The sequence below is a fragment of the Zootoca vivipara genome, chromosome 7 (assembly GCF_963506605.1).
Source record: "Zootoca vivipara chromosome 7, rZooViv1.1, whole genome shotgun sequence".
In the NCBI taxonomy this organism is placed as follows: Eukaryota; Metazoa; Chordata; class Lepidosauria; order Squamata; family Lacertidae; genus Zootoca; species Zootoca vivipara.
The window spans coordinates 80690876-80835054 of NC_083282.1; the positions used below are offsets into that span (position 1 = coordinate 80690876).

Sequence of the window (144179 nt, forward strand, 5' to 3'; positions counted from 1 at the left end):
GTAATTTCATAGATACACTGTGTTACCTGCTACCAACAGTGAAGGACCTGGCCAATTATTGTGAACTGATATGCAAAATTCACCCCCTTGGCCACTTCCTGCTTTCTGGTTTCAACTTGCTTTGCCTTCCTCAAACTCTTTACTTCTCTTCTCTTCTACCAACTGACAATGCCCATGCAATACCTCTTCCTTGTAGGGAGGTACTAAGCCCCTTCAAGAAAATTGCATAAGTCTTATCAAAACTCTTGCAGCTTCCCTCTTGCATTTCTCAATGGACACATCGCTCAGTTTCACTTCTCTGAGTTCTTCCTTATTATTCCAATCACACATCACATTGCTTTTTTTTTGGTTTTTTTTTTTAAGGAAGTCTGCTTTTCTCCTGACATATTCATTATTATTTTTTGGCTGGAGAACTGCATTGTAACATTGGGAGAAGTGTGAATTTCAAAGGATAGCTGTGTTTCCTTTCACATACTGTTTCAGGAACTGCAGATTAAGTAGGTTTGTGATTAATGGAATATGTACTGTATTCTAGTTTGGCTGCTGTTAGAATCCCCCCTTCTCCCCAAATTGATGAACTCTAGGCTTTCAAACAACACAGGGCCCACACCACCCAGTTGATTATTTTCTTCTATTAATGCTTTCCCCACTTCATTTTCCTTGTTTTTTGAACCAGCAGTTTTAAGTTTTATAAGATCACAAAGCAAAGTCATTGACCATACAGTGCAGCAGACAGAAATGTTAACTCTGCATCAGCAAAGATACTTTGGCTAATCTGAATACACCCCTCCTTGCTCCTCTTGTCAAAATCAGCTACTCTGGGTAATAAACCAGTTTAACAGAACTGAAGAAGCAATTGATCATCAGTCAATTCCAGAGCAGGGCACACAAATCCCCTGCCTAAACTTTAATTACGCTCTGCCATTTACTCAAGAGGCAGGTTTAGCCTGCCCCGTGTGCAAGCTCTTTATTTTATTACTTAACCGAATAGCTGTGGGATGTTTAAAGAGATAATAAAACCTAGATTATGTAGTTGTCAAACAGATCTATTATGGGAGTTGAGCTCATTAAAAAGCACAAATCAATATCACTCTGGCTTTCAGGACAATTATTGATTGCAACTCCCCAGGTTCTCCTGAACACTTAGTATGACAAGGCCATGAGTTGTGGAGACATAGCAGCAACACGCCCTGGCTTTGAATAATCATTATCATCATAAGAAGTGGGGGGGGGATGTAGATAGGAACCGTTACAAAACAGCAATTTTTCTTACTACAGGCTCATTTCCATTAAGCTGCTGGTTTCAGCTTGTCTGAAACTCTGGAGAGCTTCTTCTGGTCTTTGTAGACCAGTCACCTTCATCAAGGTTTTCAGATTTGGGTGCCTGCTTTTTAGCCCAGAGATCCATTTGGAAACCTATTTCTTACCCCTCCCCGCAACATATTTATAGGGTGGTTGTGCTCCTGATGTAACTAGGGTTGCCATACTGCCAGAGCTCACCTGACATCTCCAGGCTTGCTTGCTCCCCGCTGTCAGGTGGCAAGGTAAGCACATGAATGGCCAGGTGGGTGAGAGCACCTTATTTCATTTTTTTGAAAAATTAAGAAGACTGTGCTGCTTGCAAGCTTCAGCCCAGTGGGAGCTGGTTGCAAGTTATTGCATAGAGTCTCTGCAGGGTATGCCCTCCTCTCCTCCCTCTACCAGATAACCTGTCTTTGCAAATTATTGCATAGACCCATGACATCACCAGGGACCTCCCTAGGTCTCAGGTTTAGGCTCTGAAATCTCAGGGCGTGTAATGCTCCAGACCAAACAACCCTAGTTGTGACCAATGTTTGGTGGGTCCCAAGCGACCAGTTGAAGACCAATTAATGTATGGGTTTGGGTCCTAACTTCTTGTTGTTGTTTAGACATTTAGTCGTGTCCGACTCTTCGTGACCCCATGGACCAGAGCACGCCAGGCACTCCTGTCTTCCACTGCCTCCCACAGTTTGGTCAGACTCATGTTGTTAGCTTCAGGAACACTGTCCAACCATCTCGTCCTCTATTGTCCCCTTCTCCTTGTGCCCTCAATCTTTCCCAACATCAGGGTCTTTTCCAGGGAGTCTTCTCTTCTCATGAGGTGGCCAAAGTATTGGAGCCTCAGCTTCAGGATCTGTCCTTCCAGTGAGCACTCAGGGCTGATTTCCTTCAGAATGGATAGGTTGGATCTTCTTGCAGTCCATGGGACTCTCAAGAGTCTCCTCCAGCACCATAATTCAAAAGCATCAATTCTTCGGCGGTCAGCCTTCTTTATGGTCCAGCTCTCACTTCCATACATCACTACTGGGAAAACCATAGCTTTAACTATACAGAACTTTGTCGGCAAGGTGATGTCTCTGCTTTTTAAGATGCTGTCTAGATTTGTCATTGCTTTTCTCCCAAGAAGCAGGCATCACCATGTGCAGTGATCATGGAACCCAAGAAAGTAAAATCTCTCACTGCCTCCAATTCTTCCCCTTCTATTTGCCAGAAGGTGACAGGACCAGTGGCCATGATCTTGGTTTTTTTTATGTTGAGCTTCAGACCATATTTTGCACTATCCTCTTTCACCCTCATTAAAAGGTTCTTTAATTCCTCCTCACTTTCTGCCATCAAGGTTGTGTCATCTGCATATCTGAGGTTGTTGATATTTCTTCCGGCAATCTTAATTGCGCCTTGGGATTCATCCAGTCCAGTCTTTCACATGATGAATTCTGCAAATAACTTAGGCAAGGATAATGATGGTCACACAAGGGGCATGTCTTTCTTGTCCTTTTTGATTAATACAATCACTGTGTCCCCTAAAAAGCTGATTTTTAAAGTTGGTGGGGAATTATCTGGATCAGAATCATAGACATAGCTGCCAAGTTATCCCTTTTTTAAAGGGATTTTCCCTTATGCTGAATAGGCTTCCTCACGAGAAAAGGGAAAACTTGGCAGCTATGCATAGAGTTGAAGGGGGGCAAGTTCAACTCACTGCTTGATGCAGGCATCCAGGGCTAGAGCATCTCTAACAAATGGCTGTCTAGGACCTTCAGCCCGATAAAGACCCGCCACCCCTCTAGATTCCACTGTGCACTGCCCTTCAATTCTTACAGATGAAATGCAGAATAAATGCCACGATGACGTCGCTTCCCAATGTCACATGTTGAAATGGATGCAAAGAAAGGGGGGTTATCGCTTGGAACACGGCCAAGCGGATGTGTTTGCCGAGTTACACATTTATTCCTTCTCTGCAGCGTGTAGGTCAAACGACATCAATTTAGAAGTCAGGCAATGTTTTCCCTTTAATTGCCAGAGCTGACAACTAGCTGAGATGCAAACGTCAAGCTGGGAAGAACAATCTGGATGGTGCTTGCCTCCTGAGCCATCACCTGTGTTGTCAAGTGAATCTTCCTTCCCAAACCTTTTCCTGTGGGTATGGATGATATATATGCTCAAAATCTTGCATCTCATCTAATTTTGCTTTTGCAGTCCAATCACACAATCTGTCGTGTCAGCAAACAGACACTTAAGATAGGTACGCACAAGGGTTTTTACAAGGCTTGCACCTGAAAACTGGTGCTGGGGTTTAGCGTCTCAGAAGCTTCTGTAATAATGAAATGCATCCTCTCTCCCCCCTCCCCCTCTCCAGCCCTATTTTCCACAACTGCTTTGTTGGTGTAGGCAGAAGTGGTATTATTGGAAAGCAAGGAGGAGAGCAATTCTATGCAATACCTACCTTTTGGAACTCCATCCCATCTCATATCAGGCAGGCTCCACCTCTTTTTGGCATCTTCCACCTTCTTGTGAGCATTTAGAGGTGTGAGGAGGACCCCCCTTCCATTCCCTCAGACAGGTACCATTCCTAGGTTGATTTAACCATCAGTCCCTCTTCCTAAGGCGCTCTAGGAACTGTAGGGAAATAGGCATCTCCTAACAACACCCAGCACCCTTAACAAACTATAGTTCCCATTATTATTTTGGGGGAAGTGATGGCTCTTTAAATTGGTATGATACTGCTTTAAATGTATAGTGCGGATGAAGGCTAAATTGTACTAAAAATAGACCCACTGAAATTAACGAACTTTGGTTAGTTGTAGATTCAGGTAGGTAGCCGTGTTGGTCTGACGTAGTCAATTTTTAATTTTTTTTAAAATTGTCCAGTAGCACCTTAGAGACCAACTAAGTTTGTTCTGGGTATAAGTTTTCGTATCTGAAGAAGTGTGCATGCACACGAAAGCTTATACCCAGAACAAACTTAGTTGGTCTCTAAGGTGCTACTGGACAATTTTTTAATTTATTTTGTTAGTTGTGTCCATTAATTTCAGTGGGTCTACTTTGAGTAGAACTAACATGGATGCAACCATTAATCATCAGCCTCAACTAGGGATGGAAGACTATGTCAATTTCGATTTTTCTGCTTTTCATTTTTCCAGTCTAAAATTCAGTCCACACCTTTCTTTGTCAGGTAGCATTTTTTTAAAAAAAGAGAAAATTCATATGCATTTGTTTGCACATTTCTTCTAATACAGTATACACATACCTCTAGGCAGTTTCCTCCAGTATACAGGCAGTGTTTGCTTGCTTTTGCAAGCAATTTCCCCAGACATGTTACTTTCACTAAAACACACATTTGTGTGCGTGTGCATGAACTTTACACACACACACACACACACACACACACACACAGACACAGAGTGCACCACAAAATTTGGAGCAGTGAATTGAAAGGATAACTGTGCTTCAGCTAACTTATTGGTTGGGTTGGAAAATGTTGATCACTTCTCCTACCTAGGCAGTTACCTTTCCGCAAGGGCCAACATTGATGCCAAAATCCAGCATAGCCTGAGCTCTGTGAGTGTGGCTTTCTTCCAATTGAAGTGCAGAGTCTTGAGGACTGGGACATTCTCAGGGAAACCAAAATGCTTGTTTACAAAGCTATCGTACTACCAACCTTACTATATGCTTGTGGAACATGGACCACTTATAAACAGCATCTCCAATTCCTTGAAAGATTCCATCAACGGTGTCTCCGAAAATTTTTACACATCACTTGGGAAGACAGGTGAACTAATATCAGTGTACCGGAAGAAGCAAAGATCACCAGTGTTGAAGCAATGATTCTTCAACATCAACTTCATTGGACTGCTCATGTTGTGCGGATGCCTGATAATCGTCTTCCAAAGCAACTACTCTATTCCGAACATAAAAATGGAAAGCGTAATGCTGGTGGTCAACAAAAGAGGTTTAAAGACTGTCTCAAGGCAAATCTTAAAAAATGTAGTATAAACACTGACAACTGGGAAACATTGGCCTGCGAGCGCTCCAGTTGGAGAACAGCCTTTACCAAAGGTGTCATGGGCTTTGAAGAAACTTGATTCAGAACGCAAGGGAGAAACATGCTAAGAGGAAGGCATGCTTGGCAAATCCACACCGTGATCAACTCCTGCCCGGAAACCAATGTCCCCACTGTGGAAGGTCGTGTGTATCCAGAATTGGCCTCCACAGTCACTTACGGACCCATTGTTAAAACCGTGTTTATGGAAGACAATCTTACTCAGCTACGAGTGATCGCCAAAGAAGAAGAAGAAGAAGCTGATGTTATTCTTGAAAGCATTGTGTACATTGATGGCAGTCTCTAAAGGATGGGAAGCAGGATGACTTAAGATAATCTCCAATTTCTGCTAAAAGAAAGTGCAGTTCAGAAATGAGCTATGCACTTATTTCAAACACTCTAAACAGAGCAGCAATATGCGGACTGCAGAAACACTGATGTCCGACTGTTCACACTTATGTTCATCCTCTGAACAGTCAGACGTTTGACCTTGCCTGACATTCAGCATGTGTTGAATTGCTGCGTTTTTATAATCATGCTTATCCTCTTTTTCCTTAGGCAATTTTACCCCCATCTGTGAAAGCATGGCATTTTTATTTTTTATTTTTTGCAGCTTTCTCGAAAAATACACACTTTTTGCAAACCAAGTCCCATTGAGTTTAGTAGAATCTTTTACAAAACACCTGAGAATATGATTGCTGTGTTACCCTACGGTCCAGAAAGTATAAGTATTAGATCCATAGATTTCAATGGGATTAAGCATGTTGTGGGTATGGCCATGGCCATGGCTGTGTTGATCTCTTCTGTGCATTGTTATTTGGCAGGAAGGTGGTCCAGAGAGCCCAGTGTGATTTATTTACAAGTAAAGGAAGTCTGCATAAAGATTGCCTTTTCCAGCTAGTTGCCATATATGAGCAGAGCTTCCAGGGAGCTCAGCCAACAGAACTAATGACAAGATAGCTGAATTGCTCAAAGACCCCTTAAACAAAGAAACCAAACTCAAAACACAGTCCACAAAATAACTAAAAAAAAAAAACCCCACCACATTGCAAAATGCTGCCAAGTGCGATTTCTATGAAATCAGGGATGCTGGATTACTAGGACTGCTCAGCAATGTTGTTTAACATGACTAGTGTTATCCCCTTTTTCGGATGGTGCTTACTGTACATTTCATGAAAGGCAGTTATCAAAATTCATGAAAAGCAGGATTTGGAGTGAAATTGGCAACTCCATCAAAACAGAACAGTGTCCCAAACCTTTGGACTGCTCTGATGTCCATAATCCACATGGCTTTAATCAAAATTGCTAGAAAATCACCCAGAAAACATGCTGCTTTCAGCACCAGCCACTTTCACAGGTGAGATTAAAAAAAGATCACATTTGAACATCTCTTGCTATTTATGATGAATGTCAGATTGCTATTCATGTGAAAACAAAGGGGAGTGGGGCGAAGTGTTTCTTTTTGATTATATCCTTTTTGAAACAATAAACAAACCTTTAAAAAGAGAGAGAGAAAGCAAAGGAGAGCAGAGCTTGGAAAGTTCATTTTTAAAAGGAACTAGTTCCTGTTCAGTTTTGCGTATGCTGGGGAACCGCTGGGGAAGGGACTGAACACAAAGCCTGAGACGGGCCTCTATAATCACCCTTTTGGAAGGGAGAGCAGGACTAGGATTCCTTTTAACGGGCACCCTGATTTTTAGCAATCAATTAAAATTGGCAGAACTACAGAGCAAAATAAATTGCACCACGCAATTAAGATGGCGCTCCCAGCAAAACAAGATGGCGCTCCCGCCAAAATGCCGGTGGCAACGTTCTGCAAGAAGAAGGTACAAAATGGCGGCCGCACTGTTAAGGGGCGGGGGGAGGTTCCCGGCCTGATGAAATTCCCCACAGACCCAGGAATAATGATAAAAGGCAGCCACTTGGGTTCAACAGTTTCAAAGCCCCAACGCTGCAGCTCCAGCCGGGGAAAGGAGCGAACCGCTGCGTGAAGCCATTCAGCCAGTTAAAGGCAGCAGCAAGCTCCGAAAACTCAAGGGGCCGAAGCCCCGTGGGGCAAATCGGGAGGGAGTAAATGACTAAAGGGGAAAACAAGGAAAAGAAGGGGAATAATAGAAACATCTCACCAAGTGGAATCGTCGAAGGTAGATCAGATCTCTCTTTCGGCCTGCAGCAGACACGTTGCTGGTGTTCTGATGCAGGCACCAAAAGAGGAAGCTCCGGGTCACGTGCATGGGTATTGTCAGGGGGTCTCCTTACAGAGAGCCCCCACCCATCATTTTCACCAGCTCATCACCCAGCGTCAGCACCAGTAGCGAGTCAGAGGAGAGGAATGAGGAAGTGAGCGGAGTGGAGAGAGGGATGTCGTATGCTATAGAGCCTTTGCACCACTCTGAGGGAGAGCTAGGGGAGGAGGAGCTGAGACAGCCATCGGACACAGGGCATCCGTTTCCCCCGATGCCTGAATTGGGGCATGAGAGTCCCGTGGACTGCAAGAAGATCAAACCTATCCATTCTTAAGGAAATCAGCCCTGAGTGCTCCCTGGAAGGACAGATCGTGAAGCTGAGGCTCCAATACTTTGGCCACCTCATGAGAAGAGAAGAATCCTTGGAAAAGACCCTGATGTTGGGAAAGATTGAGGGCACTAGGAGAAGGGGACGACAGAGGACGAGATGGTTGGACAGTGTTCTCGAAGCTACGAACATGAGTTTGACCAAACTGCGGGAGGCAGTGCAAGACAGGAGTGCCTGGCGTGCTATGGTCCATGGGGTCACGAAGAGTCGGACACGACTAAACGACTAAACAACAACAACAACCACCTGTAGGGCAAGGGGATGGCGTTTTGGGGTCCCCAGGCTCTTATGCTGGGAAAAGACCAGGAAGAAGCCATTGCGAGGTTCTGATACGGACTGAGCAGTCATGTTTCCCGATACCCTTGCACTGTAAATAGCATGCACAATAAAACTGTGAAAGAAATGACGGAGTGGAGCGTCTTTACTCATGAGTAGCCGCAGCCCATAGGTCCCTTGATACATTTAGCCTGCGTCCCATTGGCCTGATTAAACCCTGCATCAAGGGACCTACCAATTGGGTGTTGTGGCTATTCAATCTTACCCACCCACAACACAGGGTTGGGTTGCCAGGTCTCACCGCAACCCATGCCCTCTTTAAGGGAGGACCCGATTTCCAGCAACTGGTATTCAGAGGTACCAATGGAGGTAGAACAGAGGCCCCATCTGCACTGTGCATCTAAAGCTGTATCGTACCACTTTAAACATTCACAGCTTACTCCAAAGAACCATGGGAACTGCAGTTTGCTGTTAAGAGACCCCTATTCCCCTCACAGAGCTAAAATTATCAGAATGGTTTAATAGTTTATCCTTTCCCCCAGGGAACTCTGGGAACTGTACTCCTATGGGGGGAATATGAAGGTTTCCTAACAGCTTTCAGAGCAAGCTACAATTCCCAGGATTTTTTTGTGGTATGATACTGCTTTAAATATATAGCCATCAGGGTGAAAGCCTTTATCCTCCAAATATTTGTCTAATTCTCTCTTAAAGCCATTGGAGTTGGTGGCCCTCACTGCTTCTCGTGCAAGAGAATTCCATAGTTTAACAATGCACTCCAATTAATTAAACAGCTCGACAATTGCCTCCCCCCCAATTAATGATCCTGGCCTGTTTTGCTTCTTGGAGGAGCTGGCCCTGGGAAGCGTCTGCCTGCCTTCACAATCATATGCTGGGGAATCACACTGGGAAAGCGAGGGATGTCTAATAAGTTAATTTCAATTCCATGTGAGCTCATCCCTCTCCTGCCTGCTCAGAATGCATGAGACGGCACTGGTTGTGCTGGCAGATGCTTGCTCGGTGAATGTGTCCTTCTGCCTGTCTGCCCCCAGAAACTGAATCCAAGCTGAAACATTTCAAACAAATGGCTTTTTAAATAAAATTAACAGCTGCTACTGTATTGGCCTGTGGCAGCATTTCTCGCCTGTTCTCCCATTTTTCAAGATCATCTCAGATCCGCTTCTTTCTTTTTTTAAAAAAGGGGGGGAAAGTCTAAGAAATAAAAACACAGCACGCTGGGCATACTGATGCTTGTTGATGAATTTCTCGAAGGTGCTGGGAATCTGGCAATGCTGGGAGGGTGGGGCGTGCATAGAAAAATGCTCTGCCTGGGGACATAGTACAGCGGTGGGACTATGAAAAGTATTTGAGGGGAGTGAGTTGTGGGGAGGCAACGCAAATTGGCAGCAAAACAGAACTGGAGGGGAAGGAATACAGAAAGTCCATCAACTTGTTCGAAAGCAGCAATTCCAACCATGCACTGCAGAGAGCACACCATGCTCTTGTGTGCATGCTGAGCATGGCAGAAGGGAAAGGGATAAGTCATTTTTCAGGAGGGGCAGCTGCCCCCACCCCTTCACTCCACCCATATCACTGCTTGTGTCACCCAAGATAGTGGTTACTACAGCATGTTCCAGTTGCTTGCTACAGGTCCTGATTGTATGTCACATACTCTTTCCCTAGTGTCTATGTATTATTATTTTTATATTATTCATTAAAAAAAATATTTACATGCCTTGCAAAGTTCACTGAACAGCTTATGCTAAAAACAGTACATTAAAAAATACAAAACATTGAGCAGCAAAGAATATAACCAGCCAGCACAATAAGAGTCACAAGCAGTAGAAGCAGAACTTAAAACTCTCCATGTTCTAAAAACTCCAAAAGCCACTGAAATGAAAGAGCCATTAAGAACCCCTAATAGCCCCCCCTTTTTTTTAAAAAAAAGCAAGATTACACAGGTGCGGGGGGGGGGGGGGGTAAGCAAGCCTCTTTGTGGCACAGACTGGAGCTTTTTGCATTCCTTATGAGAAAGTGGGGTGGAAAGTGTCTCAGGGTAAGAGGGCCAAAGAGAGGAAACACGGCATAAAAAATAAGGCAAAAGAGGGCAGGACTTTGCATGAGGTTTGCATATGCTAATTTAGATGTCTCGATGACAAGAGATACATAATTACTGCAGACCCTCCAAGTGTCCCAATTTTCCAGGGACGTCCCTGATTTAGAAAAGCTGCCCCGGTTTCTGATTTGATCCCGGAATATCCCACTTTTCCTTAGAATGTCCCTATTTTCATTGGAGACATGCCTGGAGGGCATTGAGTTATCTGACCCCCGAGCCATCTGAAGACAATCCAGTATAGGGAAGTTTTTAAAATGTTTAATGCTTTATTATGTTTTCACATATGTTGGAAGTTGCCCAGAGTGGCTGGGGCAACGGAGTAAGATGTGTGGGGTATAAAGAGTAACATTATCCTTATGGAATGGGACGTCCCTGTTTTCATTGGAGAAATGTTGGAGGGTTTGTTGCTGTAATTCAAATAGGAATGTGATGCATCTCCCTTGAGCAGGAAAGACTCTGGCTGGATGGCCTGATTGCCTTCTCAATCTGCTGTCCAGGTGCTAAACAGTGATAGGCAACTTCCAGGCTTTCCTTTGTGTTCCTTTTGTGTGATTCTTCACCTTTAAACCAGACTTGGACCAAACAGCTCTTCAAGTGGATGACTCTCCTCTGACAGCATTTCTAACAGAGGACTGTCCTCTGTAAAATAGAATACATGGCCAACGTAAGGAGAGACCTATTGACCTCACGCCCTGCTTGTAGGCTTCTCAGGAACATCTGGATGGCTACTGTGTTGAACGCAACTGTGGACCCAAGAGAACTAAGCCAGCCGATATCCACAGTGTAAGAAGTCACAGTGTAAGACCTCCATGCAACCTTGTGGAGCATCAGCTCTTAGTGTGTAGCGCAATTGCAAGACCATCAGTAGGCTGGATTGGGTGGAGGAGCTCAAACCCCTTTATTTTAAATATGTCCTTTATTTTTGTTCCTTGTTGCCACTGCTGCCAAACTTGGTCTTGGTGGGCTAGAGAAAAATTGCTGGTGTGTTTGTGTGCTAGATCAGGCCTCTGGGCCAGGGATTAGCCATCCCATTGTGTAGTTGATGATGTGAACTACGTAACTTTTCTGAATAACCAAACAGAAGGAGCTGTAATGGGGTAGGATACACACATTGTGCTACTTACTAGCTATTTAAACATTGACTTCCACTACAGCACATTCTGATTGGTTACTGCAGGAGCTGGCTGCACACCCTTCCCAAATTTTGCAGCCAGTTATGCTAACTAGGAAGTCTTTGGTCATTTTGCCCAAAGGATATGGGATAAACTCTACTGGGAGGGCGGGGGAGGGAAACCCTGTATGAATGGTACTGATTTCTTCTTGTAAGTCAAACACATGCCTCAGAATAATCATAAGTAGCCCATTTATTGCAAGCCTGTGAAACATTTCCCCTCATTTATAAATATATAATTATTTATTGCATGTCTGTGAAATATTATTCGGGGAAGAGCCATCACACAATCTCAGAGCTTCTGCTTTGCATGAAGTTTACTCGCTGGCAACTCCATGCAGAACTTGTAGACACCCCTGCTTGAAAACCCCAGACCTCTGCTTGAAAATTACAATGAGAGTATAGAGCTAGATGGACCATTGGTTTGACTCAGTATAAGGCAGCTTCCCATGTTCCTACATTTGCCCCTAAACCATGAGGATAAATTCCTTGCTGAATCTCCCTCAATTACATTTATGGTAATTGCAGGTGAAGGGAGGGGTTTGCCAATTGTGTTATTGAGCTAGATCTGATCCTATAGTTTGCATTGCCCCCCCCCCAATATTCCTCCTAAAATGCTTCTTAAAAATGCTTTCCTCTTTGCCTCTATGCCTCTGTGTGTCAAAGTGCAATGTAACAGTGAGACTTGCTATCAAAGCTAAGAGCTGACCTTGTCTGGATCACAGAGAAAGGCTTGACGCTGGAAGCTGCTATCCTTGACGCATAGTCTTACTCAAGGCTGAGTGAGGATGCTACCGGGGCAGCATGAGTCAGCATGTGTTTATGCACACGACCAGACACAGGAAGATCCATATATGTACTTGTGACCTCCTTGCGTGCGCCCATTTACAGAGGAGGGGGAAAGGAGCCCAAGAAGTGTATAAGAAGCCTAGCAAATTTGTGTTTCTTTACTCTTGTCGTGGAGCTGACCACCAAGAGTCTCTTATTAATAAGAAATTAAATTCTTTCTCTGAATTCAACCCCCGGTGTCATTATTGACTGTCCCCCGGTGTCATTATTGACTGCCTGGGCGCAACTTAAGGGACCCTTAGTAGTAGATAAGGCTACACAGGTAATGATGGTGATGGTGTGAAACTGCTAGTATGGCAGTTTAATTAATTTTTTTCCACCTCCCAGTTTAACAGGACTTGACATGTAAACACAAGTACCTTTCAGCCCAGAGATGAAAAAGTAATGTGTCAAAGTTTCAATTAACATTCGGGGATCTCCAGAGGTTTGCCACCTAACTAGAGGAGGAGGTGTGTGGAATCACTGGAATTACGAGAAAAGTTCCATTTGATCTTTGACAACTTTTTTTTTTAAAAAAGAAAGCAGCACCTAATTTCACTCTTCATATTTATTCTCTAGCAAAGTCTGAAATGATTTGCTGTCACGGGTGGAATGTATTAAAGATGCTGTGCTGCGATCTGCTGTTTGTTTGTATGTCTCCAAAGGAGGCCCCAGCCTGTCAGAGTCTTTTTAATGGAAAACTTTCTCTCTTGTCATCTGGCAAACATAATAATGGGGTGAGAATTTATTTCCCCTTCTCCCAAAAAATATCTGCCATCAGCTTTCAGCTGCTTGTGATTTCCCTCCCTGTGGGAAATTATTTTTCCTTGGCCATATTCTTTAAATGGTAGGTGTAGAGAGAGAGAGAGAGAGAGAGAGAGAGAGAGAGAGAGAGAGAGAGAGAGAGAGAAGAACCCTTGGTTTTCCTTGCTTTTTTCTTAAACTGTCCAAATAAATTTTCTAGCATATGGGATGGCTCATGTTGGATGCACGAGAGAGAAAAGGTAGTTGCCTCAGACGGCAGGTTGGACTAGCTGGAAGCATGCTGCTTACTGCCTCCTGTGCATGTTGCCCTCCTCCTCCCACCTGCCTCTCTCCAGGCTCCTACCCCCCCCCAAAAAAACCCAACCTTCAGCATTCTGGGGCTTCCCTTGGCTGCCTCCAGTCACCTCAAGTAGTGGGGGCAGGGAAGAGGCAGTGGAAGAAGGAGGAGAGGGTGCAATTTTCTGTTTTGCCTCCAGTAGCAAAACATCCTTGACCAGCCTTGATCCTGTGCACAGTTACCTAGGAGTAAGCAACAGGGCCACTGAAATCAGTGGATCCAGTAGTAGACAATGTGGGGGGGGGGGAGGCTGCTGCCATTCACCTGACCTCTGTTTGGTTGCATTGCTGCTGGGTAGAGCGGAAGATGTGGAAGAAGCAAAGTCAGTGTGCTGCAGACACACTGGCGGAGGAGAGGTATTGCAATCCTGAGCCGTTTATAGGTCAACACTTTGAATTGGGCCTGGAAACTAAATGGCATCCAGTGCAGCAGTTGGACCAGGATTGGTGTTATATGCTAAAACCGTCTCGCACCAGTGAGCAACCTGGCTGCTGAATTCTATACCTGCTATCAGCCAAAGCTGATGGAAGGCACGCCACACCACTGAGTCCAAGAGATAGCAATGGAACCAGAAGCAACCCAAGCTGTGTAGCTGCTCTTTCAGATCAAGTGATCTTTCAGATCACTTGACCAAGTGCAGCTAACTGCTCATCCATCCGATTTAGCAAACTGCTCACGAACAGTGCCTCAGACTGGATCTCAACACACCAAAGCACCGTTTAAGGAAAATGCGTTGCAAACTTTGTAAGAGAAACCGCGTAGCAAAAACGGCACTCAACAGTGCCATCTGGTGTCATGCTGTTATAATGCATACACAACGCACATGAAACACTTTTTCTTCGCCAATGTAGCTGAGTCCTCAGTCTTATCTGAATTGAGCTTCAGTTTCAATGTATGTACTTGATGGTCTGGACTGTGTAATGGTCGTGTGTGTGTGTGTGTGTGTGTGTGTGTGAGAGAGAGAGAGAGAGAGAGAGAGAGAGAGAGAGAGAGAGAGGCTGGCTGGTGCTCTGCTATTCCCGTGGCTGATCACAAAGCTGAATTAGTTGCTTCCAAGTAAAGTAATATTTTGGGTGCTTACAAATAAACCAATTTTATTATTTGAGTTGGGCCTTGAAGCACTGATCAGTAAAAATAATGGATGAGAGTCAAATTTTAAAATGCAATGTGATGTTAAACTGTTAATCAAAATTGCCTCCCAACAAAAAATAAAGTATTCAGCATAGGCCGAATTGTTGCATAAATATAGTGAAGATGCCGCACAGTAATACTAGCAGTAGCAGCAACAGCAGCAGCAGTAATGATACCAACAACTCCCTCTAACAGCTGTGTTCAGAAGTGACTGCTAATCATTGTGTAGAAAAAACAACAACACTCAGACATCAAAGGAAGGAGTCTGTATGCTTGGGGAAACCCAAGGTTTTCAGAAGGACAAAAATATTTAGAAAAAATAATCACTAAGAGGGCCAAAAGAGAGAGAGAGAGGAAATGAAACAAAATCTGAACAGCCCCTGATGTCTGTCGATGCTAACTGCCACAGCTGTTTGTCTCTTGTGTAAATGTGGGTTGGGAGTAAGAAATAATGGAGTATTTTGGAAGAGGGTGCAGCTGAATGGTTGGTTAACTGGAACCCTGAACAGAAGCATTTGGTGCTGCAACACTTTGTGTTACATCCTCAGAATCAGTTCATTCTGAGTGTTAGAAGCATTTCATGTATATTTTAATTTGTTATTTAGTTATGTCCGACTCTTTGTGACCCCATGGACCAGAGCACGCCAGGCACTCCTGCCTCCCGCAGTTTGGTCAGACTCGTTTTGGGTAGCTTTGGGTAGTTTCGGGTAGTCTTCTCTTCTCATGAGGTGGCCAAAGTATTGGAGCCTCAGCTTCAGGATCTGTCCTTCCAGTGAGCACTCAGGGCTGATTTCCTTCAGAATGGATAGGTTTGATCTTCTTGCAGTCCATGGGACTCTCAAGAGTCTCCTCCAGCACCATAATTCAAAAGCATCAATTCTTCAGCAATCAGCCTTCTTTATGGTCCAGCTCTCACTTCTATACATCACTACTGGGAAGACCATAGCTTTAACTATACCAGGCATCCCCAAACTGCGGCCCTCCAGATGTTTTGGCCTACAACTCCCATGATCCCTAGCTAACAGGACCAGTGGTCAGGGATGATGGGAATTGTAGTCCAAAACATCTGGAGGGCCGAAGTTTGGAGATGCCTGAACTATACGGACCTTTGTCGGCAATGTGATGTCTCTGCTTTTTAAGATGCTGCCTAGGTTTGTCATTGCTTTTCTCCCAAGAAGCAGGCGTCTTTTAATTTCGTGACTCCTGTCACCATCTGCAGTGATCATGGAACCCAAGAAAGTAAAATCTCTCACTGCCTCCATTCCTTCCCCTTCTATTTGCCAGGAGGTGATGGGACCAGTGGTCATGATCTTGTTTTTTTTTATGTTGAGCTTCAGACCATATTTTGCGCTCTCCTCTTTCACCCTCATTAAAAGGTTCTTTAATTCCTCCTCACTTTCTGCCATCAAGGTTGTGTCACCAGCATATCTGAAGTTGTTGATATTTCTTCCTGCAATCTTAATTCTGGCTTGGGATTCATCCAGTCCAGCCTTTCACATGATATTTTAATATATTCTTTTAATTCATGCTTGAGCAATGCTGTAATAAGTGAATAATTCCGCATGTACATCCCTAACTGAATAAGGAACTAGTTGTGGAAATAGTTCCTACACATAAAGTTTTATTTACCTATAAGTGGTTTACCAGAAATATTAAAACCATCCATAAAAAAATCAATTAAAAAGGGAGATAACATATTGAACTTTCTAGCAAAGAGCTCAAGGTGGCATGCATCATTCTTCCCTTTCTCCTTTTATCCTCACAACAGCCCTGTGAGGTAGGTTAGACTAAGTCAGGGGTCAGCAAACTTTTTCAGCAGAGGGCCGGTCCACTGTCCCTCTGACCTTGTGGGGGGGCGGACTATATTTTTTGGGGGGAAATGAACGAATTTCCAAAAGCACACATTCTACTCATGTAAAAGCACTCTGGTAAGTCAAAGAGTGAGTTATATTATGATTTCATACCTTTTTACATTGAACACTGTGTCAACACAAATTGCATGTCGAGGTCACCGGATTCCCCCCAATAAATTCACACACACACGTTAATTAAGTTTAAGGTTTTTGGCATTATTTTGGCCACAACTTTATTAAAATACAATCAAATGTGAGTGGTTGCTTAGGCATTGGTTAACCCATCTGTCCCCCCCGCCCTGGGACAGATTCTGCACTGACGTCCTCTAGGACCAAACGTCCTCTAGGACCAAACTTAGTTGGTCTTTAAGGTGCTACTGAAGGAATTTTTTTATTTTGCTTCGACTCAGACCAACACGGCTACCTACCTGTAACTAGTCCTCTAGGCATTTTGTGGAAGTCAGTAGGTAAACATTCCCTGAGGGAGGACGGAACCGGGTACCTCAGGCTCTTCTTTTGTCCTCCCTCGAATGTTCCCCAAGGCTCAATTTGCTCTGTGTTAAGCCCAATCCCCTAACAGGGTACTGACGAGAGCCCTTCGAGCCCCAGGATTCCTTTAACGGAATACCTCTATAAGCAGCAGCAATTTAGCATAACTTTCCAGCCTTTCCATACTCCTCTTTCCAGCCAATTTAACCAATGCCTAACCGCCAACCTTACAAGTTGTGACAGTTTGCTATGTAGTAGGCAAAAACCACCTGGCACCAGCCAATCAGCCAGATGGCAAAATTCCTACCGGGCCCCTGCCCATAGCTGCCAAGTTATCCCTTATTTTAAGGGAAATTCCATTATGCTGAATAGGCTTCCTCGCCAGAAAAGGGAAAACTTGGCAGCTATGCCCCTGCCCCAAGGCAGGCGACCCCATGACAGGCACAGCAATGTCAATTTGCAAAGCATCCTTAAAAAAGGAGGTGGGCAGGTAGGAAACCCGAAGCGCTTGGCAAAAGTGAAACCAATATAGTCACGCAGAGGGTTTTTATAGGCATTGGGCCGACCCTTACTCCAACCTGCAACAAGCTTTTCTACCCAGCAACAGCACCAAAATGCCCAGTCATCCCGTGGCCATTTTGCCTAATCTGCCTAGCAACCCCAGGGTCATCCTGATTCCCCTCCCGCAATGTGTGCTCTCCATAATTGGAGAACCCGTTTTACCATGTTTTATTTAGGACTAATTTAAGCATAATTTGGTGTTGAAACATCAGTTTCTTAGTATTTTAAATGTAGGGCATAATCCAGCCATAATGAAACCCATCAGATGGATTAAAAATGCTTTACTTTGGATTGTTGATGCACAAATGAGAGAGAGGGAGGGAGGGAGGGAGGGAGGGAGGGAGGGAGGGAGAAACTTTTGTTCTGCCTTTTGTCCTATTGTCTTAGCTATTACTCATTATAGACCTCTGTAACTAGAGACAGAACATCATACTGACATATAGATCTCCCCCATGCTTGGACTTCTGCCATCCGCACAGACAATACTTGATGTGAATTTCCTCTAGCAGCTAGAAGGAAATTGAATTTTTAAAAGTGCATTTGTTCAGAAGCCGGTTCTCCTGTGGAAAAACAAACCCAGACTCAAAACAACCTCTCAAAATAACTTCAAGTCTTATGCCCTAGCAGAATTATTTTTTATCCTACTACCTTGGCCGGTGTGAGATTTGCAGATGTGCATTACAGTTGTCCTTCCTGCCCTTGCTACATTCAGAACTCACTAAGATTCTGCAATACCCGGCAACAAATGTAAGCATCCGTAATGCCCAAGCTCTGCCTTTAAATTAGGACAGGACTGAAAATGTGAAAAGTTTATTCTGAAAGTTGAAATGTGGGATTTCTGGGGGAAAGAGAGAGAAAGAGAGAGAGAGAATGCCACAACCATACCCATAGCTGTCAATTTCTCCCCCTTCTTAAGGGAAATTCCCTTTTGCTGAATAGGCTTCCTCGCGAGAAAAGGGAAAACTTGACAGCTATGACCATACCATACATTTAAAGCAGTATTACACCATTTTAAACAGCCATGTGTTAATATATGAACTGACTTAGCCCATTTTAAATTATTGCACAGTTGCAACATTCTCAGTCTTGTTGGGTAGTGGGGAGCTTCAGCCCCACAAGTCTATCATAGGATTTTTCTCAAAAGTAATGTGTAGCTGAATGCATGAATTAAATAAATGGAAAAGCGTAGGGTGGAGGATAGCTCAGTCAGTAGAGCACGAGACTCTTAATCTCAGGGTCATGGGTTCTGACCCCATGTTGGGTGAAAGATTCCTGTATTCCAGGGGGTTAGACTAGATGACCCTTGGGTCCCAACTCTACAGTTCTATGATTCTACGATTTAGATTAATCTACTCACACTTTAGTCCTCTTGAAATCAACAGGACAAATTAGTCATGTGCAACTTTGGTAAATCCCATTGCATTGTATATGCCACCGAGACCATATATTACCAGTCCTAAAAGACCTATATTGGCTCCCAGTACACCAAGCACAATTTAAAGTGTTGGTGTTGACCTTTAAAGCCCTAAACGATTTAAAGCTTCTGGCGATTTCCTCACAGCGAGAAGTGAAGCTACAGGGAACCAGGCCAAGGGCATTCTTGGTAGTGGCTCCTGCCCTGTGGAACGCCCTCCCACCAGATGTCAAGGAGATAAAGAACTATTTGACTTTTAGAAGACATCTGAAGGCAACCCTGTTTAGGGATGTTTTTAATGTTTGATGTTTTATCGTGTTTTTAATATTCTGTTGGGAGCCACCCAGAGTGGCTGGGGAAACCCAGCCAGATGGGCAGGCTATAAATAATAATAAATAATAATAATAATATATTATTATTATCATTATTTATTGTATTCAGCTAAATTATTCTCAGATTCGGCCTACTAAAACGAATGAACCAAGTTAGTTGCATCCATTAACTTCAGTGAATCTTCTTTGAGTGTGGTTAACCTTGAATGTCACCCATTGATTTCAAGGGGACTAAAGTGTGAATATGTTGCACTGGACCAACCCACTGTGTTTGGCATGATATTATATATAGCAGGGACGTACAACTCCCAATAGACTGTGATCTACCCACAGTGTAAAAAAAAAAACTGGCAGTGATCTACCCATTGTTGTTGGATGGGTCAAAGTTGTTGAGCTTTTATTGGGAAGCCAAGGTGGTTGAGCTTTTTTTTAGGAAGCAAATGAATGATTGGAACTGAATATATGAATGAATGGAACTGAATGAGCATTGTGATATACACAGAACATAATCAAAAGTTGATTATATAAAACACAGTTGAGGGTCCTGAATCCCCAGTCTGATAGTGGAACTTAATCTGATGGCCCACTTTTTTGCTAGGAAGCAAAAGTTGCTGAGCTTTTTTAGGAAAGCCATAGTTGTAGAGCTTTTTTTAGGAAAGGTAACGTTCTTGAGTTTTCTTGGGGAAGCCAAAGTTGTAGAGCTTTTTTTGAAGGGGGGGGGGAGTAGATCACTGAGTGGCCAGAGATCTACCAGGAACACCCCGTGATCTACCAGTAGATCACGATCTACCTGTTGGACGTGCCTGATATATAGCATTTGCTCTGTGATGATTCATTTGCATGTGCAAGCCAACATTTAGTCCTCTAGTCATCAAGTCATCAACTTGCCTCTGTGAACCAGATCTTCAGTGTCTTAAGTTGCAGTGTTGCCCTTTGATGGTATACATCCAGCACACACACCCCTCCAAAGTAGATAAAAACCTTCAGCTGAAAGTTGCATGATGTAGTGAAGAATGAATCAGGTATGTATGTAGGATTTTTTTTTAAAAAAACACCCAACCCAGGCATATAAATATAAATTTATGGCATTTATAATTGCTAACATAGAATATGAGGCATGCTTCCACCCCCAAAGGACAACCTCATTTAAAAGTTATAATTTTACATGAACGAAATGACTTATTCATCTCAAATGCATTGCCTGTAAATTATTCATTGGCATAAAGCACAGAATAAAATTATACCAGCCAGTAGAAATCCTTGTCAATGGATCATCCTTGTTTCTGCTTTCACAACAACAGATTTTTCTTTAGTGCCTGCAGATTTTTGTAAACGGTGTATGTTTCTGATGAAGACTTTGTGTAGCCAGCATATCTTAAAATACCCTTATTGTCTCTGAAAACCAGACACTGGAAACCCTGATAAACCAATAAATTTATCTAGTGTTTTGCAATAAATAAATAAAAGTCAAAGGAAGCCTATTTATTGGCCTTATCTAGTGTTTTGCAAGTGGGATGCGGGTGGCGCTGTGGGTTAAACCACTGAGCCTAGGGGCTTGCTGATCAGAAGGTTGGCGGTTCAAATCCCCACGACGGGGTGAGCTCCCGTTGCTCGGTCCCTGCTCCTGCCAACCTAGCAGTTCGAAAGCACGTCAAAGTGCAAGTAGATAAATAGGCTACAAGTGGGCAGGTAAATGGTGTTCCCGTGTGCTGCTCTGGTTTGCCAGAAGCGGCTTTGCCATGCTGGCCACATGACCTGGAAGCTGTACGCCGGCTCCCTCAGCCAATAACGCAGGATGAGCGCGCAACCCCAGAGTCGGTCATGACTGGACCTAATGGTCAGGGGTCCGTTTACTTTTACCTTTAGTGTTTTGCACTTCCATGCTTTCCTGAATGCTAATTTCCTTTTGAATGGAAAAACACAGACACTGACCAGTAGTCCATCTATAAATTGAGCCCTTCTGGATTGGGCTTAAGGTCCATCTCTCCCAAACTCAGTCAGCTGCCTCCAGGAATTCAATAAACAGGGCATGGATAACAACCCTGCCCTGCTTTTGACCTCACCTGGCAGCTATTAGTTTTCAAGGGCATACTGCCTCAAAGTGTAGTTTTCATCAGTGGTGTAGTTTCTCAGGGTTACAGGGTGCATATATGCAAGGACCTGTTACTATAGCAAAGTCTCTGTCTCCAGTGCTCAATTGGTAGAGCATGAGACCTTAATCTAAGGGTTGTGGGTTCAAGCCCCACATTGGGCAAAGAGATTCCTGCCTTACAGTGGATTAGGCTATACGACCCATATCATCCCTTCCAACTCTGCAATTCTGTGATTCTTTGGTTTAGGAGCACTGGAAACCCAAAGTGTTTCAGTTTCAAGAGAATGGTGCGCAAGTTCAAGAGAATGGAGCAACTTATTTCATTTCATTTTGATTTGGTTTGTTATATTCCTGTGCTGCTTTTCATTCATATGAATCTCAAAGCAGTTTACAAACAATAAATAAAAACGATATAACAGAACGTTACAAATACAGCACAAATCATGCAGAATAATTAACAAATCTGCAGTGAAACAATAACAATCTACTCCTAACAAGGCAAGAACTAAAAATAAGCTAAAGCAAAAGTCATATTATATGATGAACAAACCAATGCAGCATTTATAAGCTATAAAACAATAGCAAAATAGCAGCCAAAAATAAACTAAGCACTGTTAAGTTCATGCACACACTTTCCACACCCCAATGACTGACAATATTTTACTCTGTTCTGCTCATTAAAATACACAAATTCCTGGCACAGCGACTCCCCTCTGAAGGTTTCTTGGTGAAACCAACCACCCCATGATGGCAAACAGAGTCTGTCTCCCCTCACATATCTTCCTCTGGAAACAGCTCCCTTAGGCAGGTGGGAAAAGCCATTGTCTGCTGGCCAACACAGGAAAAAAGCTACGGGAGTACTCCAGATGGTTTGCCCATGCACATGCAGAGAAAATAGTAGGTCTAAGCTGAAAGACAACACATGGAGACCTGCATTGATCATTGCAATGCATCCTGAATTATTATTATTTTATCATTATAATATTATTGTACAATCTTAGAAGAGGTGTTGCTGTGACTATAATGAACGGACCCTGAATGGAGGCCAGAGTGTGGATGCAGGCTTGTAATCTATGGCTGAAACTTAACATGAATCCTCAGGGCCTACTTCTGTTCCTAGTGAAAGATAACTATCAATCCCTCTGGAGCAAGACCATAGTGAATAAGATGCTGAGTATAGGCCTCAATCCATCCAGCCTTACGTCACATGATCTTAATACAGCAAAGACCCTTATTAAACAGAGGATTATAGATATAGAAAGACAGAAGGATTTGAGTAAAGTAGCTCACTTTCTAATTGAGGAGGAAAGGAGATACTTGGCCCGCCCAGCCAGATATTTATTCCACCTGGAAATACCCTCTCATAGAAGAGCATTCACTTTGGCCCGTAAACGCATAATGCCTTCAGCAGTTCTCCAAGGGAAGTACAAACGGATCCCTTTATGTGAGAGATGCTGCTTGTGCGGATCAGGAGAAGTGGAATCTATCGGCCATATACTTCTGCGATGCTGCTTCTACGAGGAGGTGCGAGGCGAGCTTATCCACACTATACTGGCAGAGCTACCTGGACGCTCGGATAATTTCTATATAGAGTGGCTTCTTCCCGACGCTTACTCTAATGTGTCAGCGAAGGTAGCCAAATTCTGTGCTAGAGCCATAAAAATTCGGTCTAATTAGCAGTGTCCAAATATCTTCAGAACATCTTCAGGACTAGCTAAAGAGGACCCAGTGTTATTAATCGCTGTAGTCTACCTCCCTAAGTAGTAACACTCCTTTTAATCAGTTTTCTTTTAAGCAATTGTTAAAACCTTTATTTATTGCCTATTTTTAGATTATTACTGTTTTTCTTGTATTGTTTTATGTATTGCATATTTATGTGTGCTGGTCAAGAACCGCAATCAATCAATCAATCAATCAATCAATCAACAGACCCTGAACTTTACCACTGCACTACTGGTTTCCATCAGGTCTAACGTCCATTGATAAACTGATCGTCCATGAATCTGTCTAATCCTCATTTAAATACATCTACGTTGGTAGACATTACTATTTCTTGTGGGAGCCATGGAAAGTGTAACACATTCTTTCCTGTTCTGATTCTCTCATTCTTTACCTTCCCTGGATGACCATGGTGGACAGGAACTATCTAAGCTGCTTACCGTCAGCACATCGTGTGGCAATGAATTCCAATAGTTAATTATGCATTGGAAGGGTGCTCATTCAATGCCTGTTTCATGGCAGAATTTCTAAACTGTATTACTGGTTGTGAGTATATAGCTGTGGGTGGCATAAAATATGCATCTTAAAAATATGTGCAGTTGTATATTTTCCCAAAATAACTGGGTGGCAGATAATTATATACCAAGTGGGGACATTATGTAGGAAATTAGATATTGCAAGGCATTGTTTCAATTATGGAGACAAATGCGAGCTGGCTCTCGCAATGATGATATAATAATATATTAGACCAGGATTAACCATTTTCTAATTGGGGCAGGTGTTTTGCTTTGAGGAATCCTGTGCTTTCTGAAAAATCTACTGAATCTGCTTTACCTGTATATTTGTGTTTTCCTCTTGTCTTTTAATGCTGTAAACTACCCTGAGATCTTTGGATGAAGGGTGGTATACAAATTAAATAAACAACAACAGGTTGTTGAAACTATCTGAAAGGTTATACCAGTCTAGGATAGTTTTTTTTAAAGTACTGTTGCTTTCTTTTAAAATGCAATCTGCTATCTCTTACCCCCCCTTTTTACCTTTAACCATCTAAGAAACTTTTTGAATTCAAATCGAGGAGTTGATTAATGAGCTTTACTGGGACAATCTCACCTGCAGCTGACTCTTCTACTTTACACTAATCAATCACAGGAGCAGGACTGACTTGGCGTTGCTTCTTCTTCTTTAAGCACCGTAAACCTGAATTTTTCACATGTTCAGATTCAGCACAGTAAACTGTAGGTGTTGGTGTTGGTCAAGTGTAGATAAAAATGCAAGGTGATTCTAGCCCTTATGGCTAAGAAAGAAACCATTAGGGTATGCACCAACCACAAGTCCGCCCCCCCCCCAAACTCCAAGTGCATCAAAAGCACTTCAGAGGATGCCTAATTTTTCTCCATTAAAAAGTCTGCAATTCCCCCGAATGTGGTTTATGCACATTCTACTAGGTGCCCCGCCCCCTCTTGCTACACCCCTGCCACCCATGTCCTTTGCATTGTGGAACTGCTGCTAGAAAAGTAGCTAGTAAAATTTCAGGAGGATAGATGAAGAGGTTGAAATAAATGGGGGAATGATAAAAGCTTCAGTCCCAAGTTCTGCTCAGTTGGCACCCAAAGTCTCAGAAACTAAGTGCAAAGCTGATTTGACAGAAGTGGCTGTGTGGGCATGTGACTGAGGCAGAAGGCTTTGAATGTCCAACATTTTCCAAGCAAGCACCCTAGCAGAATGAGCGGACAACACAAAGCAGACAAGAACAAGCACCCCTCCCTCAAAGCACTGTGATTGGAGGGCCCTGGTGAAGCCAATCCATCTGACCTGCCAGTCACAAAAGAGGTCTCCCATTCTACTCTACCCAACTAGGGTTGCCAGACTCAATAGAGGACAGGACTTCTGTGCCTTTTATTGCCCTGCTCTCTTTTGAGTCTGGAAACCTTAAAGAGAAACCAGCAGACCCTTTGCTTGGAAATTAAACAAAGGGTCTGCTGGTTTCTCTTTAAGGTTTCCAGACTCAAAAGAGAGCAGGGCAATTAAAGGCACAGAAGTCCTGTCCTCTATTGAGTCTGGCAACCCTATACCCAACCCTGGCTTCTTTATATGCCGGGTTTGTGGACAAATGTTTCCATTTTGGCAGATGTGGTCTGCAATGCTTTATCAATATCTAAATTTCCAAACCACCCCAAAATACTTTGGAGGTCCCTGTTTCAATCTGGGGCACTTTAGAGAGATGTTGCTTTAGCTTAGAGATGCCCTGGACCTATCCAAAGCATCACTTTCCATTTTGGATTCATCCAGAACAACGGCGCACCCCAACTGTGTGCCTTTCCGTCACAGTCCACCTCACCCAGTATTTTCTGCTCAGACACAGGTGGCTCTCCAGGATCTCAGTCAGACATTTCCCCGCCCCCATCTCCCACTGCCTAATGCTTTTAACTGGAGATGAAAAAGACTGAATATATTGTTGGAGCTTCATTCCCCGTGTGCAGTCATGGGTTTGTTGTCTATCACATGACTGCATCTGTGTTTACTTTCCACAGGAATGGGAAGTGACATAGACAGGATGTTTGTCTTACTGTGTGTTCCTGAAGTGGGACTATTATCCTTTGTTCTTTCTCTTTGCTGTCTGATGCTAGAGAGAGAGGGAGCCATGTTGCAGTGCTCTGTGTGTGTTTATACGTAAAGTAGATTGGCCAAGATGCTGTGCTACTGAGTTCTGTTACGCAACTGCGCAAACCTCTACAGATCTGTGAAGTGTGCTGATGTCTCCAAGGCATCAGTCGCTGTGATGTTTGGGCTGGAGAAAGCTTGTGAAGCTCCCAAACGATCTACCAGGAGGGAGAGAACATGCCAGCTGGGCATGTGTCTCTGCCAAGGTTCTACTCGAGAGTAGGACATCCTGACATCTAAGGCCTGGGTGCCAGAAAAAGCATGTGCTCTACTGCTGAGCTATGGTCCCTCCTTAATGGATATGTACACCTTGTATTTAAAGAAAAGCTTATTCCTCCCTGTCTCTTTCTTTGCAAAGTTAAAAAAGTAAGTCTAAATCAATCCTTCTAAGAAAGAGAGAAGCAGCATATGTGGGAAGGCAGAAAAGAAAAGAGCTAAGTAGAAGGAGTGCTGAAAATGGAGAGAAAAGGCAGCATTGTTACTTCAGCAATTAAAAGGCTCAGGGGTTATTGAGCTCTCTTTTTCATCATGGTAATGACTGGCAGAGAAAGGGAAAAGTGGAGTGGGAAAGATTTTGTTTTATTTCAGAGTACTCATCAAAACTGAAGTTTTCATTCATTGTTCTTGAGAAAATGTCAGAGAGTTCACAATGTTTCAGTTGTCTGAAAAGATGGTCTGGATCAGGGACACCAACAGGGAAGTGCAGGGGCCAGTAGGGGCCCCAGACGTTTACATTTTTTTAAAAAAAACAAGTCAATCAAACATTACTAAAGGAAGTTATAAAACAAAATGCAGAGACAATGCCAAGGCTTTGGAACGTGGCAGGCAGCACCATTGTTAAGGATGCTTAATCTCCATTGCTAAGCAATCACAAGAAGAAATGTTGACTATCCCCAGCTGGGACTCAGAGCAGCAGCAAAGCAAGAGAAGCTGGATGGAGGATACTGGAGTATGCTTGTTTAAGCATTTTTCTTGTGTCCACATGATTTCATTCACTCCCCAACTGTGCTGCTTTTACAGAACAAAACACAATCACTTGGAAATAGCTCTCTTGATATAAATGAGACTTCATTCTGATTGAGAAAAAATGTGATATTGCATTGCCCTCTTCAGATTTTCTAAGCCCAACCTTCCCCCCTGGACTACTACTGGTCTGCTTGTCATCACTGGGCTGTTATTTATCAATAGGCAGTAACCATAAAGCAAAAATATAAAATGCAAAATGAATAAGCAAAGACAACCATAAAATAATGAAGCATCTTACAAGTGCAGCAAGTTAAAATTCCCAGAGACTGTACTTTAACACAAAGATTTTTGTTGTTTATCAAGGTTGGCAAAAAGTTTTGTGTGAGAGCTCTGAAACTGCACATATGCTTTGCTTGTTGTATGTTTGTAACTTGGTTTTTCTCCTAAAAGCTCTAGTCTATGTTCCATTGTCTTCCCCCCTTTATCTTCACAATAGTCCTGAGGCAGGCTAAGCTGAGAGTTGGTCTTCAGCATGTTATGGAAACTACATATGGACTTCTGTGGTGAGGGAATCTCATCACTTTGGGGCTGCCACAGAGGCTACCCTGCTCAGGAGAGGTCCTTAGCACCTTCTGTTTGGGCCTTTGAGAGTCACATGTAAAAATAAATAAATTCAGAAAGTTTTCAACTGAAGTTGATTTTAAATGGGAGAATCAGAGTTTTCATTTTTGTCCTATGTATTTTTGGATTGCTGTTGTGGATTTTATTTTGGTTGACTGTGATGTTATTGTGACAGTTCTCTTTGTTTTTAAAGCAAAGTGTGCAGAGAATTTTGGCTATATGCTGGTAGAAGTTTAATAAATGCACTCTTTAAAAAACCTGTACCAGCTGTTGATTTTATCTATTGTTTTATATTCTGTACCTTACAGTGGCATGCAGACTTCCCAGATGGTCTTCCATCTCAACCAGACCAAAGAACTGCTTAGTTTTCGTAAGGTCCCTCCCTATACATTGTGCATTTATACCACGTCCTTTCTAAAACAGGGGTGGGGAATTTGCGGTCTTCCAGATGTTGTTGACTTACAACTCCCATCATTCTTGACCATTGGGGCTGATGGGAGTGGTAGTTCAGGAACATCTGTAGGGGCATAGACTGATCTACATGGAATAATCGGTTCAAGCCGTAGCTGCCAGAACAGCCCAAGACATTTTTGGGACCTAAGAAGGGGTGAGTGGAGATCTACATCAGCAACAAGGAGAGAATCCAATCAACATTACCTGATCAGTGCTTGTTAAGGGAGAAGATGTCCATTGAATAATGGCAGCTGGGTGCAGAGATCAGAGGGCAGCCGTCTCCATTTCCTCCCTAAGGGAGTCCATTCACTGAGAGGTTGCTGTAGAGGCAACATGGCCATGGGATGCCAAGGAGGTTTCAGATCCAGCCTCCAAGGGCCATGCCACAGCCACTGTTGTAACTGTGGCAGTGGTGGCAGCAACCTTTTGATGATTGCCAAAGCAATCCCAGAAAGTGTACTGGCACTGCTGACGATAGCTGCCAAGTCTCCCGTTTTCCCCGGGAAACCCCCGTTTTTCCAGCTGTCCCCAGCCGAAAAAATGGATTTTTTTTGTTTCCCCCCGGTTTATTCTGTTGTGGCGGCCATTTTGGAACTGGGCGGAGCATGCTCAGAAGCGACTTTTGATGCTGCTCTGCCCAGTTCCAAAATGGCTGCAGCGCGACTTCTGGTGCAACAGCCATTTTGGAACTGGGCACAGCAGCATCAAAAGTCACTTCTGAGCATGCTCTGCTCAGTTCCAAAATGGCCACCGCGCTACTTCCGGTATGCTACTTCCGGTCTGGTCCCTTATTTTTCAGAGAGGAACTTGGCAGGTATGCTGCTGACTTGTGCCAGGGTGCCAGTCTTAAATGGGATATTCTGGGATCAAAACAGAAGCTGGGATTGGCTTCTGTGATCCGGGATGTCCTGCACAAGTTGTGAGGTATGGAAAACAGCATTCTATTGTCACTATCAGACAAGGTTGCAGTGTGTGTTGTATGATGCTTGTGGTTCCCACAACAGTTTCTCTGGTTTGCAACTGTGCTTACAGACCTAAGAAGATAAGACGATCCCTGATGTAAATTAATAGGATAGAATAAAATACTCTGTGCTTGTGGCACATTATAAAGACTGGCAGTTCTTACTACCATTATCCGTTATCTTTGTTCATTCATCTATTTATACCTACAGATCATGTGATCAGTGTGATGTCATCTTGTAGGAAGAAAATAATGTGGGCAGACACCATCACATGTACCTAAAGCTTAGTTACAGCTGAGAACGAAGATTAAAAGGATAAACTAAAAATCACACGAAAAGGGTAGGCTTTGAGGATGAATTTGAAGGAAGGTAGAAGTCTTACATTTCCATCGTGGCATAGCTGCTGCTCTTACACAGCTGATTCACAGCCCAGTATAGAGAGGCTCTTGTATAAATTTAAAAAGCATTTTAAAGGACAGTTCTTGTGGCATTTCAGTATTTATTCAATGATGCTTATAACTCCACTTCTACAAATTCGTCAGCTCCACAAACACATGGAAATGCATTTGCACACAGCCTTTTTATTTTCCCTTTTTATTAGTGTGAAACAAAGGCCAGGTCACATTCAATATTGATTTCCTTATGAAGAAGACATCGTGGCTTCTCTGGATAAGCACTGGAACAAGCGACATTTGGCATGACTGTACAGATTTCAGATTAATGGGCTTCCGTAGTTTGAAGGCTGAAAGGAATGATCATAACCTTCTAGTATTAATCATTTCATGACAGTCTTTCCTAATAGCACCATTTTTATACCTCTATGGTAAATTTAGCTTTCAGTGTTAAATCTCCCACTGCAGATCATCCATCCTCACAACGTCACCACATATTTTCAGCACCAAAAAATGTTGAATAAAAATGGCAGGGAGAAAGGAGGAGGAGGAGGAGGAGGTGGTGGGAGGGAGGGAAGGAGGGAAGGACGGTAGCAAGGCATTAAGCTTTCAGTCAACCAGAGGCTTTAGATCAGTTTTGAGCAATGTGCAAACATGCAATCATGCTATAGCTGAGCAGGGCCCACTGAGGTGCGTGAGACTGATAGGGAACTGATCTGGAAGGAAAAGAGCATGTGATGGTAGGTAAAAAAGAGAAAAGCTAGTTGGGGTCTGTAAGGTGCTCTTTGTGTATGTTTCTCAAACTAGGACTCTCAACAGCTGAGCTCTCGCACTAGGGATGCAAGAAATTACGTACCATACCTATGCTACGTCCTATATTGCATAAATTATGCAACTTAAATTGTCATTACGTTATTCCATTACATTCAATTTCAATGCAAATGAAACACAATGCAAAGGGGAGGAAAAGAAATCCATTTCCTATCATTTAAAGCCTGAAAGTAACTATAGCAGTGAATTCTGATTATATTCACTGCATTTATTTGTGTGCTGGACATGGGAGGAATAGGCAATCACTGGCAATTCCCACTCCTGTTTCTGTTTTTGTCAGAAGTCTTTAACATCCAATTGCATTTTTTTCTCTTGCGCCACTAGTGCTGTGTTTCTACCTTACATCTCAAGAGTGTCCACTAGGTGGCAGATCTAGCCCTGTCACCTGACTGAGCATTAATCTCTCCTGTCGATAATGAGCCTTTCACCCGTAAACTGCAATACTTTCCGTTACAGTTCTGGAAAGACACTCTACACTGGAATTATTCCCTATTCCCCATTTGTGGATTCGATTGTTGATTTGTGCTTTAACTGCTGGTGTCTTTGTTTCCTTAACGTTGGTTTTCCTGTAGTGGTTTTTCCTAGAGTTGGCTGTGCAGTACTGATCCTGTATTGCACTGATATTTTATGAGATGATAGCACCCACCCATAAACCTCCACACCCTTCCTCCCGCCATTTTGGATTATATTGGCTGAAAGTAAAAAGTGACACATCCCTCCCTATCTGCTTAAAGTAGTTCTTGGGTACATCTGCAATCAGGTAGGCCAGGGACTGAGATGGGTCCAGGAGTGCCTGAAGCCAGCAATCACAAACCCTTGATGGAGAGTGAACTCCATCAATTAGGCATGAACCCATTTTCCCTTCACCACCTGATGTTCAATGTTCACCAGATCTGCTGACCATCATTGTTTTCATTTAGTCCGGGCTCTGCTTCAGTCAGTTCTCCGTTGCCAAAGTCTGACACACTCATTAGTGAACTGGTTCATTAAGACTTTGCCGTAATTGCTGTGGCTAGGCTAAGCTTCAGTAAGCACCAGAAAATGTTTATTTGCATTCAGGAATGGGCGACAACCAGGAAATACTTTTTAAAAAATGAATCCTAATGTGCAATGAAAGAGAGTTCTCATTTGTTTGTTGTGCTTTTCATGGAAACCGAAAGTTCTTCTGTGAATCCAGATAAAACCAATTATCTGATGCAGACAATAAAGCATGAAATGTCATAGGAGTTTGGGAGAAATATCCTCAGGGTATCCACTTTCTTCCTGGTTCTCTGACTACCCATTCAAATTGATTAGGTAGCCATTAAATGACGAAAGAAGACCTTGAAGGTCTGTACAGATGGAATTGTTCTGCCAGAAATAAGACAACTTGAAATAGTTTGGGAGGGAGAAGGGGAGTAGGGATAAAAAGAGAGAGAAAAGAAGTATTTGGTTATGACTCAGTAACTGTTCAGACAGGCTTGGAGGAACTGTTCAGATTTCTTTCCTGTGGCGAGGGCTGGTTTGGGATGTGTGTGTGTGGATCAGGTTGCTGCAGTTTAAAAACATGTAGCATTTAAGAACCTGAGAAGAGTCTGCTAGATCAGTGGCCTATCTAGTCCAGCATCCTGTTCTCACAGTTGCCAAACCGATCGCTGTGTTAAGCCCTCAAGCAAGACCCAAGCATAATAACATTTCCTGTTCCTGTGCTTTTCAGTAACTGGAATTCAGAAGCATTACTGCCTCCAGTGGTGGCGGCCAAGTAAAGTCATCATCGCCAGCGGCCATTGGTAGCTTATCCTCCATGAATCTGACCAATCCTCTTTTAAAGCCATCCAAGTTGTTGGCCATCACTGCCCACTAGGGGAGCGAGTCCCATAGTTCAACTATGCACTGCACAAAGAAGGACTTTCTTTTATCTGTCCCGAAGCTTCCAACATTCAACTTCCTTGGGTGCCCATGAACTCTGGTGTTATGAGAGAGGGATAATGTATTTGCTTGAATCTAAGGATCCCTGCCTGTGCGCTAATGTAGAGCCTACATTTCTGGGGTTTTCTAATCATTTCTAAGGAGCCAGGAGGCCATAAGCACTCAGCAAAGCTGACCTGACTTTTGAAACAAATGTGGAAGCTCTTGTAGAGTGGACATTTCATGTAATCGTTGGTTCCTTGTGCTCACAAAAGATTTAATACATGGAACCTGTGGCCCTCCAGATGTGGTTGGACTCCAGTTCCCATCAGCCTCAGCCAGGGCCGTCTTAAGCATATCGGGCGCCCGGGCACCATGGTGCGAAGATCGCTCTGGCGCCCCCCCCCGCTCCGTTTCCCACTGCAGCTGATGGGCGGGCACAGCGCTGCTGCAGTGGGTGCAGCCGTGCGGCGCCCCCCGGCAGCATGGCCACCCTGGCACCCTGCACTACCCAGCCTTGCCTTAGAGCTGGCCCTGGCCTCAGCAACCAGTGGTTAATGGTCAGCAACGATAGTTGTAGTCTGGAAACATCTGGAGGGCCCCAGGTTCTACACCCCTGATTTAATCTTTTCAACATTCTAAAGAAATTATGAGTTGTTTTTCTTACAGTTGAAATATAGTTTGATCAGATGCATTCACCAATCCACCTTGAGGGAGAGCCCGAGAAGCACAGCTGGGCGTGGAGACCCCTCAGTGGATGGTTTCTGAAACGAGCAGGCGGTTTCAGTCTAAATACTGGACATTCCTTTCTCACAGCCTCTCAGAAAGAAATCTCAGCCACATATCGAAACGCTTTTTTCCCATGCTTACCATAATGTAATTTTATAATTATCATCCATTTAAATTATTAACAACAAGGCTAGCCCATAAATGTGACCTTTTGTTCTCTAGCAATTAAAAATGCTAGCACTGGTTTGAGACAACATAATAATGCTATTGTGAAAAATGCTGAAACAAACACACACATTCATTTCCATTCAAGATTGCAGCTTGCACAGAATGAATTGAATAGGAAGCCTGACGCCGATACAGTGGTACCTCGGGTAACGAACTTAATTCATTCCAGAGGTCTGTTCTTAACCCGAAACCGTTCTTAACCTGAGGTGCGCTTTCGCTAATGGGGCCTCCTGCTGCCGCCATGCTGCCGGCGCGCGATTTCCGTTCCCATCCCGGGGCAAAGTTTGTAACCCGAGGTACTACTTCCGGGTTAGCGGAGTTTGTAACCCGAACAGTTTGTAACCCGAGGTGTTTGTAACCCGAGGTACCCCTGCACTTTGCTGGCAAAAGTTCTCCCTCTATGTGGGGAGGAGACATCTTATGAAACACTTGTGTGTATGCGGAGACTTCAGATCAGGGTATTTACACTGTTCCTAGAAACTACTGGCAGGAAAGCTCACCACCACCCTCACCGCTTATGGCTGCTTCCACCAGCTGAGCAGAACTGGCCCTCTCACCAAGGCCACCTGAAAGAACTGCCCTGTGATGAAGAGCATCATCTCCATCTGCTCTGGGGTGCTGAACCTTTCCTGCCATGGTGGAGGGAGAAAGGAGATGCTGATCAGTCACCTTGGAGTCAGCCTGGCTCAGAGGGACAAGTGGGATGTCGGGTGTGATGAGTGTGTGTGTATGTGTGAAGGGGAGTGTCCTAGGGTGCAGCAGCACCCCTGGGTGCTTCTTCTTGTCTTCTCCTTGAGCCTCCTTGAACCATCCCTTTCACCACCCTTCCTTCCCATTCTCCCCCCCCCACCCCCTTCTTCACACTCAGGAAGACACTGGCTACATTCCCATGGACGTCTATTCACTTTCCTCCATCTATCCCTAACAATTATTTTATGCATTACATTTTAGCTTTCAAAAAGATGTACGTAAAAGCCACTTCCAGAAACCTAATGGAATACTGCACATGTTTGGCGCTCATTTCCATGTTATTTGATTCCAGGAGTATGAAAGTGATGAAATTTGAGGCAATATACTGTCAGCCCGTTCTTTCCTGATGCTTTTATGGGTGAATCATGGGAGAACAGAAAAAAAATGGGTGAGGAGTAAAGACATTTTCCAGTGATGTTCGTCACTCTGTCACACTGCATCCACCAATGTGAATGAAGTTTGGCACACCATAGAATCATAGAATTGTAGAGTTGGAAGGGACCCCCAAGGGTCATCTAGTCCAAACCCCTGCAATGCAGGAATCTCAACTAAAGTATCCATGACAGATGGCCATCCAATCTCTGCTTAAAAACCTCCAATGAAGGAGAGCCGACAAGCTCCCAAGGGAGTCTGTTCCACTATCAAACAGCTCTTACTGTCGAACAGCTACATGCTGGTATATTGGTCAAAAAGCAACAATTCCACAATGCAACAAGTACTGCAGTGTGAACGGAATATTAGAAAATGGGACAGAAGTTTTGGTATTATAATTGGGAAAACTAATGCAATATTCCCCATGCCTGAACACACACAGGCTGGATCTATGCTGATTGTAAAAACGCTTTAAAAAACTGAAGCAAACTTTCCCATTGAAAGTAATGGAAAGTGGATTAATCTGTTCCAGACGGTCCGCGGAGTACTTAAACTGAAGCGTTCATAAACTGAAGCGAACTTTCCCATTGGAAGTAATGGAAAGTGAATTAATCCGTTCCAGATGAGTCCGCGGCATTCGTAAACTGAAAATTTGTAAACCAAGGTGTTCATAAACCGAGGTTCCACTGTATAACATTTTAAATTTACCAGTATAGATTAGTTCCCAGTCTGTTCCCCTGTCATCCATTTCTCCTCTATCCTTCTTTTTCTTTCTTTCTTTTTCCCGCCCCCTGTCAAATTCCCATGCTTTAGCCTTGCTTACAAACCATCTCTTCCTGTTTTGGAGCTGCTGCTGTCAGAAATGACGCAGGCAAGCAAGGAGGCCCTGGGCAGGCTGCAGGGCTGAGGCCTCCCTGAAAGTAGACCAGGCATAGACAAACTCGGCCCTCCAGATGTTTTGGGACTACAACTCCCATCACCCCTGACCACTGGTCCTGTTAACTAGGGATGATGGGAGTTGCAGTCCCAAAACATCTGGAGGGCTGGGTTTGTCTACGTCTGAACTAGACTAAGACCTGCTGGCCCTCTCTGGCTTACAGTTTGTGAAACTCTGGTGGGCATACTGTATTGAGTTGGGGGGGTCAGTCTAGATGATGCCCTGGATTAATCAAGTTACAGTATTGGGCTCCTTTATCTGTTGGGGTAACAAAACAAGCTTGCCAAACCTTTTCCTTCCATTGAGGTAGTGACATTGGCTAGCCAGTTAAGCATCACATTTAGCATAACCAAATACAGTGGTACCTCGGTTTATGAACACAATTGGTTCCGGAAGTCTGTTCATAAACTGAAGCGTTCATAAACTGAAGCGAACTTTCCCATTGAAAGTAATGGAAAATGAATTAATCCGTTCCAGACGGTCCGCGGTGTTCATAAACTGAAGCGTTCATAAACTGAAGCGAACTTTCCCATTGAAAGTAATGGAAAGTGGATTAATCCGTTCCAGATGGGTCCGCGGAGTACTTTAACTGAAGCGTTCATAAACTGAAGCATGGGTGTAATTGGTTCTGGAAGTCTGTTCATAAACTGAAGCGTTCATAAACTGAAGCGAACTTTCCCATTGAAAGTAATGAAAAATGAATTAATCCGTTCCAGATGGGTCCGCGGTGTTCATAAACCGAAAATTCATAAACCGAGGTGTTCATAAACCGAGGTTCCACTGTACTTGCTCTGTGCCATAGAACAAATGGGCCAATATTAGGCGGGTTAACCCCCTCTTCCCCTTACTTATGGGGTTCATCTTGGAAGCTCCCAACCCCCCAGTGACCCAGTCCAACACTGTGAGTACTATGAGACCTGTTCATTTTATTCTTGTTCTTACTCGGCGCCTAGTACATTTTAGGTACTTGTTCTGTATTTTATGCCCTGCATTTACATAGCCACTCGTTAACAGAAATTCTTCTCGCTATCCACCAGGTGAAAGAGCAACAAAATACACTACAAAATAATAACAGCACCTGTGTATAACAAACGATACACTTTTGTATTTGAACGAACAAATGAATAGAGGACACCATTAACAGCTGGGACCCTCTCTAGCTTGGCTGGGATGGAAGAAACGCCCTCTGCATCTGCTCAGGGGCACCCATATTCCAGGAGTTCACCCTTGATGCTACTACCAATTAGGTGCCAACGCAAAGTCTCCATGAGCTCCAGCTTAAACCCCGATTTCTTTGCCCCCATTTTCTTCTAATGCCAAGGACGGGGGGGGGGGACGGACGGACCTGTGGCCCTCCAGAGGCACTCCATTTCCCATCAACCCCAGCCAGCATTGCCAGCTGTCAGGGATGATGGGAGATGCAGTCCAGTCCAGCAAACATCTGGACTGAGGTCCACAGCTATCCTCATCCCTGGACCACAATCAGGCGAGCCGCGAGCCCTTCTTTCCCGGCGCAGCTCCACCCGCTTTCCAAGAGGGAAGGGGGCAAGCAGGCGTCGTTATATAGAAGTGTAGCATTTCTTTCACCCAGGCAGCGAGTGAGGGCGGATCTCGCCGCCCACAACCGGGGAGGGGGAAGCTCTCTCTGGGCTGATTCTCTGATCTCATCGCACAAGCCAGTCAGCTGCGAGCTGTCTGCCTCTCTCGTCAGCTGATCCAGCAGGAGAGCCTTCCGTCTCTCACTGATTCTTCTCCTCTCACTTCCCAAGTGGATCCCTTCCTTCCTTTTTTTTTTAAAGATAGCAGCAGCAACAAAACACTTGTCGGGGAGTTTCTGGGTCAGGAGGAGGATATATTCTGAAGGCTGGTCGGTGGGGGGGATTTAAAGCAAAACACCAACACACAGCAGCAGCAGCCAAGCCCACAGCCCCAAACTGGATTGCATTGCAACTTTGCTCCAACTCCGCTCCTTCTGTTCCCTCCGCCCAGGATGGCTTCCAATTTTAACGACATAGTGAAGCAAGGGTATGTCAAGATAAGGAGCAGACGTTTAGGAGTAAGTATTTTTTTTTAACAAACCAAAACCCTCCACTGGCGTTATTATACCGTGTTTGATTTATCAATGGGTTGGTGGTGTTTAATCACAGCGTTGGCCACGTGCGTTGTTGTGTGTGGTTGTCCGTGGATCTGAAAGGGAAACAAGGTTGCATGCTTTATTTTTATTTATTTTTTAACTGTGCAAAGGGCCAGTCCTTTCCAGGTCTCTCTCCGCTGTCATATGTGCATTATAAATATAGAAGCAGCTTGCAGTGCCGTGCAAAGGACATTTCTCGATAATGGATACAAGCGGGGTGGAGGGGAGGAAAGCCTGCAAAATCCACACCGGCTCTAATGCTATTTTTTCCAGTGACTTAGCTGTGTTTGTGTGTGGAGAACGTAGCAAGCTTTGGAATGTCACAGAACTCTTGTGTTATGGGGTTTGTGGAAGGGAGGAAATCTGAAGATTTATGAGCATGCTTAGATAAAATTCTTCTCTAATCGTATTAGAATTGTCTAAGGGATCTCCTAGTCAGCCAGCGTCCCCTCTTAACTTTTCACTTTCAGAAGAGGAGCCAGCAAGCAGACTTCCAGACTCAGTGGTTCAGTGCCCATGTGCAGTTCCCATTCATATCAATGGGTCTCGGTCTCGCCCAAAAGAACTTCCTGGCAGATTACACATCAAAGAGCGTTGTAGCTCCTTAGAGATAAGCAGCCTGATGCTGGACAAGCTCGCTCAGAAATAATCCCCGCAGGATCCAGTGACATTTACACCCCAATAAATATGCCGCGGCAGTAAATTCAGTGGTATTTTTTGCATGGAAAAGGTCTCTGGTGAAACCCCTGGCATCTCCAGGTAAGGCTAGGAAAGATCTCTGGAGAGTCAACAGTAAACCATATGGACCACTGGTATATAGGTCAGTGTAAGGCAGCTCCCTACATTCCTATGCTGCCTTAAACATTGCTAAAGAAAGCAGAGATATAAAAATTTTGAATAATGATCAACAGCGTAATATGCCTAGATAATAGGCAGCAGTAATGCATTTGTTTCTGAGCCAACATGCAAGGGAGTGTGCTACCGTGGTTCTTTCATGGACAGTCCTATCTATGTCTAATCAGAATTAAGTCCCATTGACTCCATACTCCACCCCATTAAGTGTGTACATTAGCTGGCGCAGACATCAAGCTACAACGGGAACGTAGAATTCACATTGGCTGCAATGTGACCGATAACATCGTGTAGGTAATTGGAATGACAGTTCTTGAATATCATAGTCTCATATAACAAATCACCCATTTGAAGGGACACATGTCTTGCTACCTGACTAAATATTAGATGTTCCTTTCAAATGTGTATTGCTCAGCTTGGATACAGGTGGAAATGTGAGGGTTGGAAACCTCTGCAATGCATCTATAGGTCTAAGTTTCAGTGTCAAAATGTTACCAAGGATGCCCCCTCCATGCAACATTTGGTACCTAAAGAAAGCCACAGTCTTTAGTGTGCTAAGTGAGCTTGCAGCTCTGTACAGTACTTGGTTGGAGAGTTTGAGGAAACAGAAACCTATACTATTCCAGTGGGGTTGATATTCTACAGAAGTGCTGGCTATAAATGTTCACAATGGTTCATGGTATAGAAGGTGTGTGTGTGTGTGTGTGTGTGTGTGTAAGAAATACCTTGCATGAACACGTGTGTGTTTAAAGATATATCTCCAGACCAGTGCCTTATTGATTGCAACAGAAACTGATGCCTTAATTTCCATGGTTTGGCTATACATTTTACGTTTAAGCAATTATTTCATTTATTTACACTTCCGCTCCATTTTGTACTCTAGGTTAATGGAGGTTTATGTAGCAAACCTATGATATTCTTAACTCCGCCATCATGCTCTTTGCCACACAATGTTGAACTACAGTGATCCATATTAGGCCTGGGTTCTGGAAGTATTGGGTTGAAATTTGAGGGAGGCACATAGTTCAATGGTAGAGCCACATGCATTGCTTGCATAAGATTCCAAGTTCAATCCCAGGCATCTCCAGGTAGTGCTATGCAAGACTCTTATGTGAAAATCTGGAGAGCTGTTATCAGTCGGTGTAGACCAGGCATCCCCAAACTTTGGCCCTCCAGATGTTTTGGACTACAATTCCCATCATCCCTGACCACTGGTCCTGTTAGCTAGGGATCATGGGAGTTGTAGGCCAAAACATCTGGAGGGCCGCAGTTTGGGGATGCCTGGTGTAGACCAAGCAACCCCAAACTCAGCCCTCCAGATGTTTTGGGACTACAATTCCCATCATCCCTGATCACTGGTCCTATTAGGTAAGGATGGGAGTTGTAGTCCCCAAACATCTGGAGGGCCGAGTTTGGGGGTGCCTGGTGTAGACATTACTGAGCAAGATGGACCAATGGCAGCTTCTTCTGTTTCTATCCTCACCCATTGGTGAATTTACTTGATAGACATCGGCAATTCACTAGAGTTCTGCCTATAGTTCTGTGAAATGGGAACTATGACCGATCTTGGAGATTGCTCATACAGAACATAAAACTAAGGTGTCTCATGTGGCAAGTAGCAGACAGAAAAATAGGTGATGCCTGAATTTCAGATCTGAATTGCAAGTTGACTCCTAGAGTCCTTGCTAAGAATGCTAAGGAGCCACAGAACAGTCGCTTCCAATGGTACAGTAAAAGTGGGAAAGGTGGCCTGCTGGGAGAAGGAGATAAAGCTTGCTAGTTATTAAAAGTTTCAAACAGATGATGCCTTGTGAAGATCATAATGAAATATGCCAAATTGTACCGTGTACTGGGCCCTCAGGTACAGTTCACATTAAATTGTCACCTCAGGTGTGGTAAACTTTCTGTGATTATTCTGCTCATCTGTGGTATTATTCTTGTTAGCCTTACTGTCATTTTTTTTAAAGTGTTTGAAACAAACACAGCAAAATGGTCAGTGCTGCTGTTATCATTATATTGCTAATTAATTATGTTTTGCACCAGGTGTAATGAGGAAAAACCACCGTCATGTGCTTGTTTAGATGGGAGCTCAGGGGAATATACAGGTGGAAAGAGGTGCTTATATTTTGCCCAGGACACCTTATATTGAATTCATGGTGTGGAGCAGTTTAGTTGATACCTATTGGAAGAATTTCCCCTCCCCCAAAATCTATTGTCCATTTGATTTGTTCACCTATGATAAGCTATTATTTCTTATAAGAAAATAAGAAAAGGGAAAACTACAAATTCAGTACTACTTATGCATTTCCTTTAAAGTTAAACAGAACAGTTAGAATTAATGGAGTCCAGTAGACATTGTGAATTAAGCCATGGTTGGCTTAGCATGTTGTCCAACCCCAGGATCGTAATTTCTCTTGCTTTAGACAAACCATAAGCTGTAACCAAACTTTGTTCTCGGCTTACAGTTTGTGCTTTGCCTGGAAGAGACAAACTAGAAGGATGGGTTTGGATGACACCCTGATCGAAACCATGGCTTAGCATGAAGCAAAGTAGCAGCAGAAGGGCTGGGGCACCAATTTGGGCCCCCCCACTGTGGGTGGCCAACGTCGGCACGCACTGAGCCATGCCCTAGTGATGTCGTGACGTGACATGATGTCATCACGTCATGTCGCGATGTCATTACCGTGCAGCGCTCTCCGGTGCTGCAGCAGCAACTGGACCAGGGCCTCCGACTTTGCGCGCCGCAGCTGTGGCCGCCGAGCACGAATCTCAGCTGAAACATCTGTAACATTCATGACTTGCTTTGAGACAACATCATTCTTGCCTCCCTGGAATTACGGTAGATCTTGAATACAAGATCACAAGCACATGGGATCAGAGATAGGAATAGTGGGTGTGAACTAGAAGTGTTGAGGCCAAAGACTTATTCCTAATGGTTTCAGTGTGAAGATCTTGTCTCATATTAAGCCACGGTTCCCTTTATTTATTTGTTTACTATTTTATGTTATAGTCTCATGGGCGTAGGCAGGGGGGGCAGGAGGGGGCAATTGCCCCCCTAGAAGCAAAGGCTGAGGAGCGCAGCAGTGTGGCAGCCCCAGGTTTCCGCTCCCGGCGCGAAGCTCCAGAGTCGCGCCGGGAACGCGAGCCTGTGGCTGCGTCCTCCACGCCTCCTCGGAAGACCTGGGAGGCGCAGGCCACGTGGCCCCGCCCACATTTCCGCTGTGGCCCCTCCCCTCCTGCCCCTTGCCCCCCCTAATTTTGATCCTGGCTACGCCCCTGTATAGTCTACTTGGTCATGATGGTGGGTCAAAAAAAATGTAAGAATTAAAATAAGTAGAAATGTACAATTAAAATCATAGTATAAAAACCAGAAAAATACAACCAGTATTGGTATAACAAAATGACAGCACAGAACTGTAGGAGAACATTGGAGGTGGAAGAAGAGGAGGAGGGAAGATGTCAATTCAGCCCAAGGCCTGAGGTGCCCCTTGACCAAAGAGGTGCAACTTGACCAATCATCAAAAAACATAGTGATGGAACAAGGCAGATGTCATAGGGGAGGTCTGGGGGACACCACGGAGAAGACCCTGTCACATGCTACCACGTCTTGAACCATGGAGGGTGGCAGCTCAACCAATCAGGCCACCGCTGCGGATCTTAACATCTGGGCAGACTGATGTAAGATGAGACACTTCTTGTTTACGGCATTGGCATGTGAAACGGAATTCTGGCTTAATGTGGATTAACAATTGATGAAAATAAACCAGGATTACAGTTATTCACTATTATATTATATAAGGGCAGGTACCTTAATTTCCTCTTCCTCATCCATTGTCCTTTGGAATTATGACTATCAGACTATGTGCCATTTTTTAAAAAAATCAATTTAAGTGTAATATATTTATATAATATATTTATAATGCCAAAGGACAATGGATGAGGAAGGAAGAGGAAAATAAGGAAATTAAGGTACCTGCTCTTATATAGAATGAAATTATAAAATAGCCACTGATGAACTCAATTTGGGGAGCGGAGGAGAGGCAACTAATTGCAGTTGGTCCCATCTAAGCCAATGGTATGAGCCTCACTCTTGTTTTCTGTAATAAGACAGGACATAAAGTCCTGCTAAACATCTGAACCAGCTGAAATATACACACGCACACACACACACATAAATAAACAAGTTTTTGCTCGAAGGCCATAATAAGTGAATATGTATGTAGCAGGAAAGGGAATTACAGAAATGATAGCTGATGGCTAATTTAAAAATCTGATTTAGGTTATTTACTGTTAGTAAAAGTGCAATTTTACATTCCATTTGAAACGGGCAATTAGCATATTCCTTTAATTAAAAAAAATAGTTGCCATGGAAGCAACAGTATCACATCCTCCTCCTTTCAAAGAAAAGTAAAATTATTGTATTGCATCTCTAAAATACCAAATTCTTACAGAAAATCCAGGAATCTCAAGGCAAAATCATTGTTGCTGTTGTTGTCGTCATTGTCATTATCATTCTGCAAAAAATTTTATCTGCCTTTTGACTTCCAAAAGGCCCCCCAATCTGGTATCCAGATTCTTTAAAAACACAACAAAACAATATAAAATGAGATAAAAAACACAGTACATCAGTTAGATGATTTAAACTATATGTGCACCTTCTAGTTAGGATCCCCAAACAATGACTCAGTTTCTCCCCCTCATAAGTGAAAAACTTCTGAGCATGTGCAGAATGCTTTTTGTTAGTAACTGGAATGTGCCATGAAGTGGCTTTGCTCCTCTACTTCTATTTCAGCATGTAATCTAAGGGTCAAGGTAGTTTTTAAAAACCCTTAAAATCAGCTAGGGGAGGGGAATGCTGAACAGCTCCCCCACTAAAATTGGTACCCCCCCCCACACAAACTGTGATTAGCCCTGCTGGAGAGAAAACGATCGCAGAGGGTTGAACTAGATGATCCTTGGTGTCCCTTCCAACTCTACAATTCTATTATTCTGTAAGGAGAATATTTCAGCTGGGAAATAACACTGGGGGTGGGGATTAAACACTCCCTGTTCCAATGCTTGTTCTCCATTGTGATTATAAGTTAAAAACAGCTGGGAACATAGTCCTAAATTCTCGCTGGTTTAGACAATACCATACCCTCCAACATGTCTCCAATGAAAATAGGGATGTCTCATTCCATAATGATAATTTTACTATTTATACCCCACACATCTTACTGGGTTGCCCCAGCCACTCTGGGCAGCTACAAACGTACATAAAAACACAAAACGTGAAACATTTTTTAAAACCTTCCTTATAAAGGATCGCCTTCAGATGGCTTGGAGGTTGGATAACTTCATACCCTCCAACATTTCTCCCGTGAAAATAGGGACATCCTAAGGAAAAGTGGGACATTCTGGGATCAAACCAGAAACCGGGACGTCTCCTCTAAATCAGGGATGTCCCTGGAAAATAGGGTCACTTGGAGAGTCTGCAATATGCTTGCTACATATTCTTGTGAGACTGAATGATCTGTAATCACAATATTATGTTGCCTATGCATTATATTACAGAGTTACCTATCTGGACTATGAAAACTGAATCCAAAGGACACTTTCTGCTCTCTACCTAGATCTGCCTTCCTGTAACTCACTGCTTCCTGTCCTATTGTCAGTGGAAGGGATGAGCTACTATATTACATCCTGCAATACTCATTCTACTATTTGTAAAATGATCACCATTTCTCCCTTCAGTCTAATCACGGGCGATTCCATTGGCTGCCTCTCCTACGGTTTTCTTGCTAGATCTTGTATCATCCTTGCAGGTGTCCTGATAACCTTGTATGGCTTGTCAAAATCCACTGTCACATACTGTAGTGTCCTTGGTTCAGAAATAACGCTGTCTTTTCCCACCAATTGTAACACGAAGAAGAATCCCAGGCGGAGAGGCTTCTGTTATATATAGATTGTGAGCTGTTAAGACCAGAGCATTCCATAGCGACTTCCTTCCTGCATCTTTGGTATCTTGTTTAATGGGGCAACCTGAGGACAAGACTTGGAACTGGCAGGGCTTGATCTTGGATGCAAGCTGCCAAATGTGTTGTGTTCACAGACCGGTTTAGAGCCACCCACTGCTGTTTCTGGCAAGATCTCTGAATTCTACCTTGCTCCCCACTTCCCCGTCCTGCTGCTTCTGCAATGATTACAATTTTATCGACCAATAAAATGGCAGTTAAGGAGTTACAGACTTCCAAAGGGGCAGTAACAGAGCTATGGGCACCAGGCACCCAGCTGATGCTCACCAGACCTTGCAGCGCACCAAGATTAATTGAGCTCATGTACCTTCCATGTGCTAGTTAGCCCCATTCCCAGGGGTGTGCAAAACGGTTGCATCTCTAAAAGAACCACATGGATTTTGTGATCATGCAGGCATTTATCTGAACGTTAAAGTTGTTTCTTGTCTTTCAATCCTATACATATTTCTGTTAAAGAGAGCATTAGTTTACTTTCTACCCCTTTGGGCACTCCCTGCAAAGTTGGGTTGTTTTATTTGATATTATTGTCAAATTCTTCCAGTCTAAAACTTGTTAATGGCCAGGTCTGACTTCTCTATCACCCACTATACCCACTTATTTATTTTGCGTTTCTATCATAAAGGTAAAGGGACCCCTGACCATTAGGTCCAGTCGTGACCGACTCTGGGGTTGCGGCGCTCATCTCGCTCTATTGGTCAACAGCTTCCAGGTCATGTGGCCAGCATGACAAAGCTGCTTCTGGCAAACCAGAGCAGCACATGGAAACGCCGTTTACCTTCCCGCTGTAGCGGTTCCTATTTATCTACTTGCACTTTGACATGCTTTTGAACTGCTAGGTGGGCAGGAGCTGGGACCGAACAACGGGAGCTCACCCCGTCGCGGGGATTCAAACTGCCAACCTTCCAATCAGCAAGCCCTAGGCTCTGTGGTTTAACCCACAGCGCCACCCACTTCCCTTTTCTATCGTATTCTTTTTTATATTCATTCTCTCGCTTGTTCTTTAATCAGAAATTCCTTTTTGTCAATAAGATTTTGCTAGATTCCTGTGTTTTTTCATATGTGCCATACTTCTAAAACATACCGTCTTCTTTTCCCTGCCCCCCCAACACCTATCCCACAGTTAAATGTGCAGCGTTCCTTGTTGCACATGCCTGCAGGTGGCCTGTCTCTGAAACCTTTCTGAAACTGCACACCAGGGGACATAAGAACAACCACCCAGCAGCTCTTTCTATGCCCCCACTTACCCAAATTCCACTGAGATAATAAGGCAGTAAATGTCCAGTCGCTGACAAATCCAGCATGGATCAGTGATGGTCCACTGCTAGGGAGCATTCAGGGCCATGTCAGTCCAGTTTGCCTCTGAATACCAGTTGCTGGAAACCACAAGAGGGGTTTAGGGCTTCCTATCAGCATCTGGTTGGCCCCTGTGAGAACAAGATGCTGGACTACACTTTAAGGGTTCTTCTTATGTAGTCTGCTAAGCTCTTGACTGGCAGGAGATAAAAGCACATCTGCCTCAGAATAGTGCCCCTCTTAGTGCTTTACACATTCTACCAGTTACCTGGTTTCATCCCCTTTGCCAGTATCATTGACAGGAGCGAGTCAGCAGTAAATTACACTGAGTAAGTTGGAGTTAACTCTTGATTAGCAAAAACGGGATCTGCACAGGAGTGTCATGTCTAATGAGCACAGCAACTCATCTCCAGCAGGTCTTGTTGTGAAGACTGAAGGTCCCTGCCTCCCCACAGCTGCCTAAATCCTGTCCTCCCCAGGGTTACCCCCAAGTAATCTGAGACTATGCCTGTGTGAAGCTAACTACTCTGCCCTCTTCACGCCTCTCCTGGTTCTGGGAGACCAGGAGAGAGGGGAGCTTGTTGCAGCAGCAGGAGGAGACACCTGTGCCTCTTCACCAGCTGGACTCCTCTCTGCCTCTTGGCCTCCCCCCTCTCCTGCTTCTGATTCTGGACTTCTCTTTGCCACAGACTCTCCCAGCAAACCCAGTTTACCTCTTCAGCTTCTGACACTTCCTTCCCCAGTCTTTTCCCTCTGACCACTCAGCATCCTACGTCCCCCCTCCCCTGTCTTGGAGCCTTCTTCCCTTGGGGCTTCCCCACCTGGTTTCTCCCACCGTTCCCCTGCGCCCAACCAGTCCATGACCATCATTAAGCAGCACAACTTGAAATCTTTCAAGCCAAATGCAGCTTAGCTGTGTCAATAACTGGCCTGATTTTGCTGCTTATCTGGGGCTGTAAATACAGGGTATGTGTGTGTCAGGCACCTATAGAAGATAATATGAGACTAGTATGCTGTGTTTGGCTTGCTGGGACACAAGTCACTCAGACTTGCTTTAGTTTACAATCCCCAAATGTACAGGGGTTTTATTTATCTCTTGGTATTTCAACACACACCATCTTTAGAATGTAAATGAGGACTTTCTTCTACTGCCAATTTTTTTGACAGGCCATTTGTTTGATTTCCCTGTTTTGCAATTATTAGAGAACCGAGGGGAAACCGAGAGAGTGCGTGAGAGAGAGCACACTGTGATTTTTAAATTCACCGTGCTCGTGTTGGACGCTTTTCTGCACGACCTGCTTGCACTGACTCTTTAGTGGTGTGTAATTTGTAATTCCAGGCCATGTTTTTCCCCAAGATTCCATGGATTTATGTTTTAGCCACATCATAACGGAAAATTTGCCAAGACAAACTGCTAGCTGTCATTGATGATCTACAAAAGAATATTTTTTAAAAAGCGAATCTTAAAGCAGCATCTTGGGAAATGTTGCAAAATGCTTTCATGTCTGAGAGATGATGGTTCATGTGTCAGATGAGCTAGGAAAAAAAATATGATTCTTACTCTTGAAAGAAGTTAAGTTATTAAAGTTATTATTATAGCTGATCATGTCTGCCAAGCCTGTTTTAGGATTGTAGGACAGAGATAACAGATGTATTTCTGCAAGTGTCTGAATTGTTAGAGTTGCTCTGGTCATCTTTGGTATTCTGTTGAATGATTTGCCTTTGGTAGCATTTCCACGGTGTGTATAACAGAAATGAATACTTATTTCATTCATTCCTTTGGAAAACAAGAAATAATAATAATAATAATAATAATTAATAAATAAATAAATAAATAATTTGATTAAATTTTTAGTTGCTTTAGTGCCCAAGGCAGTCCAAAGCAACTTACAACCAAATAAAAGTGCATGTGTATGATATATTTTCCTACTCAGATAGGTTTTCATTGGAGAACATTTGGCAAGTTGTGATAACCAGTCTGGTTTTATTCTGTTATTTTTATGCTGTGTATTTTAGCTTTGAACGTGTTGTCATGACTTTCATGTGTGTGGCCTCGGGCACTTTGAATAAATACTTGGTATCGAATAGGCCACAAGAAAGGTGACAAGTGAGCCTCTTTGGGAAAGGTACTCCACAGCTGGGGTGCCACCACTGAGGAGGCCCTTTCCATTGTAGTTATTGTAACAGTTGTTGTTGTTGTTTAGTCGTTTAGTCGTGTCCGACTCTTCGTGACCCCATGGACCAGAGCACGCCAGGCACTCCTGTCTTGCACTGCCTCCCGCAGTTTGGTCAAACTCATGTTCGTAGCTTCGAGAACACTGTCCAAACCATCTTGTCCTCTGTCGTCCCCTTCTCCTAGTGCCCTCAATCTTTCCCAACATCAGGGTCTTTTCCAAGGATTCTTCTCTTCTCATGAGGTGGCCAAAGTATTGGAGCCTCAGCTTCACGATCTGTCCTTCCAGGGAGCACTCAGGGCTGATTTCCTTAAGAATGGATAGGTTTGAGAACACTTCTCAAATAAGAGTATGCTTTGCATTTAACCAGGGCAGCTTGTAACTTTCAGCCAGCGCCTGGTGGTATAGCTCAAAGCTAAGGGGTGTTTCCTCAAAGTAGCAGCCTCGTGTTCAGCAAGACATTCTCCCTGTTTTACAGTATATTCCTGCCTTAGGCTGTAACTGGCTTGGATCCATCCCACTCATACTGGTGCCATTGGTCCATCGAGCTCCGTATTTTCTACACTGACTGGCAGTGGTTGGCCAGTATTTCAGACTGGGAGACTTTTTTTAGCCCTACCTGGAGATACTGAAGATTAACCTCAGACTTCCTGCATGAAAAGCAGATTTTCTACCACAGAGAAAGCTACAGCATTCCTGTCAATCACGGTTCTCATGTGAAGTCAGGACCAGAAACCAGGCCAAGACCTTGCATCATCAAGGCAAAGTCCTAGGCGGAAAAGGAAGCATTTACTTTCTGTTGAGGAGAGATAGTGGCCAGTCTTGAATGAGAGAGAGGCCGACCATCCTTTATTCGCTAGGAATATGCTCCAACCTGTAGGCCTGATGGCTCATCCTACGGGGCCAGCTGTGCAGAGAGCCAAGGGTTCCCAAAGCCAGTGCTTTTTTTCTAAGTGAATCTAAGTTTGACCTCATTGAGGGCAGTATTTCAATATGAGTAGGAAAATGAGAGTACCCCTAAACCAGGCATCCCCAAACTGCGGCCCTCCAGATGTATTGGCCTACAACTCCCATGATCCCTAGCAAATAGGACCAGTGGTCAGGGATGATGGGAATTGTAGTCCAAAACATCTGGAGGGCCGAAGTTTGGGGGTGCCTGCCCTAAACATTTTTAAAGGGAAAAAAGCACTGCCAGTAGCCCCTGTAGCTCCTCACAAGAGGAACCACAGCTGCCTGTACTTTAAAAGTCTAGGTTGTGAGGTGATAACTCTAATTTACTGCTTCTCAGTGACTCAGTGCCTAAGCCTTTAGAGTAGTTATTCCCCACTAAATTTGGTGGAAAATGATTTCCTGGTTACTAGTGACAATTAAGTGAAGTTGCTTAAAGTAATGCTTGCCATTAGCCATTCCCTTTCTATTCTTCATTGGTGGAGTTTAATTAAATGGAGTTGCATTGATCCAAATCAGCACAGGAGCTGATTGAAAGTAATCCATTTACTTTATAAAGAACATGTAGATGACAACTTCCAGGGCAGAACCTTCCCAGGGCGTACTGTGTCAGAAGCTTAATGCATAATACATCAGATATCAGTAAAGGCAGCGTCTCAAAGCAAAGCATTAAAGCATGAACTTTCTGTGCCAATAACACCGACAGTCAACAAACTGGGGAGGTTTTCGAGAAAGTTATGAGAGTGGAAAAGGTCAGGGAGATAAATCATATGTGGGCAAATGGAAATATTAAGGTATTTCAGAAAAGCCAGTTAAGGCTGCAGTTCTGAGCATTCACACTGAGAACTTGTTGGAAAGTCAGCGTGTTTAGATCAGGCTGCAAGATGATTATAATACTGTACTCAAACACAAAAAATAATGTTATAGAAGGGAGCAATTGTTCTCTCGATCTACTGAGAGCAGCAGCAATAGCAATGCTGTCTGTGCTATAAGATGACAATTTAAACTGAGCTGCTCACCGGAACAAACAACTGAGAGGCTTATGGAATCTCCTTCCCAAGAAAAGACGGAGCAGGCATCTGTCAGGAATGCTTCACGTTTACAATGTGCCACCTTAGGGAAACGGCTGTGGTCCCATCTGATCAATAGGGGTATAGCATCTAGATCAAGGGAAGTAATAGTACCACTGTATTCTGCTCTGGTCAGACCTCACCTGGAGTACTGTGCCCAGTTTTGGGCACCACAGTTCAAGAAGGATACTGACAAGCTGGAACGTGTCCAGAAGAGGGCAACCAAAATGGTCAAAGGCCTGGAAACAATGCCTTATGAGGAACGGCTTAGGGAGCTGGGTATGTTTAGCCTGGAGAAGAGAAGGTTAAGGGGTGATATGATAGCCATGTTCAAATATATAAAAGGATGCCATATAGAAGATTGTGAAAGGTTGTTTTCTGCTGCTCCAGAGAAGCAGACACGGAGCAATGGATTCAAGCTACAAGAAAGAAGATTCCACCTAAACATTAGGAAGAACTTCCTGACAGTAAGAGCTGTTCGGCAGTGGAATTTGCTGCAAAGGAGTGTGGTGGAGTCTCCTTCTTTGGAGGTCTTTAAGCAGAGGCTTGATAGCCATATGTCAGGAATGCTTTGATGGTGTTTCCTGCCTAGCAGGGGGTTGGACTGGATGGCCCTTGTGGTCTCTTCCAACTTTATGATTCTATACATTTAGTTTTGAAAGGGAAGTCCTTGATTTGAACTGGGTTTCAGGCAGTAGAAAGGGAGAAGGAGAATGCTAAGGAGTTCAGCATGGGACTTTTCCCATAGCAGGAGTGATAATGTCAACAACGAGAGCAGCAGGTTATTTGATGGAGCCTCCTTGCTTTGGAAAATGAATGAGTTGATGGTGAGGCTTTCAAGTTTGTTTGCAACAGATTAGCATAGAGGAAGGCCATAGGGTGAGGGAATCATCATGGTGAAGCTGGTTATTTATTCCCTTTTCTTTAATGCAGTTTAAATGGTTACACGTCTTTGCAAGTTGTTTTCATTTCTGATTGAATGCCTCAAAGCAGTGGTTCCCAATTGGTGGTCTGTGAACCCCAGGGGTTCACAGACCCCAGGTTCTGCATAAGCCACCCAGGGTGTCCGTGGCACCATTCACATAACAAAGACTATCGTAGAGATATCAAAATTTTCAAAAATAGTGGGTTAATGGCTTGGATTTTGAAAAACAGGGGGGGGCTGCTGTCAGGGTTGCCAGAGCGTCCAGATTTTTTTGGGGGGGGGAAATCAGCAATTCCCCTCAAAAGCTCAAGAACTTTTGCATTTTACTTCTAGAAATATGACAATCCTACTGTTGTAGTTAGCTAATTGGAAACCACTGCCTTAAATATTGCATGTCAGCAAGCTGAAGATCTTCTTCTTCTTCTTCTTCTTCTTCTTCTTCTTCTTCTTCTTCTTCTTCTTCTTCTTCTTCTTCTTCTTCTTCTTCTTCGTTCAGTGTGCTTTACAGGTTGAACCTGTGCAGCCAGAAGTAAGCTCTACTGAGTTCAGTGGAGTTTGCTCCAAAGAAACTATGCATAGAATGGCAGTCCTGAAGGTCCTGATAAATTGGATATTTGCTATGTATTGGTTGTTCTCTATCAACCCCATTCAGCAGCCTGCATTTTGGGACTTTGCCTGAGGGACATGCCTTTAGACATTTATTGGGACGGTGGCTGCAGCTAATGGAGTCATTATGAAAGTGTACCACTATACCACAGAGTGCAGAGGAATTTGTGAAGAGTGCTTCTGAGCATGTACAGGTTACATAGAGCTCATTACTAAGTAGCTGCAACCATCATCCCCCCTCTAGGCAGAAACTTGGCATTTGCCCTTTTCAGAGACAGACCACAGTGTACAACTTTTGGGGCCTCTTCTCACATATGTACAGTGTATAGGATAACCAACGATAATTGGAGTGACTAACAGGGGATGAGGTTAATTTTTGTGGAGTGGATGGACTTTTCTTTCCACTTTCATTTTCTTGAGTCATCAGCGAGTATGGCCAGGGCCCACACTTCTAAAATGACTCAGGGCTTTGTTTACATCTGTACCACTCATCTCTTTAGGTAGCAGGCTATGGAGAAACGTATAGAAATTCATGATGGGTGTTTCTGAGAATATATGGGTTACACTTTGCTCATGACTAAGCTGCTTTCATCTTCCCCCTCTGGGCACCTCGGTCAGAATGTGCGCTTTCCACACACTTTTGAGCACTGGCACTTACACCAAAAGTGTAAGACTTTCAAGGCTTCTTTACCCATCTGCAAGATAACCAGCAATAATTGGGGGTGACTTACTGTGGATTTGATTCATATATATTTTTTTGGAGCTGGCAGGTCTTTCATTGCACTGTCTGCAAATATGACTGGAGTCCCACGCTGCAAGAGTGACTCAGACTTTTGCTTCAGTGAAATTAATGTCACTAGTTTTAATTGAAATTATTGATCCATCAGGATGTTTACACCATTTACTTCCTGGTGCCTAAACTGCAGAGGATTAAATAATTGGACTCCTCATTTGTTTGATGTTACTGTACTTTAGGGTAGGGGTAGGCAACCTAAGGCCCGTGGGCCGGATGTGGCCCAATCGCCTTCTCAATCCGGCCCATGGATGGTCCAGGAATCAGCATGTTTTTACATGAGTAGAATGTGTCCTTTTATTTAAAATGCATCTCTGGATTATTTGTGGGGCCTGCCTGATGTTTTTAGATGAGTGGAATGTGTCCTTTTATTTAAAATGCATCTCTGGGTTATTTGTGGGGCATAGGAATTTGTTCATTTCCCCCCCAAAATATAGTCCGGCCCACCACATGGTCTGAGGGACAGTGGACTGGCTCACAGCTGAAAAGGTTGCTGACCCCTGCTGTAGGGGAACAAAAGTGCAGCTTCGTCAACGAAGAAAACGATTCCGGTGAACTTACTGATTTAGTTTGGAGCGTGGCGAGGGAAGGAACCCCTTTCCACCTGAGGGCTGCATTCCTTCCGGGGGCTGCATGCCGGCGGGGGAAAAGTCCAGAAGCAAAAGTGGGAAGATGAGACTCTTAACCTTGATACAGTAGGCTACATTCCAGATGTGCAAAAGTCAGATATACAGACACATGCACACACCTCTCTCCTCCATCAAGGCACATTTTTTGCTCAAAGAATAGCACTTGATGAGGTCATGGAGCAGGGCCAGTGAGGGGTGTGGCCTGGAGAAAGTGTGGGGGGAGGGGCATAGCCTAAGGAGAGCCCTGAGCATCAGACAGAGATTCCTGGACAATTGCATTTGGTCCCCAAGACTTCGGTTCCCTATCCCTGGTTAAGAGTATGCTTTCCAATTTCTCCTTTTGCTCAAGTATGTGTATGTATATGATAAACGCAATTCAATAATGTTGAATGGCGTAGCATCTTATAGCGGCAAGGGAGTTGTGATCACGGGGCACACCTGTTAAGGCCTTGTTCTTAGCTTCTAATTTCCTGGTTTAGTGGAGCTCGAGTGAACATCAGACAGCTCTAACTCTGAACTTAAACCAGCAAAAAAAACCCCAAAACATTAAATAGGATGATTGCCCCATTAAATGAACAAGGCTTTTTTTTTAAAAAAAAAGAAGTAAACAAGGCTGATAAAAAGGCAAGATTCATCACATCCTCCTGACCACCTTGACTCTTTCCCCCACAACTGAACAACCTTCAAAACATTCCTAGTATTCCTGTGCCTACTACTGCAAGTCTTGATCGATAACCAAGAGGTCAGAAATTGAGAGATGTGCGTGCACAACTGGACCAGTCCCTAAGCAAAAAGTACCATGAAGGTATCACCCTGTGAAGCAGAAGGCATGTTTCAACTGTTTTGTTTGTCATTCTCTTATGGCTCATATCATCATCATCATCATCATCATCACCACTATCATTATTAAAAGTGGAGGAAATAAGGCTGCATACTACAGAAAATGGAGGTGAGCAAAGTGTTAATGAGGGATTGTACAAGCTACGTCAACAGGAACAGCAGCTCTTCCCCCTCCTCTGCATCTTCCTAATTAAATGCAGTAAGTAGGATAGAGAGAACCATAAAATGCCACAGCCTTCTTCGTAATTGGTAAGTCCACATAGTCCCCCAAGTTCCAAAGTCTGTCTGGTCATGAGTTAGTCACTGGATGCATTGCACTGGCAGGCAGCCCAAGTTATTAATGAACTGACTCATTTTTTATTTTTTTAAAGCAATATCTGACCTGCGCTGGTGGAAGCTCCAATCAGGTAGCAGGAACTGAGCTAAATCGATAGTATTTTCTGTGTCTTTGTCATTATAGACTTAGTTACTGTACTTGTGAACATTACTCATATAATTTATGTGCGGAATCAGCTTCACGTTGAAGCAGGATGGATATTAGTGTGGGCACTCAAGGTGGACTTTCCACTAGGGACAAGTGTAGGAGGAATACCAGATTACGATTTCGGATATAGTTCTTCCTCACGGAATGAATTTGAGTCTTCTGGAGGCTCAGCCCCAGCTAGACAGAAGAGGCAGTGGTTGGTTTGGTGGGAATATCCGTAATTCAGTGGTAGAGTATCTGCTTTGTCAACAGAAGGCCCCAGGTTCAAGTCCCGACATCTCCAGATAACGCTGGAAATACCGGTATCCCCTGACCAAAAGTCTGGAGAAACTGATGCCAATCCTGGGCTAGATGGACCAGTGGTCTGACTCGGCAGTTTCCTGTGTTCCTTTCACTGATAATCCATTTTGGGTTTGCCACTTGGGGAGTTGCCACTCTGAGACCTTGTTTATGGCCCCCAGCATGGTTGAATGTTTGGTGAGAGAGTGTGGAAGAAAAGCTGCTGGCCCCCTTTTAGGGTGAGAGCCCACAACAATGGTGGTCATAATTGGCTTCCTGGTGAGAGCTGGGGTGGGGGTGTCTGCACTACCCCAAGTAGGAGATGGAGTGGTCTCCTTGGATGATGAAGAATTAGTCTCAGAACCAAACCAAATATTGAGTGTGCTACTATTCTATTTAGAATAGTAGAATTCTAGAGTTGTAAGGGACCTTGAGGCTCCTTCATCCTCCATAGGTTCGGAAATCGTAGTCCATAACACCAGGCATAGGCAAACTCTGGCCATCCAGATGCTTGGGACTACAATTCCCATCATCCCTGACCACTGTGCTCCTGTTAGCTAGGGATGATGGGAATTGTAGAGGGCTGGAGTTTGCCTATGCCTGGCGTAGTCACTTGGTCCCCTGCCTTGTCAGGCCCAGGTGCATCTGGGGGCAGAGGGGGGTTTCATCAAGTAGGCTCTGTGACTTAGTCTCATTCCTGCCCATTTCCCACTCTGAGTCCCCATCCTTGGGTACCTCCTGCTCCTCGGCTGAATCAAGGGTTCCGAGGGATTCATATGACTGCTGGATGGGGAGACTTACTGGGCCAGATCTGTCACGGTCCGGTTTATGGGCGATCAAAGTCCCGGCTGAAGACGTTGGGACCGGGGGCAAGACAGCGGGGTGGGAGCTGGAACGAGAGTCCAGAAACCAGGAGTCAGGAAGCCAAGGGTCCGAGGATCAGGAAGAAAGGAGACAAGAAGCCAAACGCAGGAAGCATGTTGAGCCAAAGGGAAATGCTAATCTTATATCCCTTCCCAGCTCTTGCCACCAGGTGCTGTGAGTTACCAATTGGCCTCACCTGTGCGGCCGCGCCTTGCCTCTTCAGAACAAACTTAGGAAAGCCCCAGTCCTGCGAAGCCCTATTGGTCATAGGGCCTGGCTCCTGCACGCACTCCTGACGAGATCTGTCCTGGGGGCAACAATTAGTCACCTCTGCTTATGGGTGGCACCAGAGCTCCCACGCTTATGCATGGTGTGGTAAGATTAATGGCTGCTTAACACTGTATTTACCGTAGTCAGGCACTGTCTGGACGAAGAGGAGCGGTGGGAGACACCTGCCAGGGAATTGGTGGTGGGATACCAAGGAGAGGTCAGAGGGAGAAGATTAGGAGGAGGTGCTGGATGCCGAAGGGGCAGCAGGATTTAGTGAGCAGGAGGACCCTGGGAAAGGGAGCAGTTCAGACTACAAGGCTGAAGCAGAGGAGGAGGGATCAAGAATCCAGGGAATCTCTCTCTCCTGCTGTGACAAACTCCCTTCCCCCCTGGTTTTCAAGAACTCGGAGAGTAATGAGAAGAGCAGAACTGAGGTCAGAGGTGTGCAGACACAGATTGGGACTGCTTGGGGAACATCTGGGAGGGGAAGAGCTTTAGAGAGGGTAGAACGCAGAGACCTTTAGTCCTGGCAACAGGGTCAGGACCTATTGGGAAGTGCTGCTGAATCAATTAGACTGAGTTGAATGTTTTCTTCCTTGAATAAAGTGTTAAGTTTACTGACAACAGAGATCTGCTTCCTTTATGCTGACCTGCGTCTGACTCCAACCCTGACATGAGCCCGCAGGCGGTGGGGCAAAAAAGCCCCTCACCTCATTTTGCACTTCACACATTATGGCACATCTATATTTTCCTGGAAGGAGACACTCTCCCCTTCTCTCTCTCTCTGTATCTCATTATCTCCCTGTAGTAAAATGAAATGTGTGGTTAGTTCTGCAACTGGTGAATGTCCCTTTTTAAATAAGAACCGTGCGTTTGTAGCAGCAGGAGGGTGATAACAGTGTCATGGGCAAATAACAGTGTCATGCTTAATAAAATTGAGGCATATTTTAGGATGCAGACATAGAAGCATTACTTCTTTATGCTACTCATTGGTTTAACCATTTTAATTAAAAAGACAGTTTGCATGTAAACTGTGCTGCAGAGGTGGAAAGAGTCTGCTTGCCACAGCCATCTGTTTGGTCCCTGTGAAAATGGGATGCTGGGCAAGACAAGCCACTGACATGATCCAGCAGGTCTCTTACATTCTTATGCCTTGCATCTTATGGCAGTGGTGAGCTTCCATTTTGTCAAGCATGCCACAAAGAAAGAGAGTGTCATCCTTAAAAAAACATAGATAAATAATTCACTTTTTAAAAAAAAGTATTTATGGTTTATTTGTTTGCTATGGGTGATACTTCAAGTAGACCATAGCTGCCAAGTTTTCCCTTTTCTCGCGAGGAAGCCTATTCGGCATAAGGGAAAATCCCTTAAAAAAAGGGAGAACTTGGCAGCTATGAAGTAGACAGACCACTGAAATCAACTGATTTCAATAGGTCTACTTTTGAGTATGACTAAAATTGACTATCACCCTACTTAGGGCCAAAAAGGAGAGAGAAGGGACTAGATGGAGGAAAAATCCAAGTTCTCAGAGCGCCAAGGTGTTTTATTATCCCCCACATCATTTCAGAATCAAGAAATTTCTTTGTCAGCAGCAACATTTCTCAAGATCAATCAGGGCAGATAACATTCTGTAGCACTTCTGATAAGAAATGTTGCCCCACTGAAGGAATTTCTTAACTCTGAAACATGCTGGGCATAGTTTGGGAACTTGTCCTCTCTGGGTTTTCATATATTTACACATGGCCATCCAATAGCTTCGTTCTCTGGATGGCACACATAAAACAATAAAAAGCAAAATTAAAATACAGTTTTCAGAGCAGGAAAGCTTCTCCCTGGCAGAAATAAAAACAAACCACAGCTCAAAAGTGGTGACTAAAACCATGGCAATTTCATACATGTTAAAAATTACAGGGTTTTTGAAAGGCCAGGAAAAATAAACAAGGCTTCACACCACTGAGGAGGCCCTTTCCGTGGTACCAACTGGAGTGGGACCTCAAAGTTTGGATAGCCATTCTTTTAGGAATCATGGTCATTCGGATTTAAGAGATAAAATCAGCACTTTAGATTACTCATGGAAATGGACCCATTAGACTGCCAAGGTATCTGAACTTTCCAGAAACAACTGAAGACATTTTATTTTGAGAAGCTTCCTCAGTTGGCTGCATAGGTCTGCTGCCATGGTTGTCTACTTTGTCTTGTTCTTAAAATTCATATTCTGGTGTGTGTGTTGTTGGTACTGCTTTTATTATATTTTGTACCTTGACTTGGGACATACGTTGAAGGCGATTGATAAATAATATTAACCACAACAATATAATGCATATTAAACAAACCTACACTGGAAGCCACCAGCTCTGGACAGCTCAACTTGGACAGTTCGTCTGGGATAGCTCCCCCTGTTTCCAAAGGCTGGAACCCACCAAATATAGAGAGAAAAAAGAGGGGCATAACACAGAATCTTCATAATAGAATCTCTTTTTACCTTCATATGCTAAAATTACCTTACTGTGATTACTCTCCTGGAGGTTCATAATGTTCAATGATGTCTTGACAATATTTAGGGATGCCTTGCCCAATAATTAGGGATGCTGTCAAATTCCACCACCATCGGTCTAGAGACTGGAAGCCCAGATATCAACTGGAGTGGAAACATTGCTGGAAAGGGTCAGGACTTGCCAGACTGCAGATGCAAGGAATCAGAGTTATTTATACCAAAAGTCTGGCTGGGGAATGTGGCAGCTTTAAACTACTAGAAGCCCCTTCAGCGAACCTTGGAGGACCACTAAGAGAATGTTCTCTTTAAAACAGAAATGGGGAGTTTGCACCCCTTCAGATTTGGCTAGAGGACTACGGTGCTCCCATAATTTTTGTTGGGAGTTGATGGGAAGTTGGCTGTAGCAGTCATACCTCACCCCTTACCCCAAAGGTATTAGAAGGGGCTAGGTAATGTTCAGCATCCTCAACTGGAGTAACATCAACCTGCTTCTTGATGGTGCCACCGTACAGCAGTTCTTGAACCTCAAAACTCACCATGGCAGCCTTCATCAGCCTGCTGCCCTCCAGATATTTTGGAGACCAATTCCCACCAGTTCTAGCCCTTGTGGTTCAAAACATCTGGAGGGCAGATGACTGGCTTTTCATAGGTTCCAGCTTATTCCCTCAGAAACCTGATATCAGCTCTGAGCTTTTCCAAACATGCAAGTCGAGCTTAGAATAAAATTCCAGCTGGAAAGCTCTCGACATCTTACTATGTTTCAGAACTTTTGTGATACAAAATTGCCTGCATGGAGAAATTTTGTCATGATTCCCCCCCCCCCAAGGTAAGTACAACGTTAGTGAAGCAGATCACATGGTGAGAAATGTCTCCGTTAATGAGCTGCCACCCTATCTCTAGGTCGTCTATTTTTACTGGTTTATCTCAAGTATAGAAAAGTCAAATTTTGGGCACAGAGCCAGGTGTGTAGAATATGATCTTGCACTGCAGGGTATTGCTTTCACTTAAAGAAAGAAAAGAGATAGAGTAATAAAAAACACACCAAATTCTTCAGAATACCTGATCTGTCAGTTCTCATAGGTGTTTCCTGGCAGCTTGTACAACCACGGCAGGCACATCCTGCTTTTGTTATGGAAACAGCAGAATAAATAAAGTGAAATGTCTGTTTTCCAGAAAGTCTCCCATATGCCTTGATGAAGCAGAGCTTGGCCTGATTTGTCCTATGCAGGATAGCAGTGACAGTAATTGTTATTGTCAGCATCTGTCTGTCTCTGGAGACAATGGAGGAGTGCACTTTGGGGAGTGAAGTCAAACTGTTGGAAGGCCTCAGAGCCTGCTGTAGCTGTAGAAACTGATATGGGAGAGACACGTTTTGTTGCAGCTGGGGCAGATGAAGGCATCCGGCTGTGCTGCTGCAGATGCACCCTGGCGTTTCTTCTCTCCGTGCTCCTCCCACTCCTCATTCCTCCTCTGGTCACTGCTATGGGTACATGACCTGTATGTCTCCAGGCACTGTGGTCGTCCGCAAGGAATTCCCACACAGTTGGGTCGATGTTGCCAGGCTTTGCAGACGTCTTTGTAATAGAGAGTTGATCTGCCAACTAGCCTGGTGCTGGAAGCCAGCTCCCCGTAGAGCACATCCTTGGGGATTCTCCCATCTTCCATTCTGTGGACATGAGCAAGCTGATTTGTCCTGTACATGACTGTAGCGACAGTAATAACAGTAGCTTATCAATACCATTGCAGTGTAGTAGCTGCAAGGTGGACAACCGTTCCTTAGCCCTGGATCTCTGAGATGTCATTCTGCAGATAACTGAGATAAGAACTGCTCTTTTTTGTATTCCAAAAAGCAATATGGAAATAACATCTCAAATTCTTAACCATACATTTCATTTGAAACCAACGCACCTGTTTTGTATATGGCAGCACACTCAGTTATTGGTTACACCAATGCCCAACCCTTCCTCCAAGGAACTCTGAATGACTTAGATGTGCTCCCCAAGCAGTCACTGGCACAGATGCGGGTCAAGGACAGGGCTGACAGAGGCTTCAGAGATGGTGCTACACCAGGCACCTTCAAATTGAGAGAGCTCATTGGTAGAGCACATTTGTTCAGAAATATCTCCAGGTGGTGTTGGGAAAGATTCCTTCCTGAAATGTTGGAGAGCTGTCTCGGTCACTGTAGACAATATTGAGAGAGGTGGAACAAGGGATCTGGGCCAAGGAATGGTCAACTGATGGTCTGCATACCAGAGTTCATCAACAGTGGAGTTTTATCTGCCCTGGTGGTCCTCTTAGTGATGAGCCAAGACGGATGTTGTATTTCATCAGCATCACTTCCCACCCTGCTGTGACAAAGAGTCCTCCTAAACCTTTTGATACTTCTATGTACCCTTTAGTGTAGGGATGTCCTTTGGCATGTTCCACGGCCCCACTCCCTCTTCCTCTTCCTAGGCTACCCTTGCAGGGAAGAGGGTGGCATTGTGGTCTAAACCCCTGAGCCTCTTGGGAAGGTCGGCAGTTTGAATCCACACAATGGGGTGAGCTCCCATTGCTCTGTTCCAGCCTCTGCCAACATAGCAGTTCAAAAGCACACTGGTGCAAGTAGATAAATAGGTACCGCTGTGGCAGGAAGATAAATGGTGTTTCCATGTGCTCTGGCTTCCGCCATGGTGTTTCGTTGCACCAGACGCTGTTTAGTCATGCTGGCCACATGACCCGGAAAGCTGTCTGTGGACAAACGCTGGCTCCCTCGGCCTGAAAAGCTAGATGAGCGCTGCACCCCGTAGTCGCCTTTGACTGGACTTAACCATCCAGGGGTCCTTTCATAGCTGCCAAGTCTCCCGTTTTTCACGGGAACCCCCCGTATTTTAAACCGTTTCCCGCTGGCAGCCCGGATTGGAAAAAATCCCGTAAATCCCCCTGATTTCCTACCTGCTAGGGAGGCTCCATTTTGGGTGCCGGCGCCGCCAGATTTCCAGTTGTCCGGACATTTCCGATGTCCGGACATGCGTAGAAGTGACTTCTGGTGCCGCGCCGCTGCTGATCCCGCATTTTTCAGCGGGAGACTTGGCAGCTATGGGTCCTTTACCTTTACCTAGCACCCCTTGCAGCGGCCTTCCCCCATGCATTTTTTAAGTGTTCTGAACCGTGAAAATGCCTCTTTTGTGCTGTTCTGCATAGGCCTGTGACTTCTGTCTAGCTGGAATGTATAACCGACTATAAAAAAGGTAAGAGTCATACCCATGGCCCTGGTTTGCAGCCTGAACAGCAACTCTAAGAATGTGGTTGTAACACAGGGCGACTGAAAGTTGTCAATAGCATTTGACTGACTGATGGATCGATTGCATGAAGGCACTGACCATTTCCAAACGCAATGAGGCAAAATGTTTTAAAGACTGAGAGCAGAAGTTTGAACCCTGCACAGACCATGACCGCAACCCAGTGCAAGGCCTGCTGCCAGATCCTGCAATTACATGTTAACAAACCCTTTGTATTTGCTTATTTTGTCCCTCTCCCAGAACTCTGATCTCTATCATTGTTTTAGCTTTCCAAGTGCCTGAATGAGAGACAGAGAGAGAGAGGCAGGCAGGCAGGCAGGCAGGCAGGCAGGCAACCCAAGGCCATCTCCTCCTGGTGTTCCTTCAGATATTTGATCCTCCTCATTTAAGAACAAATTGCTTCTGTTCAACTCTTTGGCTGTGAAAAGTATCCAGCTGTAATAGCTGCCATGTGTCGGGATCAATACAAAAGTGTGAAGCCAGTGCTTTTCCTCCTCTTTAACAAAAGAGAGCGAGAGAGGCAAATGAATCATTTTGAAGAATCAGCACTTAGGGATACATTAAAACTCTTTGTCTTTGTCTGTGTTCATTTCCCCGTAATCCTTATGCAAAAGAAAATGAAATCCTGACAATGTGTTTTATTGATCTCTCTGGATATTGCTGTTGCTGTGAGTTTGCTTCCTGAATTAAAGTTTGTTGTGCGCTGCAATTAATGTGGGCTTGATCCGGAAGACGTTGCTTGTGACATGCAGCAGCCAGATCAGAGGTAAGCCCTTGTGAGTTCACTGGGACTTTCTGCCTCGGAGGTGGGGAACCCTTTTCAGGCTGAGGGCGACATTCCCTGGTGGGAAAACTTCTGGGGGCCACATGCTCATGGCTTTTGGGACCAGTATAAGAGCCAGTCTAAGAATTGATGGATGAACATGAAACCCCATACACATCCATTTGTGTACCCTCTGATGCAAAAACATTATAATTTGGGCTGGCTACCTCAGCATGTAGCAGCTCCGAGCATGGCCAAGATTATGCATGGGAAATAGTGAGGGGTGGTTGGAGAACTGCTAGGAGACCCCCCAAAAAAAACTATAGTTCCCAGAGTGATTTAACAATCAATCCCTCTTCCCAAGGGATTGAGGGAATTGTAGCTCTGTGAGAGGAACAGCTCTCAGCACTCTTCACAAAGCACAGTTCCCAGGTTTACTTAGGGAAAGGTTGTGGGATGGTACTACTTTAAGTGTAAAATGCAGACGGGGCCTAAGTTAGCAAAAACTGGAAATGTTAAGGCTCTGGAATGAGGTTTTGAGTTGATATTTTGGTGCAGGGATAGTGTTTCAACATGAACTGTCAAGGAGAAGCTTTGTGCAGCTGTGGTTTTTCAAGCCACTTCATTTCCCTCATGCTTCACTGAACAGAAATGCACAGTGTGTTTTATATATTGGATGACAATCTTAATAATTGTTATGAATGGATTTGACAACAGCTAGAGAAACAATGAATTAATGCACATGTACTAGGCAAGTCTATTATTCAGAGAGCAAAATGTTCTCAAAGGATGTTGTCATTAGACATTTGTGAACCTGATTTCACTTGCTCAATGCTGGAATTATTAACTAGCAAATTATTATTATTATTATTACTACTACTACTATTACTACTACTACTACTACTAATACCCTGCCCATCTGGGTGGGTTTCCCTAGCCACTCCATGTTATGTATAGTGATCTATAATATATAGCCACTATATGTTGTCTACAGTTATGTCTGAACAGGACCTGAATCACTTATGACCCACCAGCCTGAACATAGCTCAGCATGTATGGTGGGGTAGCAGGGGCTCTATAGATGTCCCAATTTTGCTGTTGGCCTGGAACAGCAAAACCAGGGAGAATCGTATCAGCATCTAGGAGGAGAGAATACATGGTTCTTGTCTCAGTTTGGCTCGGTGAGTCACAGTTTCTGCAGGACTTACGAAGTACCACCCACTCAGTAACCGAAGAACTGGAAAAAGGAAACTATGGACTCAGCTAGATTGGTAAAGAAAAAGTGATTTATCTGTGTTGTATATGCGATGCAACATCATGCCACCAGGTGGGGCTGTGGAGTGCAGTTTTTCTCTACGTGTTTCCCCTGTTTAAATTTGCAACATGTTTAACTGAAACGCTTCTTTGATCCAGCCTATATGTGCTAGGATCAGAAACCATGGTTTAATCTCTGCTCGTTCAGCAAACCATCACCAAGGCTGGGGAACAATTTCCAGCTTGAGAGCCACATTCCCCTGTGAGCAGTTTTCTGGGGGCTGTGACTCTTAACATGACTTCACCTTATGTATCACTGGGGTACATGATAACACAAAAGGTTTGTCTCTACACACCATCCATACGTTTCTTCATCTGGGCGAGCAGGGATGGAGACTTCCAGGATACATTCCAGCCATGCAGAGACCATGGAGCAGGGCTGGTGAGAGTTGTGGTCTAGAGAGGCCTCAAGGACTGCATTTCTTCTTCTGGTCTGATGTTCCTCATTCCCAGTTTAAAGCTTCTCCTTGTCAGACATAATGACAAAGTGCTGTTAGTCATAAGCAGATGCTTATGCTATCCTTCACAGGGCTGCACCCAAGGCAGGGATGGCCCATCCCATTTCTTCACCTGAGGGGAACTGGGAATTGCTGCCACCTGCCTCCTTGCTTCCACCCCTGACTTCCACCACCAGCAGGAGCTGCAGCTTTCGGCAAACACACTTGGTGGTATGATGTGGAAGCATCTATGTGGTACGTAGGAACACCCTGGTTCTCAGCAAACTCTGTGGGAGCCGGGGCATTCCATAAAGCCTCCTCTACTTAGAGCCTCTGATTATTAAATTCTGCCTAAAATTGGGAAGCTGACTTACAATTCCTCCCGAGCAAACGTCTGTGCTTAGCCCGAGAGAAGATGAGCTAGAGAACTCCTTGCCGCAAGAAATGGTGTGTGGCAAAGAATTTCGAGAATTCCCCCCAAGATGGGTGAGATATTAGTAGAAAATGATGTCAGTAGCTGCCGACTCATTATGCCAAACTCTGCCTCTGTCTGCCACCATTTTGTGGCAGGCTGTGCCCCTGCACCACCATTTTGTGACTGGTGGGCCTCAGCAATTCTCAGCTGCCTCAAGTGGGCTCTGGGGTGGAGAGTTTGAGAGCTCTTGCTGTACGGGAACTGAATCAAAACCTCTCAAAGAATAAGTGTGTGGTGTCTTCTAACCTTTTGATAAATGCCACACAAATTGACACCATTGTTAGCATAAGCAGTACTATACCCCGAAAGGTTTCAGATGCTGAGAAACAGGCCCTGGAGTCATGACTTGTAGATTTACAGAAGGGAGAAATTTGCAGAAATTCACTTTGACTAGAAGCAAATCCCTTCTCAGCAGTATCGTTATTACACTCGACAAATAAGCATGTTTACCTTCTGGCTGCTAGCATTACAGATTCAAACAATCCTGCTTAACCTTTGCAAATAATCCTAGGGTTATTTTAATAAGACACAAACTGTTCACCCACCAGCTGGATTCCCTAAATCTTTAGCTGTGCTTTTATTTGCCAAGCTGTTGAACGCAATGCCACCTGGATGCCTCAGCGGTTACTGGCGCACCTCTGCACTCTCTGGAAACGGAGTTTGGTTTCCTAATCCTGTGTAGTTATTTTACCATCAAACGTCGCCATTCTTCTCTTGTGGTGATGTATACCTTTGGTACCTAGATCTGTCATTCTGAATGTGGAACTCAAGCAAGTAGGGATAAAATATCGCATCAGATTGGATGGTTTTGTTCACAAAAATGAATGTCCTTTTTGTGTCTCAGGCAATCCTTTTCAGAACTCTCAAAAACTGGCTCGGATCCAAAGAGCCATACAATTAGCTCTGCGTGCCCCCCAAAGGGGTTTGGGTTGCATTTCTCTGTAAGCAGAACCCTTGTCACCTGGCAAACCTGCATTTGAAATGCAGGACGGATTCAGAAGCATTTTGGGATATGGCATGTTGTTCAAAAAGGATAAAGGGTGCTGACCTTTAAAGCCCTAAATGGCCTCGGTCCAGTATACCTGAAGGAGCGTCTCCACCTCCATCGTTCTGCCCGGACACTGAGGTCTAGTACCGAGGGCCTTCTGGCGGTTCCCTCGCTGCGGGAAGCCAAGTTGCAGGGAACCAGGCAGAGGGCCTTCTTGGTAGTGGCGCCCGCCCCATGGAACCCCCTCCCATCAGATGTCAAAGAGAAAAACAGCTAACAGATTTTTAGAAGACATCTGAAGGCAGCCCTGTTTAGGGATGCTTTTAATGTTTAATCGATTATTTTATTTTATTTTTCTGTTGGAAGCTGTGGCTGGGGAAACCCAGCCAGATGGGCGGGGTATAAATATTATTATTATTATTATTATTATTATTATTATTATTATTACAAAATATAATAATATTTTGGACCCAGGTGGTGCTGTGGGTTAAACCACTGAGCCTAGGGCTTGCTGATCAGAAGGTTGGTGGTTCGAATCCCTGTGACGGGGTGAGCTCCTATTGCTTGGTCCCAGCTCCTGCCAACCTAGCAGTTCGAAAGCACGTCAAAATGAAAGTAGATAAATAGGAACCGCTACAGCGGGAAGGTAAATGGCATTTCCATGTGCTGCTCTGGTTTGCCAGAAGCATCTTTGTCATGCTGGCCACATGACCGGGAAGCTGTATGCTGGCTCCCTCGGCCAATAATGCGAGATGAGCGCACAACCCCAGAGTCGGTCACGATTAGACATTATTATTATTATTATTATTATTATTATTATTATTATTACAAAATATGTTAAAAAACCTCGTCAAGTCGCTCTTGGAATCCTGACTGTGGTTCGTATGATGTGCGCTTTGAGAGAAAATATTGTAGTACAAATGTGGATGTGAAAATAGTAAATACTTTCCAAGCTGTGTTGAGGATGGTTGACATAATGGGGTTCATGTGTGGTAGAACGAAGTGTGTTGTGGGTTGTACTGTTCTCTTTATAGAAGCTCTAATAAAGGGTTTGGGAAGAAGCTGCCAGCCCACAGATGCTGGACTCCAATTTCTGTCAGTCCCAACCAATGCATTCAGCAGTTGAGGATGATGACATTTGTCATCCAACAACATCTGGAATGTCTCCATCTCTGTACTTTTGAATGCACGTGTGGAAGGTATGCTGCCATGATGTCGCCACCCCCAATGGATTTTTAAAATAATCTATTATGTAGCTCTGTAAGGATCAAAGTGGATGTGACACACAGAGGACTTCCATGACTCGAATAACTGATTTTTTCCCTTACAAAATCCAGTCCTCCGTTTTAGATGGTAATACGCTCACCCACTTTGAAATATGGTAAGCTAGCCCTCAAGGCCAGCCCAAGACATTTTGCAGCCTGAGGCAAAGGACAAGATGGCACCCTCTCCACGTTCTAAGTATAGAAACTGCAAAACTATAAGGGGGCAATAGACCCCTTCCTGAAATCCCGCAGAGCTGCTATCAGTCACTGTGGACAATGCTAATTTAGATAGTATAAGGTAACTCTGTGTGTCTTGGTGGATAAATGTCCTATACAGTGGTACCTCGGGTTACAAACACTTCGGGTTACAGACTCAGCTAATCTGGAAGTAGTACCTTGAGTTAAGAACTTTACCTCAGGATGAGAACAGAAATTGCGCATTGGTGGCAGCCGGAGGCCCCATTAGCTAAAGTGGTACCTCAGGTTTTAGGTTAAGAACGAATTAAGTACAGTGGAACCTTGGTTTATGAACACTTCGGTTTACGAATTTTCGGTTTACGAACGCCACGGACCCATCTGGAACGGATTAATTAACTTTCCATTACTTTCAATGGGAAAGTTCGCTTCAGTTTATGAATGCTTCAGTTTATGAACAGACTTCCGGAACCAATTACACCCATGCTTTGGGTTAAGTACGCTTCAGGTTGAGTACTCCGCAGACCCGTCTGAAACGGATTAATCCACTTTCCATTACTTTCAATGGGAAAGTTTGCTTCAGTTTATGAACAGACTTCCGGAACCAATTGTGTTCATAAACCGAGGTACCACTGTACGTAACCAGAGGTTCCACTGTATATTTTATATATCCACTTTGCATATTCTGTCTTTCCCCCATTTTACTGGTGCTCCTAGTCCTATCAAATGAAACTATCACAAAAAAGCCCTTTAACTGGCTTCTGAAACCATTGCAGTCTGAAATTACGGACAAAAAACTCCCAAACCATCCTGAACTCTCTGAATTCGTTGTCAAAGCCACTTAATTCCAGTGCATCACCCAATTGTATCCTTTTGCCTGGTATTCTCTCCCCCCCCCCCAGTCTTCCCCCAAGTATATAATATACTGTAAACTGTCCTGCAGACAAAGCCCCCCAGTTCCTTCCTTCTCAAGGATACATAATGAGAAAGGAAGCTGTACCGCCAGCTTTAATTATACAACCATTAGGTTTGTACAGCATCTCAATACCAACAGAGCCAACTCCTTAGGCGGTGCTGTTCTCCTGGGACCCTGCATTGCTTTGCATTAGCATATCTACCACTTGTGTTTTCCCAGTTGGCTCTGGAAAGGCTAATACTCACACAGCTATTCAGTAATCATTTTCATATTAGGCTATTACGTTGTTTACTTAGTATATTGCCGCCTTTGGAAAATATAGAGAATTGTACGATTGATCTCTAATCTGCTTTGTTTCAGCAAAATATAGTTTCCCTCTTTCAGTAGGAAGTCCCTTTAAGATGCACATTGTATGTTTCCGTTGTTCTTGTTGTTGAATAATATTGCTTTAGGGAAGGCTGGAAGGTCCCAGGAGGAATCCACTGGCTTCTCCAAGAGTGGCCGGGAATGTCAAATGCCTAAGATGCTGGAGAGACTTCCAGTCAGTGCAGGCAATACTGAACTAGATGGACTGATAGTCTAACTCAGCATAAGGCAGCTTCATATGTTTCATATATACGTTTTGCTGGTGGGGGAGATATTAATAGTGATACCAGTAACAAGTCTATATAAATTTTTCTAATATATTTCAGATAATAACCCTTTAGTGTTCTGTAATTTTGAAATTAATTTCTTTTAGGCCATTTTCCTGCATTGCTAGGGGTTGGACTGGATGACATTTGGGGTACCCTCCAAGCCTACAAGTCTATGAATTTCCTTGCAATAAGTTTGCGCTGTTCACACACCCAAACCACTTACGAAAGCAACATAGCCCTTCCATTAAGCTGTTCAGTTTGCTTAATTTTGAAGGCATTAAATGCCAATTATGTAACACTTCAGAATGATTTTGCCTCCAAAGGATAGAAATGGAGAATTTTTGCACCAAAAAAGCTTCCTGTATACTCCCAGTAACCTCCCCCAATAATAACCCCATCTTGCTTTTAAACCTTGGAGTTTAACTTTCCCCCTTCTGTCGTTAAGCCCCACACTTTAGTTAATAACCCTTTAGTGTTCTGTGATTGTGAAATTAATTACTTCCAAACCAAGTTAGTTTTCTATTCACTTTCCTCCCATGATAATTTAACAAATACCTCAGTGGAAGATATTCAAACCATTGGATTCTATCATCACCATTGTGTGTGTGTGTGTGTGTGTGTGTGTGTGTGTGTGTGTGTTTTACCAATTTCCGTATACTGCAAAATTTGACATTCTCTTTAAAAATCTGATCTTTTACTTTCCCTTCCTACCTAATTTCCCATCCATTCCTTGAGAGTAGTCAAATTGCCCACAACTTGCAGAGAAGGCAGAGCATCCTGGGATGGACCTGGGGCAGCTCAGTTGGGAGAACACGAGGCTCTTAATCTCAGGGCCGTGGGTTCGAACCCCACGTTGGGCAAAAGATTCCTCCATTGCAGGGGGTTGGACTTGATGACCCTTGTGGTCCTTCCAATGCTACAGTTTTGTGATCCCTAAAAAAACTCTTTGGGAAAGAGCCCTCCTGTCTTGAAACCCTGGAGAGCAGCTGCCTGTTGGGGTGGACAACACTGAGCTAGATGGACCAGTGGCATGATTCAGTATAAAGTAGCATCTTATGCTTCTATTTTCTGGAGCTTGTCCTTTGTAAAAAAAAAAAAATCCCTTACCCTAATTTTTCCCTTTAAGAGAGATTTTAGTGTGTGCACCCATACTAGCCTAGTTCTGATGCAATGCTCACTTGCTCCTTTTTCATGGCACTCAATGGTGAATTTCTAAGTGGACAACAGAAACATACATCTTGACTTCCTTGCACATGTAGGTGCATGGACACTAAAGCACCATCTGGTGTACAACCTGCCACTCCATTTCACTTGTGGTAGCTGGTGAGGTTCATTTCAAAGTGTTAAGTATGGTAACATATACTGTTGGGCAACTTTGCTTTGTTATTTCATTCTGGCACAACCTCCTGTTTTGGTTTTAAATTATGCAGCTACGTTTTGTTCTTCCTTGGTTGCCGAAACACAGTGCCTCTCTTCCCTTTTATCCCCCACATAACCATCTGCCCATATAGTAAGTGGTGCTGTTTAAGTTGCAGCTATCTTATAACAAGTACAGCAAATCAGCTGTGTGTCTAAACATTGTGCGAACCATCCTCAGGTTTTTAACAAAGGGAATTGTTATGATCGGTTTCCCAACACGTTGGCTTCTGAAGCGGGTGCAGAACAAGCTGTTGCAGAAGAAAGGAAGACAGCAAGGAAAGGGCCTCCAGGATTGCTTAGCAGAATGAATTACAGGCATAAAAGAAATTTCCCTGTTTGCATCTGTGAGTTGGTGTGGATATTGTCATTATACAGCCTAGGACTAGGTGGCACTGGACTTTATTGTATCTGGGAGGAGTAAGAAATTTCCCATGTCTATTCTATTCTTGTTTCAGGGAGACAATAAAGTTCTTGCCTAGCTTCCTGACTGGTGTGTCCTCTAAGCCTTCAATGGCAATCACCTACTAGGGAGGTTCACATAACACTTCGCCTGCAGGTTGAAAGGGGATGTGGAGGGTATCCCCAACACCAACAACCCCCCTACTGTGAGTGGGCACAATGCTCATGCCCCAACCATAGACACCCACAGCAGAAATTACTCCCCTCTGATGTATGTTCAGCCAGCATGGGAAAGGGCTGGAGACATAAGGGGAAGACCCTTTTGGAAGAGGGCAACCATTTTGGAAGAGGGCAACCAAAATGTTCAAAGGCTTGGAAACAATGCCTTATGAGGAACGGGCTTAGGGAGCTGGGTATGTTTAGCCTGGAGAAGAGAAGGTTAAGGGGTGATATGATAGCCATGTTCAAATATATTAAAGGATGCCATATAGAGGAGGGAGAAAGCTTGTTTTCTGCTGCTCCAGAGAAGCGGACACGGAGCAATGGATTCAAACTACAAGAAAGAAGATTCCACCTAAACATTAGGAAGAACTTCCTGACAGTAAGAGCTGTTTGACAGTGGAATCTGCTGCCAAGAAGTGTGGTGGAGTCTCCTTCTTTGGAGGTCTTTAAGCAGAGGCTTGACAGGCATATGTCAAGAATGCTTTGATGGTGTTTCCTGCTTGGCAGGGGGTTGGACTGGATGGCCCTTGTGGTCTCTTCCAACTCTATGATTCCATGATTCTGATTCTATGACCCTGACTGGCTGACATCCCCGAATTGAATTTATTTATTTATTTAATATTTGCTATTAAATATGACTACTAAAAGGTTTTCAGAAATAACCAAACTGTTATGTAACACCAAATGAATGGACAAGCTCCAATGCAATTGGCAGCACGTTTTGAAAGCCGCTTAAGTGTCAGGGATCCCTCCTCCTTGCCAAGGGACATCTTACTCACAGCATGCAACGTTCACCTCGCTCACAGAGAGATGCACATCACACCCAGATCCTTATGTCGACACAAGTCATACAGTGTAGCCATCCCATTCTACCCCCACACCTTAGAAACATCCATGAGCACACACCCCACCCAATTCCTCCAGTATCTCCCAGTCACTATCACTAGTGTCGCCAACCACTATCACCAATCTCTCCGTCCGCTCTACAATAATAATAATAATAATAATAATAATAATAATAATAATAATAATAAATTTTTATTTATACCCCGCCCTCCCCAGCTCAGGGCAGCTCACACCAGCAGAACCACAATACAACATAAGAACAATTAATTAAAATACAGATTAAAATACAGTATTAAAATTTAAAGTGCAGCCTCATTTCAAGTAGTCCATAAATCCAAGCCATGAGGGAGGAAAACACAGGGTTCAGGCTGAGTCTAACCCAAAGGCCAGGCGGAACAGCTCTGTCTTGCAGGCCCTGCGGAAAGATGACAAATCCCGCAGGGCCCTGGTCTCCTGGGAAAGAGTGTTCCACCAAGTTGGGGCCAGTACTGAAAAGGCCCTTGGTCTAGTAGAGGCCAATCTGGCCATCTTATGGCTCGGGATCTCCAGAATATTGTTGTTTGTGGACCTTAAGGTCCTCCGCGGGGCATACCAGGAGAGGCGGTCCCGTAGGTACGAGGGTCCCAAGCCGCATAGGGTAGTACTACAGAAACACCAGGAGACAATAGAACCATTCACTGATAGAGGCATATAAATATCAGGAATATCTACTGTAGATTTTGTCATTACAATGACCCTGTAAGGCGGCTCAGTATGAGACTGATGCTGAGGACACCACCTTGCCTGACACACCACTTAGCACAGGGGTGGACAGCATGGTGCCCCTGCCAGCTGTTTTGGACTACAAGTCCCATCATTCATGACCATTGGCAGTGCTGGTTGAGTGATGGGAGTTGTTGTACTCCACAACATCTGCAGGCCACTGCATTGGTTGCCCCTTCACCTAGTATGTTCATGGTGAGAGGAGATTTGAAACAGGACCTTGCTCCCTGTACCAGCTTTTAGATGTAGTCCTTTCTTTCTTCCTCTTCCTCTTCTAACAACTACCAATGAATTTTACATTTTTCAGGTATTTACCACCACTATTCTGATGGGTGTTGTTATTCTGCATCAAAGGCAATTTGAATCTCTCTTGAATTATGCAAATACCAGAGTAATACAATACTCTTTAAAGAATATCTTGCCATTCCTCTGTGCTCACTGCTAGCAAATATGCTATCGTGGGATTGGGGATCGGTTTGCTACTTATGCACCACCACCACCAACAAGAAAAGGATGAAAGAGAACATGCTTCTTCATTTGTACAGCTGCAGATTTGGAAATAATTACTAACATTATTTACATATTGCACAGGTCCCCAGGTTCAAAATACAGGACCCCCAGGTAGGACTGGGAACGTTCCCTGCCTAACACCCTGGAGAGTTGCTACTAGTCAGTATGGACATTGTTGAGCTAGATAGACAAATAGTGTGACTCATAAGGCAGCTTCCTATGTTTCTAACAGAAATAGGAACACTATATATTTTAAGATAGTAGAGAAGACTGCGACTACGGTAAGTGATCTATGGGCCTTCTCAGTCTTATGCCCAGGTGCGAAGAGTGGACAGGCAAATTCTTCTTCTTTTTTTTAATGGCACTTTAACTTAACATTTAATGTCTTAAAATCTTAACGGTTGCGTTCAAGTTTCATGTGTACAAGCTTGTGGTTTCAATAGAACTGTTCTTGTTAATCATATAATGACAAACCTAACCAATTCCTCATCTACACCTACTCTAGTAACCTACTCCACAACCTCCCACACGCTCCCGCTCCCAAAACCCTCTCTCCTGAGTGGACAGGCAAATTCAAAGCCCTTCCTGCTCTCCCTTCAGAGGACTGTCCCCTGACCACCCTTCAAACATAAGCCTGTAAAGTAAGACACATGGCCAGTCTAGTTGATGGAGATCTCTACAACACCCAAGCAAGCCCATTGGAGTCCGTTCCTGGGGAAGAGTGTAAAGGAGGTTAGCGGCCGAATCTGGCGAACTGCAGTGGGGACAGTACAATAGCTATGGAGGTCATTGGCCGTGTATTTCCAGCAGCTGACCCAGGAGGGGAGAGCTTATGAGGGGAGGAAGAGGATGTCCACTTGGATAATGGTGGGTGTCGCTCTGTATAGGCAGATATTCTTGAAGGTGATTGCATTGTGCAAATAAGCAACTTGGAGATCTCTTGAGGTTATAAAGCAGAAAAAAAATTAAGATAAATAAGCAGTGCTTTTGGGTGATTTTGTACTCATGGATACCACTTTTCTTTGCTGCTCGCGGCAGCCATTTTGTTTTGGCGCCCATGACACTTTTATCATGTTATGAGTACTGACACCTCATTTGTTACTAAAAAAAAAGCGCACTGTAAATAAGTATTAAAGTCAATAAGTAAATGAGGCTTTTGGCAACCAAAAGCAATAACAAAGGCATGCTTGTGAGCGAGAATTAAAGTTGGTACAGGAAATGGACATTGTTTGGAGAAGCTGGAGGAGGAAGAGTCTGAGAAAGAAGAATCAAAACCAACTCAAGGGATTTTGCTGAGCTGAGTACCCACTCCTTGCATTTTTATGGGACTATTCATTTCCCCAAATGGAATATTTGAAAATAATTATTTGTCACAAGGTTCACTTTTTAATAATAATAATAATAATAATAATAATAATAATAATAATAATAATGTGTTTCAATGTTCCTAGATTTATCAGAGATGCTGGCTAGTCTTCAAGAAAGCATCAAGCAAAGGGCCCAAAAGAATAGAGAAATTTTCAGATGAGCGTGCTGCTTACTTCAGATGCTATCATAAGGTAAGAGAACATGCATGCTTCCTCTGTGTCTCCTTCACAAGAAGGTTTTCCCGTGTAAGTAACTCCCATGGTTAATCTAGACTTTAGCAGCAATCCTGTTCATGATTCCTTGTGACTTAGGCCCCATTCCCAGGGCTAGCCCACCCATGAGGCAGGGTGAGGTGGTCGCCTCAGGTGGCAGTTCCGCCCACCTGCCCTTGCTGCCCACCCATCCACATGTGTCCCCCCCCCAATCTCCCCAATGCACCACTGGCACTTCACTAGTCCTCCCCCTCTGGGCCCATTCTGCACATCCACCCAAGAACATCTGGCTGACCACAGGATGGTGGACTAGAAGGGATTTTTGCCTGACCCACCATAGGCTCTTCTTATGGTCTATTTTTCCTATCAGTTTATAATCAGCCTTAGAGAAGATATAAATAGTATATTTAAATTGTAACTTTAAAAAGTAATACGTCCCTTTCAGAGAATACCTATCAGGAGTTGTATCAATGGAAAAAATATATAATTCGTTCATCATTTGCATAATCATTGTTGCTAGATAGAAAAGTTTCTGAGACTTCTTGTAAAAAAAAAATCATTTGGGGATCGCTCTGCCTGAGAAGGTACATGTGTAATTCCCCCCAGCACCATAACAATAATAGACCCTTTAATTTTTAATCTTTGACGGCAACAGCTTAATATATTAGAAAATTGGGATTTAGGTGTGCAAACAGTCTAGGCGCCTGGGAGCGAAAAGATAAGCTTTTGGTGGCTGATCCATTCTTATTTGGCTTGAGAGGTGTTTAAGGAATAAATCTCATGAGAATTCCACATTTGAATCTCCTTAAACTATCTGCTCCAATCTACATCTCTCGGATGCATAATTTATACAGGATTGGCCATGAAGCCTGGGGGACAATTGGCCCTACGTGTCTAGAAATAGAAGTTCAGGGGAAATTTATCTGAGGCCATTTTCAAAAGTCACGAGAAGAGACTCAAAATCCCTTCCTCTGCTTCATCTCAACTCCTATTGGGATTGCACAGAATGTATATTTAGAGCACTTTAATTTCGGCTCAGCACAGAAGGTGTGTCATCTGTAATGATACTGAGATGACAAATTATTGATGCAAATCTTATGTCTCTTTTACTCTCTCCCCTTCTTCACATGGTAATGCAAAGTATAAGTGGTACATCCACCTCTGAATGATGTGGGAATTAGGGCTGAAATGTAAGATCATAGTCTCTTAAAGATTCCCTTCTTTAAAATGGGTCTTTATTTCCTCCCCTTGCATAATCTGGAGACTAGATTCTCTGCCACTCAAGGCATCTGGCTACCCATTAAACCCTGTTTATGTTGGTGTAATGTGGACCCAGGTGGCGCTGTGGGTTAAACCACAGAGTCTAGGGCTTGCTGATCAGAAGGTCGGCGGTTCGAATCCCTGCAACAGGGTGAGCTCCCGTTGCTCAGTCCCAGCTCCTGCCAACCTAGCCGTTCGAAAGCATGTCAAAGTGCAAGTAGATAAATAGGTACCACTCCGGCGGGAAGGTAAACAGTGTTCCCATGTGCTGCTCTGGTTTGCCAGAAGCAGCTTTGTCATGCTGGCCACATGACCCGGAAGCTGTCTCCAGACAAACGCCGGCTCCCTCGGCCTATAGAGCAAGATGAGCGCCGCAAGATGAGCGCACCTTTAAAACTACACAGTGCTTGGTCTCATGTCTTGAGGAACACCCTCCCCCCAATGTCTGGCTAAGGGTGCAACACCAGCAAGGCCTCCTCTCAATGTGACATTCTCCCACCAGGCTGAACTGGTCCGTGTGGTGTCTCCTGGGGTGGCAGCCATGGAGAGAGTTTGCTGTCTCATCCTTTCCTCCTAGCTCAGCAGCAGTAGTTCTGGAGGGGGAAAGTGGGGCATTCCCAGATCAAAATGGAAGCTGGGAATGCTGGGAATTTGGGATGTACTGGTAAAAACGGGGCAATTCAGGGTATGGTGATATCTACAGACTTTCTAGAACTTCTACATTTGCAACTATAATTACAAATAAAGCCGACCTATTGACATGTTTGTTTATTTGTTTATTGTGGTTTAGAAATCAAAAGTAAACAGTAATCCAACTAATAAAACCCTAGATTACCACACTAAAGACAGCAGCAAAAGGCAACACACACACACACACACACACACACACACACACACACTATGGTACCACTGTTCAACAAACAACAACAGAATCAAAAAGCTTATTTAAAAAAGGATTTTTGTTCAGTTGTCAGCAGAACACAAATGCAGAAGAAGATGCCCAGACTTCTCAGGGAAGGAGTTCTAGCACTGAAGAAGCCTTCTTGTCATGTCACAATGAACAACAGCGCTCTCTTTTTTATGTATAGACTCAGGAATTCTAAAACATACTAAACCTTTATTGGCTTCGTTTGAGTCAATAATGTGTTCTAATAAGCATCACAGGCAATGATTTAGGATCAGTTTAATTCCACAGTGCCTGCCTTGGTGATGTATCATGCTGACATATAACTCTGATGACCTGGCTTTATAGATACATGGGCATAGATCCAGAGTTTCCTTCTGCCAGTGGCAGCATCCTGGCAGCATAGTTACACGCATGAGATGCTCCCAGTGCCTGCTGGTGGAAGGCAGCTTTAAATGTTCCCCTTGCAGTCCATTTGGAACAGTGGAGGAGGCGCTCCTAGGCAGGGTATAGGAGTTAGCGAAAGTTGCCTTCCCGCAGCTTCCAGAAGTGAGATCCTTTGCTGGATTGGCAGCCCTTCCTTTCAGGGGAAAGAACTCTGGATCCAAGTCGTGGTCAAGGGACATTATATGCACAAGGGTTTGCCTAACCAGGTGGTAGGAGAAATGTTTGAAAGGAGAAGGTATGCTATCTGAGGCATGCCAGCACAGTGCTGCACAGCATGTCTGCAGGGAGGCCTAGAACAGCCTGAGGATTCAAGATTGGGGAGAACTTACTGAATTTCTGGGACAATATGCAAACTGAAACATCTTTTTAAATCACCTCTCTGACTTTTGCAACTCAGCTCTCCAGCCAAGTAACATGTGCAAAAATGCATATGTGAGTGAAGGTAACATACTGTACATGAATGCATTGTATTGCAGAAAATAGCTTTGCAAAAATGTGTACATTAAGGAAAATTTTTATATAACATCTAACAATATTTGGAGAAATTGGAAAAACGGGTCATAGCTGCCGATCCCTACTGGGTATGTCAATGGAGAGTGTTAGGCCTCTCTGGAAATGTCCACAGTAGTTTGTAGAATCCATTCCAGATATTATAATGTACACTGGAGTTTTGGCAGAGTAGAACAAGCATCCCCAAACTTCAGCCCTCCAGATGTTTTGGACTACAGTTCCCATCTTCCCTGACCACTGGTCCTGTTAGCTAGGGATCATGGGAGTTGTAGGCCAAAACATCTGGAGGGCCGCAGTTTGGGGATGCCTGGAGTAGAATGAATCCATTCTGCCCAAACTCTTCAAAGCAGATCTCAGGCAGCTTCTCATTCCCAGTTGCGGTTTTGGTTATATATCACCCTAATGTATGTATGTCTGGCTATTATTGAGTAGAACAGAATTTATTGTGTTCACGTAGATGAATGCTTCTTGCTCTCTGCAATATCAAATCAGGACCTTTGGCACTATGAAGATAACAATCATGGGAGATGAACAATCTTCCTTGCCTGCTTTATGAACTGATGCCAAAATGAAGTGCAAATGGTGGGAAGGACAAGTAGCAAAAAGAAAACAAATTTTACTCTTCAGGTGAATGAACTTTGAAGCTTCAAATGTGAAGTGAGGCTTGCAAGAAGTATGTTGAAATATATTGCTCTGCCTTTTGGATTTCTGCATAGCAGTTGCTCTTTCGGTGTCTGACCTTTAAGGATGAATTGATAACGTGAATAAATCGAGTAATGCTTCTCCTTTATTACCGGTACTTCTTTCCTTCCTAAACAGCATAAAGCCATCACAGGCAGCCAATAGTCTATGCCCCATCCATAGACAGTTACCTTCATAAAGAGCTTGATATGAGAAAGGGTTTCAAAATAGAGTGTGATATCTCATTTCCTTCCACTCAGAGGAGACCCAATCATATTAATGAACTTATTTACTTAAGCACGATTAAGTACTCTGAGTGTGATTAATGCTGGATATCAACCGGAATTCAGATTAAAGCTATCATGAAAATATGAAGCCTTTGTAACCAAAGACAATAAATGATGGCATATTTTCATTTAATTGAGAAAAATATATGGAAGAAAGCTAGATTTCAGCAAGGCAAGAATAAAATCACATTGTCTGGGATGGGCAAAGTCTTCCCTCCCCCTTTGCATGAGGTGTGTGTGTGTGAGAGAGAGAGAACATTAATGTGTGTGCATGTGTGTGAGTGAGAAAATGAGAGAAATTCTCAGGTGGCAAGGTAGTATTATTTACATATGGTAGAAATTTAGATATTCAGATCTTCGTTTTGTTTTTAGTAATAAAGCTTTTTCATAATACAAGAAGATAAAAAAACTAAAAGAATGACTTTAGTTTTAGTTTTTTTCCTTTTTCTTCTATTCAATCTTTCTTAAACTTTCATGACTTTCTTACTTTATTTCTTTCTCTTTCATCTTTAACTTTTCCTTTTTTTCTATCTCGTTCCATATTTTCTTTTTTTGTTTTATTTTCTCTCTCTTTTTCTTCTCTTTTTTCTTTTGTTGATTGTTTTGTTAATCACTTTTGGACTTATAATTTAGGTACAGAATAGAAATGAAACAGTGTAGGATATAAAAAAGGTAAAGGAAGTATGAAATTATTTGAATTTGAATATTATGTATTTTAAATGTGAGTGTGTATGTATGTATTCTTTGTGAAATAAAATAAATTAAAAAAGATAAAAAACTAATGTAAATAAAAGCAAAAACAGAGAGAGAAAGAGAAAAGAAAATACAGAACCCTCTCTCTTAGCCCTTGTTTCACAAAGAAAGTGGTGGACCCACCTGATCTCTCACCCCCTGGGAGGTCTTCCCTTCCCTGCCTCAGATCAGCCTTAATCTTTGCATTCCACTCTAAGAACAACTCTGCTGGATTGGACCACAAGGCATCTTGTCCACCAGTCTCCTTCAAACACTGCTGAGCCAGAAGCTTCTTGGAACCATTCCAGCAAAGCATGAAGGCAGCAACGTCTGCTGTTATTTTGTCTGCAGCAGGGCCGTCTTGAGCAGATCACGCGCCCTGCTGCTGAGGGGCGGAGATCCCTCCGCCGCCCGCCCCGCCCTCGCAGGGCGCAATTGGTTTCCGTGCGGCTTTGCCGCGCGGCGCCCTCCTTGCCAGGCCAGCGCCCAGCTTACCAGCCCCCCGCCATGGTGCACTGCACCACCAGGGGGCTACGAAGAGCTGGCCCTGGTCTGCAGTATCTATGCCAGCAGGCATGAGGCGGCTTGGGAGAAATTCCCCCAACACCACCAGGACTCTGCCTTTGACTTTCCCATCTCAAAGAGCAGCTCCCCAAACGGGTCCATGGTCAGCGATGTGTCCAACTGCTCCCTGACTCCATGCCCACCCTGGCAAGGAGTCACCAGGACCGGACATCAGTGCAGGAAGAAGGCCATCCCAGACCATGTCTTCTGCCACGTCCATGCTTCTGGTCAGTCCTCCTATACCAGCCAATCGGACACCTGCTTTAAACAACTACCAGATTTTTAGAAGACATCTGAAGGCAGCCCTGTTTAGGGAGGCTTTTAAAGCATACCTTCCAAGTTCCTCTCTGAAAAATAAGGGACCGGACCGAAAGTAGCATACCGGAAGTAGCGCAGCGGCCATTTTGGAACTGGGCAGAGCATGCTCAGAAGTGACTTTTGATGCTGCTGTGCCCAGTTCCAAAATGGCCACCGCACCAGAAGTCGCACTGGAGCCATTTTGGAACTGGGCAGAGCAGCATCAAAAGTCGCATCTGAGCATGCTCCGCCCGATTCCAAAATGGCCGCCATGCCAGAATAAACCAGGGAAAAACAAAAAAAATCAATTTTTTCGGCTGGGGACAGCTGGAAAAATGGGGGTTTCCCGGGGAAAACGGGATACTTGGCAGCTATGTTTTAATGTTTAATAGATTACTGTATTTTATTTTTCTGTTGGAAGCCACCCAGAGTGGCTGGGGAAACCCAGCCAGATGGGTGGGGTATAAATAAATTATTATTATTGTTATTATTATTATTATTATTATTATTATTATGTTTTTATGTTATATTATTAAGTTTTATGTTATATATTTGTTATGTAATATATTTTGTTATATATTTATATGTTATATATTAATGTTATATATTATGTTATATCATTATTATGTTAGGTTAAGATGAGATGTCATGACTGCCCCAGTGAGCCTCATGACCCCATTGGGAGTTGAATGTGTGAATCAACTGAAAGGCTAGAGGCAAGAAGGATATATATATATATATATGAATAGAGGTGAAGCTCAGATGATTACTGTATGTCTGCCGCCTGGTGGAATGGCAGGGTACCTGATTGCTTTTTAAGAGGATTAGACATAGAATGGAAGATGGCAAGATCCCCAAGGACATGCCCTGTGGGGAGCTGGCTTCAGGCACCAGACCTGTTGGCAGACCAAATCTATGTCATAAAGATATCTGCAAACATGATATGAAGGCTGGCAACCCGCCATGTGGGAATCCCTTGCAGATGACCGCAGTGCCTGGAGACAGACAGTCAGGTCATGTATCCACAGCAGTGACCACAGGAGAAATTACCACTGGCAGGAGCGCAGAGAGAAGAGATGCCATAGTGCACCATCAAAACCTAACACCTTCATCTGCCCCAGCTGCAACAAAACATCTCTCCCGTATTGGTCTCAGCAGCCAGAGCAGGTGCTGTAACTCACCAACAGTTTGACTCAATGGCATACTCTTCCATAGTCTCTTGAGGCAGATGAATGTCAACATTGAGAAGACTATATTTGCCTATCTTCAGCTGAACGGGGGGATGAAAGGAATCTGCGTGCTTGCCAAGGAAGGTTCATTACTGAGCTATTTGAAGTGCATCAGGTCACTCTCCTTCACAGGCTGGGGGGTTGGGTGGAACTGGCAAAAACAGGATACAGTATATACTGGAACAGTGAGATTTTTGCAGCTGCTGTTGAAGTTGTAAAGCAATGAACCACGCGGTGGAGCACTGGAGAACTTCTGAAACAACAATGGGATACAGTGGTGCCTCAACTTATGAATTTAATCTGTTCCGAAGGCACCTTCGTAAGTCGAAAAATTCATAAGTCGAAAAACGCCATTGGAAATGCGATTACCCATAGGAATGCATTGGAAACGGGAAAATTCGTAAGTCGAAGCAACCCTATCTAAAAATTCGTAAGTCAAAAAATCCCTATCTAAAACCGCCAAGGTTTTCCCCCGGATGTTGAGACATTTTTAAGCGCGCGGCCATTACCCCCATTCGCAAGTCAGAAAATTTGGTTGTCGAGTCGTTTGTAAGTTGAGGTACCACTGTATTAACTCTGCCCAAGGCATGATGGAGAGCAGCAACGGCTGGGAAGACCACAGACAGAATAAATGTTACACACAGGAGAAATCAGGATATACTGCAGTTTGAATGCTTCACCTATAGGGTTTATAAATCATTTAATGTGTCAAGACGAATGGATGTCATTAATATTGCAGTTGTTGTATAAGGGATGGTTATTTTGAATGGAATGTAACAGATGAATAAGATCTTGGAACGCAGAAACAAAGTAAATAATCAAACCATCAATTCTAGCATGCGGGAGGCCACCTAAATTATATAATTGGGCACCTGAATGATTGGGATTAGTAATTGTATTGTATTGTAATTTGGCATTGCTATTATGAGACTACCATTGGATTATTGTAATTGAAAACTAATAAAAATTATTGTTAAAAAGACCATTGAGAACAAGGCTATCGGGAGCTACTAGCCGTAATGACTGTGCTCTACCTCCTCTATCTAAGGCAGTATGAGTCTGAATAAGAGTTGCTGGGAATTGCAGGTGGGCAGAATGCTGTTGCACTCATGTCTAAGTTGCAGGCTTCCCACAGGCATCTGGTCAGCAACAAGATGCTGATCCAGATGAATCCTTGGCCTGAACCAGCAGACTCATCTTAAATTCTTATGCAACGTGGTAGAATCATGAGATTCCCAGCTATTTTGTGTTAAACTGTTTTTAATGTACTTTAAATTGTTGTGACCTGCCCTGGTATCTTAGGGTGAAGGGTGGAATCATCATCATCATTATCCAGTTCTCTGCCCAAGTGGAGAAAATCTGGGAGGACACGCATCTGAGCCAAGCTATTGCAGATGGACCTGATGTTCTTTCTTGTGCACGTACACCAGAAAAACTGCTGCTGTAGCACCCTGCTCTTGAGCTTTGAGTGCTCAGAATCCCATACCTTAGTAACGCAGATCCCTGGCTATTGTGCTGGCCCTGAATCCAACTTGTCAGATGCAGGGCTGTCTTAAGCATACGCGGCGCCGGGGTGCAAAGATCCGCCTGGCACCACCCCCCCCCAGGTTGCCTACTCCCAGGCGTGCCGGAGGGCGGAGCCAGCTGGCCGGCTGCCTCAGAGCCTTGCTGGCTCACTTACCCCCAACTTGCGGCGCAGAGCTGCCTGCAGCAGAAGAGCCTGCCATGGTGCTCCAACCGACGGGCGGGCTCTTCCCCGGACTCAACTCTCAGGCCCCGGACTCTCGGCCTAGCTCCCCCAAGAGCCTGGTGCCCGGGTGCCCTGCACCCCTAGCACCTATGGGTAAGACGGCCCTGGCCAGATGCATCCTTTTTATTCATTGTGAATGCACAGATTAACACATTGTATTCCCATTTCTCCTTGCCTTCACCCGACCTGAACAATGCCTGACCTAGCAAGCCAAATGTAGTCAATCTAGCCATGTACAGTAGCCTCCCAGGTCCTTAAAAAGCTGTCTTGCTTTTGCCATCTTGAGCAGGAAACAAATACAGAAACTTCCCTGGTGGGCTCTCATACATGCCTGGTGAGTTGTGTTCAGCGCACTGAGTCACAAGTTACACAAGCCTCCTCCGTACAAGCCTCTTTGTACAGAGATCTTAATGAAAGCTGCAAGTTGCTGTTCTGTTTTATTCCAAAACCGCCCCCCCATACTTCTTCTTCTTCTTCTTTTTACTCCAGGTTACGGAACTTAATCATGTGAAGAATATATTGCGCTTGCCAAAGGGCACAAGGAAGCACGCTGTAGGGATATATTTTAATGATGACACATCCAGGACGTTTGCTTGTGAATCAGGTGGGTTTAGTGGCACGGGCGGTTGTCATTAGCTGTACACGTAGTAGCTGTAACTGTCGCAGCAAGCTGTAAACGTTGTAAATGTTACATACCACACCAACATGCAGATTTTTGGTCGTTTATATGCAGAGCTCGAAGCGGATGAATGGTGTAAAGTCTTGCAGGTGGAGTGCCTGGGGACTCAGATTAATGATATTAGCCTTGGAGAACCTGACCTATTGGCTTCCGGTGTAGAGAGGGAACAAAGTGGTATGTAAATACTTTTTTTTTTACACAACTACAAATAGAAACGTTTAGGCTGCCTCTGCAATGTGCTCATGAAATCCATAAATACTGCGGACCAGTGCAACACAGTGTGACATTCTTCCATGCGATGGTGTTTGGCGCTCCACGGTTGCTGCTGCTGCTGCTCCCAATGTTACCCTATTTATAGATGCGGGTATATTGCAATGACCAAAGTTAAAGCGTTTCAGCTTCCGCCAACTCAGTAACACATTTGGGATTTAAAAACAATTTTAAAAAACTGAACCTCAGCTGTGATACAAAGAGGAAACCGAAATGTTTTTCTGCACAGTGCTAAGCCTGCCTTGTCAATGCTTGGTCATTTCATAGGTTGTTCTGCGTTTGACAGAATCCTTCTAGGGTCAAAAGCCTGCCTCGGAAGCAGGGGACACTTTTCAGGCGTGGGAGGGCTGCGTGGGAAAATGTTGGGGTAGGTGGGTGCATGCCAGTCAGAAGCGGTGCCAGAGGAAGAAAAGTGGGAGGTGCAAAGACTGTGATTCCTACTTTTGTATAGCAAGTTATGTGCCAGCCAGAGAAAATTCAAGGGTCCTTGCAGGGCAACATATAAGAGGCACCACCCCAGTTCAAGATATCGGAGAAGGGAATAGAGCTTGGGCTAGGGAGAGCAGTCTGAGGAAGAGCCATGGCATATGAAGAGTCTTGAGGACCATGTAGAAAGGCCTAGAGAATCCTAGACCTGAGCTTTTTTCACCCTTGGCACACTTGTATCTATTGGTTCATTTAAAGATAGCTGTGTTCAAAGTATGGATGGGGAGGAGAGAGGCACACATGCAAGATCTGCCTCCAACATGCCCATGTGTGATGTCCTTTGCACCAATTCTGCAGCTGTCAAGTTTGGCAACAACCTAAAACTGCACAGATTTTGCTACATTCCTGCCTATATCCAAAAGCTTCACAGGCAACCCCTTTAAAACTGGTAGCAGGCTTTCGCACGGTCAATCACTTCCCTTTCCTGCAGATTGTCAAAGTGACAGAGCAAAGATCAAACTAAGGATAATACTGTAGTTTGGAATGCTTGCGTTGAAGCTTCCATTGAACCATACATTCCCTGTTCCTGGAAATGCCATTCCATTGCATCCTGCCCTCTGTATTCTCATTCTCTAACATTTATCCCCCATTCTGTGCCCACTGAGCTCAGGCCTCACCGGGCTGTGAATGGAGTCGTCCCCACCTCAAAAAAAAAACAAAAAAAAACAATCTCCCAGGTAATATGGTGGTGCCATTTTGGACAGATAACAACTGATTCTCAAAGAGTTGAGTTTGCTCTTAGTCCCATAGCAAATTCATCTTCCCATAGTGCTTTCATTAGGATGTGAAACCAAGGCTGCAGTCAGTGGCTGTCTAGTTCCTAAGTCCCTGAAAACTGAATTTTTAAAAGACTGAATCCTGTTCCTTGTTATGCATTGTCTCAACATTGAGGCATGGAAATGCTATAGATGAGATCTTTTCTACACATCATGCAGAATGAAGTTCTGGTAGTATGAGTTGGTAGAATTCTAGACTTTACTAAGATAGCTGTGGGTGTCACTTTTTGTGAGTGGTCTTCCACCTTGAGTAGAAGGTTACACTGAACGTTCTGGTGCGCAGAATGTACATATTATTCCATATTATTCCAGCATTATAAAAACTGGGGAAGTTCCACATGGGGGAGAAGCTCTCAGGGACAAGGACCTTTGCTCTGCCTCCCATGAACTTTTTTTAGTGTATCCTCCGTGAACACTGTAGAATCCTAATTTTCTAGGGTCCTACATTGTGTGATGATCTTACATGTGTACAGATTCAGATTATCATCCTTAAATTCTGATTAAGAGGCAGTGGATTTATTTCTGAACTCCCCCTCCCTCATTTGTGAAATTTCCCAATTGCTCTCTTGTTTTTTTTGTAGAACTGTTATGAGAAGAACTGCAGAATGCAGTTTGGACATTGAGAAATGCTACAGAAGTGATTGCTGTTATGATATGATTGTACAATGTCTGTCATGTTGTTTTTGATTCTGCAAGGATTTTAGTCTAAATCTTTTGTTTTTCTCCCAGAGAGATTCAATGTGTATTTGATGCCATCCCCTAATTTAGATGTGCATGGGGAATGTACCTTGCAGATAACGTTTGAAAATATCTGTCTTTGGGACATCCAGAATCCCAGAGTAAAGCTCGTCTCTTGGCCTTTAAGTGCCCTCCGACGATACGGGCGGGACTCAACATGGTTTACATTCGAAGCTGGGAGGTGAGTGCTTTGCAACAGGGCTGCGCAAGTTCTTCAGACCTGGGAATTCTGGGCACCTCCACACCATGCATTTATTTAAAGCACTATTATTTAAAGCACTATGGTGGCACTTTAAACATACATGAATTCCCCCAAAGAATTATAGGAGCTATCCCATCCCTATTTAAATGGCCCCAGAGCTCAACTTGACCTTTAGCAATCTGAGGCTGTTGGAAACCCACTCAAGCAAGACCTGTATGCGTCTGAATACACCCAATTTGACTTGGGATTCAGGCCTTAGGCAAATCTGGAGCCACCACCACAGATACATACCATTATATTGACTAGAGCTGAACACCAGCAGCATACTAAACAATGGTTTAATTGTGGGGCATTGGGGTAACAACAGAAAACCTCTACACAGATAACTGAACGGCAACATCATTCCCTTGTATGCAACTCGCATACCTTAGATCCTTCGTATATATTTTAACTTGAATGAGCAGATTGTCGTTTTATCCACAAGAAGACTGATATTTTGGCTCAATGTGGAACCAATTGCATTTGATAACTTCTGCCCCAAGTATACCATAGATAAAATTTCAGAATGTGTGATGATCATCAAAGTGAAAGAAAGGGAGCTATTCTGCTTTTGTGTCCTCCTTACCAATGAATGTTTTCATAAGACTTTTATTCTTATATAAATCAAATAAATAAATAAAATAAATTCTGTCTGCCAAGCCATTGAAGCTGCTGTGAAATTGGGTATCTAAACTTCCATATTGTTTGTTGTTTAGTCGTTTAGTCGTGTCCGACTCTTCGTGACCCCATGGACCAGAGCACGCCAGGCACTCCTGTCTTGCACTGCCTCCCGCAGTTTGGTCAAACTCATGTTCGTAGCTTCGAGAACACTGTCCAACCATCTTGTCCTCTGTCGTCCCCTTCTCCTAGTGCCCTCCAAACTTCCATATTAGTTGCGTGCTTATGAATATGCACACATACTTACGATGCATATATTTGCTTCCTGACTTAACACATATTAACAGGGCCAGCCCAAGACATTTTGTTGCCTGAGGCAAAGGACAAGGTGCCCCCACTTCCACTGGATGTTCAGAAACCAAATGGGCTGACACTTGACTCTTACCTCAGCCCTCGTGACTGAGCAGTATCCTGCGCCACACTTGAGCGCAGCAGGCTAGCTTAGGAGTGCAGGAAGAAGTGGCTACCTGGGTGGGGTTGAACTAGCTTCCCGGTTGTTGTGTGTTTGCAGTACCATCTTGCCTCTAACACTCTGCTTCCCAGTAAGTAACAGCGATCCACCTGCCAGCAAACTAACGTAGCAGCTCCACTCCGCCCAGCAAGGCTCTTCTGGATTCAGGGCAGGCCATGTGGCACCCATAGTTCTGTTGGTTTGCTGCCATGCCCTGCATTTGCCACCTAAGGCAACCTCCTCCTTCTGCCAAACAGTAATGCCTGGCCCTCCATGTCAATCAGCTGCTGTTATCGCCTCACGCTGTTACATTTCTGTGCAGGCACTACTAAAGATGCATGCTAATAAATCAGTCTGCTCACATGTGACCCTACTCTGTTCTCTTTCTGGCAGGATGTGTGACACAGGGGAAGGGCTATTCATCTTTCAGACGAGAGATGGGGAGGCAATCTATCAGAAGGTTCACTCGGCAGCTCTGACCATAGCAGAACAACACGACCACTTATTACAGAGTGTGAAAAACTCAATGGTATGCTTACTGGCCCTGCCTGTCATCTAGCAGTCAGCGGTAATGACATAAAATCCATAGGCCAGCTTCCTAAGCATGAGTTCAGATTGTGATTTTCAGATTGCAAACAGATTTGAGTGTGGGGTTGTCTTCCTCGCCTCCTTGTTAAATCTTTCAATTTCTTCATTTCTTCATGCATGGGGTTATCGGACAAGTCTGTGACTATGGCTGCTTTTCAATTAACTAGCCTGATAAGAAATGGCTCTGCACCAGATTTGCAGGTTGATTTATGGATTTTGTTTCTTTCTAAGAAGTGAGCATGTTGTCTAAGTCGCTACAACTGATCTAAGTCTTGTAGACTGACAAGAGTAATGTATGGCATATCAAAATGGGGTAGGATGGTGGGCTTCAGCTTTTGCATGAAATGTAAAATACCTGCTCCTCATACATCCTACTTTAACTCTACTTCTAAGCCCCTGATGCATTCTTGAAATGCAAGTTAAAAAGAGTATATGAGAATGACATCTTCTGTACCTTCACATGTATAGCGCATGTTCCTTGTGATCTATATGAATCTTTGACCCCTTTCAATACTTTAGCTGCCCAGAGTGGCTGGGGCAACCCAGTCGGATGGACAGGGTATAAGTAACAACAACAACAACAACAACAACAACAACCACCACCACCACCACCACCACCATATTTAGTATCAGATGCTAGACTAAATTGTATTTTCGTATGACCCAGTAGCGTTTATGTTCTTATTTCTATTACCCATCAGCTCCAGGGCTCTGACCTTATGATGAATCGTGTGAGTTTTATTTGAGCAATATTGCTTAAATTGGCATAACTTGCATAGGAACAAGCCTATGTTTCTAAAGAAAGTTGATGCACGCAAGCACCAGGCAAATGCCACAATAGATCAAGCATTCCCTCATGCATGACAGAGGAAAAGGAAAGCCTTTTCTAAGATGGTGCCTGTCACTCACAAATGTTAATATTAAAATTATATTTCTAGAGAAAGCTCTTACCCAATTTCGATTCACAAAGCCCTAAACAACTTATTTCCAAGGGATAGTCTGAACCAGGCATCCCCTAACTTCGGCCCTCCAGATGTTTTGGACTACTATTCCCATCTTCCCAGACCACTGGTGCTGTTAGCTAAGGATCATGGGATTTGTAGGCCAAAACATCTGGAGGGCCGCAGTTTGGGGGTGCCTGGTCTGAACCCTTATATCCCAGCTTGATCATTGAGATCACCTGCAGGAGCATCTTTTGTCATTCCCATGTCAGCAAGACTCATGTTGGAAGGGACCCCCCCAAGGGTCATCTAGTCCAACCTCCTGCAAAGCATTTGACAAGACACTGAGACCTTAGTGTCATCAGTCCAGTCCTGTGGAATAATCTGTTCATAGAGATTCAGCAGGTGCCTTCTGTGACTTTTAAACACCTGCTGAAAACCTTTCTTTTCTACCAGGTCTATGCAGGCAATTAAGAATATTTCCTTCCATAATGGTTAACTGATGTCCGCTTTTAACATTTTTCATATTTTTTTAATTGCATGGTTTTATGTTTTATTGCTGTAAACCACTTTGATTTTTTTAAATAAAAAATGACAGTGGTACATAAATATTTGTATAAATAAATGAATAAAATAACTGGGAGCTTTCATAGAATTATAGAGTTGGAAGGGACCCTACGATCTATCTAGTCGAACCCCCTCCAATGCAGGAATCTCGCCTCAAGCATCTGTGAGAGATGGCCTTCCAACACATGCTTGAAAACATCAAAGGAAGGAGAGTCTCACCTAGGAGCTCCCTACCCCTTGACATTAGACAGTTGCCTGCTAAAAGCATTTTAGTCAAGTCAGCATGCATTTTAATATGTAATTTTTTTATAATGTATATTCGCAACTGCCAATTCTATTTATATTTTGAAATGGTTTAGACATACCTATTTTAATTTCTGACTTCATTGATTATTTTAATGCATATTTTATATAAACCACTTAAAGGTTTAAATAAAATAAGCAGTATACAAATTACATTGCATATATGAGTATCTTTTCTTTTGAGCTCCCCCTCCTTCTAATTGTTTTTCTCTAGCTGTTCTCTTCCAGCAAGTTTTATGTTCTCTGCAAATAAAAATGATCGCTCCCATTTTCACTGAATAGGAGTTAACAGTGAAATAAAAATTACGAGAGTTATGTTTTGAGAAATGGGGTGGTTTTTTTTGTTTTTTTGTTTTTTGGTGCAATGTTTGACAGAGTTCTGCAATTCCAAAAATAGATTCTGAGTTGTTTCCATGACACTGGAATGTAGGATAACATTACAAGTTCTGCTGAAGCATTACTTAAGGGACCATATTTATTTAACATGCTGTGGGCGGAAGCCTCTATTGTATGTTCAGCGTTTGTTAGATTGGTGTGGGTGTTTAAAGATAACTAGTTGATTTCATATTAATTCCTCCCCCCCCAGCCCCGGTCTTTGTCTGAACTTTGAAGAAATTATAAGTTAAATATGAGACTTAAATCAATATAGCCGAATATAATAACTGACCAAGAGTTAAATTGCAAAAGGGTAATGTAAAGATTCAAAACTGTCCTTTATTATAGCTTCTGTTCCCCTCCCAGTGGTACTAAGTTACTAAAAATGACAAAGTTTCGCATGGATCACATCCTTTTGACAGGAACATGAACTGTACTTGTAAAGAAGATGCCTTTCTCCAGATACCCTTTTATCTAAGGGCAGATCTACACTATACAGTTTAAGCACATTTAAACCAGTTCCCTCTCTCCCAAAGATTCCTGGGAACTGTGCAGGGCAGTCTCGAGCAGGTCGGCCACCCTGGCGCTGAGGGGCGGAAATCGCTCCGGCGCCCCCGCCCTCGCAGGGCGCAGCATGGTTTCCGCACGGCGCCCAGCCTACCGGCCCGGCGCCCTAACACCCTGATGCCCTGCGCCACCGGGGGTCTACCTAGAGCCGGCCCTGGAACTGTGGTTTGTTAAGGGTGCTGAGAAATTGCAGGGTTGTGATGGGGAAGCTACAGATCCCCAGATTCTTTGGGGGAAGATATGTGGTTTAAATGCACATTGAATGCACTTTAAATGCATGGTATGGAGCACATTAAGCGCTTAGGGCAGGTATTTTATAATTGCCATTGGCTATAGCTGCCAAGTCTCCCGTTTTTCACGGGAAACCCCCGGATTTTAATCCATTTCCCGCTGTTATCCTGAATAGAAAAAAAATCCCGGAAATCCCCCGGAATTCCTACCTGCCAGGGAGGCTCCATTTTGGATGCCACTCTGCCGAAAATTGGGCAGCGGGGGCACCGGAGGTTGCTCCTACGCATGTCCAGACATGCGTAGAAGCGAGTTCCGGTGCCACGCCGCTGCTGATCCCGCATTTTTCAGTGGGAGACTTGGTAGCTATGCCATTGGCTGCCTTCTTTTGTAAACAAACATCACTCTCTCTCTCTCTCTCTCTCTCTCTCTCTCAAGTTACATAAAAAGCAATGGTAGCCATGTTTGTGCATAAGAGAGGTTTTTTTAAAAAAAAGAGTCTTGAAATCCATAGTTCGGCAGCGCCTTTACTTGGGAATAATGGAAGTGTCACAAAATAGTGGCAAGTCATATTTTGCAAAATGCTCCTTTTGCAGTAACACATCCCCGAGCTAGGTTTTAACACAACATTTTCATGATTGAATTATATTGCCATGTGTTTATCTCAAGGTCCGTTGCCTTTTCTTTCAGCTACAGATGAAAATGAGTGACCGGGCTGTTTCCCTCAGCACCATGGTCCCCTTGCCCCGCAGTGCCTATTGGCAGCACATCACACGGCAACACAGCACTGGGCAGCTCTTTGGCTTACAAGGTAGGAAGCTGATGGAATAATAGTTGAGGCCTTCTTTCCTTAATAAGTACTATATCACGTGTATCACCAAACGATGGTTTGGAATGCCAGAAACAGGCTTGCATGCTTCCTCCTCCCTTCGCGCAATCTGATTCTCTTCCTGTCTTCCCATGTCAAACTAGGTTTTGTGCTCACTCTCCAAACCAGGGTTGGAAGCCACCTCCAAACCGTGGTTTCCAGCTTGGGGTTGAAGGACAAGCACAAACTATAGTTTGCCAATTTGGTTGCAATAACAAACTCTGGTTTGTTGTCAACCAGGAAGTTCAGGAGACAAGTGGAAAGGGCAAAAGGAAGAAATGAAGAAAAAGAGGGAGCAGATGAGCCCAAGGTTTGGTTTGCTAGTGTAATGTCATGGCCATATGTGAGCCAACAGTGATCAGTTTATCAGAAGATATTCCCCCACTGAAAAGACAGATGGATGCCACCAGTCCTTGGGTGATATTTGCCTCATATACTGTCTAGCCTTCACATCAATATTTTCTGGGATATTGGCCAAATATTTGCCAGGATCATTGTTGGAAGAACAGCCACTTCCCTCCACTTCTATAGTTATTCTGGACATTTTGCAAAAGTGCTGCGAACTATACTTCATATCTCCTCAGATATGATCACAGGAAATTTTATAATAAACTTTTTAATTATCCTCCCCTGCTAAACATGGCAGATGAGTGTGTGTGTGTGGAGGGGGGCATACTGTATATATGCATCAAATTGTTGGACAGCATGTTAAATGTGTTTTCTTATGATCTCTGAGGGACATCTAGTGGCCAGGATAAGTACATTCACTAATGTTCAATATAGCAGTTCATTGCACGGATCTGGAAAGATGGGTGCGCATATCTTCAGCTGAAGTTCCTGTGGCTGCTTCATGTTTCTAAATCCAAATCTTGAGAATGTAGGGAGGAAGAAGTCTTGAAAATGCCCATCTTTGCGCAGCCATGTATACCTGAAGGTTGATCTCAGTGTTTAAGCACATGAAATGAATCAAAATATTCCCAATACAGTGGTACCTTGGGTTGTGCTGTGCCGTTCGCACCCTGAAAAGTCTGCAACCTGCGCATGTGCGAAAGCGCGCTTCTGCGCATGTGCGCGTGGTGGAACCTGGAAGTAAACCCTTCCAGGGCTGCCGTGTTCACATCCTGAAAAGATGCAACTCGCAGTGGACGCAACCCGAGGTATGACTGTATGTAATAATTAAACCCTAGGGATTTCTCCTCCTCGTTTTATGTTTGAAGAAGATTCTTTTATCTGGAATGTGCAGTGGGCAAAATAATAAAGTTTTGATATGTGTGAGGATCAGCTGTGGGGGCCGTTCTTGGCAACATGCTTGGAACAGCAAAAGAACATACGAAAATGTGGGAGAAAATTAAAAGATCAATGGAAATTGGACTCAATCTAATAGGGATCCCAAACCTAATTTGAGAATATTCAAATTGAGAAGTTATTTGAGCCACATTCAGCTAAGCATGAACAAGGCTAGGTAGATTTCTAGGGTTAAAAACTGGGCAAAGCCAAGCCTAATCTGAAGTGGAAGGCAAGGTGTGAAATGGAATTATGCAAGATGGCAGCAGGTGCAGGAAGGAGAAGCTTGCCTTGTCAACAGGAATAAGGACACACTAGGATTCATTGATGCTGAAAAGCATCAAAAATCCATTGTGCAAAAAGGACAGGCCTCTTCCTGAGTCCCAATTGACTGAGAAAAAGGTAAGCTGGGGTCTACCTTCTGTTGGTTATTTTGTACTGCTTGTAAAGAGGTTTTATTATATACATATAATAAACTTTCCTGCTATCTGTGGGCCTCCAACTCCCATCATCCCTGATCACTGGCCTTACTGTCTGGGACTGATGGGAGTTGGAGTCCAACAACAACTGGAATGTCACATATCCCCCACCCATGTATTAGACACAACATGTATGATAGTTGATCTGATATATTGATTTTTTTCCCCTCTACCCCCTGATCTGATTTGGAGAAGATAGTCCACTGAAGATCCATCGGACAGAGACTTTCCCCACCTATCGGTCAGAGCATTGATAAAAGAAAGCAGAGGACATTTGAAATATGTGGTCCCTGAGATAGACTAAGCTTTCATTGACAATTGGCCAACAATAATGAGGCTGACAGAAGAAATGGAGACTGGATTAAGACTGCGATGTTATTTTTTAATCTAAAACCAAAAGATATACATCTTAGAGATAATATTGGAAAGTTGCTATATTTCATAGTTACATCCAGAAGAAAAGAAGCTCTCCTTTGGTGTGTGATTATCATTATTTTTGGAATATAATTGATATCTGTTGATGATTTGTCCTATGCTATCAGTTGGTCAAGATTCATTTTGATGGTATATTTGTATATTTTTCTTTAACTTCAGTGTCCTGATTCATCACTGAGCATAGCAATTTTCAGAATGGTGACCAGTTTTTTGGAACTGGAATCTGTTGTCCCTGTCTATTAAAGTCTGATTAAGACTAATCTAAGTTATCAGCAGACATTTCTTTTGTCTTTTTTTGTTTCATTTCATACTCCTGTGTTTAAAAATGTCTTTTAGAAGTAAAATGCTCTTCGCCACATCCGCTTGAAATATTGCATGCAAGTTTTCTGAGTTGAGAACATCAACAGAAGCGCCGTATCTAAGGTGCTGCCAACAAGTAAAAAGTCTGACCTGACATTCTCAACATCTTATTGGGAAGTGCACTGCAACCCCATGGCATCTCAAGAGGTAAGCATATACGTACGTTCTTTGCTGAACTCAAATCAAGGGATTTCATTTCTTGTAAACGTTCAAGTTATGGAGCTGAGAAAAAACAAACAATATTGCAATAGGCATTTTTAATAAAGCTGAACACATGCAACTAAACAATAAAGCGAGAACCAAAACATGAAGTGAAATAGTATGCTCAAGCCTTAATATGAAGGTGGTGAAAGTGAAGTGGAAGATATTAAAGTGGGGGGGGGGGAGAGAACTAGTGAAGAGAAATAAGGATGCAGAATATCCTGTTGGCCCAGACTGAGACAACTGTTGAATGCAACAGAACATGAATTTACAAAACATAGAAAAGTGCCTTATTATGAATCAGCAAAACAACATCAAACCTGTGGTTACATAAAGTACACCCAACAAATACACAAGACGTAACCGGCTGTGCTCTTACATAAATAAAATATATTATTCACTATATCGTATCAAATAACTTACCGAGTTCAACAGAAATAACTCATAAAGTTCAATAGAGTAAGCAGAAGACCCAGTAGATCAGTTCATTCACGAGGTCCACACATGTACTACTAGTGTCTATTCCACGTGTGTCTTTGTATGTTCATAAAGTCCAAACAATCCACATGAGAGCTTGTTACAGTTCCACAGAATCCTTTCACAGAGTCTAGACAAAGATTTCCAGAATATTGACCTTGTTTCGCCATCCAGGGCTTTATCAGTTGTACAAGTTCTAAGTAATGCAAATAAATACAATGTGGTAGTCTCATACATTTTAAATGGAAGAATATAAATCCTACAAACACCTGTACATACCATATGTGATGTAATAAGATTGTGGATCTTATGGCATAGTAAAGGTAAAGGGACCCCTGTCCATTAGGTCCAGTCGTGACCGACTCTGGGGTTGCGGCGCTCATCTCGTGTTATTGGCTGAGGGAGAAAGCTTCCAGGTCATGTGGGCAGCATGACTAAGCCGCTTCTGGTGAACCAGAGCAGCGCACAGAAACGCCGTTTACCTTCCCGCTGTAGCAGTACCTATTTATCTACTCGCACTTTGCCATGCTTTCAAACTGCTAGGTGGGCAGGAGCTGGGACCGAGCAATGGGAGGACAACCCGATTCGAACTGCCGACCTTCTGATTGCCAAGCCCTAGGCTCTGTGGTTTAACCCACAGCACCACCCGCGTCCCTTTATGGCATAGCTGTTGTTGTTTAGTCGTTTAGTCGTGTCCGACTCTTCGTGACCCCATGGACCATAGCACGCCAGGCACTCCTGTCTTGCACTGCCTCCCGCAGTTTGGTCAAACTCATGTTCGTAGCTTCGAGAACACTGTCCATAGTAGTAGTTGCAATAAACAGCAACTGTTGCAATGTGGGGTTATATGGACAGGCACAGTATTGATTTCAGTTACAGGTGTTAGCAATCCACAGATACAAAATTTATTTCTTAAAGTGACCCGTATGGCCCACAGAAGTGAAACAAACTTGGTCCATGCTCAGGTGTTGTGCATATAAACATTAGTACAAACTCATAAAAAGCAACTATAATCAATTTCAGTATTTAGACCTAAGGGATGTAAGGAATTAAGTAAGAAAATAAATCTAGTTTCTTTCTTTACCTCCTGTAAATATGCACTGCAGGTAAAAGAGTTTACCAACAAAGAAGGTTTTAAGTTCGTTTTACAGGCATTTGTCACATGTGCTACTCCACATGTAATTTATGTGATTAGATGTCCCTGTGGATTGTTGTATGTAGGTCATACTCTCAGACCTATCAAAGTAAGAATATCAGAGCACCGATCTAGGATCAGGAACAATGTAATAGATGCTCCTTTAGTACAACACTTTATTGAAGCATCTCATTTGGATGAGGACTTGACATTTTTTGTAATTTGGATGTATTTAGGTCCTGTAGAATGAGCTAAAAAAATCCTTATGCAGAAAGAAACTAGTTTTCTTTTCTTACTTAATTCCTTACATCCGTCAGGTCTGAATACTGTACTGAAAATAAAACCCAACCCATTTATTTTACAAACAGGAGTGTGTTCCACACAACTATTGAAAGAAGTAATAAAGTACAGTATCAAGCTGGTCAGGGAATCTGGGCCTTAGTTTTTGTATAGATTTGGCCTTCAAGGAAACAGCTCGGAGCATGCTCAGAACAGATGTATGGGCTCCTGGATCTATCAGAAAAGTAAAGCTGCTAATGTGGCTGGGTTGCCATCATGACAACAGGAGGGAAGAGGGAACTGCACAACTGGGATTAAGAGCTAGTAACTCCTTTAGCACACATATTTACTATCATTGTGTTTTTGGCCTGGAGACAGATGGGTGGAACCTCTTGACCGTAGCAATACTTCTGGACTGAGACTGGCCGAGTGGTGCAGAAAACTGCTTGGTCAGAGAAAAGGAGATTGACAGAAATGTCTTGCTGAGCCTCTCAAAATTCAAATGAATTATGGGATAGAAAACAGTGCAGCTTTGAGATTTTGGGAGAAACTACACAGGGAGTAGGAGAAATGAAGAGTGGAAACAATGCAACAAACTCAAATTCTAGAACTCCGCAATGGCAATTCATTGCTTGCCGTCATGTTTCCAAGGTATCCTCTCAGTTAACGATGTACATTTATAACTTAGACCCCTTTCAGTCATGGCAGGGAGGAACGACTAATTTTAGGTATGCACTGTTGGCAACTTGTCTCAACATTTCTGGCATTGTGCTTAAACCAGCTCCTAGAAGCTTGCCCCAGTCTTTTGTTGAGAATGGCACTATGCATAGCACTTTCCCCCGACAGCTGAGTCAGGCACACAGGTAGGTTCCTGGACGCAATATTTTAGTATGTAACTTTCCGATGTGTTCAGAGTCATTTGCATGGCCTCATTGCTACGCATTGTATCGCCACGCTATTTGCCTACATATGACTTGAGGGCAAAGCATTCTGATCAGGAAGGATGCCCAAGTCTGTACTGTACATGGCTTTCCATATGAGAATGGAGGCTTCTTGCCACTCACTTCTCACTGCAACACCTGGCCTTCCAGCAAAGGCCAGGCAATCACTCAAAGTGGCAGATTGTCAGACCCAAGGGGTGCCACCACAAGGAAATGTGCCAGAAGTGACTTGCTGGGTAGGGTGGTACTCTCCAGCAGGTAGATTGCCATTGCTTACTAGGAAGGCAAGGAGGTCAGGACAGTACAAATGCCCTGGCAGAGCCAATCCAGTGCTTCTGCCACTGTGTTTGCACCATGCCAGCTTTCTTGTCCCACCTGGTAAGCAACAGTAACGCAACAGCCAGGAAGCTAGTGCAACAAAGAAAGCGATGGAAAGATAAATGTCACTTAACAGCATTTGCAGAGGAGGACATGGAGAGGCTGCATGCAACAGGAGAAGTGGTTGCAAAAACAGCTGTTGAGTTGCACGATGTTAAACAGTCCAGAGCATCACAAAGCAATCATACATGAAATGGGAGACCAAAGAGAGCACCAATGCATTTCTCTGTAGTGAGCATGGAAATGAGCATGGAAATGAATAAAATGCTATCAGAGATTCCTGAAAATCTGAAAGCACAGCAAAAGATTCTAACTAATCCTTCCTTAAATGTAGCTCTGAAATGCCAGCACAAAAAAATTGTGGGAACAGACCTCCCGTAAGCCACCTGATGCCCTATAATTCTGCTAGTCTGATGAGTGGGCAGTGGGTAATAATAGGATTTGGATTTGCAATTTTATCAGCTTTATCATCCTTGGAGTCCTTCCAAATTGAAAGGCTGTAGAAAAGTGAGATATACTAGTAACCACGGAGACAAAGTAGGTGCAGACAAAGAAAGGTGCAGCTCATCTGCTTTGCTCTGGCCAAAGGATGCATGTGAAATAAATAGTTAAATGGCATTGTGTTGCTTAGCGAGGAAATCAATACAACACCGTATTTTAAGACCTTCTGAACAGCTCTGCTTAACTTTGCAGAGCTTAATTTATATAAGGAACACAGATTAAAACGCCATTTATTTCTGGGCTGGGCTTCTCATATGAATAAGTGGTTTAAATGGCAATTTGGGACTGAATTGGTTGCTATCTTGGAAATTTTGTCCTGCTCGCACTTTCCCTTGGGCTAACGACAGCATCCATTTGTGTTTCTGTTTATCATGGAGGTGGCAGTTCTGTAGAAGCCTCCATCAAGACTATATCCACCCAGTAATTGATACAGTGCAACTATATATACAATGGAGTAGTCCAGTTATAAGGAAGATGGGAAATTCCATAAAACTGGCCTTGAAATGCTAAGCCCGTAAGTCAGCTGCATCTGATATCTGCCTACATTCCACCGGAGTTGTGGCAGAGAGTGAGTGGGGACCCAGAGAGGTCATGCTACTTTCAAATGTTTTGCATTCCTCTTATGATTTGGAATATCATTTATGACATTTCGTGTCAAAAGCTGTCGCAAACTGTTAGACAAGTGTGTACCTGTGGATACTGATGATCAGAATCAATTTGTCAGATGGGTTGTTGCTCCACCATTGTGAGCTGAATTAGCTAGAGAGGTCATTAGCTAAGCAGAAGGAGAGGGATTGTGAGATCAGATCGCCTCTGGCTCTGGGTAAAAGGTTTCAAAAAAGTTGCTTGGAGATGAATTCTAATAGGTTCCTTTATACATGTAATGATGAATTGGTGCACGTGTGAGACTGAATTTTGACACTGCATGCCTTGTTCACTGGAATACCAAAAGGTTCTGAAATATTAAATTTAATCAATCAATCAATCAAATTTCTATACTGCCCTTCATCTGAGGATCACAGGGTGGTTTACAATATAATAATAATAATAATAATAATAATAATAATAAAATTTATTCATACCCTGCCCATCTGGCTGGGTTTCCCCAGCCACTCTGGGCAGCTCCAATATAAAAAACACCAAAAAATAAAATAACATAGTACTAAAGAAAAATAATAATAACCCCTCCCCATAAGATTTGGGAAACGTTGATTTAACATGTTTAAGTTTGGCTTTATTTGTTTTATTTTAAAATGTAAATACCAGTTGCTCTACAGAAGACAACTAAGCAGTTTGCAAAGGAATATACATGTATGTGATTGTAATAAATCTTTTCATGGCTTAACCGTTTATTCAAGTTAACTGTCAGAGGTTCTTGCGGCTACTGTTGAGTAACGATGCTCCACACCTCCTTGTCTTTAAGGTGTTTTTATTGTGCATCTTATTTACAGTGCAAAGAGTCTGGAAAACATGTCTGCTTAGTCCGTGTCAGAACCTCACAATGGCTTCTTTCTGTTTCATGCCCAACATAACAGCTTGGGAATCCCAAAGCGCCTCCCTCTCGCCCTACGAGGTGCCGTGCACCTCAATTCAGGCATTGGGGGGAAGGGCCGTCCTTCTGACTGCTCTCCCATGGCCATTCCTGTCATTTCCTCCCCAGCTGCTTTCTTCTCTACTTGGTGCTGAGGCTCTCTCATGCTGTCAGAGCCTCTCTCCTCCCTCTCTACTTCCTGATTCCTGTAATCTGATCCGCTACTGGACTTGCTGCTCTGCGAGGAACTCGACCTGATTGAGGGGGGGGGGGGCTGTTCCCTATAAGCCCTCCCCCTTACATTAACTATCCATTAACATTCAACATTTCATTTTCATAAGTGCTGTGGACATATACTGTATAGAGATATAAAAGCAAGAGTGTGCATGATCAAGCACATGGCTTCCCGTACACCAAAATCCCACTGAAATCAGTGAGATTTAAGAGCTTAGAAAGCTGTGCTGGAATGCAACCAACAAGGCCTTTAAACACCCCAGGACTGCGATTTCAGCTTACTATTAATTAAATGACCTTGCACATAAACAGCATGCAGAGGAAATAAGGGTTGAGCATTGCTACCCTGTGGCTCCACATAGTGCATCTGACATACTTTCTGTCTTTGCATTGCTGTTCATTTTAACAAGGACAGAGTAAACTACCTTGGTTCCAAGCAGGAATGAAATGCGCCCCTATATAAGAAAGTTTTTAATGTTTAATGAGTTATTATGTTTTTATATATGTTGAAAGCTGCCCAGACTGGCTGGAGCAACCCAGTCAGATGGGCAGGGTACAAAAAATAAATAAATTTATTATTATTATTATTAATTATTATTATTATTATTATTATTATTATTATTATTATTTAGTAGTAGTAGTAGTCCTGGCTTTCAGTCACTTCTAGACATCTCCAGGTCCAGCTAGGATTCAAGGCCTGCAACCCTAGCCCTGTTTGAACTCAATGGGACTTACATCTGAGGAGATGAGCAGAAGATTATTCCCATTCATTAGTGAAACATGCAGATAATTTTTATTATAGCTTAATTATTCATCACTCTTAATTTAGCAATGTTCGGTCTTGCTGCACCTGGGACAATGATATTGTGACCAGTGTGCTGTAGTGGTTAGAGTGTCAGACTGGAGCCTGGGAGACCAGGGTTCAAATCTCCGCTCAGCTATGAAACTCAATGGGTCACTGCCACTCAGCCAATGTATGGAGATACAGGGGGGAGGGGACAACACTCCCCGGGGAAAACAGAGGGAAGGATATCCTATCGAAACACAGGGATGAGCCAGGGGGTTGGAGGGAGGAGGGGCTGGATATGTCATGGATTGGGACAGGGTGGGGGGAATCACAGGGATGACCCACAGCAACACGTGGCCGGGCCAGCTAGTCCTAAAATAGTACTGGTCCTCTGCTGATTTACATTACTGTGTGAATTGCCATGGTCGGAGGCAGCAAAGCTTTTGAATACCAGTTGCTGGAAACCACAGGAGGGGAGAGGGCTCTTGTGCTTGGGTCCTGCTTGTGGGTTTCCCACAGGCAAAAGGTTGGCCACTGTGACAACAGGATGCTGGCATACTTGGACCACTGGCCTCATCCATCAGGCTCTTCCTATGTTCTTCAGTGGACCAAAGATGGCCTGGCTGGGTTTGCTGTCAGTTCTTGCTAGCAACCAGTAGCCTGTCAGCATAATAGGGAACAAGTGATCCAGACCCTCCAAGTGCCCCTATTTTCCAGGGACAGCCATGGATTTACAGAAGCCCTCCTGGTTTTTGATTTGATCCCAGAATGTCCCACTTTTCCTTGGGACATCCCTATTTTCAGCCGAGAAATGTTGGAGGGTATGGATATAGGTAACTATGGTATATAACCTTTGGAAGACATCTGAGGGCAGCCCTGTATAGGGAAGGTGTTTTTTTTTAAAAAAAGTTTAATGTTTTTATTATGTTTTTATATATGTTGGAAGGCACCTAGAGTGGCTGCAGCAACCCAGTTAGATGGGCAGGGTACAAATAATAATAATAATAATAATAATAATAATAATAATAATAATAATAATATAGGACGTTTCATCAGAGAAGTGTTGGCAGGTTTGGTGACCAGGAACCATTTCAAGAACGGATGAGGAGGTGTTTCTGTTGAATTGCTTAGGAAAAATAGACCTGATGAGCACTCCTTTAAAATGAGAAAATTCTCTCTAACTAGTTTGTCCCCCACCCCCACCCCCACCCCACCCCGCTGTCAAAATGTGTGCTTTCAAAGGAGAAGACATATTTGCCTGAATGGTATGTCTACATTTTAATAAATATTTCAAGGTCTTCAGTCTACTAGTCTTTTGAAATGGATTCTGAAGACAGACATGACTCAGATGTGGTAGTTATGAAGCAGATACCTTGTTCATTCATGGTTCCCCTCCTATGTGTGAGTAAGCCATTGATGTTAGGGCTGTGCAGCTGAAAACGTCTCCTATTTTTCACCGGTTGGGTTAATGAGAAAAGAAATCATCAAAGGGAAGAAACCGTTTCACTGAAATTCTCACAGGTGGGATGCTTTTGGCATGCTTGCTTTACATTTGAGGAGGGATGTCTTTCACAAGAGTCAGGTTTTTGGTTTTTTTGTTTGCAGGAGGGGGAAAAGCAGGTTTTTGAGTATGTCATTCCAGAATATTAGCTGAATACTGATGATGTTGTGTGGCAACATGCCCAAAAATCCAGAAAACCCCTAGCACTATTACTTGCAAGTGTGGAAAGGCACTCAATATGGCTCTCATACACAACTGTATGAATAGCGTTTGCCACGTCAGACCTAAGATTTAAGCTGCATTTTTGCGCACACCCATTTGGGAATAAGTCTTATTGAACTCAATGGCATAACTGTATGGTGAGGTTCCAATGAAAATGCAAGGTGGCTAGTACACAAGGGAGAGGATCAGGGTTGCCACCCCACAGTTATAACTCCCAAAGTTTCTTTCTATTTCTTCCACCCCAGTTTTCAGGAATTATTTTCCCTTTTGCACCCATATCCATTTCCCTCTAGTGACAAATAGCAGCTGCGTAGGGAAAGAGATATTGTTGGGGAAATATCCCAGAGGGGGTATATCCTTCCCCACACCACATTCCTGATTCCAGATTGCCCCCCTCTCATTTTTAAAAGTATGTAAATGTGACAAAATGTAGTGAGTGGCATTCAGCTAAGCTTTCCTAAACAGCAGACACACTGAAATTAGTGAACATGACAAAGTTAAGTCCATTCATTTTAATGTGTGCACTCTGAGTATAGTCAAATCTCGGTTGCTGAATGTAATCCATTCTGGAAGACCATTTGACTTCCGAAATGTTCGACAACCAAGGCACGGCTTCCGATTGGTTGCCAAAGCTTCTTGCACTCAAGCGGAAGCTGTGTCGGACATCCGGGTTCAGAAAATGTTTGAAAACCAGAGCATTTACTTCTGGGTTTTCGGCATTCAGGGGCCAAAACGGAGCCGTTCGAGAACCGAGGTTTGACTGTAAGCCTTAGCTGAATACAGCCCATTACCTAGTTAGGCCCTGAGACTTCATCAAACAGAATGACTTTATATCACAACAGATGACATCAAGATATCACTGAAAAATTGCACCATGAATTCAGCTGATGAAATAAATATCTATTTGCACAAGAAAATAAGCATACCCAGCCCAATGGCACAATGATTACAAAACATGAAAAACGAGTTTTACATTGTAGAATTTAGGAGGGTTTTTGTTGTTGTTGTTGGTCTTACTTCTTAACTTTCGTTTTGGGAAATGTTGCTCCTCTGACCACTAGGCGTCACTCTTTTTCCATCTCAGAGGACAAGAGAGGAAACCACCAACTTCTTTATTTACTTATCAGTGCCTACTCTGTGCTTTGATCCCTGGCTAAACTGGGGTTTATAGCTAATAAAGTCAAAACATCTTACACTTTTTCTTCTTTTATCTCACTTGTGGAACCGTCCCCAATTTCTGCTGTATCAAGCCTCCATCCTTTATCTCCCCTGTTGCTCGTGGAGCAATAGAGCCAGCGTGAGGCACCTGGGCTATTCTAAATGGGATCTTGCTGGTGAAACCTTATAGACAAAACAATAAAAGTGTAAATGGGAAAGGGGGATGAGCTGTAATCGTCTTCTCTGCAAATATATGGGCCCTGGCAAACCTTTCCTGAGCTGCTGCTCCACATGTGGTATGAACAGGAACTTGCGGGGTTGAAGCAGAGAATCCTCTCTTTCAAGGTTCTGCCTCTTCTTTGGTCTGGGGAGATGTGGGTTTGCTCTGATGATTTAACAGCAGCACACCTTGCTTGAGGAAATGCCTCTGTCTTGCAGAAAGAGTCCCAAACATTTATCTTTGAAAGACCTTGGAAGTCTGAGAATAGGGGAGAGAAAGTATTTCTTCACACAGTGTATAGTTTATGGTTACCAGATTTTTTTCAATGAATCCGGGGAGACCTTTTTTTTTGAAGCTGAGTAGCAACAGGGAGTCAGTAGTGGTGATGGTGAGGCAAAAGACCCTGGGCTCAAGCACACATGCATATTGTATAAAGGTGCAAAGCACCCCGTGAAGCATAAATGCGCAGTTTTTTTTTTAAAAAAAACCTGGGCAACGGCGCGGCGCGCCCGTGACTCCCGAGCCTTCCCCAATCTCCTTCTCCCTTCCCCCTTTGTTTTGACAGATCAGGGGAGGCTTGGGAGTCACAGGCGGGCAGCCGTTGCCCAGGAGGGTCCAGCCTGTTAGCACAGTTGGCTTTGGCTGGCTTCAGGAGCTGCTCGCGGCGCAGAAAAATGGCGGGCACCATGGCAGCAAGCAGCTCCTGAAGCCAGCCAGAGCCAACCGTGCTAACAGGCTGGCTCTGGGCTGCTGAGGCTGCTGCTGCCATGTTTCCAGGCAATGGTGACGCCGGACTCGCGCTCTGCCAGGCAGAGCCAGGCGCAGCAGGCCACCAGACGGGGAAGCCTGATGGGCAGGGACGCTGCCAGCTGTGGTCCGCCTCCGCCTTCTCGGCCAAAGTGGCTGCGCGGCGCTGCCGTCCAGGTAGCCCTGGCTGTCCCGCTGATGGGAGGCTCACAGCTGGCTTCCCCGCAACAGCGCCCGCGGCCCGAGAAGAGGCGGACAAGGGCAGCACTGCCAACGGGAGCACATACAACAAGCTTGATATACAACAATCATACTGTAAAAGAAAAAAAAAGCAGACTAAAGCAGAAGAGGCTTGCTGGTGGGGTGGAACAAGGGCTTTTTTCAGCTGGAACTTTGCTGCCACATACACCCGGACAACACCATTACTGGCCCCAACAACATCCAACATGTCAGGACTATTTAATTGCTCATCCTCTAACATTGTGTATGCCATCAAATGCCAACAGTGCCCTTCAGCTCTCTACATTGGACAAACAGGCCAAACCCTATGCCGAAGGATAAATGGTCATAAATCTGACATCAGGAATTACAAGACAGAGAAACCAGTAGGAGAACACTTCAGGACATATTATACAAGATCTCAAAGTAGCTGTCTTACTACAAAATAATTTCACAAATAGACTGGAAAGAGAAGTTGCTGAATTGCAACCTATCACCAAGCTTAAAACCACGGAGAGACATGGTTTGAACGTTGGATTCTTATGGAATGGAATGGAATCATAGAGTTGGAAGAGACCACAAGGGCCATCCAGTCCAACCCCCTGCCAAGCAGGAAACACCATCAAAGCATTCCTGACAGATGGCTGTCAAGCCTTTGCTTAAAGACCTCCAAAGAAGGAGACTCCACCAGACTCCTTGGCAGCAAATTCCACTGCCGAACAGCTCTTACTGTCAGGAAGTTCTTCCTAATGTTTAGGTGAAATTTTCTTTCTTGTAGTTTGAATCCGTTGCTCCGTGTCCGCTTCTCTGGAGCAGCAGAAAACAACCTTTCTCCCTCCTTTATATGACATCCTTTTATATATTTGAACATGGTTATCATATCACCCCTTAACCTTCTCTTCTCCAGGCTAAACATACCCAGCTCCCTAAGCCGTTCCTCATAAGGCATCGTTTCCAGGCCTTTGACCATTTTGGTTGCCCTCTTCTGGACACGTTCCAGCTTATCAGTATCCTTCTTGAACTGTGGTGCCCAGAACTGGACACAATACTCCAGGTGGGGTCTGACCAGAGCAGAATACAGTGGTACTATTACTTCCCTTGATCTAGATGCTATACTCCTATTGATGCAGCCCAGAATTGCATTGGCTTTTTTAGCTGCTGCATCACACTGCTGACTCATGTCAAGTTTGTGGTCAACCAAAACTCCTAGATCCTTTTCACATGTACTGCTCTCAAGTTATCTTATTGCTGTTGTTGTTGTTTAGACATTTAGTCGTGTCCGACTCTTCGTGACCCCATGGACCAGAGCACGCCAGGCACTCCTGTCTTCCGCTGCCTCCCGCAGTTTGGTCAAACTCATGTTCGTAGCTTCGAGAACACTGTCCAACCATCTCATCCTCTGTCGTCCCCTTCTCCTTGTGCCCTCAATCTTTCCCAACATCAGGCTCTTTTCCAGGGAGTCTTCTCTTCATGAGGTGGCCAAAGTATTGGAGCCTCAGCTTCAGGCTCTGTCCTTCCAGGGAGCACTCAGGGCTGATTTCCTTAAGAATGGATAGGTTTGATCTTCTAGCAGTCCATGGGACTCTCAAGAGTCTCCTCCAGCACCATAATTCAAAAGCATCAATTCTTCGGCGATCAGCCTTCTTTATGGTTCAGCTCTCACTTCCATACATCACTACTGGGAAAACCATAGCTTTAACTATATGGACCTTTGTCGGCAAGGTGATGTCTCCGCTTTTTTTTTTATCTCATTATCTCATTATACATGATAAAGCGATCTTCAGCCATCGCACCCCTTGCTTTTTCATGCAAGACCATTTGCAGTCGTTTACAGTCGTCAACAGCTATCAGTCAGTCAATCACCCATTTCCACCACCCTTCTGAGTGATGCCCCCTCTCCACCCTTTCTCTACATATAGCGTATGGGGACTTCTATTTCAGTGTATCTGAAGAAGTGTGCATGCACACGAAAGCTCATACCAAAATAAAAACTTAGTTGGTCTTTATGGTGCTGCTGGAAGGATTTTTTGTTTCTGGAACTCAGTTTTGGCACCTCTCAGGTGGGTACCACTGGCATTATAAGAGAACAAGGGAGGTGAGTTCTGGCACCTCTTTTTTCCAGAAAAATACCACTGAGTGGATAGTGGGTGGAACCACAATGTAGGAGGGAGAGGGGTGAGGTGGCAGAGAGGTCAGCATGGTGCAAATGCCTTGCTTGCTGCAGTCAATCTGGTGCTACAGCATTTGCACTATGCCAACTTTCCCACCACCTTGTTCTGGTAAAAAATAGTAGCTGACCTGCCAGTAAGCTAGGCAGGAATGGCTCCCTGCAACCCCACAAAATATTGTAGGGGCCCAGGTAAGCCTCACCTTGCATAATCGTTCACATGATGCACTGCACACACACCATTTGAATGGGAATGCCCAGGGCTGAAGCTCCCACGGCCCCTAGGAGTTGGCTCCTATGCCCCTTCCCATCCATGTTCAATGGATGTCTGCTCATGTTTCATTTTATATAAAGATATTAAAGGTACGCAGGCCGCAATGATTAACTCCTCCCTTTCTGCGATAAAGGCAAGGCATTCTTTGCGAAATATCTTGCCTCTGAAACTGGAGTTAATATTTGCATAAACACTGATTCCTTCACAAACACGTAATAACCCAGATGAAATGTGCATGGTGTTAAATGATGGATGATCTCTATTTTTAGCATAATTTAGTCAAGGGAGAGAAGGGCACCTACATTTAGCGTGCTTTATAAATATATTTAAATGCACAATAATATCCTGTAGTGTTTTAAGCCCTGAGAAACAGATGTTATATTTACAGCCATATGTTTCTATTTTTATATGCACAAATGCCTCCCGTTAGGGTTTACCTATGCAGCTCTAGCATGGGGCCCATAGGGCTTCAGAACTTATCCCCCGCCCCCTGGCAATGCTTCATAGCACCTCTGTGCTCATAACCTCCAAGTGTCCCTATTTTCCAGGGACAGTCCCAGGTTTACAGAAGCTGCCCTGGTTTCTGATTTGATCCTGCTTTTCCTCAGAACGTCTCCATGTCCATAAAAGAAATGTTGGGGGATATGGAGTTATCTGATCCCCCCCCCCCAAGTCATCTGAAGGCAGCCCTGTATAGGGAAGTTTTTTATGTTTAATGTTTTATGTTTTTATATATGTTGGAAGCCACCCAGTCAGATGGGTGGGATATAAATAGCAAAATGATGATGAAGATTATGATGATGATTCAGCACCCTAAACAAACTTCAGCTCCCATAATTATTTGGGGGAAGCCATGACTGTTTAAAGTGGCATTACAGAGCTTTATGATGTGAATGTGGTCTTAGTCTGATTCCAGCCCCGTCCAAAGTTTACTCAGAAAAGGACTTTCAAACCTTTGACAAAAAAGAGAAAAGAAGAGAAAGTTTAATTTCACTAGCGGCAATTTTATCTGTCTTCAAAACATTAAAAAAGGAATATAATGGAGAGGGAAGGGGAAAAAAACCCCTCAGTGCTTCATACAATCATACAGCTTCTTCATTCCAGATAAGAGAAAGCAACAAATATTTGTGGGAACAAAGAAGTCTTGCGGTGGACCTTTGATGACCTTTTGCAGGATGACGATAAGGATCGATGGAAAATGGAGCTTACCTTGAGCAGAAATAGAGAAAATACATTTTGCTGAGGTCTCTTTCAGGCCTGTGTCTCTCCATGTGTTTTTATAACATTTATTCTGCCAATAGATTATTCAATTTACTTGTTTACAGCTTGAAACCAAATCAATCCAAAGTTGCTTTTGCTTTCCAGCATGTGATGGCAGAGTCCTCACAGCGAATTGCTTAAAATGGTGTGATCTGCTTGCTCTGAGCAAGAACAAGGCATTTAATTAGAGTTTCATCTTCATACTCGTGTGTTAAGCTCTCTGTTTGTTCGAGGTCCCTTTGGCTGTCCTTTATTTTATTTATTCAGCTCCGTCTGCTCAAAAAATATATATACTCACTTACAGCAAAATAATAGTCACTTGTTGGGAGTGTGCAGTTTCATATCAGTTGAATTTGGGTTATGCAGGCTGTTGCGTGTGTAACTATGATGGATGAGGCAGTCAGAGAAAGCGGGGTGGGAAAGGATGGGGCTGTTTGTAGCATCACTGCGAGCTTTAAAGGTAAATAAGGAAACAGAAGCACTGCAGAATATAGCTGGGTTCAGATACAATCAGAACATCATATGGAATGGATCCAGACAATGGACATTAATTTTTGCAAGCCCCGCGTATTCATATGCAAACGGTATAGACCTGATTTATGCCCAATTATACCAGGTAAGGCTCATGAGTTCTTGACCCACTGGGTAGCAGCCAAGTAACACACCCCATCAGTATCTTGTGCAATGGGATTCCCGCCCCCCCCTCTCCCCTGAACACCCAGCACCGTCCCCAATTCTGTTCCAGAGGGTTTGGGGCATTCCTTGCACAGATTCAGTGTGTGCACGGGGAGAAAGGGGAAGTTATTTTGCTGGCAGGATGTGTTAATCAGTGCTACTTTGGACACAGCTATTTATGACTCTCAGGGAGACCCCCCCGAAGGTCCCAAGGATCTTCAGAACTCCAGAGTGTCTCCTATATTAAGAGACTGCTTGGTGAGCCCCTCACTCTCTGAATTTGGGTGCTCTCGTCAGCGTAAGTTCCTGGGCCCTTTCACCTATTCCTTGTAGTGTATGATCCCTTACTGATACCCCTGCATTCTGTAATGCAGGATCTGTGCTTGCTTGCTACTATTTTGCCATTTCCCCCTTTGCACTGCACTGGTGTTACCTGCCCCAGACTTTCCCCTATTGCCCCTGTGGCTGAGATAAGGCTACCCACCAACTGTTCCTTCCCACCATAGTCATTCTCTCTCCTCTTCCTCTGTTCCAAGCCTCTGCCTCTTGCCTTCTTGCTTGGCCTTCCTGCTACTCTGACTGCTGCTTCTGCCCTACCCTGTCCAGGGCCAGCCACTGCTTTCTCTTCTGTCTGTGCACTTCCTGAGGCATCTTCCATATCATTACCAGGCTCCTGACTTCCAGCCTATCTGACTCACCTTCCAGCCATGGAGCAATGAGTGGCCAACTACATAACTGGCTCCTGAGAGCCAGTGTGGTATAGTGGTTAAGAGTGGTAGACTCGTCATCTGGGGAACCGGGTTCGTGTCTCCGCTCCTCCACATGCAGCTGCTGGGTGACCTTGGGCTAGTCACACTTCTCTGAAGTATCTCAGCCCCACTCACCTCACAGAGTGTTTGTTGTGGGGGAGGAGGGGAAAGGAGATTGTTAGCTGCTTTGAGACTCCTTAGGGTAGTGATAAAGTGGGATATCAAATCCAAACTACTACTCTTCTTCTTCTTCTTCTTCTTCTTCTTCTTCTTCTTCTTCTTCTTCTTCTTCTTCTTCTTCTTCTTCTTCTTCTTCTTCTTCTTCTTCTTCTTCTTCTTCCTGACAGTCACTAATACTCAGGTGTTAGGGGCAAACACTTGTGGCTTGGAGTGGAAAAGGGGTCTGGGCATTCACAGGAGCCCTGCCCCATTTGATCCAGAGATACTTTTGACCCTCATGCAGAATGCCAGCACGTGTGGGGCCACTATGAGTGGGATTTGTACCCCAGGAATGGCAAATCAGTTCTGTGCCAAAATCTGGGCATCCTGTTCTGTGGAATTGCTCCAATGACTTTGGCCAATCTCTAGGTTCACCATAACCTCCCTTTGTAGGTTGAACATCAGACCCCTCTTTAGGAGTGCAATCAGCAACAGAGAAAACCCTGGCCCGATCTTCTGATTTCCCCCCCTGCTTGCCTCACAGAAATCAAATGTGCACTGCTGGAAAAATGAAATAAAAGTGATTTGGGAATCTACAAATTGAGGTTCTAGTAACAGTCTCCCACTTATCATCAGGGGAGGGATACAAACCTTAGCATTTTCTCACCACGTTACACGTAGAAATGTACTGATTAATTCATTATTCTCACCCTCAGTGGTAGCTATTTAGTCTGATTTTTAGCTTCAGCTCCACACACCTTGGCTCCATCCTCCCCAGATTCTAAGCTAAAAGCAGCATTTCATTGCTTTAGTTTGAAGAAGAAGGTTATGAATGGGGATGTCTTAAGTCTATTTTTTCCTTCAAGGATTTTGATGTGCTGAAATAAGTAATGGAACCAGATAAAACAGGGGTGTGCATCCTTCCTTCTATCAAGGACTGCATTTCCTTGGAGCTAGTCTATTTGGGGCTGTTTGGTAGAAGTGGGTGGGGCCAAATCCAATATGGGTGGGGTCATCTGCTTTTTCTTCCCCCTTTCAGGCAACCCCTTATCTCCTCCCCATGGATTGGGCCGCCCATCTTTCAACTAAAGTTTCCAAAGAACATCCCAAGACATCTCCACAGTAGCAGACGGTATAACAGGGTATTGATACTCCCTTGACTTCCCTCCAATTGTGTTGCTGCTGCATAGTAGGATGGTTCAAAGAAGAGGCAATATAGTGGCAAGGTCATTGTGGTGCTAATGCATCTGCAGGACAAAAATTCTGCTGCTGTGCTTGCACCACGCCAACCTCACCACTCTTTGTTCATCCCCCTGCTCTGGTAAGGCGCTGCAACACAGCTGGAGGGAGGTCAAGTGAGTGATCCAGTCACACAATGCCACCTGCTACTGGCTCTGGATGAAGAGAACTTTGACCCACATTTTAAAGGGAACCAGCCTAGTTAGCAGCTCCTGGATTTATACATAGATTGAAACACAGCTAACAATTGACTTGTGCACACCTTCAAGCTTTGTGATTTAGTTTTTCTTCAAAAAATTTTTTTTGGGAGAAATGCATACAAAAGTGTGTGTCGAAGTCCTCTCCCCATCCTAATGAGCCTCCATGCTCTGCTGGGGGATGGGGGGAAATCTGGAAGCTTTCCTTCTCCTTCTCTGGCATCTAGAGTCACAAGGAGAGGACCTCTCTTCTCCATCCCTGGGTGCCAGTCATCCCCTCCCCCACCTGCTCCTTCTTATTGTTCCCCCTTCTCCTGGTCTGTCTGGGGATACCTAACATTGCCACATCCCAATAGAGCCAAGGGACCCACAATGTTATGATTGAAATCAATGGAAATAACACAGAATTGAACGTGAGTGCCAGCTTGGCCCCACGAACATGGGTACCCTGGATCATAGGTGCCATGCAGCATGCTTGGCCCTTGTACTGAAATTTATGGGTGCCTGGCCCCTTCATGGGAAATTTTGTGGGTGCTTGGGCACCCAGGGCCCCAGGGAGCTGCAACTGAAATAGGATGGCTGCATATTACAGTAATCAGTTTAGACATAAGGCATGTGTGATCATGACCAGATCATTCAATCTGATCTGGAAGCTGGGTTTCTAACTGGATGCATTGTTTGTGTGTGGACTAGTAGTTGGGGTTAAGCAGGGCTTAAAGGACAAGTTCCTTATGCATGCTCAGAAACCCTCTCTTTTAGATTGCTTGACTTGCTTCGTTGGTTAAGCCTTGAAGGCTGCACCTAGCTATCATGCAGCTCAAATTAAGCACTGTTGAGTTGTTGTTGACAACCGTCTGCCTTTGTAACACAGAGTTGGTCTGCCAATGGGCCTGTTGCCTGAAGCCAGCTCCTGTTAGGGGAGGATCCTGAGGGATCCTGCCACCTGCTAATGTGGTCATGATGCCATTGGGTAAGCTAACACAATTCACTTGTATCTTCTGATAGTTGTAGCAAAGGAAATCCTGCTAGGGAGCGCACATGATGATGACACAAACACACAACTGCCTTGCCAATATTTATTCATTTATGAATGGCATTGTTATATATGTCCCAGGCTAGCCCTTCTTCATATATGTCCCAGGCTAGCTCCACAATACAAATGATAAATGATAAATGACAAGCGCAAATACAAAAAGCACTAACACACTTCTAAATAGCAACTGCCATTGTTTAAAAAGCATGCAAAGGGTAGTTAAAACAACCGGAAAGATTTCTCTTCATGCATTAAAAAAACAGGTATGTCAGTTTCAGTTCTTCAGTACCTGAAATCTTAAGCTCTGTTTTCCACAGTTCCGTATCAGTTTGTGATTTTCTTTTCTTTTCATTTTAAGAAAAAGTCCTCATGGAAATTCATCAGCACTTTAGTGTGAATTTCTCCTAATATGCATGTGTTTCGGTGTGATTTTGCTGAATCCACACATTGCTTTTTCAAAACAATTTTCTCTAATATAATGTATTCTTGCATGTTTCACATTTCTTGGTTGGAGACCTGCATTGTAAAATCAGAAATGTGTGGATGTTTATTGTGAGGGACAGGGGATATCGCGAAGTCCCTCCCCTCCTGAGTTCAAGCCCAGCACTGACCACAGGGGAAAGCAGAGGGAGCTCTGATTCCAGTGGGGAAGCAGGAAGTCGGGTCCGAGGCTCAGGCAAGGTAGCGGAGCCAGGGTCCCAGGTGGGACAGGAAGGGGCAAGTAAGGGGGGGAGACCCATCCCTCCAACGCCAGAATTACGCAGAAAGAGGAGGGGCAAGAGGATGGGTCTGCCGAGGCTTTTGTGCTGGGGAAAGACGCGCCAAAAGTCATTCGGAGGTTCTGATACCGACTGAACACATTACTCTGTGTAAATAGCAATGAACTTAGCACTGTAAATACGCAGCACCAATAAAAGAATAAAATGCAGAGCTGCGTAGCGTCGTTACTCTGAAGTAGCCTACTCCGGCCACTGTGACAGCAACCTCCGAATCTTTTTGGGCTACCTTGGAGTTGCCGGGATGAGCGTGTCAGAGGCGGAGAAATGGCGGCAGCTCGCTGAACAAGCACAGGAGGAGCTGCAGAAGCTGCATCTGCAGGCACAGGGAGAATTAAAGGCAGCAAAAGAAGAGACTAAGAAGGTCCAGGAAGACCGGCTACAACTTGCGGAACAGGTGAGAGCGCTTCAGGAAAGAGAGCAGCAATTAAGGGCGGTGGCGGTAGACCTCCAAAGCAAGCTAGATGCAGAGAAAGACAAGGCGGGAGGGGCTCCCCAAGTCCAAGTGCTGCCAGGAAGGAGAGCAGGGACCCTTGTAAGCAAGTTCAATGGAGACCCGAGGGAATATCATGGCTTTGAGACTGAGATCGTGTATGCTCTTGAGCTGCACCAGAATGAGTTCCCCGATGAGGAGCACAGAGTAGCGTTTATTGTGGAACATCTTACCGGAGCAGCCAGGGAGTGGCTAAGACCATTAATCGCAACCAAGAATCCTTGCATGAAAAATGTTCAACAATTTCTAGAAGGTTTGAGGACGATGTATTCGTCAGATAGTCATTTGGACCAGACTAAGGAGGAACTGCATAATTTACGACAAGGAAATATGACAGTTCGCGCATATTGGGCGAAGTTCACCATGCTGGTGCACAGACTGGGGTGGGTTTTGGAGTCGCCTCCTATGCAAGCTGCGTTTTACTTGGGTTTGCACGCGGACGTGAAGGATGAACTCTCGAAAGGTCCAAAGCCCAGTACTATGGATCAGCTGAGCAAAGCGGCTCTGGCGGTGGGGGTGAGGCAGGAATCCCGGTGGAACGACAAGCAAGCGACGCGCACAAAGCGGGCTTGGTTCCCACGGTCGCAGGAGAAGCCACTCCCTCAACAACCCTTTCAAGCCACGCCTGGAGCCAGCCAGGACCAGGAGCCCATGCAGATTGATAGCGCGCGCGCGCGGGCTTTTCAAACCCCAGCGGCGCCAAGACGCAAGGAGGGAAGGGGCGGGAATTGCTTTCTCTGCAACTCACCCCAGCATCTCGTCAGAGACTGCCCACATCGCAGGGAGTGGCAAGGAAAGGCGGGAACGGTGGTGCCCTCCCCCACTGACGCAGCACCACAGCAGGGAAACGGGAAAGCCTGGCTGCAGGAGACAAGGGGCAGCAGCCAGGCACAGTCAGCAGACAACAGCCCCAGCCCGCCCACCCGCACAGAGAGGAGCAGAGCCAGCCCACCCCTCCCAGAGCAGGAGTGGTTCTAGAAGTGACGCTAACACTCCCAAATGGCTATCCCCTGACGGTCCTCGCCCTAATTGACAGTGGGGCGTCCGCCAACTTCTTCTCGAGAAGCTTTGCAGAAGAGCACCAAATCCAGCTTTTGCAGTTAGATTTTCCTCTGCACGTGGCAACCATTGACGGCAGGGAGCTGCTGGGAGGGGCCATCACACATCAAACCCCCCCCATGAGAATGACGGTGGGAAGGCACTCAGAGACACTGGCGTTCAACGTCACCACCATCTCAGACCCCCCCATCGTCTTGGGCATGAGCTGGCTGGCGCGCCACGACCCCTCCATCAGTTGGCACCAGAGGTGCATCACGTTTGGGTCGGACTTTTGTCTGGAACATTGCATGCAGCACCAACCAGGGGAGGGGCCTCCGATAGCCACGGTGGCCACCATGCATATCAAAGGGGGTGAGGCAATACCCAAGCAGTACTGGGACCTGCAGGAGGTCTTCAGCGAAGCGGAGTCCGACCACCTACCCCCGCACAGGCCTTTTGACTGCCAGATCAACCTGGTGCCAGGGGCGACGATACCCCCAGCCAAGCTGTACGCCATGTCAGACCAGGAGCTGGAGGATCTGCGCGCTTTCATCGACAAGAACCTCAAGCGGGGGTTCATAAGGGAAAGCAAGGCAGCAGGGGACAGCCCGGTCTTCTGGGTGGACAAGAAAGACACGCAACAGCGCCGTCTTGTGGTGGACTTTAGACGGCTGAATTCGGTGACAGAGCCAGTGGCTTTCCCCATGCCCAGAGTGGATGATCTCCTGACAGCGGCACGCAGGGGCAAGATTTTCACCAAGCTGGACCTAAGGGGGGCGTACAACTTGATCAGGATCCGGGAAGGAGATGAATGGAAAACCACGATGTTCACGCCTCTGGGCTCTTTTGAATATCTGGTGATGCCCTTCGGGCTGCAAGGGGGCTCAGCATGCTTCCAGGCCTTCATGCACCACGTCCTGGGGTCCCTCCTCTTCAGGAAATGCTTGGTCTTCCTAGATGACATCCTTATCTACTCGAATGACCCAGTGCAGCATGTGAAAGATGTCAGAGAGGTGTTGCAACGCCTGAAGGAGAACCACCTGTATGTGAAGCTGGAGAAGTGCAAGTTTCACACCAAAGAGGTGGACTTCCTGGGCTACAAGCTATCAGACAAGGGGCTGGCGATGGACAAGGACAAGGTGCAGGCCATCCTGGACTGGCACAGCCCCAGGACGCGCAAAGATGCCCAACGCCTACTAGGCTTCGCTAACTTCTACAGGAAGTTCATCAAGAACTTCTCTCGCGTTACGGCTCCCATCACGGACTGCCTGAGAGGCAAGCAGAAGTTCAGGTGGACACCAGAGGCGCAAGCAGCGTTCGAAAGCCTCAAGAGAGTGTTCGCCTCAGACCAGAACCTGTTCCATGTGGTGCAGGACGCGCCCCTACGCATTGAGACAGATGCTTCTGAAAAAGCTGTGGGCGCGATTTTGTTGCAACTGGACGCCAACAGGGAGTGGAGACCCTGTGCCTTCTTCTCCAGGAAGCTGACACAGCCTGAACGCAACTACACAGTGTTTGATAGGGAACTTCTTGCGATCTACGCTGCGTTCCAGCACTGGCGACACTTCCTGGTGGGCGCAAAGCACCCCATCCAGGTGTGCACAGACCACAAGAACCTGGAGTTCTGGAGAACGGCCAGGGTGCTCAACCAGCGGCAGATACGGTGGGCAGAGTTCTTCTCGAACTTCAACTTCTCCATCCACTACATCCCGGGGGAGCAGAATGTCAGGGCGGATGCCCTCTCCCGCAAGCCAGAGTACATGGAGGAGGAGGCGCCACCAGCACCCAGGCACATCTTCCCCCCGTCAGCATGGTCCTGCGGAGCAGCAGTGGTGAGCGAGGCAGAACTCACAGCACTGACGGCAGCGGATGAATTTGCCAACCGCATCTTCAGAGAACTGAGAGGGGGGAGGGAGCAGGCAAAAGACTTTGCAGAACGCAGGGGGCTGCTTTTCTACAAGGGTGCACTCTACCTGCCCACCACCCAGCTTAGACGTAAGGTCCTCAAGCAGATGCACGACAACCCAACGGCGGGTCATTTTGGAAGGGACAAAACCGCCCACCTAGTCATGAGACACTTCTGGTGGCCAGGGGTGCGGGAAGATGTTCGAGACTATGTACGGGGCTGTGACACCTGCCAGCGGGCAAAGGTGGTCAGAGCAGCGCCACCAGGCTTGCTGGAGCCCTTAGCCACCCCACACAGGCCGTGGGAAGTGGTGTCCATGGACTTCATCACAGATCTGCCTTCTTCCAGGGGCAAGACCGCAGTGTTGGTGGTGGTGGACCTCATGTCCAAAATGTGCCACTTTATACCGTGTGCCAGGGCGGTCTCGGCAGAAGAGACAGCCAAACTGTTTGTGGACCACGTGTTCAGACTGCATGGATTACCTTTAAGGGTTATTTCGGATAGAGGCCGCCAATTTGTTTCCAGGTTCTGGAGGCGGCTCATGAACCTCCTGCAGGTGGAGGTCAGCTTGTCGACGGCTAGACACCCGCAGACCAACGGACAGGCGGAGAGAGTCAACGCCATTCTGCAGCAGTACCTGAGATGCTACGTCAGCCAGCGGCAAACAGACTGGGTGGATAGACTGCCACTGGCAGAATTTGCCTACAACAATGCGGTGCACGTCTCCACAGGGGTGTCGCCCTTTAAGGCCAATTACGGGCGCGACCTCAGATCTTTCCCAGAGAGGGAGGGGGAGGAGGAGGAGGAGGGCCCACAGGCTGAGGATTGGGCAGAGGAACTGGAGACGGTGCACCAGCAGCTCAGAGAACACTTGGAGAGGGCCAAGGAAGCGTACAAAAGGGGGGCAGATCGCCACAGGCGACAAGGGGAGGTCATCAGGGTGGGGGACAAGGTTTGGTTGTCCTCGGAGGGCCTGCCCACCAGAGGGAGGTGCAAAAAGTTGGCGCCCAGAAGGCTGGGTCCCTTCACAGTCACGCAACAGGTCAACCCGGTGGCATACAGGCTGGCACTGCCAGAGGACATGAGGGTGCATCCAGTGTTTCATAGATCGCTGCTGTCGCCGTACAGGGAAAGCAGCAGGCTCCGAGACAGCGAACACACCCCCGAGGGAGGGGGGGAGAGGGGAGGCAGGGAGCAACTCAATGAAGCCACGGCCATCCTTGATTCACGGAGGGGGGTGGGGGGCCTGGAGTACCTCATGGCATGGGAGGACGCTCCGCCCTCCCAGAATGAATGGGTCCCCGCCACTCAGATACAGGAGGAATTCTTGGTGGAAGAATTTCACGCCCTCTTCCCCCACAGACCCAAGCCCTGGCACATGGAAAGGGAGGGGGAGGAGGAGGAGGCACGGGAGAGCAGCTCACCATGGCGCTGGGAAGCGGAGTTTGAGGAATCGGGAGACGAGATATGGGTGTCACCAAGATCCACCCAGTCAGAGGCAGAAGCAGATTGGCAGCACATTTTTACCCCCACCAGCTCAGACGCCACGGACTTTTTGGGATTCCAGTCCTCCCAGGCGGAAGGGGGGGCCTCGCAGGAATGGGCGGAGGTGTTCACACCAACGGGCTCGGAAAGCACTGAGTTCCTAGGCTTCCAGTCGTCACCGACACCTGGGGGGGACCTGGGGAGGGGAGAAGGGGAGCTTGGAAGGGGGGTGGATGTGAGGGACAGGGGATATCGCGAAGTCCCTCCCCTCCTGAGTTCAAGCCCAGCACTGACCACAGGGGAAAGCAGAGGGAGCTCTGATTCCAGTGGGGAAGCAGGAAGTCGGGTCCGAGGCTCAGGCAAGGTAGCGGAGCCAGGGTCCCAGGTGGGACAGGAAGGGGCAAGTAAGGGGGGGAGACCCATCCCTCCAACGCCAGAATTACGCAGAAAGAGGAGGGGCAAGAGGATGGGTCTGCCGAGGCTTTTGTGCTGGGGAAAGATGCGCCAAAAGTCATTCGGAGGTTCTGATACCGACTGAACACATTACTCTGTGTAAATAGCAATGAACTTAGCACTGTAAATACGCAGCACCAATAAAAGAATAAAATGCAGAGCTGCGTAGCGTCGTTACTCTGAAGTAGCCTACTCCGGCCACTGTGACATTTATGGATGTCATGTTTTGGCTCATGCACTGCTTGGGAAAGTAGGACTTAGGTTCATTTGCCTTTCAATGCAAACGGAGTCGGATTTCTGCATTTGATTCTCCACTTCTGGCAGCAAAATGTCTTGGGCCAAACTGCACAAGGCCCACCTCTAGGTACTGCATAAACTATGCAACTCACTCCCACGGGAGGCAGTGATGGCCCCCAACTTGGATGGCTTTGATAGAGGATTCTCATGGAGAAGAGGGCTATCGATGGTTACTAGCAATGATGGCTGTGCTCTTCCTCCACAGCTGGAGGCAGCATGGGCGTACCCAGGATCAAAACTAGGGGGGGCACGCCAGCCACGCCCCCACCCCCAGCCACCCGATTGGCTGGCTGGCAATGACGTGGCCAGGATCCCCCAGGAGGCGTGGTCAATGTCCATGTCCCCCAGAGGGGAGGGGGCCGTTGCCGAGGCAGCACATGGAGCCACCCGCACTTGCGCTTCTGCCTCACCCGCTCCTTTACCGGCAGCAGTGACTAAAACGAGGCAGCAGCAGCGAAGCTGCCTCTGTCGAGGGAAACCTGGACCTGGGCTAACTTCAGCTCACACTCTTTCAAGTCACAGCAAGCACAGCACAGAAAGTGCTGCCCCACAATGTTCCGCGGCACCACATTTGCATACATGCCGCGGAGCATTGTGGGGCAGCACTTTCTGTGCTGTGCTCGCTGTGACTTGAAGGAGTGTGGGCTGAAGTTAGCCCAGGTCCAGGTCCAGGTTTTTTTCAACGGAGGCAGCTTCACTGCCGCTGCTGCCGTTTCGCTTCAGCCAAGCAGGCTGAGGCGGAGCACAGCAGGCAGCGTCCCTGCCTTTCCTCTCCAGCTGCCCTGCTTCTGGGGGGGCAGCTGCCCCCCCTGCTCCATGCTGGGTACGCCCATGGGAGGCAGCAATGCGTCTGCATACCAGTTGCTGGCAACCACAGGAGGGGAGAGGACTCCCTGCTCCCTGTTCAGATCCTGCTTCTTGGTTTCCCAAAGGCAACTGGTTGGCCACTGTGAGAAAACGATGCTGGACTAGAGGGGCCATTGGCCTGATCCAGCAGGCTCTTCTTAGGTTCTTAAAGTGCAGTGAGTAGCAAGCAACACTGTTTCGTAGGGCGGAGTAGGCAGGGGCGTAGGAAGGGGGGTGGGGGCGGACTGCCCCGGGTGCCCTCACTGGTGGGGGTGACATTTGGTGCGCCCCGCCTGCAACTCCCAAGCCTACCCCGAGCCGTCAGAGTAAGGGGGTGGAGCTGCACTGCTTTCCCAGTGGCATCCCCCCTTCCCCCTTCATTTTGACAGATTGGGGGAGCCTTGGGAATTGTGGGTGGGCAGCGCGCCGAATGTCCGCCATGGGCGGCTCGCTCCGCCCCCGGCTGCAGGGCGCACACGCCACTCCGGGCACCCGACCAGCTATCCTGCACCTGGGAGGGCACCCTCTGTGCCACGCCCCCCTCGGGAGCATGCCATGCCCCCTGAGCAGCGTGGGCATATGCTCCGCCAGTGTGGTGTAGTGGTTAAGAGCGGTAGACTCGTAATCTGGGGAACCGGGTTCGCGTCTCCGTTCCTCCACATGCAGCTGCTGGGTGACCTTGGGCTAGTCACACTTCTTTGAAGTCTCTCAGCCTCACTCACCTCACAGAGTGTTTGTTGTGGGGGAGGAAGGGAAAGGAGAATCACTAGACTTCGGGTAGTGATAAAGCGGGATATCAAATCCTTCCTCCTCCTCCTCCTCGTCCTCCTCCTCCTCCTCCTCCTCCTCCTCCTCCTCCTCCTCCTCTTCTCCTCCTCCTCCATTCTGTTCCTTTGATGAGATGCTTCACTTAGGAGGCGAGAATGCTCAGCTCTAAACTGCCTTGCCATTTGCACAACAGTGTGGCATTCTGTGTTTCTCCATGGGAAGTCGCCAAACTTTTAAAAGTCTAGCCACAAAGTCTTCATTTCTATTTCATATCCTCCTGCTTCATTGTACTACCAAAGCAAACACAGGCGGTGTAGCTCCTCTGCAGGGCTTCATCCTGTAGGTGTAGACAACTGTCAGAAGGTTGATGGATCTGTCCTTCATTTCAGTTCCGCTCTGGTGAAGGGAGTGAAGAGAGATGCAATTTGCTGATTTCCCTGCTCCATCTTTGGAGATATTCTTCCCTCTGCTGTGTCGAAGGTCCCAGAGTTGCTTACTTACAGAATCTTTGGCAAAAGCAGCTGATGCTCTACAAATCACTTCAGATTTGCTGCTCCTTGCATTTCCACCTCTCTGGTTTCAAAAGTTTTCATTCTCAGATAAGATTTTAACCTTCATAATGTCTGTTGCCCCTTACAGTTGCTCGTTTTTCAATATTTAAACCCACCAGAGGTACTAGCCCTCCCCTTAAACTCCATACATATAGATACAATCACCCCTTCCTCTTCCCTTTTGCTTGCACCTACTCTCTCACTCCGTCTTGCCAGAGGTAAAAATACTGGAAAAAAGTAGCCAGAGCTTCCTGTCTTATCCCTCTGCGTGCCAGCAAGCACCCACCATTTCTCTCTGTCCCCCCTCCCCCCATTATTCCAATAATAAATTCAGTTTGCCACATGTTTACACCGGGAACTATTATTATTATTAGAAAGACATCGCTGAAATTTGTCAGCATTTCAGTGTGCATTTTCCTTAACCTGGCCATGTATTTTTTTGCAAGCCATTTCCCCTAATATAATGCATATTTTGGTTATTTTAAATGATGTACAAATTTTGGGCATTCTTTTCCCGAACATGCACATTATTGGTTGGAGAACTACATGGAAAACTTTGGAGAAGTGTAAATTTCAAAGCGTGTTTCAGTTTACACATTGTTTCAGGAACTGTGAATATGGTAGTTCCACATGAAGAGGCAAACTGAGCCAACTCCTGCCCCACCCAGCCCTATCACGGGTATTCTCAGGCCCTGATGCTGACCCTGCAGCATTCTCTGTTTATTTTACTGCTCTCGAGCAGAATTACGGCATGCTTTAGATGCCATCAGGACAAGGCAAAGCAATTCTCTGCCGATTTAGCTTCTGAAGAGCAAGCTGCTAAAGCTGATCCATTGGATTGGGCTGCCACCTGTGAGGGAAAGATTATTCTATAGAAGACTGAGCGAGCAATACTCAAAGTCATCTTGTGACAATTTATACACAGCGCTCAAAGATTTCCAACATAATTTTCTTCTTCTTTGTCTTTCAGGCTCTTCTCTCAAGCCTGCAGCTATGCATGTACCTTTGGATTTCTTTAATGACTCAGGATATCATCTTCTGAAAGGCTGACAGCTTTATCCCCCTCCTTCATGCATGGAGGCATCATGTGGACAGCCAATGCGAGGCAATCGTTTTGCACTTAGCACCAGCTCAGCGGATGTGCTCACTGACTCTGACTCAACTGGGGCTTTCCCATCCTATCATGAATAAATAGTCAAGGCACCATACAGTGGTACTTCTAGTTACAAACTTAATTTGTTCCGGAGGTCCGTTCTTAACCTCAAACTGTTCTTCACTAGAGGCGTCCTTTCGCTAATGGGGCCCTCTTACTTCCGCCGTGCCGCCAACACATGATTTCCGCTCTCATCCTGGGGCAAAGTTCTCAACTCGAGGGTAACTCTTCCAGGTTAGCCGAGTTTGTAACCTGAAGCATTTGTAACCTGAGGCATTTCTAACTATATTGCAAAGCAGAAAGCTTTCCCAGGTGATGATGAATTGGCCTTGGTACTCTATGCTCTGGTTACTTCCAGAATGGATTTTTAGAATGTGTTCTTTGTGGGGCTGCCCTTGAATACAACTTGGAAACTGGTCCAAAATACAACATCCTGATTAATGGCCGAGAAAAGGTTGGCCCATGAGGCCAGGTGGGGTGATCACCAGATCCCAATGTCAATCTTTCTCCCCACCGTGTTCCTGATGTCGATCTTCACTCACCCCATCTTCCCTTGGGGTGAAAAAGGCTCTCAAACCTTGCTTGGCATCACATGGATGGGTCAGGTCCTTGACACTTCACTCACATTTCCCTGGTGTTTGAACCATGTAATTTCTGCGTATTGGCATAAAGACTAGTGCATGGAGGCTGCTCTGCAGATATTCTGCAGATATGGAAAGTTAGGTGTCGTGGGGCACATGGAAGGGTTGGGACCTGCTGCTGTGACCATAATGCCCACCACATGCATACCCAGTGAACTTCTGTGAAGACAACTGTCTGTTCATTTATGCTGTGGACCACTCTGAGGTCTTTAACATCAACTTTGTTGGTCTGGTCATGTTGTGCAGATCCCTGATTATCGTCTTCCAAAGCAACTACTCTATTCTGAACTTAAAAATGGTAAGCGTAATGCTGTTGGTCAACAAAAGAGGTTCAAAGACACTCTCAAGGTAAATCTAAAAAAAAGAGTAAAAAGTAAAAAAAAGTACAAACACCAACATTTGGGAAACACTGGTCTGCGAGCGCTCCAATTGGAGAACAGCCTTTACCAAAGGTGTCATGGGTTTTGAAGACGCTTGAACTCAGGACGAAAGGTGTGGGATGTGAGAACTTGCTAACACAAGTTAGGAAGGATATTATTAAACAATATATCCTCTCCTGCCTCCCTAAACATCCCCACGAAAGGGAGAAACACGCAAAGAGGAAGGCATGCTTGGGAAACCCTCACCATCATCAACTCCCGCCCAGAAAACTATGTCCCCACTGTGGAAGGATGTGTGGATCCAGAACTGGCCTCCACAATCACTTATGGACTCACTTAAAACCTTGTTTATGGAACAATCTTACTCGACTACGAGTGAACGCCAAAGAAGACGACGACAAATCACATACATACATATATACAGTGGTACCTTGACTTTACATACATATATACAGTGGTACCTTGACTTATGAACGACTCGACAACCAAATTTTTTGACTTACGAATGGGGCAAATAGCCGCGCGCTTACGATTTTTTCGACATCCGAACGGAAACCGTGGCGGTTTTAGATAGGTTTTTTTTTACTTACGGATTTTTAGATGGGGTTGCTTCGACTTACAAATTTTTCCATTTCCAATGCATTCCTATGGGAAATTGCGTTTCCAATGGCGCTTCTTGACTTACGAATTTTTCGACCTACGAAGGTGCCATTGGAACAGATTAAATTTGTAAGTCGAGGCACCACTGTACATTCATTGCTGGGAGCACAGAGTTGACCTTCCCTTTACTGATATCACAGCTGCATGATTGATAATCTCTCTGCCCCTCTCTCATATAAGACCTGAGACTCCTAATCTCAGGATCATGGGTTCAAGCCCCATGTTGGGCGAAAGATTCCTGCACCGCGGGGAATTGGACTAGAGGACCCTTGTGATCCATCCATCTCTGCAATTCTATGATAAATAGAATTGAACAGCTATAAGTCTGATTTCAGATTATCTAAATGATAATATGAAAATCACCTGCTTTAAAGGCAGGGCAGCAGAAGAAATTAATTAAACATATTTCAGTATAGCTTGAAGGAGATCTCAGGCATCGTGAACGCAAAGCCTCCTATGTGTTAATTAAAATTTGACTTGTCTCTCCCACTGTAATACGTACACAACCTATCTGGTGGTTTGCCACCAAATGTGGAATAAAGCAAGACATGTGGGGAAACAGAAAGCCACTCTCACCACCTCTGCCTGATGAAAGCCTACAGAATGGCAATGATTAAATAAGACAGGCAGTCACTAGATTTTTTTTTTTAAAAAACCACACCACCCCCAGCATTGAGTTCTGAGCTTCAAACAGAAGGCATACTGTGCTCACAGTCAGCAAAACATTACTGGTGTTGATGCTTTGCTGACTGAGAGTACTTTAATAGTTGCAGTCCCCTTGAAGGAGTATGGGGATGCTTCCTGGACCAAGATTCCTTGACTGCAGTCAGGGCCGGATTTAGGTTTGACGAAGCCCTAAACTCAGGAAGTGCAGAAGCTGTGGGATAATGAAGGACTCAGATTTCCTTTTTATTGTGCATTGATTTCTACTCCTGATGGCATCAGGGCAGTCATATCCACCTCTCAATTACGTTTGCACCTGAAAATGTTTCAGGGTGGACACATTCCTTCATAGCTTCCTGCCACAATCTTGTGACATTTCAGACCATAAATTTGTGGGCGGGATGTGTGTGGATTGTCCTGCTTTTGTTGCATGTACTGTAGCTCAAGGCTGTCACATGGCTATAATGCATTGCAGAACAACTAAAAAAAACCTGAAGTGTGGATGGGCCACCATTACTGCAGGAATAACATGTTGCAGTATGCGCTCATTAAAAAAAACAACCCACTGGTCTGAAGGGGTCCTAAATTCTGATCCACACATCAATCTGTAAGATGCAGATCTGGTCAATTCATTTCTGAATTGGCAAAGATCGAATTCTCCAAGTATTCTTAGTAATAACACACAACTTATTTAGCACCTTAATGAGAATATAGTTGCTATATTCCTACTGCCAGGCTAAAATTCTTTTTTTAAAAATAATTTAAAAAAATCTATCTTCCATATCCCTTTGCAATACCTTTTATAAGTCCCAGGATATTATCATGTCCAATGTAACTGTGTCAAAATGTCAACAACTCAATCTACTCCAAACACACCTGTATTTAACAAACACAAAGGGAGAATTTAGAGGTCAGATATTCCGACATTATTTCATGCACTTTTCGCACAGCTCTAATAAAAGGCAGCAGATGGTTCAATTTACCTTGTCATTTCAGAGCAAAAAGGGAAGGTGCTGACTCGACCGTTATTCACTAAGAGTTTCAGATGACCTGAAAGCCTGTAGCAAGAACACAGTCGTAAGCTGGTTCACCATCTCTATTTCAGCTGGTGTTCTGAGATCTATTTAATATTCTGTGGTGCTGGCACCAATTCTAACCTCTCTCGTGTCTTGACACTCCTGAGCCAATTTGGGGGTGGTGTGTGGAAGGGCAGGAGAGGGGGAAATCCCATTGCACTAGCAGAAGTCCTTGTGCAGCAATATTCTAGCAGGACCCTATACAGTCATACCTTGATTGACGAATGCCTTGCGAGTCAAACGTTTTGGCTCCTGAACGCTGCAAACCCGGAAGTGAGTGGTCCAGTTTGTGAACGTTCTTTGGAACCCAAACGTCTGATTGGCTGCAGGAGCTTAAGAATTAAGGATATCTTTTAAAAAACATGTGAAACATTTATCTACCCCACAGCTAATAACTTTAAGGATACCAAGAACAATATATTTCAGCCATCAATTGCATGGGCAAAGAGGAATGTTTTAAAATTGCTCCTCAAAGTTAACAGTAAGGGAGACAAAATAAAAATAAAAAATCCTTCCAGTAGCACCTTAGAGACCAACTAAGTTTGTCATGAGCTTTCGTGTGCATGCACACTTCTTCAGATACACTGAAACAGAAGTAACCAGACCCTTATGTATAGTCAGAGGGTGGGTGGGTGGGGGGTGATGGGAATGGGTGATGGGCTGATAGGAGTAGTAAACCTGTTGATGACTGTTACGACTGTTAATGACTACAATTGGTCTTGCAGGAAAAAGCAAGGGCTGAGGTGCTAAAGAAAGCTTGATCATGTATAATGAGATAAGAATCCTATGTCTCTGTTCATACCAGGTCTCTCTGTGGTTTTAACCTTGGTAAAAGGTAAAGGGACCCCTGACCATTAGGTCCAGTCGTGACCGACTGGGGTTGCGGCACTCATCTCGCATTATTGGCTGAGGGAGCCGGCATATAGCTTCCAGCTCATGTGGCCAGCATGACAAAGCCACTTCTGGCAAACCAGAGCAGCACATGGAAACGCCGTTTACCTTCCCGCTGTAGCGGTTCCTATTTATCTACTTGCATTTTGACGTGCTTTCGAACTGCTAGATTGGCAGGAGCTGGGACCAAGCAACGGGAGCTCACCCCGTCACAGGGATTCGAACCGCCGACCTTCTGATCAGCAAGCCCTAGGCTCAGTGGTTTAACCCACAGCGCCACCTGGGTCCCTTTTAACCTTGGTAATGAGTTGCAATTCAGCAACTTCTCTTTCCAGTCTGTTTCTGAAAATTTTCTGTAATAAAACAGCTACTTTGAGATCTTGTATAGAATGTCCTGGGAGTAAGGGAGACAGATGCATGTCACCAAGTGAAGACATTCTACAAATGGGGCCACCACTGTGAAGACCCTTTAATGGTTCAAACACCAACTGGACAGACCCTGGCTGTGGTACCAGCACCACAACCAAGTCCCCCCTTGCTAACTGTCAGGGTCAAGGTGGTTGATATTAGAGGAAGCGCACTTTCAGTCGCACTGCAGCCGTTTTGGAACTGGGCAGAGCAGCATCAAAAGTTGCTTCTGAGCATGCTCCGCCCAGTTCCAAAATGGCCGCCGCACCAGAAAACGTTTCTACGCATGTCCAGAGACTCCAGACATGCGCAGAAGGAGCCTCCCCCGGCCGGTAAGTAATCCAGGAAAAAATATATCTGTTTTTTCAGCTGGGAACAGCTGGAAAAACGGGGGTTTCCCGGGGAATACGGGATACTTGGCAGCTATGAGAAGGACCACCAATAGGGTGTTGTGGCCACTCCAATGTTCCCGCCCCAACACCTAGGCCTGATTGCCAGGTCCCACCGCAACACGTGCCCTCTTGTTAGGGAGGACCCGATATGGCATATATCCAACACAAAAAACAGCCCTTCAGTGGCAGCCGCCCACATTGGAGGAGAAGGAGTTCATAGTTAGGACTAGTGGGGAGCTCTCCCTGGTGTGCCAACTTTCTGACCTTTCCCAGAAAACTTTCAGTTAAAAAAAAAGACCCACCTTTTTATGGAAAGTTCCTTTAGCTAATTATGAGGCAAGCCAGAGGGACCTCACCCAGAAGTAAATAAAGACAGGAAACCAAGCTTTCATGCTTTCCCTTATCAGGAAGAGAACATTAATCATAAGGAATGCTGACTGCTTTAAGGGACCCCAAATGGCACAAGCCCCTGGAAAGTCCTTAATAATTATTAAGGGACTTACATAATTTACCTGCAACATAAATCATCTGTGACAGAACACGCGGTTGGAAGAAAGAAAATGTTTCAGTATGTTGAAAAACTGCATTATATCGATCCGTTGTGTGCTGCTGCTTTATTGTGCTCCGGGTCAAAAGATACGGCTGTCATTGCTGCCGTAGCACTAAGCCTATGCCATGTGGACAGGCCTATGCAATTGTCTAAAATGTCCCTCGAGCAGCCAGTCATTTCAGCGATTGCTTTTAAACGTTTTTACATTGCTGTACACTGCCCTGGTGATTTTCAAGAAGATGGTATATAAATACTTTTATAATAACTAGATTAAAATAAAACAATAATTATTATTCATATTATATTATATTAGGGCTGCCATACGAAAATGATGGGATTTGAGAAAACGGGTAAAAATGTTAGGGAAAACCTGGTCATATGGCAGCCCATTTTTGGCGAATATCCCAAAAAGTAGCTTTAAAAGCTTACTTTTTATGGAGATTTTCTTTAAAAAGCTTAACAGCTTTGGCCATAAAAAAAGCAGTCACTGTGCATGACAATTTAAACAGTACAAATCAGGGGTGGGGAGTCTCAGGCTTGCCCCCCACCCAAATGCAGCCCTCCAAACATTTTTATCTGACTCTTGAGTTATTCTGCAAGCCACACCTTCTCCTCTGTCGCACTCTGTTCTCGCCAAACTACCCCTGCCCAGGGGCGTAGGATGAGGGGGTCATGGGGGCGCTTCGCCCTGGGCAGCGCGATCCCAAGGGTGCCATCGCGGCTGCCCCCCACCCACGCTGGGCATCCCGCCCCCGCAGGTGGCGGTCCCCGCCCACAGACCGTGCGCCATGCCCCCGTGGGTGGTGCGCCCCACCCCCAGAACACACGCCAGCTCCGCCCCCGCCTGCTCTCCACCCCCGGTGCCAGAGCATGGCGCTCCGCCACTGCCCCCACCTCACTGCTTTGTGCTTTTTACCATTAAACAAAAACAAAAAACCTGTTGCCAACAACTTGCTTCTGACATCTGAATGACCTGCTTACAATATTATGCTCCTGTTTGGATGCACCATAAGTCTGGATCCAACCCCGATGAGCTTCCGAAGGGTGGCTCTGCTGTACAAGGTTGAAGGGAGAAAAATCATTTCAAAAGTTTTGTTGTATGCAAAGGACTGAAAAAAGATGGCCTATCAGACACTTACCCTTCTTGTCTGTTAATAATAGTAATAATAAAATAATAATAATAATGGTTTGTGTCATAGCTGCCCAGTTTTCCCTTTTCTCGCGAGGAAGCCTATTCAGCATAAGGGAAAATCCCTTTAAAAAAGGGATAACTTGGCAGCTATGGTGTGTGTGTCCTGTTTATTTTCAAGGTCTAATACTTCACATTTGCTGGGTCCTTCATTTCAGAGTCCAGGTGGTTTCAGACAAATAATAACCCAGGTTTCACAGTACAAGGTGGTTATGAGTTCCTTGCCTTCAGGTCAAGTTGGAAGAGATGGCAGTGTCAAGAATACAAACAGACTGGTTCTGACTTCACAGGCACTTAATTGGGTTTGCAAGTTCATTTGCCACAGCTGCAGAAGATAGGGCAGAAATGCCATGAAGACAGCTATGGCTGTGTCAGCTGAAATCTATTTCCCGGTAAACTTGGAATGCAGTTATTTTTTATGAGGGGTGGAAAGTTCCCATTATTTACCAGTCAGTTTGAGCCTCTGAACCAAATCTTACCCTCTTTCCTTGTCTCTGCTGATCATATTTCCTCTTTGCTATTTTATCTGCTTTCTATTCTTTCTGCAAGACTGTTCCCAAAATACCTCAGGGTGCGTGCCAAGCTCCGGATGTTCATTACCTGCAGATGCCCTGAGCCCCAGATATTTATTATCTGTAGACTTCAGTCTGGAAACAGAACAATAAACTTTGCAGCTTGTTGTGGCACTGGAATAATCTGGAATTTGATTGTGTGTGTGAGAATATGAGGTTTTGGGCCACTTTCCGATCCTCCTCAGCAAACTTTACTTTTTATATTTGCTTTCTCTTCTCTAATCCCCTGCTTCCAAAAGTGGAAGTGACATAGAAGCCGCGGCCCAGAAATGTTCAGATGTCGGCAGAGTGATGCTATGGAGGCAGGAAAGAGAAGCCAAGGCACAGCAACTACCAGATACAGATCACTGACGGTCTTGCACTAGCCAGGGAGGGTGGTAGATGTGTGCAGCTGGAAGGAAAATAAGCATGCAGGCTCCAGGATTGGTGTAAATCCACCCCTGAACCCCCTCTCCCCCATTCTGGTGACATGTCGAGGGATTGAGAGGACTTTGTATCAGATGGAGCCAAAGCTTTCTCCAATATAGCCCACAATGCCTCCAGCCACATCCCCAGCTGCTGTTACCAGGGCCGTAAGAAGGAATTATTTTGCGCCTTGACCTGTGTTCACTGAACCAGGCTCAATTGTTATGCCAGCTCCAGGCTGGCACTGCAGTCGTTCTGCCCTTTACCAATGGATTCAAATCCTATATAATAAAGTCCCTGTGTCTCTGCGTCCAGTTTTCCCGTGTGTCCCTGGGTTACTGCGCATGTGCCCCAGGGACACAGGGATTGGAAGCAGAGACAACCGCCAACCGCTGCTCCGCCAACCGTCGCACGGCGCTTCCTTGGTGAATGCAAGCAGGCAGACAGTCCGCCTGCTTGCCTTCCCCAAGGAAGCTGAAGCGGCAGCGGGCGCCTAGGGAAGCCGGCTTTGGCTTGGCGGCGGCGGGAAGAAGGGGAGGAATTCCTCCCCTTTTTCCCACCGCCGCCAATCCAGTCCCCGAGCCGAAGTGCGGAGCGGCGGGGGCTTTCCGCCATTTGCCTTCCCTGAGCTAAGGGGGAGGCAAACGGCGAAAAGCCCCCGCCACGCCGCAATTCGGCTCCGGGACTGGCTTGGCGGTGGTGGGAAGAAGGGGAGGAATTCCTCCCCTTCTTCCCGCCACTGCCAAGCCAGTCCCGGAGCCAAAGTATGGCGCTGCGGGGGTTTTCGCCGTTTGCCTCCCGCTGGGGGGAAGGCAAACAGTGAAAAGCCCCCACTGCGGAATGGCTTGGCGGTGGCGGGAAGAAGGGGAGGAATTCTTCCCGCCACTGGAGCCGCACGGAGCATCGCCTCCTCAATCCAGCACGGCGTTGCTGGGCGCTGACTGTTCGATTTGTTGAACAAGAATTTCTCCCAACATGATCACTGCATCTTTGACCTCTTGTGTTAAAGGGAAACTGGTGCTGCATTTTAAAAAGTCATTAGAACAATTTGTCACTCCCTGCTGGGCAATGTGTTTTCTCGCTGGATGCTAAAAAGCTTCAAAAATTGGCAACTAACTGATGTGAATTAAATATCTCAGTTTTCTCTCTCTTCACCCCTCCCACTGAATGTATCTGATGAAGACACCAGAGATTTAGGCTGCAGTCCTCTACATATTTACCTGGGAGTAAGTCCTACTGAAATATAGGGTCGTGCTGACACCTTCCTCTATGCTCACACTGACGTTCTGCCTACATGGTGACTGAGGTTGACTTTAGTGCAGGCAACTCCCCATTTCCAGGCAATTGGCACCTGCACAACCATCTTCGGCACTGCAAGGGGGCAGGGGTGGGACAGGGCAGAATGGGGTTACAGGTGTCTTGCTGTGTGGTGCCTCAGAATGCAACCCCCACATAAATGGGAAGTTGCCTGTATTCAAATGGTCAGCAATCATATCAGGGCATATTAGAACACCAATTTGCTCTGGATTAGGATCTGGAACAGCAAGGTTCAAATCCCAACTCAGCCATGAAGCTCACTGGGTGACCTTGAGGTAGTCAACCAATCACAGTGTAAGATTCTTGCTTCCTAAGGGATCAGAGTCTCCTGTAAATGATTTGATATGCCACCTGCAAACTCCTGTGTTTCCTTTAAGCAAACAGAGATAGCTCTCTTCTTCATAGTTCCTAGGTTTTCACCTCTCTCTCTCTCTCTCTCTCTCTCTCTCTCTCTCTCTCTCTCTCTCTCTCTCTCTCTCTCATATGACTTCTCTAATAAGTCCTCCCATGCGCACTTGGTGGATTTGCACCTTAATCACCCAGTCTATGGGCAGGAGGATATCTATTGACTTTAATAAGGTGTAATAAGGTTTGAGATAAAACAGTCATAGCTGCTTTAGAAAGAGATGGGCACTTAGGTTTGGTCTACACACAGAATAGAAGGTGTTAGGAATATGGTGTTTGAGTTCTGAGGTGGCAGGTAGGACTGTACTATTTCAGACACCGGGGGTGAGGGAATCATATCTTGAATGCACCTGTTGGTGGGTAGAATCCTTTATTAGCAGGTAAGGAGTGTGGTTGCTTAGTTTTCTATATAAATGGCAGCCCTCAGATGCAATCTCGACTGGAATTGTCTACACTCCCTCTGTGGATTTTCTACAGCCTCATTGTTATCTCCTAAATTGGTACTGATGGCCCTGTTACTGCACAACCATGAACCCAACAAGAGTCTGATTTGCTATAGCAGGTGGAAGAGAGAAGGGATATGATAGTAGTATGCATTTAAAATAGTTGGTGATGTGTTATTTTCTTTGAATGATATTCATGGCAATGCACTGGATCATGGGAAAGAATATTCTTCAGTTTATTATGCAATGTAGGAGAGTTAGTAATTTATTTACTTTTGGACTACTGTTGATCGCATGACCCCAGGGCAGAGTAAAATGCACATCAATGTGTAAGCAACACAATTCCAATAAAACTGAGAGGGCAAATAAATCCATTCACACATCTTTACAATTAAGAGACCAGCTAAATCAATTACAATACATAAAAAAGCATACAAATCAATATGACTAATCTGACACAACAACACACACACACACACACACACACACAAACCATACTGCAACCAACTGAACACAACCAACCAAGCTCTGGACTCTCTAATCTCTGTCAATGTCAATAAAAACAAACAACTATATAAATACAGATGCTGACACAAAACCCCTGTACAAACATTATGCAATAGAATGAATATATCATTACCCCGTTACCCTTTCCCCTATATCCCCCCAGTGTCTATGACAATAGTGTCTCACACTGAATGTAAATGAACTGTGAAAAAGACTCTATGAATAAAAAGTAGAGGTGCTATATGTACTTTCACTTGTTTATTTGTTTGTTTTGTATTTTAAAAAAAGCCCAAGGGAACTGCCAGCAGGCTCCTTCATTGTAGCAGCAGACACAGACTGGTCCAAACTAAGGGCAAGCACTGACCACAAGATGTGGTTTGGACCCAATCTGGTATTTCAGAATATAACCCAATTTAGTATTTGAGGCCAATGCATTTAACATCTGATGGACTAAACGGGCAACACCATTGTTGGGAGGGCCACAGAGTCCCACCGCATTAGCCACCATACAGCACCTTTGACCGAGTCCCATCCTGGAGCAATAGCTGATGAGACCAAGGTGAGAGGGCCAAGCTGTTTTTTCACATCTGTTAACCCCCCCCCCTCTATAGCTAAATCACAGTGCTTGAAATCAGCTACGAGGTCTTTAGTAAAGAAGTGTGAAAATCATTCTTTTGTGGCTACTGCATTCCCAGGACAGACCTGCTTTGTGAGGAACATATTAGGAGGGGATTTATGTGCCTATTTGCTTGAAGTAAGCGTGTTTTCCATAGCAACTCCCAAGCCATCCATTACATCACCGCCTTACAAGTTTCATAAACTTACCAGATAAGTGGGTAAAAGCAAAGCCAGGGGGACATGAATGGGAAAGCGACATTTGTTAGGACCTTCTTACATTTGCTACAAAGTGCTCAGAGATTACAGTGGTACCTCGGGTTACGAACGCTCCAGGTTACAAACGCTCCAGGTTATAGACTCCGCTAACCCAGAAATAGTACCTTGGGTTAAAAACTTTGCTTCAGGATGAGAACAGAAATTGTGTTCTGGCGGCGCGGCGGCAGCAGGAGCCCCATTAGCTAAAGTGGTGCTTCACGTTAAGAGCAGTTTCAGGTTAAGAACGGACCTCCGGAACGAATGAAGTTCTTAACCAGAGGTACCACTGTACATATATTTCTCACGTGAAAATTAAAAACCCCAAACCTTTCTGATAAAAGTAGGCATGGGAAGACTATTCTACAAGTGCGTGAAGGAAGGGATTTTTTTGGGGGGGGGGCTTTCATTGTATGTGATGCCATTGAGCCAGTGTGGTGTAGTGGTTAAGAGCGGCAGACTTGTAATCTGGGAACCGGGTTCACGTCTCCGCTCCTCCACATGCAGCTGCTGGTCACACTTCTCTGAAGTCTCACAGCCCCACCCACCTCACAGAGTGTTTGTTGTGGGGGAGGAAGGGAAAGGAGATTGTTAGCCGCTTTGAGACTCCTTCGGGTAGTGATAAAGCGGGATATCAAATCCAAACTCTTCTTCTTCTACCATTGTATTTTGTGTGGGAAGAACAACAAAAACATTCAATAGACAATGGTATTCCTGGGCTTGAATACTCTGGATCTGAGCACTAATGCTTGTAACAACAATGGGGTGAATTTTTCACCGAGTACTGGATCAATTCCAGAAGCTGGGGTTGATGAGGGATGGGGTTCACCAACACCTGGAGAACCACAAGTTCCCCATCCCTAGGGAAGACGATGGACAGCTACATAAATGGACCAATGATCTGTCTTCCTGTTCCATGTTCTTTTGTGGGAGTAATATCACATGGCAACTATTAAAAAATGCACAAGCTCCTTATTTCCTAACGTCTTCACTCACCTGTTATCACAGAAACTGAAGGGGTGAAGGGCAACCTAATCCAATCCTTTGCCAGTCTTCAAAGTGGAACTGAAAACAGATTTGTTTCAATCAACTGCTCCTTATCTGCGTATGGAGCTGCTATCTGAAATTTCAAATTCATTCCATTTCTAATCTGGGTCTGCGCAAACTGTGAACTGCAAAGCTTGAACGCAGCGCACGAGCCACGTACGACACCCCACACGAGGCTTGACAAAGGCTCCTGTTCATGCTGACAGCCAGGAATGGAGAGAAACAAGGAAGCCGCATATTGAGCGCAGGTCACAGAACGTTGCGAGTGTGTTTGTCTGGGTGGATCACAAGTTGTGCAGGCCTTCTCTAATCAACACTTCCGCGAAGATGTGGTATCTGAAATAGCTTCATTTAAAACCCACTTTTTGTTTTGTTGTGTTTTCAAGGCCTTCTTCCCACTTCTCAAGAAACACGTAGTGAAGGAGGAGAGGAAATGATTCATCTACTTGAAAATCAATTTGTGGTTTCTGTTTGTCTTGTCACAAATACAACTTCCCTTGCTCTCTCCAGCACACAATACTTACAGTATAAAAACCTAAGCTAATGTATATGCCAGGCATCCCCAAACTACGGCCCTCCAGATGTTTTGGCCTACAACTCCCATGATCCCTAGCTAACAGGACCAGTGGTCAGGGATGATGGGAATTGTAGTCCACAACATCTGGAGGGCCAAAGTTTGGGGATGCCTGGTATATGCTAATGTAATGAGAGCCAGTGTGGTGTAGTGGTTAAGAGCGGTAGACTCGTAATCTGGGGAACCGGGTTCGCGTCTCTGCTCCTCCACATGCAGCTGCTGGGTCACCTTGGGCTAGTCACACTTCTCTGAAGTCTCTCAGCCCCACCCACCTCACAGGGTGTCTGTTGTGGGGGAGGGGGGGAAAGGAGATTGTTAGCCACTTTGAGACTCCTTCGGGTAGTGATAAAGCGGGATATCAAATCCAAACTCTTCTTCTTCTTCTTCTTCTTCTTCTTCTTCTTCTTCTTCTTCTTCTTCTTCTTCTTCTTCTTCTTCTTCTTATCTATTAACAACATCATCATCATCAACAACAACAACAACAACAACAATTTTAAAAATAATGTATACTGCCCTATAGGCAAAGGGTGTCTCAGGGCGGTTCACATTATAAAGTCACAATATAAAAACACAAAATACATAATAAACACAGAAACAACAACAACCCAATAAACTCTCCCTCCCCAGCACATAAAAGGGCACTGGATGTCAATCAATCAAAGGCCTGGTTAAAGAGGAACGTTTTTGCTGGTGCCTAAAAGTGAACAATGAAGGTGCCAGCTGAACCTCCCCTCCCACAAACGGGGAGCCACTGCAGAAAAGGCCTGTCCCCCCTGTTTCTGGCAAGACCTAATATCTTTCTTTGGAGTCCACAAGTTAACTACCAGGTTGCATAAATGTTTAGGAATCAAATTCGGAATGCAACAATTAGTAAATGACCCCGATTGGTTAGAACAACATACTTGGAGAGAGAAATGTACACATCCCATGTTAGCAAAACTATTTTAAAATCAAAAGGCAGCTCCGAAATTGGACAGGAGCATCTTTCTTAGCTATCAGAATTAATCCCATCAGTAGCAGCTACCAAGTTAAGTGGTTTTCCAGGACATGTCCCAATTTCTCAAATAGTTGTTTAATGCTCAGTGTTCCCAGAGGTCTTGCAATAATCTTTTTCAGCAATCCCGGTCTCTAACATAAAGTGAACCTTGGTTACATCAGATGACCTAGTTTGCTGGAAAGAAAACCTCCGCTTCCTGCAAACGAATGATGAGGAATCTGTTGCCTTCTAGAGGTTGTTGGACTCAATTTTGCACTAGTCCCAGCCAGCATGGCCAATGATCAGATCTGATGGGAGTTGGTGTCCAACATTTTGTCAGAATTTAATTTTAGGATGTTTTTTTAATTAGGTACCAGAAGTTCTGCCTGGAAGGTCCTATTACTTTTCACTTGGTCTGTAGAGCTCGGTGCTATCAAAACAAACGAGGCTTTGGTTTACCAAAAGATTTGTTTGAAAACACATGCCTGCAGCTTCACACAAATATTAAAAGAATAAAGTCAAGCAAGCAAATAAAGAAGAAATGAAAAAAGTACTTCCCACATTCCAAGATAGCTGAGAGAGCGGTGGAGACCTGAAATAACAAAGTAATTCTTTAAAAATGTGAGCCTGTCCAGATTAGTTTTGAAGACAGCCTCTCTTGATAGTTTTAAAATTTATTTGGTCCAGCAGATACTCCTTAGGGAGTAAAGCTATAAATTCTCCTGGACAATGGAGGGCCACAACTTCCCCATTTTCCTGGAAGCCTTTAACAAAAGTCAGGAGTTTATGGACTTTTTATATCAAATATGCTATTAATATGTGAAAAAATAATGTTAAAAATCCAGATCCACAGTCTACATATACATATTTGGGGGGGGGGGTTAACACTGCATAGGGCACTTCTATTTTACTGAACATTGCTGGCATGGTCATCACTCCCAAATAAACAAGAATGTGAATCCAGCCTTAGTTTGGGTTCTTGTTCAGAATCTTGTTCTATTTACTTTCCTTCATGGAAGGGGCCAAGGTTGTCTGTTTCTATGGAGACTAAAGACTCCACTCCACTCCATTAAAAATTTGAACGGAACTACTAAGAACACTTTGTGATATATCGTTTAGGAACATCTTACATAGTTTTCACCTTTGTATATCTATACTTCTGCCTGAAAATGTATTTGCCATTAAGAGGCAGAAAAGGAATGCAATTACGATAGCATACTTAGTTCCCTTTAAAACATGCTGACTTTGATATATTACAATCCCCCGACTTATTAAAAATAATAATCTTTGTATTTGGAATCTAAACCTTGGAAAGGTATTGAAATAAATAGTTTTAAAGATAGAGGATGAGGCCAACACAGATTCTTGATACTGGAGCAGTAATCCAATCACTGTGCCAAAATATTGTTTTGAGTCTTGGGGGTCAGTCTGGATGACACCCTAGTTTCCCTTCCAGAACCTGGGATTCTGTATGTGTCAGGGTAGAAAGAGGGGAAATGTTGCTTTGTTAATGGTTCCTTCTTTTTTTATCACCATCACAAATAAAGCACCTACAATTTTTGTTTGCTGCACAAAGATTAAGAAAAAAACAACATCCCAGTCCCTCACAATTTAATAGGCATGATACAGAAAAGGCAGGGCAAAAGGGAGAGGGAGGGTGGGCAAAAGCAGAAAGAAATTCCTCAGAGTTATATAAATGTTCTAAAGAATGGAAATGCTACTAAGGAAGGCAGCTAGGAACAAAGGGACCCGCCTTATACTCAGTCAGAACATTGGTGCATCCAACCTAGGAGGGCCGGACAACCCATAAGACAAGGCGAGGCAACTGCCTCAGGCAGCAGGATTTACTGGGGCAGTATAACCTAATGTAGATTTTTATTCAGGGCTGGTCCACCCATGAGGCAAGGGGAGGGGAGGGGAGGCGACCGCCTCTGGTGGCAGAATCCACAGGGAAATGTCTCTTCCTGTGACCTTTGCTCAACCAGCTCCATTACCTTGTCGGAATGTCTCTTGCTCTCTCAAATGATTCCAGACTTCCTCCATTTCTGCCCCTAATGCCTCTGTGACTCCATCCCACTTCCATTCTCCCAACCCACCTTTTCCATGGGAGCTTGGTGGCTTTCCTGCTATGTATTCATTCACATACAACATACATGCTGCATTCATACCCATTTCTAATGAGGACTCAGCTACATTTGTAAAGATAACGCGTTATAACACCACAGCACCAGATGGTGGTGTGGAGTCCCGCTTTTCGTGAACGGAACTTCCCTGTAAGAAGCTTACAACACGTTTAACTGAATCGGTTCTTTGATGTGTCTAGATCCAGCCTGAGAAGCTATTTCCATGTCCAAACAAACTTCTGGAGAATGTAAGATGAGCCCATCTAGTCTAGCCTCCTGTTCTCATGATGGCCAGCCAGATGCCTGTGGGAAGCCCGCAAGCAGGGCTCAAGTACAAGAGCAATCCGCTCCCCTCTTGCGGTTTCCTGCAGCTGTGCAGAGTCATACAGAGCATTTCTTATGCCAGTCAAAAGACACGTTTGCATATCAATGGACAGGCAGAGGTCAAAACGGGTCACCAAGCGAATGCTTGATTGGCAATATGTTAAATTACAAATAATCACCACAATTTTTAGCGGTGTAAATCTTTAATCACTTGTTCTGAAATGGATGACCCGAGCAAAGAGAGGAGGACTGGGAGAAAATGATATGATTGTGAATGTGATACTTGATGCAGTGAAGATTCTTTGCAGCCATCCATTCCTAAACTGATTAAAATATTTTGTTCTTTGCTGTCCTTGAAACCTGTGTGGCCCCTTAAGGGTCTGGCAAGTAATTAGGGATGTGCGTGTGTACACAGGTGACACCGAACTACATCTATGCAGTCGATCTCCTTTGTAACATTGAGCTGGGGGGAAATGGGAGATGATGTCACTGTGTTCATTTTTGTCTTTTTTAAAAATGTTTTTTATTAGTTTTTACACAAAATTAGACATTATTCAGTTCACTTTCAATATAATACATTTTGATTTCCCATCCTTACATCTGTGATGATCCTGTATTCCTTTATCTGCTGCCATAACTGCCATTTATTTTCTATTGCATTATAATTTACATTGCAATAATTTATTTATTTTCCCTCCCTTGCCAATTATTCAAATCCTGCTCGCAATTTCATTTGGCTATAGTTTCTCCTCAAATAGTTTAAAAAGAACCTCCACTCTTTAACAAAGTTCTCATCTTTTGATCTATTATTTTTGCTGTCACCTTTGCCAACTTCTGTTTTATCATGTTTTTAATATTCTGTTGAGAGCCACCCAGAGTAGCTGGGGAAACCCAGCCAGATGGGTGGGGAATGAATGAATGAATGAATAAATAAATAAATAATAAAAACCAAGACCAGTTTGGCATGGCATGAGGGTAGGATCCTGCCATTGAGCAGCTCTTCTGGTGGCTGATGTTTTCCCCAAATCCACATGCTGGAGCAACCTTCGGGCAATTGCTCAACTCTTAGGCCCACCGCAATGAAGGTTGCTCCATGACCAAATGGAAACAGGACTAATTTACACTGGTGAGTTATAACATGAATTATGCTTTATAAAAATGTGACACCAGTGGGTGCTGTAGAGCAGTGATCTGTCACCAATGGGAAAATGGGAAATTGCATTGGGATGCAGGCATTTTAATAGCAATTTTCAGATCAGTGTAGATCCAACCTCTGTCTTCCCTCTAGTTCACATCCTTGGATCTGCCTCAAGAACCCACCAACTTCAAGGTGTTGATTCTTGTGTACAAAGCACTATGCATCTTAGGACCAGGATACCTAAAAGACCTTCTTATCCCAAATATATAACCTTGTATAACCAAATAATCACTGCAAGAGAGAGCCTCCTGCACATACCCACTTGGACTACTGCAATGTGCTCTACATGGGGCTACCTTTGACGGTGACCCGGAAACTGCAATTAATCCAGAATGCGGCAGCTAGACTGGTGACTGGGAGCGGCCGCCGAGACCACATAGCATTGGGAGCGGCTGCCTAAGAGACCTACATTGGCTCCCAGTACATTTCCGAGCACAATTCAAAGTGTTGGTGCTGACCTTTAAAGCCCTAAACGGCCTCGGTCCAGTATACCTGAAGGAGCGTCTCCATCCCCATTGTTCAGCCCAGACTGTGCTGAGGTATAGTGCTGAGGGCCTTCTGGGGATTCCCTCACTGCAAGAAGCAAAGCTACAGGGAACCAGGCAGAGGGCCTTCTCAGTAGTGGCGCCCGCCCTGTGGAACACCCTTCCATCGGAGGTCAAGGAGATAAACAACTACCTGACATTTAGAAAACACCTAAAAGCAGCCCTGTTCAGGGAAGTTTTTAATCTGTGATATTTTAATGTATTTTGGAATTTGTTGAAAACCGCTGAAAGTGGCGGGGGAAACCCAGCCAGATGGGCGGGGTATAAATAATAATAATTATAATTATAATTATAATTATAATACAATCTTATCAGGAGATCTTTTCCATATGGTAAAGGAAGTGGGCATTTAATTTTGTAGTACATACTCTTTTGAACTCCCTCCTTTTACACATGAGTCAGGCAGGCAGTATCTCTATCCCAGTCTGTCTGCACGGAATTTTTTTATATATGGAATTGTTGTTAACTGTTTCATATATGGAATTGCTCTTATATACAAAATGGTTTTTTTAATTGTTTAAACTGTGGATGTTTTTTGCTGTAAAATTGCTGTGAGATGCTTCATGGGAAGAGATTCATAGATGGAATCTAGTCCATACATAAATTTATCTGAAATGACTCCCTGTAGAAGCTACTTCCATATCAAAAGTTTATTTTGTTCAGTGGTTCACTGTTCAAACTTGAGGGTTTTATTCTCAGAACTGTAGAGCATTGCCCTCTTTTTTTGAAGGTTTGCAATGGCATGGAAATCAAAACAACTCCCCGTTTTTATGCCGAATTGCTACACATATCTGCTTACCTTGCAAGAAGGAGCCACCTTGGGGAGCAATTTAGTGTGGCTTCCATACATCTTGCATGAACCTGCCATTGTTATAAAGCTTGGACCTTATTCTGAGTCAGCCTCTAATCCATGTACATCTGCAGGTGTGTGTGTGTGTGTGTGTGTGTGTGTGTGTGTGTGTGCAGCAACCATTCATTTGGATGAAGAGTCAAACCATCTTTGGTTTCTAAATAAACGGGCTTTTAAAATTTGATGAATGCAATACCTTCTACCTCCCACTGACACACAGGGTAGGACCCTGCACAAAATCATATTATTTTTGAGATGTATCCAATTACGTTTTACTCAAAGCGGAGACACCTGGAGATACCAGGGGTTGAAATTTGGACCTTCAGTATGCAAATTATGTGATTTACCATTGAGCGATGGGCATTTTCCTGAGGTATGACCATCATATGATTAAGAAGACTCCCTGAAAGCTTATGCCTTATATCAATTAACCATCTATTAAGATAAAATTATATTTAGCACTTGGGCCCTCTCTGTTTCGATTTCAATAGACAAGTTCATGCAGGAGCTTATCTGAACAGCCAGCCAACTGACCGTAACTGCTATCTCCCAAGGAATGTGGATAAATGAGCTGGATTCAACCCCTGCTGATCTCAGAACTGGGTAATCAGCTCCCAAGGGAACCAATGTTTATTGCACTATGCTACGTCAATGTTATTAACAATCTGTTTGTAACTGCTCATTTTCTTAGACTTTGCTCCCCCTTTTCCAAAGCCATTTAGATGTATTTGACTAAGAAACCATAATTGCAAAGTGTAAATTATTCCACAGGGGCTATCTACATAAATACACATTAATCCATTTTTTAAACCTGTGGTCAAGACTTTCCCCAAGGAAGCGGCAGAGCTGTGGAAATGTGCAACAGTAATTAATTACTAAACAAGAATATATTCATATTGCATGTGGAGAATAATAAAACAGGAAGCATCCCACCAAGGAGAGTCTGTTAGGTAATGGCAAATGGGAGCAATATCCTACAGCTCCACTGTTGCATTCAATATTGTATCACAAGGAAATTGTATTTGATTGTTGCAATGGATTTTCTTTCTGGAAAAGCTCAACTTTTCCGGAAGTGCGCATATTTTATTCAAAAGAAACTGTTTTATTACCGTCTTGCCCATAAAGGCTCGTTTTATTATTGCAATTTTTTAAAAGAATCATTGGCTACTAAGAAATAGTAACAGTTATATTTCAAAAGACTGTGCCCTTTAATATAATAGCCTTGCTGTGTGCATATCCGCAAAATGTAGACCAGGAATTAGTGGTGCATTTGCAAATGTGGGCAGGGATCTGTGTAGGTAGATCTGCGTAGAGCCCCTTTCCCTCCCCGATAGCTGGTCTTTGGGGAATGTGCATTACAGTACCAACCATTATTTTTAAACAAAAGACGGTGTATGCCTCTAATATAAGAATCCAGCATTCCCTCTTCAACAAAAACTCTTAGTAGGAATAGGTGAATTTGACAATTTTGGTTTCTCTCATTTTCTGAACATTTTGATCTTTAGTTTAGTTCTCCATGCAGTCGTACCTTGGCTCTCGAACACAATCCTTTCCGGAAGTCCATTCGACTTCTGAAAACGTTCGAAAACCAAGGCGTGGCTTCCAATTGGCTGCAGGAGCTTCATGCACTCAATCGGAAGCCATAGAAGCTGCATCGGACGTTCGGCTTCCAAAGAACGTTTGCAAGCTGGAACACTTACTCCCGGGTTTGCGGCATTCAGGAGCCAAAACTTACGCGTACCAAGGTATTCAAGAACCCAGGGTACGACCATATTTCCACATCAGTTCATGATTATTATTATTTTTAAAAAGTATTCATGAAAATTCAGCAGCATTTTATTTATTTGATTAATAGATTTCCTTCCCACATGTATCCCAAATTGTGATTCGTAGAATCATAGAATGGTGGAGTTGGAAGGGACCCCAAGGGTCATCTAGTACGACCCCCTGCCATGCAGGAATCTCAACTAAAGCAGATGGCCACCCAACCTCTGCTTAAAAACCTCCAAGGAAGGAGAGTTCACCACCTCCCCAGGGAGACCATTCCACTGTTAGCTCTTACTGCCAGAAAGTTATTCCTGATGTTTAGTTGGAATTTTCTTTCTTTTAACTTGAATCCATTCATGGCGACACCGAAAAACAACGTAATAAAATAAGAAGTAATAAAAGCAAACTAGCTAAAAATAACTAAAATACATCAAAGCTAATTGAAAACCAGCAATTAAAGAAAGTTTGCCCTGATAGCAGCCCAGTGATTAGTGCTGTCTGCATCTTAATTTTCAAAGGCCTGTCTGAATAAGAAGATCTTAGCCTGTTGGTGGAAATATAAAAGAGGAAGCCAGTTTAACCTCTTTCAGGAATGAATTCCACAATATGGGCACAGTCACAGAGAAGGTTCCACCACATGTCAACACCAACCATGGTTCTGATGTTGATGGGGCTGAGAGATGGAGCTCACCTGAGGATCTTAGCAGGAATATTTGTAAAAGGAGACAATTGCAATTTCCCCCTAATATATATTTTTTGCAAAGCAATTTTGACTATGTTTGTATATAATTTTCACTAATAAAGGCACACTTCACCCTCATGTATGTGTTTTGTATACATTAGTTGGCTGGAGAACTGCAACACAAAATTAGGAAAAACACGATTTTCGAAGGATGGCTATGTTTCAGGCTCTCATATTGTTTCAGAAAGTGTGAATTAGGGAGGTACACCTTTCAATGCAAACCAAATTGAATGTCTCCCCCAGCCCTCGTACCTCCATTGAATTATGCTGTATCCCTAAAGTGATTACCGATGCCCTCTGAATTGCAGATGCGGCAGGGCTTTTTGCTAAGTTACTTTTCAAAACGAGAAAAGAAAGAGAGAAACACACTCCATTGAATCTCCTTGTGCTTTTGTTCATGAAGATCTGCTTTAAGATAGGCCTGTTCTCATTGTGTGCTTTGGGAAACCAATATGTTGTCGAGCCATTTGTATACATGCGTGTGAAGTCTGCTTCAAGCAGTGATGTAGGGAAACATTTTCAGTGCTTAAAGGAAAGCAGTTGCCCATCAAGTATCTGTTGTCTGCATCTGAGGTCCTTTTCACCTAGCCATCTGACTGCTTCTCAGTTGAGTGACTGGAGGCCACAATCACACACCATAGAGACCCACTGCTAGCTTGGGTAGATCAGGGCAGAGCTGCCAAGCAATGTACTATGAGCAGAATACTGAGAACAGAGAAGCACTCAGTGAAACATTGCATGGAAATCTATGTATGGGGGCATGCGTCAAATGAAAATATCCAGAGGCTAGACTACAAGTTCAGGATGAAGTTACCTTCCCCACCCCTCTAACTCTGAAAGTGCCTTACAGTTCATCTCCAAGTGTTCAGTAGTAGTAATGCTTGTTATTTATCTGGATCCTAACAGTGCATGTGCGAGCACAAAAACACCACATTAGGAGATGTGTAAAAGCCAGAGTGGTGCAGTGATTTGGAGCGCCAACCTTTGGCCAGGGATATCTGTGTTTGCATCGCAGCTCACCTGGTGGGGTGTGGGGTGGGAGGTTCTAGGATCTGTTGTCAAGTCCCAGAACACCCATTGGCAAAAAACACTTTGTCATTTCCCACTGATGGGTATCAGAAGCACTGCCGCTTACCTGGCCTTTCTACTGAGCCCCTGCTGATGGAGGAGAGGAGCAAGGG

At 44.6% G+C, this 144179-nt stretch overlaps 1 protein-coding gene across 1 annotated transcript; it reads left to right on the forward strand.

Moving 5' to 3' along the window:
• Positions 1-36499: 36499 nt before the first annotated feature.
• On the forward strand, positions 36500-93333 carry DOK5 (docking protein 5). Its single transcript, XM_035124059.2, has 8 exons — positions 36500-36838; positions 73330-73437; positions 82609-82723; positions 82853-82972; positions 85060-85249; positions 86832-86967; positions 90698-90818; positions 92834-93333. The coding sequence occupies exons 1-8, from the start codon at positions 36773-36775 to the stop codon at positions 92890-92892; spliced, it is 915 nt and encodes a 304-aa protein (XP_034979950.1). The 5' UTR covers positions 36500-36772; the 3' UTR covers positions 92893-93333.
• Positions 93334-144179: the final 50846 nt, after the last annotated feature.

Coding starts and splice junctions, on each gene's coding strand:
- DOK5 (XM_035124059.2), top strand. CDS start 36,773: ATGGCTTCCAATTTTAACGACATAGTGAAGCAAGGGTATGTCAAGATA. Junction 86,968..90,697: donor AGAGTGTGAAAAACTCAATG/GTATGCTTACTG, acceptor CTTTTCTTTCAG/CTACAGATGAAAATGAGTGA. Junction 90,819..92,833: donor GCAGCTCTTTGGCTTACAAG/GTAGGAAGCTGA, acceptor GATTTGGAGAAG/ATAGTCCACTGAAGATCCAT.